This window comes from Mytilus edulis, chromosome 5 (genome assembly GCF_963676685.1).
Source record: "Mytilus edulis chromosome 5, xbMytEdul2.2, whole genome shotgun sequence".
Lineage (NCBI taxonomy): Eukaryota > Metazoa > Mollusca > Bivalvia > Mytilida > Mytilidae > Mytilus > Mytilus edulis.
Window position 1 is genome coordinate 7338302 of NC_092348.1, and position 141277 is coordinate 7479578.

Here is a 141277-nt window from a genome sequence, read left to right on the forward strand (position 1 = left end):
GTCCAAATCGGGGGTCCAAAATTAAACTTTGTTTGATTTCAACAAAAATTGAATATATGGGGTTCTTTGATATATGCTCAATCTAACCATGTATTTAGATTTTTGATATTTGGGCCTGGTTATCAAATTGGTCCACATTGAGGTCTAAAGGGTCCAAAATTGAATTTTATTTGATTTCATTGAAAATTGAAAGCTTGGGGTTCTTTGATATGCTGAATCAGAGACATATATACACATATATATGTGGATATATGTATATATGTCTCTGGCTGAATCTAACCATGTATTTAGATTTTGGATATTGGACCATAATAGGTAAATGTCCAATTTAAAAATTTTAAGTTTTTAAGTTCTTAGATCACATTCATTCTGTGTCAGAAACCTATGTTGTGTCAACTATTTAATCACAATCCAAATTCAGAGCTGTATCAAGCTTGAATGTTGTGTCCATACTTGTCCCAACTGTTAAGGGTTTGAACTCTGCGGTCGTATAAAGCTACGCCCTGCGGAGCATCTGGTTTAAGTCACAATCATACCACATCTCCTTAAAGGATCATCGTCAACTTTGATATAAAAAGATGTGCAAATGAGACAACTCCACAACAGATCAAATGAATCAGAAGTTATCAACTTGAGTTTGCTGAACAGCTTTAACAATGAGCAAAACCCATACTGCATTGTAAGCTATAAAAGGCCCGAAATGACAACGAGAAAACTAACGGCCTAATTAATGTACAATATAATGAAAAACAAACATGTAACACAGCAACAAAAGACATCTACTGAATTATATGTTCTTGACATGGACAATCCATTTTTATACGTCCGTTTACGGGAGTAATACCAATAGTTGTACCAATTGTGTGTCTCAAGATCTTGATGATTAGTTATAATAACATTATATACTTTTTGGTTCATATTTTTAGTTTCCCGTAGGACTTTCTAATTGATATTCAACAGTATTTTGTATCTTCAAGAGGAATAAGAATGATTAGATTCATGGTGATAATAGTTTTATAAATTATTTGTACATGAGATTGTATTGCAAGTTATTTATTTGCATACTTACTGTGTTATTTTTCCTAATTGTATACTTATATCTATGATTATATAAATTATTTAAATATCTGGTTTCTCATTATTTAATTGCTACATTTTTGTAAACAGATGGATAAAAGCCATTCTATGATCTAAACTGCAATCTGGTCAAACTTCCATGGCACTCACTGCAACCCTTCTATTCAGGCTGTACAAAAGTATGCATATTTGCATGTTATGATAATCAGGATAATCTAACCATCTAAAAAAGCAATAACGTAAAACAATGTTAACATTATAAATGAAGATTGTGTCATAGGCTTTTGAATTTTGATATTTTCCCTGTAGACAGAATTACCAGTTTTAACCAATTAATTGATAATCAATAATACCAAAGAGGCAATCAAAATTAAAAACACCACACAACAGCATCAAAGAAAAAAACAACTTTAACAAACTATTGCAGGGGAAACTTAATTTTGTATCACAGGAATTCCACCAAAAGCCATGGGCGACCTCAGGTGCTCTGGAATGGCCAACAGTTCCTACTTCACTTGTGATATGCGCCTTGTAACCAGAGGCGGATTTAGGGAGGGGCCCGGGCCCCCCCTTTTTGGGAAAAAATTTGGTTGCTTATATAAGGAATCACTGGAGCGGGCCCCCTCTTAGGTCAGTCAGTGGGCCTCCACTTATGAAAATTTCTGGATCCCCCACTGGTAACTCCTGTTTAACTTACTGATTAGTCATATTCATGGTTGAGACATATTTCAGAAGCATATTGACGAATGTCTCTTGTTTAACCCAAAAGACATCACCACACTAAAAAAACCTGGACACATGCAAATTATTCTCCTTCTTAAAATGTGACTGAATGTTAAGTTTGCTATGAAATTTAACAGGATTTTCCAGGACATAGGATAAGCACGAGTTTCACTGCTACAGACAACACAAACATGGGAAAATTAAAAAAAAAACCCAACATAAATGACAATACTGAAAATTATAGAAAAGCAACAGAACTCCCTTTTAAAAAACAAGCCAAAGATCAACTCAGGTAAGCAATTAGCGTCCACAAAGCACTTTTAAAAAAATCACTGCCACAAACTTAGTAAACTTCTTCTTCAGAAGGGAAAGCCTGGCCTACTTGACTATTGGCTCTTTTCGGGAGACTCATTGTACAAAAAATCAGTAGAAAAAAGCACTCAAAGTTGTCATAAACAAGGAAATAAGGTAATGGCAGCTGGGACATAGTGACAAGACCATGTAGCAAGTAGCGAAAAACAGAGGTGTACATGTGGTACTTTAATATTTGACAAAAGGGCAAACATATTAGTTCAAGAGTATTTTAAGTTTCCAGTAACAAATAAGTGCATGTGGGATGAAAGGTGGGCTATAATTGTTGATATCCACATCATTATAACGCTGGAATCTTGGATTCTTTTTATACGACCGCCAAAAAATTTTGCAGTCATGTATTGGTATGACGTTGGCGTCGTCGTCGTGGTCCGAAGTTTTTGCGGTCGTATATTGGTATGATGTTGGCGTCGTCGTCGTCATCCGAAGACACATTGGTTTTCGCACTATAACTTTAGTTTAAGTAAATAGAAATCAATGAAGTTTAAACACAAGGTTTATGACCACAAAAGGAAGGTTTGGATTGATTTTGGGAGTTTTGGTCCCAACAGTTTAGGAATTAGGGTCCAAAAAGTGGCCCAAATAAGCATTTTTCTTGGTTTTCGCACCATAACTTTAGTATAAGTAAATAGAAATCTATGAAATTTAAACACAAGGTTTATGACCATAAAAGGAAGTTTGGATTGATTTTGGGAGTTTTGGTCCCCACAGTTTAGGAATTAGGGGCCCAAAGGTTCCAAAATTAAACTTTGTTTGATTTCATCAAAAATTGAATAATTGGGGTTCTTTGATATGCCGAATCTAACTGTATGCAGATTCTTAATTTTTGGTCCCGTTTTCAAATTGGTCTACATTAAGGTCCAAAGGGTCCAAAATTAAACTTAGTTTGATTTTAACAAAAATTTAATTCTTGGGGTTCTTTGATGTGCTGAATCTAAACATGTACTTAAGATTTTTGATTATGGGCCCAGTTTTCAAGTTGGTCCAAATCAGGGTCCAAAATTGAACTTTATTTGATTTCATAAAAAAAATGAATACTTGGGGTTCTTTGATATGCTGATTCTAACCATGTATTTAGATTTTGGATATTGGACCATAATAGGTAAATGTCCGATTTAAAAATTTTAAGTCTTTAAGTTTAAGTTCTTAGACCACATTCATTCTGTGTCAGAAACCTATGTTGTGTCAACTATTTAATCACAATCCAAATTAAGAGCTGTATCAAGCTTGAATGTTGTGTCCATACTTGCCCCAACTGTTCAGAGTTCGAACTCTGCGGTCGTATAAAGCTGCGCCCTGCGGAGCATCTGGTTTAAGTCACAATCATACCACATCTCCTTAAAGGATCATCATCAACTTTGATATAAAAAGATGTGCCAATGAGACAACTCCCCAACAGATCAAATGAATCAGAAGTTATCAACTAGAGTTTGCTGAACAATATCATATATGTGAAAAAATTGTGAATTAAGGTCCAGTCTCTATGCAGATCGTCGCAACACCACACCTGGACTGCTCTTCTAAGGATATAAATAATATGCGATGGATCTATAACTGTCAGCATGTATTCCTCGGAGTGTACTGACGTTTTAAAAGTTTTATATTTCCTCAACTTATTTCCACCGTTACCATTCCTTTGTGACAACTGTAATTTTGTACACCACAAGTAATAGGTCGATAATATTTGCTTGGTAGATTGATATGAAGGGCATAAATGACTGGACAGTGTCAACTGTAATGAGGGGGCTGTAATTTTTATACCAACATCAGGACAGAGAAAATATGCCCATCAAAATAAAAAAAAAGATTAAATCTTCCTGAAACAAAAATGTACTGAACATTTAGTCATATATATTATCTAGTAGATGGAAGGCCTTGAAACTTTTCCAGCTGCACATGTAAGTCTGGACTCACAGCCAATCACAAAAAGCACTGTATGCAATTATACTATAAGTTAAGAAATGTAAACATCCCTTCAGATCTGCAGTTTCGACTATTTGATTGTATGGTCTCTCCAATTATACTTTATGGGTCGGAAATTTGGGGTCATGAAAATGTTGACATGATTCTTCGGAAAAGGTGCACTTAAGTTTTCTAAAGAGAGTCTTGAATGTAAGATCAACAACACCAAATTATATGGTCTATCTATGTATGGGGAAACTGGCAGATTTCCATTAAAAATTAATATCAAAACTAAATTACTATGCTTTTGGTCAAGGGTAGTGCAAAGCGGTAGTAACAAATTGTCGGGATTTTGTATCAGTTAATGTATAACTTACATAACTCAGGTCAATCATGACTCATTTAAATGGTTATCTTCTCTGAAACAAATTTAAAATGATACAAATCAATGTTTTGTTCAGAGCCATATTTACCGTGCTCAATCTTAAAGTGGCAGATCGATACATCTCCAGTAAATTTAGATGTTCAACTATCAAAATCCCTATCGAAGTTGGTCGATGGAAAAATACACCAAGAGAAAATCATATATGCTGTCACTGCGATTCAAATACAATTGGTGACGAATATCATTATTTTTTGTGTGTTCCAATGAACAAATTAGGTCTTTAAGAGACAGGTATATACCTACTTATTTCTTATGCAGCAAAAATACTGCAATCTGATTGGTTGACTACCCCGGTGTAAATAACACCCCACCCTTGTTCACCCGGGGATAAATAAAATTTTGCCAAAATTAAAAAAAAAAAAAAAAAAAAAAAAAAAAAAAAATGCCAAAATAAAGAAAAATAGAAAATTTAGAAAAAAATATATTAAGAAAATGCTAAAAAAAAATAAAAAAAAAAAAATAATTTTTTTTTTTTTTTTTTTTTTTGTAAACTCAAAAGAACACAAAAAATTTCAGAATTTTTCCAAAAATAAAGTAAAAATTTTTTTTTGACAATTTGCAGCAACATGGACATTGAAAAAATATTACGCTGGAAATTTTTTATCACCATTTTTACAATTTTACATCCTGATTTTAAAATGAGTAAAGGAATTGTTCATAAGAAATAAATTCGTTATCTTGGTGTAATCAGGGGTGTACGGAATTTTACACCGTTGTTGAAAATTCATACACCCATTCGGCTGCGCCTCAGGGTGTATGAATTTTCAACAACGGTGTAAAATTCTGTACACCCCTGATTACACCAAGATGACTTATAATATTACACAAAAAATCCTACCCAATTGAAATTTACTGGTCTATTATCACACTGTAACGTGCCAGTGCTAACAAAAGTGTGCATGTTTCTAGGACAATTGAAAAAATATTTTCATAATTCATAGCATGTTACAATAACTTCATATCCACGTTGCAATTTGCTTGTAAATATATAAGAGAGGGGGGGGGAAAGGGGTTTAACTGTTATGCTGTTATGGGGCAATTTAATTTTTTGTTATCTGTTATTCTGAAAATATATTTGCTGTTAGCTGTTATTGTCTTATTCTTTGTTAGCTGTTATTGGGCTTTTAGTTTTTTTTGTTATCTGTTATTGTGATAATGTATTTGCTGTTAACTGTTATTGAAAATGTGAATGTAAGCATTTTTTTGACAGCAAATTTTCGGTAGAAATTGAAGATCATTGGACATTGTGGTCTACCACTACTAATATGTTGGTCCCGTATTCGGAGAAGGATTCCATTAACATATACCCATCACAGAAGTGAGGTCCAGGACAATTCCAGTATATCTTATGATTATCCTTTGTACTAAATTCCATTTGGAACATGCATTTAGAACTATCTTATTTTTTTGTATGAGGATAATGTTAACTCCTTGTTTCCCGTACCAACATATTAAATCAGAACAATTCTTAATATAAAAAAAGGAAAACATATGGCCTGGAATATCTGACCAGAATCTCAAGTAAGGACTAGGTCCTTACAATCAGTTAACCTTTTATATAATATGGTACATTGACTCAGCTCTGTGATTCTTTTCAAAGCAGAACCAAACACATTGTACAATGAAAGTTCATGGGTTCCGAAGCTGCACATGCAAAGCTCATTACAAACAAAGATTTATTTCGTCTTCATGCCATTGTTCCCCTACTAAACTATGTGTTCTACTTACTAGTACACTTCGGGTACAAGCCTGCTGAAAAAATGTTCAAATTGAGCCTTTGAAAATAGTGGAATAAATTACTTTTGGAGTGTCAAATTTCGCTCGAGGTACTTGATAAATTGCATGCTTATAATTGGTGCTTTTGATTTTTCTACCCTATACACCACTTTGCCTCATAGTCTTATTAAGAAAAATTCACACACCTCATTAAATGGGCATTTAAAAGTCAGAATGCGAATATATATAATTTCAAACTCTTTTAGGTCATTTTTTAGTAGCAACAAACACAAGAACTATGTCAACTGGAATTGCTTTGATACATTACTGCGCTTGAATTTTTACTAGATATCATTTTTGTCTCTGTGACATATTCCTCATTTCCATTCTCAATTCTATTACACACTATTTAAATTACAAGCATGTGTGAGTTTCTATAACTGTATAAAAATAAATGCTGAAAAAAGTATTCTATAACCAATAAACATCTACGCCATGAGTGCATGATACGCCCGTCGCCCTTTTTTAAATATTCGATAACTTCTTTATGTCATATCAGAAATTTATAAAAATGAAAGGGAGCTTCAGTCAATTCATATAAACAATACACCAAAGTTTCATGAGAACTGCTAAAAACTTTTTTGTGTTAATGTCCGAAAACTGGAAAATCCCCCTTTTTAATTAATAAAACCCCGTAAAATCTAAAATTTATTAAAATTTAAAGGGAGCTAATGTCAATAGATATAAACAGTTCACCAAAATTCCTTGCAACGTGAAAGGATTTTTGAGATATTATCAGAAAACTGAAAAAAACACCATTTTTATTGAATAAACCCCCATTACTCATGCAGAAACTTAAAATCTATGAAAAAACGAAGGGGAGCTCGATCACGTCAATAGATATAAACAATTTCCAAAATTTTGGTTTAAGAGTGTTGGAGTAAATGTTCGACATGTTGACGAGAGACGGACAACAGTATTCCATATTACGTCCTGTAAACGAGCGTATACAAATATATTGAGTAGTAAACACATTCTAGATACATAATTTTAAAAACATGTTCATAGAAAATGGAATTCATTACAAAGGATTATACCCGTAATAAGAAATACTGGATTTGCCAAGGACCCGACTTATTTGATTTACTGTTATCTGTTTTTGTCAATTTTAATTCCTTGTTATTTGTTATAAGCCAAATCAATTTGCTGTTTTGCTGTTATTGGGACCCCCCTTGCCCCCCTCATATAAGTATATATGTAATTGTAAATGTAAATGGATAATTGTTATCCTCTTGTAGCACCTTACGTGTGCCTAAGTAAGTTGAAATAAATTGTCTTGTCTTGTATTGCCATTTTAGTTCCATGAATGTTAAAAACATATTTTCACACCACTTGATTATGATAGGTGCAAAATTATTGGTGCTTTAAAATTCATTAGTATAAATTACGCCGAAATATACAGAATACAGAAGAAAAGATTTATCTTTGAAGCTTTCATTTACATCATTGACCTGGTAACAATATTTTTTGTCTCAGTCCAGTGCAATAAAGTTATAAACCTCCCTGGAGATCATTTGGGACCTTCTGTTACTCTCATTCCAACATTGAAAACATATTTTACATTTAATTTATCGACGCATGTATTCAAAGTGATGGAGGAAAATTTCACCGCTTGAAAAATGAAAACGGAGGGCAGTCAGGGGCGGATCCAGACATTTAAAAAAGGGGGGTTCCCAACCCAGAGTAAAGGGGGGTTCCAACCCCCGGACACCCCCCTGGATCCACCAATGGCAGTCCAGCCAAAAAGTAAGCCCACTTTTTGTTGAAGTTTATGACATTTTCGGTGATCTTTATGAAATATAGACTGTCAATATTTTCAGTAAGATGATTTTATTCCTAAGATCATGATTTTCCGCCACCTATATATCGTTATTGATATAAAATAATAATTAAACAAAAACTCTATGGGGCAGTATTTCCAATCTTGATCCTTTTTTTTACATTAGGATTTTCATGCTGTTTTAATAAGGGTGTTCGGCTCGCTCCTCTAGTTTTTGAATTTTTGCCAGATATTCTGAATCCTTAGGTTTTATCCATGTAGTGCTATTAAAAAAATTTGCCCACTAACCCCTACTTTCCTTTTCAAAGATTGATTGAAAATAGTTTAAAATGCCATCTTTAAAAATCTTAGATACTCCTTGTTATTTTTTCAACAAGTACACATTTCGGGGCCTTTCATAGCTGACTATGCGGTATGGGCTTTGCTCATTGTTGAAGGCCGTACGGTGACCTTTTTTTGTTGATTTCTGTGTCATGTTGGTCTATTGTGGAGAGTTGTCTCATTGGCAAACATGCCACATCTTCTTTTTTTTTTTTTATACACGGACCCTTCATTTTTAGCTCACCTGGCTCGAAGGTAATTTTTAGATGAATCGGACAACTGGTTGATGGGTTGCTGCCCCCGAATTGGTAGTTTTAAGGAAATTTTGCCGCGTTTTTGGTTATTATCTTGAATATTATTATAGATAGAGATAAACTTAAAACAGCAATAATGCTCAGCAAAGTTAGATCAACAAGTGAGTCAACATGAGCAAAATGGTCAATTGACCCCTTAAGGAGTTTTTGCCCGTTATAGTCAAATTTAACAATTTTCATAAATTTTGTAAATTTTGGTAAATTTTTACAAAATGTTTTTCTCTCTAACTACTGGACAAAGTGCATTATTGATAGATATATTGTTAACAGTAACAGTATTCAGTAAAGTACAGTGGCGGATCCAGAACTCAGTTCCTAAAGGGGGGCACTGACTGACCTAAGGGTGCCGCTCCAGTCATGCTTCAATGATTCCCTATATAATCAACCAAATTTTTCCCACGAAAGGGGGGGACCGTCCCCCAGGGCCCCATGGATCCGACTTTGAAGTAATATCTACAAACACATCACCATCACCGAACATAATTTTGTCATGCATCCATCTGCATCCTTTGTTTAATATGCACCAAGGTGAGCGACACAGGCTCTTTAGAGCTTCTAGTTATTTGCTTTTTTTTAGTTCCTTTATTTATTATTATTTTGAAACAGGGTAGCGAACATCCTTTAGAATCGAAATACTGCTAGAATTTTAAAAGAGTTTCACGAGGAGGCAAAAACGGAAAGCTCCAGTTCTTCACCGATTACGGTTTAGAATTTAAAACGGGCACTTGTTCAAGGGAAGTAATCAACCAATATGTTAGCAGCCGAAAAGATGACTTTCATGCTTTTTAACTGCTCAAAGTGTTTAAAAGGACGCTTATATAACATAGTTAACTCCTCTGATATAAGAACATTCTCAAAAAGTAGTAAATCACAGGAAAGTAGTCGTCCATCAAACTTTCAATACTGTGTTGACCTTGTAAGGTACAAATAATAACTCATTAAATTTATTAGGGTAAATTATGTACCCTTTGTCATTCCAATGTTTAATATATGAAAACAAAATAGAAAACCTACAGCTTGTACTCTAAAATAATGAAATTTGAAAGTTGGTACTTAAAATTAAATGACTGTAGTTGTCTGTGACCAGTTGTCCATTTTTGGAATATTCTGAGACTACTATAACTGTTATAGTAGTCTCAGGAATAAATGACTGGAGCAAATGTTTTTTTTTAAATTTATTTAGCACTGCACATAACTCGTAAAAAATTTCTGCCAGACTGTTTTTGTTGATATAACAAAGGAATCGATGGGAGGGCAAATCTGAAAAAATAGCTTCAGATATAGCATCCCAAAAAGGTAGTCCAAATAATTATGACATCTTGAAAGGCTATTTTAATTTTTTCTTTGACGCCTTACTTCGAAGTAAGGCGTCAAAGAAAAAAAATATAATAGCCTTTCAAGACGTCATAATTATTTGGACAACCCAAAAAGGTAGTTCAAATAATTATGAAGTCTATTTTAATTTTTTTCTGTGAAGCTTTTCTACGATTTATAAGAAGTCGTCACAGTTTTTTTTTATAGTAGCCTTTCAAGACGTCATAATTATTAGGACAACCGAAAAGGAAGAAAATTTAACCATATTTAAATGGGGCAATGTAGACAGAGTGATAAGTCAACTTGGATTTAATAATTTAAGTCAACTCAGACCATCTATTAAATAAACTCAAACTGCTTATAAAGTCTACTCAGGACTGCATATTCTTTAAATGTTGATGAATTTGTAAAAAATCATATATCTTCATTCTTCTTGTACATGTTGTATTTATATATTTATTGTAAAACTTAATTCATACTAAAAAAAAAAAGTTCAGGCTTATTTTGTATATTTTACTAAATTTTTTATATTTTAATCTCATTGCTCATTTATTTTATATTTTACTTAAACTCTATAAAAAAAAGTAAACTCCAACTGTTTACTTGTCAACTCCTACCATCTTTATAAACAACTTAGACAGAGTTTTATTTTTTTGAATTTTTTTTAATTAATATTCTTTTAAAATACATTGCTGCATTTGCAAATTAGGTGCTGTGTCCAAAATAATCAAATTATTGTAAATCCAAATTTCTACTAAGTACTTAATCATGGTGGTTTTATATTTTGAATAAGATCTCGTTTAAGTCATTAAACAAACTGAATTTATCCATAAATTGAATTCATTATTATTTATATTTGTTTATTATGATTATCTTATTGCATTTTTACTCAAAATATTACTGGTAATTGAATTAGATTAAATTAATTCAATTATTGCATGCTTCAACAATATACAAATACTTGTGTACACAAAATTTCAAGCTCTAAACAGTCTCCAAAGATGGTCAGAGTTGACCTTTTCATATACACTCACAGTTTGATATTTATGAAATTTTCAATCCTTAAAGGGAGATAATTCGTAGTTGTATTTTGTCTATATATCAAGACAACATTTTATAAATTGATAGTAGTGAGATTATGTCTTATTAAAAGGAGTTTTTATAAATTAAGATTTTTGTAAATAATATCAAAAGAGTTAGCAAATTATAAATCGAAGTCACCACATCATTAGTTAAATAGAAAAAACGACTATATATATCTTAATTTCAGAATACTTTGTTATGGTCATGGATAAGTTTGTAAAATTTGCTGCTAGATATTACACAGCAATCTATCAATAAAAAGATTGACGTTCGAATTAATGTTGTTTTTTATTTACTATTAAATTTAATTGATGTTTGATATTTTGCAGGAAATATGATTATGAAAATTACCTATGTGCAAGGTTATTCCCACCATCTTTAATGCCAATAGCTTTTGCTATACAAGCATTTAATGTAGAGACAGCTCAGGTATACCTTTACTTTTAAACTCCAACTTGTCTTTGTTGACAGTATTATTAGCTAATCTGGAATGTAGGGGCATGGGAGCTATTGCTATTACTTTGTGTCTGTCACCATTGTAAATTTTTTCAAAGATCTGCTCCTCTGAAACTGTTGAACCAATTTTGACCAAATATTGGGTGAATGATCCTAAAGGTTATGAGTGTCAAATTTGTATTTTTTTTTATCCCTTTCAGTCAACAAACATGACCACCATGACTAAAACTATAAAGGTTAAAATGCATAAATTGTCACATCTAAAACACTACAATATATCAAAAAAATCGGCTGTGGTTAAACATGCTCGGAATGTCAAGATCTCTCTATGTTCTGTTTGCACCAAAAACATCCAAACAATCCTTAAGGGCATCAATGAAGATTTTTGGCTAATATTCCTGTTTTTGCAATTAAACTAAAAAAAAAGTATATTATTTAAGCAGAAACTTTTTAAGGCAAAAATTGATTTGAAACCGCAATAGTTTAATACAAAGTCTGAGAAAATCGCATGAATGATTACAATAAAGGCAAAAACTTATAACAAAATGGCATATTTTTACCAGCAGTTCAGGTTCTTAGGAGCTTCTTGTTTGTTTCTTAAATTGTGAAACTTTCATAACATTCCAAATACCTTATAAAACCAAAGAAAACATGAGACTTTTAGATACTTTGAAGAGGTATGCAGTTCTGTACACACTAAAATGCCTAATTCGAATTCATTCCATAATTCATAATTTGTCAGTTTATCATATCTTCACTCTTTATATTCAGAAAAAAACCCACCATAAAAACATTTGAAACGATTTTTCCAGCTTTTTTGTTTTTACTCTACTGGCACTTTTTTTTTTAATTGAAAGACTGAAAACACTTTATTAGTTAGATCTTATTATTTAAATCTTTAATATTTTCACAGAAAAATATATATGAACTACAATTATCTTTGAAGCTGTGATAAACTATCTGAATATCCCTTACTGTATGTTTCAGATTGGAGACATACATTTTGCATCTGACATTAAAACAGGTCTGATAAGAATGCAGTTTTGGAAAGATAGCATTGAAAAGATATATGAGGTATAACTATATATATTTATTGTAGGGATCAATCCTTGACCTTATTTTCCGGTTCAGGGACTGCTTATCAGATGAATTAATTATGAGGTCTATTTTTGGTACATGTATATATAATCATATTTAAGGTTATCCTGCCTGTTAAAAACTAATGTCATTAATATTAATTCCATATGATAGTTGTTGCCAGTGATATTAAGATCTTTTTAAAAGATAAAAAGGGGGTACAGAGCACTACAGGCAGATGATTCTATATAAAAATCATTTGAATGTTTTATTCTATTGGAAAGTGACATAATCTGGATGTTTATATCAAGTTTAATATGTCTTAAAAATTATAAACAGTTGTTAACCTATTATTTTAGGTAAGTTGTAATATTTTACTTGCAGGGTTCTCCACCTCACACGCCTGCAGCTTTAGCCTTGTCACAGGTAAGGTTTAAGAAAGAGAACACAAAATCAAAACCTCATTTTTCCCAACTCGATAAAATTTACTTATACAGATGTTCATTGTGGAATTCCTTGTCAGTGTTTGTGCCTAATACTGACAAAATATATGTTCACACACTTGGCAAGAAATTAACTTAATTATTAAATAAGTGCAGCAAATAATCATCAAATAATTTTTTTGGGGTATTATTTGATATTTTTTATATAGCCTAGGTTCATTTAAAAAAGAAGATGTGGTATGATTGCCAATGAGACAGCTCTACACAAGAGACTAATTGACACAGAAATTAACAGCTATAGGTCACTTTATGGCCTTCAACAATGAGCATTATGCATTTATCTTTCCACTACAGGATGTATATATTGATGAAAAGTAGATACCTTTGTTCTTAAGGTGAGGTTTCACTTAACATGTCTGTGAATTATTGAATTCTTTTTGACTGAAGATTTACCAATTTCATTTTCGCTTTATCAATGAGACATCAAATAAAGTAATGTAAATTCAAATATCAACACTTACGATTTTTATCCAAAATTATAGAGCAAAACATTTTTTTTAAAACTATTAACACATTTTTGATAAGAGGCCAGCTGATGCATGCGTCAGGCTGCTGGATTTTCTCGCTGTGTTGAAGACCTATTGGTGGCATTTGGATGTTTTCTGCTCTTTTGTCGGGTTGTTGTCTCTTTGACACATTCCCCATTTCTATTTTATTTTGCAGTGTATAAGAAAGAAGAAACTTTCCAAAGATTTGTTTTTTAAAATAATTGATGCAAGAGTAAGTATCTATCAAAACATTGTATTTTTATCAGCTATGTGGCAAGGTTAAAATACTTTGCCAGATCTTTACTCAGCCTTATTTTATCCAAACAAGTTTAATAACAAATTTATAAAACAAAATACAATATACAAATCTCAAAGGTGTGTGATATTGAAGGAAATAGAATATTTTCCTGTGATTTTCAGTACATTTGTATTAAAGTAGAAAAGAGTTGATGTCACAGGCATAAAATGTTGTTTTGCAAACATCTTTTAGTTTTGATCAAGCAGAGCAAAAATTCAACATGACAGGTCAGTTGGACTATAGTTTTAATTGTCAAATTTCCTACAGAAGGTTGTTTTCTCTGTGCACACAAGCTTCCTACACCAATGAAAACTGTCACCATCACGAAACAGCGCAATAGTGTTAAAAGTGGCATTTAACACCTATCAATCAAAGTATATCATAATATATCCAGGAAAACACAATCAAATGCTATGCCCAGAGAAAAAATCTGTACAAATTTCAATGCACAAAAAATTCCTTTCAATTAATGCAAAAAAAAACCAACACATATAACTGAAAGAAACCAATGACAACCACTGAATTACTGGCTCCTGACTTTGGACAGACACACATGAAATGTGGTTGGATTTAACATGTTTTTCAAGACTCAACCTTCCCCTCATATTTCTACAGAAAATAAGAAAGGGTGAGAAAATGCAAATTAAAAATTAACAACAACTTTGAATTATTCAGAAATTAAGACAATTTAGTCAGAAGATTTAATTTATATCTTGAGTTTTTCTATTACTCAGTACAATCTATTCATTTGCAGTATTCAAAATTAAATGCAGACTTTTACAAGAACATAAAAGATATAGAAGATTATTCTGAAGACACAAAGTCATCTATACTGTATTTATTTTTAGAATCTGAAGGTAAAGGGCAACTATACTGTATTTATTTTTGTCCGAAGACACATTTGGCTCCTGGACAATAACTTTAGTTTAAGTGAATGGATCTCTATGAATTTTTTTTCAGAAGGTTCAATACCACAAAAGAAAGGTTGGGATTGATTTTGGAGATGATGGTCCTAACCCTTTAGGATTTAGGTGCCCAAAAGGGGCCCCAAAACAAGATTTATTTTAGTTTCAGGATGATAACTTGTATATAAGTATTTTAATTGGTCTGAAATCATAACACAATGTTTAATTCTAAAGGTAGAAGGTTAAGATTCATTTTGGGGGTTATGGTGCCAACACTTTAGAAATAAAGGGCCAAAAAGGGGCAAAAAACAAGCATTTTTGTAGTTTCGGGACAATTACTTGTGTGTGAGTGTATGGATCTCTCTGAAATTGTACCACAAGGTTCCATATCACAATGGGAAGTCTGGGATTGAGTTTGGGGGTAATTGTTCCAAACATGCAGGAATGAAGGACAAAGAAAAGCGCCAAAAACAAGCATTTTTCTAGTTTCCAGACAATAACTTGTGTTTAAATGAATGGATCTCTTTGAAATTGTACTACAAGGTTCTGTACTACAAAGGCTTGAATTATGTTTGGGGGTAATTGCTCCAAGGAGGGATTCTAAAAAAAGGGGGGGGATTTTTTATCTTCTATAAGGGGTTCAAATTTTTTCCAAATTTTGGAAAAGTTTCAAGAAGAAAGAAGAAACCTTCAATTGCACAGTATTGAGGGGGAGGACAGGGTGGTACCCTTCTCCCTTCTCCCACCCCTCTTCTCCTCTCTTCTACCCCCATTCTCCTTTCTCCCATTAGAATAAAACATCTCCTTGAGATAACTTAAAAAAATTTCTCCTTTCTCCAACTTTTTCTCCTTTCTTCCAGCCTTCCTCTCCTTTCTCCTACCCCCTTTCTCCTTTCTCCCACCCCCTTTCTGTCCATCCATCTGTTAGTCGGTCTTTCCCATGAATATTTATACTGTTTAACCATTGTCTGTCTGTCCATCTCATGAATATTTTTTGTCATATCGTTCTTAGGAACTACGTCAAAAGGATTTCTGAAATTTGGTATCAGGGTTTATAAAAGTCAGCTATACCATGTGATGCCTTTTCAGATTCATCACTCAATAACTTCCTGGGCGACTGGGGTTTAATCAGTGAGCAGTAGCTTACAGTTTTAATTGTTTATATTATGTTTATTATTTGTCATTACCTTTTTGTATGAGATAAAATACTAAAATAAAACAAAAAGCAGATTTCAAGAACAAGGATTGTTCTTACAAGTCATGGAATATTTTAGATATGACTGATTCAACATATTCAAGAAGTATTCTTGTTTTTAAAACATTATTCATTATTCATCATTTGAACTTGAGTTGATATTTGTCACACTGGCAATCATACCACATCTCTTCATTTTTCTTTTTTTAATGAAGAATTTTGTTGTATAAAGATAATCCTGTTGAAATATTGTATTTAAAGCTGTAAATGTTTGCAAGGGGTTTAGTGTTTACAATTACTATAGTTTGATGGATTTAAAGTGTTGCACCACATATTGCAGTTTATTTAAAATTCTGACCAATGGTAGGTTTGACATATATATAAATAGAATACCTGGTAGTCTTATGAAGAAAGTTCAACAATTTACATATTGCCTTCTCAAATAACATTTTGTTAAACTTTTTACAGGTATAACAGACAAGCAGGTTCATCATGTAGCTAGTCACATTGGTAAATCACAGGGTGTGGTCACGTTACTGAGGGGATTACCATATAATTCTAGTAAAGGTAGAATATACCTGCCAAGAGAATCTCTGTTGAAGGTTGGTTTTATAAATGGAACTTGATATCTGAATTTATTTTAAAGAAATGAAGATCTGTGTTGTAGGATATTAAATGAAATAACTATCCAGCAAAGATAAAGTGCATGAAATAAAAATAAAAATTTCATTGCAATCTTGTTAATGTATTGGATATAAAAAAAAGATGTGGTATGATTGCCAATGAGACAACTCTTCACAAGAAACCAAAATGACACAGTAATAAACAACTATAGGTCACCGTATGGTCTTCAACAATGAGCAAAGCCCATACCACATAGTCAGCTATAAAAGGCCCCGAAATGACAATGTAAAACAATTCAAACGAGAAAACTAACGGCCTTAATTATGTAAAAAAAATGAACAAAAAACAAATATGTAACACATAAACACACGACAACCACTGAATTACAGGCTCCTGACTTGGGACCTGCACATACATACAGAATGTAGTGGGGTTAAACATGATAGCGGGATTCCAAACCTCCCCTAATGTTTGAATGCAATGAAATAATGTATAGTTCTGAGTACTAATTAGACCATTTAAATTATTTCACCCTGACTACTTTTTATATCTAATACAGTAATTAAAACAATTTTTGTTGTGGTACATTTTGTTACAACCATATTTTGTAAGCACAGCATTAATATCTATCATATGAGTAAATGAAATTCTTGTATATCATTGAATTGAAAGTGTCAGTTTTCATTTCAGTTCAAAATCTCAGGTGAAGATGTGATGAGAGGAAGAAAACAAAAAGAAATCTGTGATATTGTATTTGAAGTTGCTAGTGTTGCCAAGCAACATTTAGAAACGGTAAAGTATTTAAATTTAGCCGTAGATATAAGAAGATGTGGTATGAGTGCCACTGAGACAACTCTCCATCCAAGTCACAATTTGTAAAAGTAAACCATTATAGATCAAAGTTTGGCCTTCAACATGGTGCCTTAGCTCACACCAAACAGCAAGCTATAATGACCTTTTGTAATGCTGTGACAAAGGCATAAAAGTGAGACAAAGTTGTGCTGTTTCTGGCAGCTGCATCAACAATTTATTAGATTGTGATTAGGTCAGTTTAAAATGATCCACTAATCAAATGTTAATGGTAATTGTCATTCAGTTAAATTAACATTTGCAACTCTCATTTCCATGCAGTATAAATGGCCCACCCTCATCATGTGTCAATGATAAAGAAATTTTGTAAAGTTGACATGTTAAAGTTTGTGTTTAGGTTACCTTATAGGAAACCACTTATGATAAGTCAGTGGTATTTGGTATACAGTTTTATAAGCAAAGGCATTTGTAACTCTCATTTCCATGCAGACTAAATGGCCCACCCTTATCATGGGTCAATGAAAGGAGTAGGTTCAATAAGACCCCTTTTTGGCCCCAAAATTTAGCAGTTTTTCAAAATTGTGAAAATGTAATCTTTTAGCTATTTATTGGAAAGTAGAATGCTTCTGCTACATAATTATGGGCTGTTTTTGTCAATACAATACACATATATTGTGTACTAGCATCATTAAGTCATGCTAAATTACTGAAATCTTCACAATTTTAGCATTTTAGTTAAATTTTAGACGGTTTCCGTCTTAAATGAAAGTGGCTGCATTCATGTTCATTCAAAATATTGAAATGTTAGTTGTATTTGACAATAATACATAACATATATATTATATAAAGGTTGAGGATGAACACGGATGTGGCCACTTTCATTTTTGACATAAACCATTTGAAAACTGACGGTTTTTGGCATATTTGATAGATTTTTCATATTTAAGCTTGAATCGGAGCGTTTTTAATGACTAAATCAGTTAAAATCTTTCAAATAAACTAATCGAATCAATTGAAATAGACACTTAAGTGTTTAAAAAGTGTCCAAAATCTTTCGCAAGATGATCCTGAAATTTTAGATTAAAATCGGCCCTAACTGGACCTACTCCTTTTGTATAGTTGACATGTTAAAGTTTGTGTTTTGGTTAGCTTATAGGAAACCACTTATAACAAGTCAGTGGTATTTGGTATGCAGTTTTTTAAGATTTGGCATTTCTCATTTCCATGGAGTTTATTTACTATCTCCAAAATAAACAAGATTTTATATCTAACAAAGTTGCACTGAGGTTTATACTGAAAAATCTTGTTTTTTCAACCAGAAAAAAAACCTAGCATTTTAGCAAGATGATTTGGAGAAAAAAGGGTTCTGTAAAATATTTATTGATATTTTAAAGGCTGAACCCAAATATTTTATTTTAAGCAATGTGAGAAAAATGTTAAATAATCAAAGCTTTAATTAAAATCTATTTTTAGGCAAGGTCTATGAAGAAGGAAGTACCATCAGCTGTTCTTCCTTTGTTTTTGAATTCTGTAAGTTACATTAAATGTGTTTGTAACATTCATTATTTCTGGTTAAAAATTTCTAAACTGTAAAGTTTACAATCAATAATTTAAGAAGCTTCTAATTGAATGATATACATTGTACTGGTAAAAAAAGTTTCATTTTATGATTTTATGCCATTCTAGAATTCTTGGCAGTCACTTGAAAGTGTTTCCGAAAATGTTTACAGATAAAGATGGCTTCTTTGGTGTGTATGTTCTTTGCCATTCACTGATTAGAACTACAAATCTCATTCGAGGAAAAGAACTAAAGTTGCTCAAGTTATCAATTCATTACATAAATAAATGTTTAAACCTTCTAACAAATGCTGTTATTCAGACCAAACATTAAAAGTATTTACACGAGTTGATGTTTATATTTAGGAAGAACAGGATAAATAAATTGTGTACTGAGAGCACTTGCTACATTATTTCAAAAAAATAAATCTCTGCCAAAAATGAAAATCATAACTTCAGAACAATATTGAAATATTCATTCATGAACAAACAACACTAATGTGCAAGCACTTTTTAAAAATGCTTTTAATTTTTTTTCACTCAGTTAATAAGAAATTATCTTTTTTCTCATTTCAGGTTATCTGTGATAAATATTTAAGACAGCTACAAAAAGTTGACTTTAATGTATTCCATCCATCACTACAAAAGAAAAATGGATTACTGCCAATGAAATTATTAATACAAAAGATCAGAAGAAAATACTAATAATTAAACTTGTTTTTCGTTCATTATTTTGTACATATATTTGGCTTTTAGTTTTCGTGTTTGAATTGTTTTACATTTGTTATTAAGAGCCTATTAAAGCTGACTATGTACATGAAGGCCATATGGTGACATATAGTTATTAATTTATGTGTCATTTAGTCTCTTGTGAAGAGGTGTTCCATTGGCAATCATACCCCATATTCTTTTTAGCTCACCTGGTCAATTAGGCTTAGTGGGGTTTTCTCCTCACTTGGCGTACGTTGACTGTCAGTCATCGGTTAACTGTACACAGATCTACTCCTCTGAAACTACTAGGTCAAATTTACCCAAAGTTGGCCATAATCATCATTAGAGTAATTACAATGCAGTTTAAAAATTGTGTTTGATAACCCAGCGGCCTGCCAATCAACATGACAGACATGGCTAAAAATAGAACATAGGGGTAAAATGCAGTTTTTTACTTATATCTCTGAAACTAAAGCATTTAAAGTAAATCAGACCACACTGTTGTGTCCAAAGTAATGCAGGTGCTGTTCCTCAATGGACTTTGAAATATTGAATTTATATTGAATACCGTACTGTACTAATGAACTGCCTCTGTGATCTCATGGTAGCATGTTTGTCTCATGTGAGGAAGTCAAGGGTTAAAATCACAGCCTTTAGAATTTGTTTTTATCTGTCTCCACTATGTATGAATAAATTTATTTGATTTAAGGTAGATTCATTGTATACCGCCATCTTGGATTGTACAATCACAGTACAAAATTGGTCTAGTTATTTGCCCAAATCTGCAAATTTGGAGACAGATTGCAATTGAATGGTTAGTCTGATAATTTATATAAAGAAAACTTGTTGATTTATTGTATAAATCAAAATATTTAAACAAATATCAAATTTAGTGTTTTTAGAAACATTTATTTGTCAAGTAAGCCAATTCAGGGGAGATAACTGTTTGAGTAAAGAATGTATACTGGACTGATAGGGAATTTTTTAACTTTTACTTGTAGCAAGAAAACAAGTTCGGTGACACCATTTTTATTTTTATTTTCTTAAGACATATTATAAATAAAGGCAACAGTAGTATACCGCTGTTCAAAACTCATAAATCCGTGGACAAAAAAAAAATTGGAGTAACAAACTAAAACTGAGGGAAACGCATTAAATATAAGAGAACAACGACACAACATTAAAATGTAACACACACACACACAGAAACGGACTAAGCATGAGACAAAATCCTATGAGAATAACAAATATAACATCAAAAGCAAATACATGAATTTGGGATAGATAGGTACCGTGACACGTCTTATAGTAATGTGAATTCAAACTCAAAAGTAAGAGAAAACTAACGACACAACAGAAACACAACGTTAAAATGTAATACACACAGAAACGAACTATAATATAACAATGGCCATATTCCTGACTTGGTACACGACATTTTCAAAGGAAAAAAATGGTGGGTTGAACCTGGTTTTGTGGCATGCCAAACCTCCCTCTTTTATGGCCATGTGAAATATAACATAAAAATGACAACACAACATTACAGGACTACAATATATATAAATAGGAGAACACAATTGACAAAGAAACACGAATAATAGCTAACAAAAGGCAACAAGTTAAAAATTTTAATACGCCAGAAGTGCATTTTGTCCACACAAGACTTTAATACTAGTGATGCTCATATACAAAAGTTTGAAAGCAGAAACAAGTACAAAGTTGAACAACATCGAGGACCAAAAGTTCAAAAAAGTTGTGCCAAAAATGGCCAGGGTTTTCTGTTAGGTACCAGAACATCCCTATTATTTAGAATAATTTATACTTTTGCAAACAGTAAATTTTATAAAATGACTATACAAAAGATGTACATGAAAAAACTATCTTTTCACATTTTATTTCAAAATTCTATCATTGAATTTTTTTTTGCACACAAATGTGTTTTTTCATGAACAATCTAACCAAATCTAGGCAATTTTCAAAGACTCGTAGCTTGGAAAATAGCACGGTGACACATACTTTTTATTAAATTTTTGAAAAAGCAAAGTATTTTTTTTTATATTGGCATTTTAAGGGGAGGTAACTCTGAAATTGGGCATTTTCTTAAATATATTTTTTTTACAATGTAGATCATTTTTGCATGTTTTTCATTTTTTTTAATTAGCATTTTAAGGGAGGTAACTTTGAATGCATTTTCTTAACAAGAATGTGTCCTCAGTACACGAATGCCCCACTCGCACTATCATTTTCCATGTTCAGTGGACCGTGAAATTGGGGTAAAAACTCTAATTTGGCATTAAAATTTGAAAGATCATATCATAGGGGACATGTGTACTAAGTTTGAAGTCGATTGGACTTAAACTTCATCAAAAACTACCTTGACCAAAAACTTTAACCTGAAGCGGGACAGACGGACGGACGAACGGACGAACGAACAGACGGACGGACGGACGGACGGACGCACAGACCAGAAAACATAATGCCCCTCTACTATCGTAGGTGGGGCATAAAAATAATTGACATTTTGCATTAGTATTTTATACGGGGTAAAAGTATGATGACCATATCATTTTCTAAAAGCTATCTTCTCATATTTTATTTTACAATTCTATCATTTAGTTTATTTTTTGCTCACCTGGCCCAAAGGGCCAACTGAGCTTTTCTCATCACTTGGTGCCTTCGTTGTCTGTCGTCCGTCGTCTAAAAATAGAACATAGGCTTAAAAAGTAAATTTTGGCTTATATCTCTGAAACCAAAGCATTTAGAGCAAATCTGACATTGATAAAAATGTTAATCAGGTAAAGATCACTCTGCCCTGAAATTTTCAGATGAATCGGACAACAGGTTTGTTAGGTTGATGCCCTTGAATTGGTTATTTTGCTGTTTTTGGTTATTATCTTGAATATTATTATAAATATATTATAGATAAACTGTAAACAGCAATGATGTTCAGCAAAGTAAGATCAACAAATAAGTCAACATGACCAAAATGGTCAGTTGACCCCTTAAGGAGTTATTGCCCTTTATTGTCAATTTTTAACAATTTTTCGTAAATTTTTGTTATCTTTTACATAACTCGTCTCTAAAACTAATAAAACAAATTCAGCCAAACTTGTCAACATTCATCATTAGGGTATGTAGTTTTAAAATTATGTCCGATGCTAATCCGCCCGCGAACGAAGATGGCTTACTCATGGCTATAAATAGAACATAGGGGTCAAATGCAAGTTTTTGGCTCATATCTCTAAAATCAAAGCAGTTCTGACAGAATCAAATTGTTTATTAGGTCAAGATCTATCTGCCCTGAAATTTTCAGACCATTCAGGCAACCTGTTGTTAGGTTCTGCCCCTGAATTGGTAATTTTAAGAAAATTTTGCAGCTTTATGTTATTATCTTGAATATTATTAAAGATAGAGATAAACTGTAAACAGCAATGATGTACAGCAAAGTAAGACCCAAAAATAAGTCAACATGACCAGAATGGTCAATTGACCCCTTATGGAGTTATTGCCCTTTATTGTCAATTTTTAACAATTTTCATAAATTTTATAAATTTTTAAAAAATATTTTCCACTGTTTCTACTGGGCCAAGTTCATAATAGATAGAGATAACTGTATGCAGCAAGATTTCAGTAAAGTAAAATCTACATACACATCACTATCACCAAAACACAATTTTGTCATGAATCCATCGGTATCCTTTGTTTAATATGCACATATAGACCACAAAAACGCATAAAATGTGACAACAAAAGTTTTTAAAACTCATTTGTTGGTCTTGTCTTGATAATAATTTTATTTGTCGTTAAAAGTTTCTATCTATCTATTATAGTTTGATAATAGCAACAAACACATGAAAAAAATCGTCGTTATAGGAAGATAATTTCTATAAGAAGTCGACTGGTGATTTCGGTAATGTTGACTTTAATACTTAAAGATCTTTGTTGATGATATTCCAAAAATTGACTTGGGAATGGAAACACCGTGTCACGTAGGTCTTCTTCCGACCGGCAATACTTACCTAGGGGCGTTATTTTGGCTGTCCAGAAGGTTCTAGTACGCAGTCACGTACGGTCAAAATTGGAACGTTTAATCCGATGCATCGTGTAAGAGAGTGTCATGGTCTGTCCACGATAAAAACTATTGCAATGTTGTTCAACTTTTCAAATTTAGGGGCTCGTAGGAACCGCGGCTGTTGCAAAACTTGACTTTCTTTTCCTATCCAGCAAACCGTCATTTTTCAGTTGCAGTCCTGACCTTCACCCTGTAAACCTCTATTACACGACATATCTTTTGTATGCATTGATATTTTTAATCGTCCTGAACATGCACGTAATATTTGCCACTGAACGTTTAAGCAAACCACTGTTCAGTTATCTGAATTTGGCGGTCTATAAAAACCTGGGAAAAAAAAACTATTCGATAGATCTTGCCATAATTCGAATGCAGATAAAATTATAATTTGCGGTGATTTTAATGATGATCAACTTAATCATAGCAAACAAAATCTTAGAGAAATTTGCAACCAAAATAGCTTATATCAAATAATTACTGATGCTACATATTTTTGCGAAAAGTCAGTGTCGCTACTTGATCTAATTATGGTAAATGATCCGGATGTAATACTGTACTCAGAAGTTGGTGAAAACATCCTCGAAAATTCTGTACGATATCATTTCCCTATAAGTGCAGTAATAAATATCGAAAAACAATTAACAAAATCCTTTAAAAGACAAATTTGGCAATATCACTTAGGCGATTATGAATTGTTTAAAAACGAAGTTAAAATTAACTGGGATACTCTAATTGATGATCACAACATAAATACCGCGGCAGTAAATGTTACGGAAAAAATTCTCGAAGCGGTAGCAAAATCAATCCCGAATAAACTAGCTGGTTCAGGTCAAGAAACATGATCCACCTTGGATGAATTCGAATATAAGAAAAATGATTCGGAAGCATAAGAGATTAAATAAAAAAGCAAAAATAACAAACGATGAAATTGATTGGTCAAATTTTCGACGTATAAGAAATAAATGTATATGTTCGATCAAATAAAAAAAAATTCTTAGAAAAGCAAATAAATAAAGTTGATATTATCCACACAATAAGCACAAAACAATGGTGGAAAACCATTAAAAATTTGATCGGACTGCCAAACAAAAAATCAGCATATCCTACTTTAATTTTCAATAACCAATATATAGAAAGTGACTACGACAAAGCTGAATATTTTAACGATTATTTCTGCGCACAGTCTTCTGTTGATGATTCATATACTGTATTACCAATATTAAAAAATGATGAAATTAATAAACTAGAGGAACTGGTTATAAGTGAGCAGGATGTTGAAGATGTGCTTTTGAATCTTGATATTTCAAAAGCTACAGGGCCTGATTTAATCAGTCCAAGACTCCTGAAGGCGGCAGCAACTGTCTTGAAGTATCCATTTACAAAACTTTTTAATCGATCCCTACCAACAGGGTGGTTTCCAGATGTGTGGAAACTAGCAAATGTTATACCTGTATATAAGAACAAAGGTGGCCCAGAATTTTTACTTAATTATAGACCTATCATGCTATATCTTTGCTGTCTAACATTGGTAAGACAATGGAGAGATGCATTTTTAAATACCTTATTATTACAAATTCGTTATTAACAAAATACCAGTCAGGTTTCATCCCTGGTGATTCGACAGTAAACCAACTGCTATGAATTATTAACGATTTTGGTAAAGCATTAGATGAAGGGAAAGAGGTCAGGGTAATCTTCTCTAGTCGAGCTTTCGACCGAGTTTGGCATAAAGGCTTACTTTATAAGCTTAGAAAAATAGGAATTAATGGTAACTTGTTACTTTGGTTTGAAAGCTATTTAAACTCAAGAAGGCAACAGGTTGTCATTGGTGGAGAAACGTCCAACAACGAACATGTCTCAGCTGGGGTACCCCAAGGGTCTATCTTGGGTCCTATTTTATTTCTCATTTATGTTAATGACATAATTAATGACATCGAATCTGATATAAAACTTTTTGCTGATGACACCTCAATTTATATAGTGGTTGATATCGAATATGAAGCGGCAGAAATGCTAAATAAAGATATTGAGAAAATACATACTTGGTCTAAACAATGGCTTGTCTATTTCAACCCAAACAAAACAGAAATAATGACCATTTCAAAAAGGCACCATTAACCCCACCACCCGCCAGTGTATATGAATAATAATATAATAAAAGAAGTTGAGTTGCACAAGCATTTAGAGGTTATTATAAATGAAGATGGAAGCTGGAATAACCATGTAAAAATGATTATTAATAAGGCTATTCCTAGATTAGCATTATTCCGAAAGTTAAAGTTTAAATTTAAAAGGAAAAATTTAGAAACTATTTATTGATCTTTCATACGCCCAGTCTTAGAATATGGGGACATTGTCTGGGATAACATACTAAATTAATTAAAAACATCTCTGGAAAACTTACAACTAGAAGCAGCAAGAATCGATACAGGTGGTACTAAGATATCATCGAGACGGTTGCTGTGTACGATGAAACCGGTTGGGAAACTCCAGTCTCGACGTGATAAACATAAGTTATTAAAATTTCATCAAATGTTTCACGGAGATTATCTTTCTGTGTTAGTTCCAAATCAGAGACTAGATCTACACGACCACAGGACTAGGGGTCTTCAAATTTACAAACTGTATTATGCAGAACAAGCTATTATCAAAAGTCATTTCTACCAGCCGTAGTAAACCTTTGGAATAATATTCCACACGACATTCGTCTAAATCAATCAAAATCGGGTTTTAAGACTTATCTCTCTCAAAATAATAATAAAATACCATTGAACTTTCACTTAGGCTGTAGAAGAGAACAGACATGTTAAGCAAGACTAAGACTCCAGAGTAGTGTTCTAAGGGACCATCTATTAAAAAAAATCTAATTGAGAACGCACTGTGTACCTGTGGTCGAGTAGAAACTACCTCTCATTATTTCTTCAAATGTCCAAAATATAATGAAATTCGAAGGGATACTATCGGGACGATCTCCTGTTCTAATCTTAAGATTATCTTATATGGGGACAGTCTAAAAGCTGACGAGGACAATGTGCAAATGTTTCATAAAGTTTCTGAATACACAAATAAAACAAAACGTTTTGAAAGTTAATCTAGTATATGTATATATATATATATTATATATATAGACTTTTTTTTAATATGATGTAAAATCGAGTGGATTGCCCGGCGTAATTGACAGTATAGTGAGTCTATAGTCGGACGTGTGTGTTGGTTCCAGTGACTGTCTGGAAAAGTAAATAAGAGTTGACTGTTTTCGTGTTTTTTTTCCCTTTTTTTCCACATTTTTTTTTTTTCACTTATTTTATTTGTTGTATTTTTTTGCGTGTGTGTGTTGGTATTTATTCATTTTATTATATGCTACCATAAACTGAATATACTGTTGGCACGTAATATTGTTTGTTAAATAGATGGTGTTTTTTTTTAGGGAGACGGATTTATAAAAGTTTTTCCAAACTTGTTTCCGAATCCCATATTTGAACTTTATGTAACATTGTAATATTTATCTTGACATTTTTTATTAATAAATACTGTTTAAACTAACTGTTCAGTTTCTTGTATGTTCCTCTATATTAATTATGGAGCACTACTCATATGGTATAAACTGTAGCAACTTTTTACACATTAAAACACAAGAGGGCATATAAACTTATGAACAGATAAATGAGAAAAGGCAAAACTTTTATTAATTCATAAGATAGTCATTACAATTTTAAACCATAAAATAAAATAATCATTAAAAGTTGTGTAAGATCTGAATATAATAACAAGTAAAAATTTTAAATTAATAGTTTAAATTAGTTTTCAATTTAAATTCAATTGGCTAGTTAAAGGTGCCGTTCTTACATCAGAATTTATAATGAAAAGATTATTTAACTAGAGGCTCTAAAGAGCCTGTGTCGCTCACCTTGGTCTCTGTGAATATTAAAGGAAGCAGATAGATAGATGCATGACAAAATTGTGTTTTGGTGATGGTGATGTGTTTGTACATCTTACTTTACTGAACATTCTTGCTGCTTAAAATCATCTCTATCTATAATGAACTTGGCCCATTAGTTTCAGTGGAAAATGTTAGTAAAAATTTACAAATTTTATGAAAATTGTTAAAAATTGACTATGAAGAACAATAACTCCTAAGGGGTCAATTGACCATTTCGGTCATGTTGACTTATTTGTAAATCTTACTTTGCTGAACATTATTGTTGTTTACAGTTTATCTCTATCAATAATAATATTCAAGATAATGACCAAAAACAGCAAAATTTCCTTAAAACTAACAATTCAGGGTCAGCAACCCAATAACGGGATGTCCGATTCATCTAAAAATTTCCGAGCAGATAAATGTTGACCTGATAAACAATTTTACCCCCATGTCAGATTTGCTCTAAATGCTTTGGGTTTTGAGTTATAAGCCAAAAACTGCATTTTACCCCATGTTCTATTTTTAGCCATGACGGCCATCTTGGTTTGATGGCCGGGTCACCGGACATATTTTCCAAACTAACCCAAAAGATGATTGTGGCCAAGTTTGGATTAATTTGGCCCTGTAGTTTTAGAGGAGAAGATTTTTGTAAAATATTACTAAGATTTACGAAAAATGGTTAAAAATTGACTATAAAGGGCAATAACTCCGAAAGGGGTCAACTGACCATTTCAGTCATGTTGACTTATTTGTAAATCTTACTTTGCTGAACATTATTGCTGTTTACTGTTTATCTCCATCTATAAAAATATTCAAGATAATAACCAAAAAACAGCAAAATTTCCTTAAAATTACTAATTCAGGGGCAGCAACCCAACAACGGGTTATCCGATTCATCTGAAAATTTCAGGGCAGATAGATCTTCACCTGTTTAACAATTCTACCCCATGTCAGATTTGCTCTAAATGCTTTGGTTTTTGAGTTATAAGCCAAAAACTGTATTTTACCCCTATGTTCTATTTTTAGCCATGGTGGCAATCTTGGATGGTTGGCCGGTCACCGGACACATTTTTTAAACTAGTTACCCCAATGATGATTGTGGCCAAGTTTGGTTTAATTTGGCCCAGTAGTTTCAGAGAAGAAGATTTTTGTAAAAGTTAACGACGATGACGACGACGGACGACGGACGACGACGGACGCCGGACGCCAAGTGATGAGAAAAGCTCACTTGGCCTTTTAGGCCAGGTGAGCTAAAAAGGGTGTTATGTAAATGAGTGAAGGTTTGAGCAAATCAACGTATATACATAAGTACCACACGCCATAGTATTACTCTTTAGCAATCACGGACGGCTTAAATACGGAAAATAAAAATAAATCTAGATTACACACCAAGGATTTTGTATTTATTTGTTTAGTTTATTTGCTATAAATCAGTAACAGTGGAATTACCAAAACTTTTATAAGGGGGGGGGGGCTGACTGAACTAAGGTGATTCGCTATATAATCAACCAAATTTTTCACGAAAGGGGTGTCCGGGTAATATTTATTTGAAAAATAATGATTTTAGTTGAAATAATAGGACAAATTTTTTTAGTGGAAACTCACTTTTGTCCACTGACTGTATATCACAGCAAGTTTCTTCTTCCGTCATAATTACTAAGTTCAACTTCTCAACAAGTTCAAGATCCCCAAGAAATCAAGGTCTATGTATGCCGTATAATTTTTGAAATTTTTCAAAGTCTCTCGAGCATGTTTGGGTTGATCTGAGTATAGTAGTCTCAGGGTTGATACGGACCTGAATTGGTACAGACGCTTTTAAGTTATAAACACACAAATATATTGAAAAATTAACAATAACAGAGACACATAACCTGAAAAGATATACGTTATTTTGCGTCTAACGATAAACGGGTGCCGTCGCCAGAAATTAGATACGTGTTTTAGCGTTTTCTTTTTAACAGTTACCTATTTACTTTAGAAAACCAGTATTCTAAAATTTACGTAATTTTTAATATATTTTTCTCTCGAATAAATTTATGATGATAAAACTATTTTTCACTGTCTTTGACATTTCGATTGGTCCAAAAATCAAATAAAACGTACACAGCTAATTATCTCGTTGTCTTGTACGAGATTATGTGTTTATTTACATCCGGGGACCGTCACCTGGACAACAAGTACATCAGAAAGGGGGAACATACATTTAACATTTTGAAAACAAAGAATCCAGGAACATACTGAACAATGGTAGGTTTATGGATGACTCTTAGTGAGATATTCAATCCCTCTTCCTGTCTTACCCGTTTTTTTTTAATTCTACTACACAAAAACGACAAAACAACATGAAATTTAAACATGTTATGCAGTTTTTGTATTTGAAATACACATGATATTCTAAACCAATATTTTGATAAATTGGTTATTTTCCTCTTTTTTAAACTTTTATTACATTATTGTGTATAGTTTATATGGTAGTATGTTATTGACCTGATCATTTATCAAATAATCTGTAAAGAGGATTCATTGCAAATAGATTTATCTTTATCTGCTGACTCAGTGACTGTTCAACCTGTCTACCTATACTATAGTATGTAAATAAAAAGACAACCTGTTGACTTATTTCTCTTTCAAACTGATTGACCGCTTTTTCTTCAGATGGAACTACTATCTGTTTAGTGTAAGAAAATAATTAACTGATTGAAACATTGGTTTTGGTGTCTGACACTTTAATTTCCGAGGCCTAAAACTTTCAAAAATAGAGTAAACCCACGGACTTATTACTACTGATCATGCTTACTATTGAAATTTGCATAGGAAACACCTTCTTCCAGCTTTACCATTTGTGTTGATTTGGAAAGTAGAGGACCATATGATAAGTGTGTAAAAACTGTGGAGTTATTGAATGTATACATGTATGGTATCGGGTCCATTTGCCTTAATAACATGTTCGCCCTAGGTCCGTTTGCCCGTAGAGTCTGTTCGTCCTACTAAAATGATATTCAGGTCATTGAATTCGAAGTTGGTTAAACTTATTTAGATAATTATGTGGTACATATTTTTGAAATTTAGGGAAACGTAAGGAATCATTTAAAAGTTTATGGCTTTTTTAGGATTGATAATTGTTCAATGACATAATAATTCTCACTGATTGTTGTGATACTTGTCTTTTGATGGATTAATAATAAAAACAAACATTTTGTTATGATAAACCAGGAACTTTCTATACTAACTAATTACTAAATTAATACATTGTATTCCAGTATACTATGCAAATCAAAGGGAAAATAATATATATTGGTTGCTGCAATACAAATATTCGGTAAATTTTCAACAAACTTTAACATATTCTGTTCAAATAATTAACATTATGCAACTGGACAACAATTAAAAAAAAAGGTACATGTACGTAGGGCAAACGGACCCTGGGCAAACAGGTATCTGGGCGAACAGGTACTAGGGCGAACGTGAATCAGGGCGGACGGACCCAGATTCAATGTAAGTAATGTATAAAATTTTCAAAGAACTTATTTAAAAGATTTTTTACCCAGAGGATCCACATCACAAAAAGATTTTCAAGGTGTGCTAATTTATAGAAGAATGCAACTCACTTTGAACCCAGAAAATTTAACTATGTATGTGAAAAATGTCTCCACTTCAATACAAGCCATCGTACATATCTAAGTTAAGATATAGACTGAGCTACAGAAGAAATTGTTAACATTACTGGCTATTTAAAATCAATTAATCATCCTGACCCATCTATTAGCATCTCTTGGTCTTTCAGGTCAAGAAATATAGAGCAACAAATCATCAAAATTGACACTTAGTCTTTATGTACCTGATATATCTTTTTTTAAATGAATTTTCATTTTTGCAGCCTCCTAAAAAGAAGAGTGGAAAGAAGGGAAAGAAAGGGAAGAAATCTGGAAAGGCCAAATCACCAACAGTTATAGATGGAATCTCAACAGAAGAAATGTCTAAAGAACAGGTATACATGTAGACTTCTGCTTAAAATAAAGTGTCAGAAGATACCAGGGATATTCAAACTCACAAACACAAATGAAATATCACAGCAAAAAAACAAAGACTGAGCAATATGGACCTATCCAAAAGATGATAAAAGACAACGAAAACACAAACAAATATACTTGCAATATTTTTACCTTGTAGTTGGAATAATTTATATTTTGTTTATCTCTAAATTCTTGAAGATTTTTTTGATTGCAAATTATGTTGCACAAGTTTATAAAATGCAAATTGTTTACATCATGTTAATATTGCAAAATTTTTTGTTTCATTAAAAAGATCAAAATGTTTGACTAGTATCATTACAAAAAGTTAAATGTTTTAATTACAGTTGGAAGAACACATACAAAGATTACGTGAGGAATTGGAACGTGAAAGAGAAGAGAGAAACTACTTCCAATTGGAAAGAGACAAGGTCAACACATTCTGGGAAATCACAAAAAGACAGTTAGAAGAGAAGAAAGCAGAACTTAGAAATAAAGACAGAGAAATGGAGGACTCAGAAGAAAGACATCAGACCGAAATAAAAGTAAATTTAAGAATTGTTTTTCAATCATATTCTTTTAACTATCTTTACATTTCCATGTATGCTTCTTTCATAATTTCCAAAAGCTACTTTGTCATGTTGTAGAAATAAATTGAAATGAAACATTCAAAGTCAGATATTTTGTAAAAATTTTGACAAGATTGCTTTCATTATAACTATTACTGACATAATGTGTTTACAATATTTTCTGAATATCTTTATAAAAGAATGTCTCTTCGTTTGTAAAATAAATGCAAACAGGAATTTCTAAATTTAAACTATCAATAATTATCTTCTTCAAATATTTTGTATTCAAACATGAAAATAAAGTAGAATCTGTTATATGAACATGTAGATTTGTATTATATTTAATTATGACAGAATGAGATTTGATGAGTATGATTTTATCAGTGAAAATCATATCTAAATAAAAATATTTAATGATTTACCATTTTATATTTTCAGGTTTACAAACAAAAAGTGAAGCATTTACTGTATGAACATCAGAAGAATATAACAACAATAAAGTCACAAAATGTATCTGCCCTGAAATTGGCACAAAATGATCAATCTAAAAGTGAGAAGAACTTGAAGAAAGATAAACGTGCTCTTACCACACAACTCAAAGAAGAGGAACTTTCTAATGAAACATATATTAAAAATTTGAAAAAGGTAAGAATAGCAAACACAATTAAGTCATGTTTTTTAAAAGGTATACAAGTTCTTGTGAAAATAAAAGGAAAATGCACAAATCTTATTTCATCTTTAAGTGTAGAGTGAATAGGTTTTAAATTATCATTGAAAAAAGTGGTACTGTTTAGTTTGTACTTTATATAATCTAATAAGGGCTTTCAGAGGTCAAATCAATCTTGGAAAACACTATTTATTTCCCTACACAACTACTGAAAATTTCTGTAAAAAGATTATTGGACGTTCTTTGAAAATTGATTAAATTTGTGTTTAAATTTTTAAGATAAGTATGGGCAAGTAAGATTAACATGAAAAGATGGGAATTCTAAACTTTATCAAACATATTTTAGGGAAAACAAAAATCACCAAAATTACTGCAATTAACAACATTACAGTAACCGTTGACACCAAAAATTTCTTAAAAAGTCTAATCATACAAAGACAAACAGCAATGAACAACACATGGTCTGACTTAGTTATGTACCAAATATGGTGTTAAATTTGTGCACAAATACCCCCTTTGTCTATCTAGACAGCATGAGTTTTCCAACATAAAATCTAGTTTAATTTGTATCCCACTTCATTGATTATAAACAATTTTTTTATATGTATTTGTTTTAGACAAATGATGAAGAAATATCTAGGTTACGAGCAGACTTTGAGAGACAGGCTCATGAAATTGAATCAAAGTATGAAAAGAAGATGAGAGCATTGAGAGATGAGCTAGATTTAAGGAGAAAGACAGAAATACATGAAATAGAAGAACGGAAAAATGGACAGATTCATGATTTGATGAGAAACCATGAAAAAGCTTTCAGTGAAATTAAGAACTATTACAATGATATTACAATCAATAATCTGGCACTTATAAATACATTAAAGGTAAGTGGTTAAGTAGTTTCTTCTTAAAAATGTGTTAACTTATTGATTTATTTGGTATTTTAAAAGAACTGACATCTTTCAACCAATGCAATTGGTACTGATAGCATTTTGATTTTACATTGTAATAAGTAGATCTACAAATTTTTATATGACACATTTTTGTAATCCAAAATGAATAAGATCTAGGAATTGTCTGTTTACTTTCTTATTGAAATTTATTCACAAAATAAAGGTTACAAATAAAGATATTATGTTGTTTTGAATTAAATGAGCAGCAAGGTATACACCAATGAGACAGCAACCAACACAAAGAGATTTTTTGGTTATAGGTAACCACAAAATACATACTTTTTTATTTTGTCAAATTATTAAAAAAAAAAGTCCATAGAAACTAAATATATTCATGAAAGACCAAAAATAGAGATCACTGAAACATTTCAAAATCATATACTAATATCGCTAACACATTTTTCTTTAATTATAGGAACAAGTAGAGGAAATGAGAAAAGAAAAAGAAAGAATGGAAAAACAGATGAATGAAATACAGAATGAAAATAGGAGAATGAAGGAACCATTAGAGAGAGTGAAAGAAGAACTAGCAGTATTACAGAAACAACTGGCTAATTATGAAAAAGACAAAGAAACACTCAGAGTAAGTACTGGACCATTAAAAAATCTAAAGATACTGGGATATATCAGTCACATATTTTTTTCTTCATAATAGACATTTACCACTTAATGTTAAATGAACAACAATCATTATGACTATTTTACCAATAAACTCATCATAGATACCAGGGTCAAAATTTTATATATTAACGCAAGACACACGTTTGGTCTAAAAAAGACTCATCAGAGATGCTCAAATAAAAAAATGTTTAAAAGGCCAACATTGTATAAAGTTTTGAAAAAGAAAAATGTGATTGTTTTTATTTTTGAATTTTAATTGCATAAAATGAGTATGTTATCATTATTTGTATTAAAGTCACTAAGTGACTTGAGATACACATTGATGACATGTGGTTCAGGTATTAAGATTTAACTTTTGAATTATTTCAGATGACTAAAGCAAGGTTGAAGGTCACAGAGGATGAATTTAGAGCATTGAAATGGGAACATGAGGTTCTTGAACAAAGATTTGAAAAGGTATTCATAAAGCTGAATATAATTTTGTTGTTTTAATTAGTTGTTTCCAATTGGATAAACCTCAAATATTCCATTAGAGTTCAATTTTAATGGTTTTAATGATTTTGTTAAGTATTATAATAACAACTTATTATAATAAAGACTTAAATTACAGTCAGGGTATTTTTTGTAATCAAATATCACCTTTGTAATCTAGTATTATTTAAGTTGAGGACAGGCGGTTATGGATATCAATCCCTGTTTGGCTCTACCAAAAGACATGAAAAATTGATATAAGTTGCTCCAATGCTTACCATGTCTTTCTGTGGACTGTTTGTTACCTTGTGAACTACATTGTAGAACATTAAAAATTCACTCAGAATTTTATTCCAGTGAAAAGCAGGGGTCATAATATTCCTATGACATTAATATTTCCCGGTTTAAAATGCATGTACTATTTGCAACTGGACAATACACACAAATTCATGATCATCATAATTTTAAATCATTACTGGAACACTCAATAATAACAAAGGCTGCAATAATTATCATTGATGTGTTGTCGGTCATGGTTTTGTGTACAAAATACATATTTGTTTGCTTGCTTGCAACTCAAAACATAGCATTACAATATTGAACAAAAGTTTTATCTTTTGTTTTCTTTTTATTATGATTAGTTGTCTTTAATTTTTTATCTTTGGATTTTTTTTCAGACACAAATGGAGAGAGATGATCTGTATAAGAAATTTGTTAAAGCTATTCATGAAGTTCAACAAAAGAGCAACTTCAAGAACTTCTTATTGGAGAAGAAACTTGGAGCACTGGCTGACACTCTTGAGAAGAAGGAAGCTCAGTTGAATGAAGTCTTATCAGCATCTAATCTTGACCCAACTGCACTCACAGTTGTCACAAGAAAATTGGAGGTGAGTGTTAACCTGAAGTGACTCTTTATGTCGATAGAATAAAGGAAAAAAAAAATCCAGGGAAAATTATAAAAAGGCTATGAATCTTGCAATGAAATGGCAGACCATATTAAAAAAATGCTACAAAGCAGGCAAGATAAAAATATCTGTAGACAGTTTTTTGTATTCTCAATCTAGAATATAGTCTTTAATCTTTAGTTGTGATTCACTACAATTACTGACTGTTGCCTTTTGTCAATAATGTGAAAGAGAAAAATATTTATTGAAGTTATTCATCAAATTTTATTCCATGGGTCTGTTATTGCACAGATTTGATTTATTCCCCCCACATGTTACACACGAATTGTTTATTCTTCTTTAGGATGTATTGGACTCCAAGAACAGTGCTATTAAAGACCTGCAATATGAGTTGGCCAGAGTTTGTAAGGTAACTATATTTTGTCACTTAGTTTAAAGAACAAGAAGAAATGTTTATTTTGTAAATATGAAAATAAGAAGATGTGGTAGGATTGCCAACGAGACAATTCTCCACCAGAGATTATATGACATAAAAGAAAGCAAATATAAGTTTCCGTACAACTTTCATCATTGAGCAAAACCAATACCACATAGTAAGCTAACTAACTACAACCACTAGATTACAGGCTCATACAAAATGTATACTGGTGCCCCAAACCCTCCCCAAACCAATACCACATAGTAAGCTAACTAACTACAACCACTAGATTACAGGCTCATACAAAATGTATACTACTAACTACAACCACTAGATTACAGGCTCATACAAAATGTATACTACTAACTACAACCACTAGATTACAGGCTCATACAAAATGTATACTGGTGCCCCAAACCCTCCCCAAACCAATACCACATAGTAAGCTAACTAACTACAACCACTAGATTACAGGCTCATACAAAATGTATACTACTAACTACAACCACTAGATTACAGGCTCATACAAAATGTATACTGGTGCCCCAAACCCTCCCCAAACATTGGACAATGGTTATAAACTCTTACTCAGACAAATGTTCAAGTTAAAGCAATTTTCCTCAACTGTTTCTTACTAATATTAAAATAATAAGTGACGTCTATTTTTTTTTTACTATTTGACTAAGACAGTTAATTTTGGTTGTGTTCTACAATGATTTAAGGACAATTTGAAGTATTCCATTTTCCTGATTCCAGACACTGTTTATTCTTTGTATAAGTACATATTTTGATGTGTTTTCCTCCTCTTCCAGGCACACAACGATTTGCTGAGAACATATGAGGCTAAGTTAACACAGTTTGGTATACCAACAGAAGAATTAGGATTCAAACCATTAGAGAGTACCGTTGGAGGACAAGCTTTGGGACAAGGACCTGCTGGGCTAGTGTCAGCCCCTTCATAAAGTCCTGTTTCAAAGACAGAAGCCATTCCATCCAATTAGATAACAACCTTATTGAAATACAATGTTGAATCATGAACTTTGTACCAATTTTATATTTTAAGAATTGACCTTAGAGAGAGAGCTGTGATAACTTATTTTTACATGTGTATTTGTGATGTATATATATAATAAATTATGTGTATATCTGACTATTAAAAGAAAACATCTAATTTTAATTTTCCCTTGTTTTTTAAGTCCACCTGACCGGTTTGCAAATCAGAAATATTTCCCTTGGCTATCAATTATTATGAAAATATTTCACAAGTGTAATTTTTATGCCCCACCTACGATAGTAGAGGGACATAATGTTTTCTGGTCTGTGCATCCGTCCGTCCGTTCATATGTCCGTCTGTCCCGCTTCAGGTTAAAGTTTTTGGTCAAGGTAGTTTTTGATGAAGTTGATGTCCAATCGACTTCAAACTTAGTATACATGTTTCCTATGATATGATCTTTATAATTTTAATGCCAAATTAGAGGGTTCAAAATAAAAAGAAACTTATATATTTATTAATTGTTTTAAAAAACAACAGAAAGTAAATGAAATAGAAAAATACAACAATTGTAAAAATTCAGTACATTTATATGTATATGAATAAGACAAGGTAGCCAATCAGTCAGTTTGTTCATCAAAACTTATTACCAGCTGCAGCCATCATCCATTTAGGAATATAAACAAAATTAGGAACAAAATTAGCCATCCATTTCGTCTTTGGAAAAAACTGTAGAGCATTGTTCAATTGTCTAGGATTTACTGGTACTTTACCTACAATTTAAAGAAAATTTATAAGACAAACTTTTAAAATGCATATCATAATTCAATAAAAAAATTATGTTTTAATTTTGCCTGCAAGTGTTGCCTACTTACTTACATATCTGATGGATTGATATTGTTCTAAGGTTAACTATATACTGTAAACTAACTATTTTTCACAAGCGATTCATTCAGCCAACTTTCACAAATTATAAAACAACTTGAATACATTAAACTTATATCTTCTACTAATTAAATCTGTTATCAAAGTAGGAAAATACAAGAAAAAAAGAAAAAAAGGCAAGAATGCTGAACACAAAAAAAAAAATGATTTTCATTATTCATTTCTTATATTATTTAAGTGAAAACAAGACAAACTAGCTTTGCATAACAAGGTTATATCTAGAATAAGCCTCTCTACTAAGTCTACTTAACATCTTAAAGAAAGTAGTTCTTTGTTAAATTTAATCACAACTTTTTCTTCAACTGATGGCAATTTTTATAGAGCATGGCGTATTGTATAGATACTTGTCTAATGCTAAAGACTGCTACTTTTACAAACATATTTGGTTTTCTACCTCACGATTTGTTCCATCACACCTCTTTTATTCATACTTCTGATAACTAAACATTTTATCTGTTTTACATATACCTGAATAAATTCTAGGCATACAAGTTATATAAAGTATATTTATTTTGAATATTATAATTAATATAATTAATACCATTAATGTCTTTGAATCCATATTCATAGCCAAGGTCTGCTGTGAAGCAAACTCGACCAGACTTTTTCATAATATTTGGATCTAAAACAAACAAAATAAAAGTTAAACATTATTATAATGAGTACCATATAAGAATACCTACCAATTTTTCAAAATCACCTTGGAGGATTTTAAGTTTGAGAGGACCTTTTGCTCCTCTTATTTTGTCATATGTGTTCTTAAGCTATTACTTGATTTATTTCACTAGACTATTCAAAGTTTCGCCAGTATGTATGTGATTAAATACCCTTTTAAGGTAGATACATGGTATACCACCATCTTGGATTGTACAATCACAGTAAAAAATCGGTCTAGTTATTTGACTAAATCTGCAAATTTGGAGACAGATTTGCAATTTAAAGGTTAGACTTTTTAATCATATAAAGAAAACTTGGTAATTTTTTGTATAATTCAAAATATTTAAACAAATAGAATTTTTTTGCTTTTAGAATCATTTTTTTCAAATGAGCCATTTTAGGGAGGATAATCTTTTAGTAAAACAATTATACTGGACTGATAGGGAAATTTCTTCTTTTTACTTTTTGCAAGAAAACAAGTTCGGTGACACCATTTTTTCTTTTTATTTTCTTAAAATATATTACAAAACCTGTCTTTTCACAATTTATTTAAAAATTCTATCTCATAGATTTTTTTTACGCACACAAATGTGTTTTTCCATGAACAATCTAACCAAATTTAGGCAATTTTCAATGACTCATAGCATAAAAAATAGCATGGTGACCCATACTTTTTATCATATTTTTGAAAAGAGCATAGTAAAATCTTCATTTTGGCTAAGTATAAGAAAATTCTGTCTCAAAAAATATTTTATGATCTACCTTAATTCATTCGAGGTGCTGATATTATATAATAGAGAATTTCAAGTTTCAGTTTAATACTCTCAACGGGATATCCCCAATAAATCAGCAGGTCTGGATGTAGACGTTTTTATTTGAAAATTAAAGAACTGTAGAAAGAATCAATTATTTAAAGAAATATTGATGATTTTAGAAGAATTAAGAATGAACGTTTTTTTTATCATATAAACCAGTAAATAAACATTTGCTTGAATGAAATACCTGTTGCCAGGGCAACAATTGCTTTTCCTGAATATTCAGTTGTTTCTGCATTTTCAAACATAGAAGGATCTAGCTTCATTGTCTGCAATAGAAAGTTAATACTAGCATTAGTTTGAATGTCACACAAAAATTTTTAAGTTTAAAGAATAATTTCATATCTTTGCATTTATCAATCAAAATTTCTGGATGATGTAGTTTTAAAAAAGATAGTGGGTGACTGCTTATTGATCTTCAGAGGTGTTTTGTTAATTTGTGTTGCTGTAACATTGACGAAAATCTCATGTACTGTAATCTTACAAAATTACAAAATTGATCAAGAATTCGAAAAAACCAACAGACAGTGATTTGTTTTTATTTAAAAAATGTAACTATGATCTACACTTTATACTTTTTAAAAGTAAATAATAAAGGATCATAAAGTATACTAGATGTTTTTTTTCAATAGAAGTTATGCAAGCATAAATGCATAAACATATACTTAGAACTTGCTTCTTCTGATGTTGATATAGGTTCATCTGCCTTGGTTGTCAGTAAATGTAAAACCTGTTCTGTTCGTACTAAACCAGGCCATAAACTGACGAAAGCAACATCCATCTTCCGTAATTCTATAGCACAATCGGCTGCCATTCTATCATTCTGAAACCACACAGTTTATAGTAAGTGTCACACATGTATACATATAACACTAAAAGTACTCAAGTTAAGTACCTTGAACATCATGAGGTCATCTTAAAACATTGTCTGGTCACTATGTCATTTTTAAGCAAATTAAAATATACATTTGCTTTTGCATTAATATGAAAAAAAGACAAGTTAGTATGAAAAACAGAATTGCAATTGAATAAAAATATAGAAGACAAGAAAGTGGCATCTTAATAGGTTTATCTACTCAGAAAGAAAATATTTCTTTCAATCTATATTAAGATTTTATATCCAAGTGTCCTGAAGAGAAAAGGAGAACCAAACATGAATCTAAAAAAAACAACCCCAAAAAAACAACATATAACATATAAAATACTCACAGCTTCTTTCCCAATGCCATAAGGAACATTAAACGTGTATTTCAGTCCAGCAGCAGACGATATGTTGACAATTAAACCTGATTTCCATGGAGTCATTAACCTTGCTGCATATACAGAACATAGGTAATGATTCCTGCAATTAATATTTATGATAAATACGTATAACATGTATGTCATATCTCTATTTAATAAGGCATTACATAAAAACATAATCCTAAATTATGTCTAAATTAAAAGATCCATCCCTCAACAATAACTCTATTAAATAAAACTTGAAATCAACACCAAGTTTAGAAAAACCTACATTACCTCTTGTTGCTTAACTTCATGATGTTATTTGGATTATTTTTTTTAGTTTGATGTTACTATATTTTTTTTCTTCTTAGTTGATTTTTTTTTTCATTATTAATCTATTTATTATGATTAAAAGACATATTCTGCGTTATAATTTACCTTAATTATAAATTTCAATGCCAAACACTTCGTATTACGTAAATATGAAAACTTGAAAACAAAACTGCATGGCCGTATGCTACTAACAATAACGTAGTCCATACTTCCATGCTTCAGACATATACTACCTCCTGATGTACATATCATCGTGTTTCTGACTTATAAAACTGCAATATTAAGATACATACCTTAGTCCTACATTATTAACAGTATCCCACATTGTTATAGGCTGTTCCCAAAACGGTGTGTTAAAGTTATCAGCTAAAGCCTATGTAAAATAAAACATTTAAAGTCTTTGAAATTTCAAACCAAAACATCGGACAATTCAATTCAACCTGGCAGAAAACAAAACAATATATGAAACAATGAAAATAGCTATCTATCAATTTGGCATCTGTTTCCTTGACAACTGTTACCAAAGTCAACGCCTTATTGGAAGAAAACATGATATTGGGTATGTCTATATGTCTCGAATACAGTCATGTGTCTGTCAAGAACGTGTAAAATGTATTAAAGTATTTGCATTCTGTTGGTTGATATTGTATCCAAGAAGAAGATGACATGAGCTAGTGTCTAATCATTTCAGAAAATGAAATATGTCTCAATCTTTACTTTTTTTTAAATACAATTATAGGGAGTATTTGGGACAAACACTTCCTGTTCACTCGTGTAACAATGATTTAAGAAATGTAAACTGCAAAAGACTGTTATTGTGATTCAGTCAACAGGGAATTTAAGGACATTTGAATAATTAAAGTGTTTTATAGTGATTAAGATTTTAACACAATGTTTTGTTTGTTTTGTACACGCATCGTTGTCAATATTATCAAATGATGCAACAGTCATACAAGTGAGAGGTTTAACTAGCTATAAAACCAGGTTCAATCCACCAGTTTCTACATAATAAAATGCCTGTACCAAGTCAGGAACATGACAGTTATTATCCATTCGTTTGATGTGTTTGAGCTTTTGATTTTGCCATTTGATTATGGACGTTTTGAATTTTTCTCTGAGTTCAGTATTTTTGTGATTTTACTTTTTAGTTATCTATTCAAGATCCAAAACAAATTTAAACGTAAAGTAACTTAATAAAACTATAAAAAAAAATCGTTTATTCTTTCAGATGTATATTTTTTGTAGTTTACATCGATTTCATTATCACAGTTATAATCCTGTTAGGATATTACCTTGACAGCAGAATATGCATTATTAACAAGAACATCAAGGCGTCCATCTTGTTCCTTTGCAACACGACTAAACAATTCCTCAACATCACTGTCTTTAGAATGATCACACTGAACAGGAATACATTTGCCACCTCTTTCCTCAATCTACAAATGAAAAGTACCAGTCGTATAAACATAAGTTATAATTAACCGATACACTTGACAAAACGTACCATATAACCAGGTTCAACAGTGCTACTTTTTTTTTTTATAATTCTTAAATATTTTTTTGATTTGATTTATATAATTATACAATGTACTTACTTCTTTAGCTGTTTCTGTTAAAGAGCCACCAACGGGATCATCTTCAGGTGATGTAAGTGTCCTTCCTGCAAAAAATGACATGCCATGTTACAACATTGGTTGTAGCTTTTATCTCCATCGCGATTAACTTATAACGACCACCGGTATTTCTCATAATTTATCATAATCATAAAGAAGTAACATTGCTGTCTTGGATTAATTGACTTGCGAGCAGTTTAAAATATTTTTTGAATGTTCTTGCATTTATTTACTGTAGTCCTGTCATGTAATGTTGTCATTTAAGTCTTATATTTAACATTGCCATAAAATCGCAAGGTTTGGCTATCCACAAAATCATGTTCAACCCACCATTTGTTCTTAAAATGTCGTCCTGTACTAAGTCAAGAAAATGGCAGTTGTTATCTTATAGTTCGTTTCTGTGTGTGTTGCATTTTTTTTTGTTTATTGTTGCACTTTAGTTGTTTTCCTATTATAGTTGATGTGTTCCCCTCAGTTTAAGTTTGAAACCCGAATTTGTTTTCTCTCAATCGATATATGACTAACGAGCAGTGGTATACTACTATTGCCTTTATTTATGTAATACCGTCAACGATATCATAGTTGTTTACGAAAGATATAAAATGAATTTAACATTATTGCGTTTACCATTTGATAGATATGTACAGGGATTTATGTGGTCAACTGGAATTAGATCTACACATTCATTTTTTATAAGAATAATATTAACAGTACAAGTTTTACTGGACCAGATCGCATTTTGACAATTATATTTTTTTCAGCGATGTTCGAGGTCAGTTTATTTGAAAAATCAAAATATAATACAAACGCCAAATAGCTGTTCTAATAAGAAAAGGACCTATAACGTTTTGCCGAACTAAGTCTAGGAAAGGGAACTTTAATTTTTAGGCATAAATAATAGAATTAAAATTTAATGTGGCAGCATGGTTTATAAAATTATCTATCCTAACGAAAGACAAAACACAGCTGCTCCGCAAGATACACCGCTTATTTACCACTTTACATAATGTAATGTGTTACAACCCTAGATAAAGCCAACTTGGAAAGGCATTACTAGACTTACGAAAGCTTTCTTTGAATATAGCCTAGTTGCTCGAGTGGTCTAAGGCGCGCTGGATACAGTGCAGACGGGGTGCCATCATCTATCAGATGAAGGGGTTTGAATTCTGATGAAGGAAGAACAAAAATAATTGTGCTAACATTAGTTGCATATCAGACAAATGCTCAAAGGTTAAATAACCAAAATACCGAATTGCAAGAAAAAAAACCCAACGGAAAGTCCTTTTTCAATTAATAAAACCAAAAGCTAAACAAATCAAACGAATGTGTTTTCTTTACGGATAAATTTTTAAAATGATCCTATTTTTTTTTATAGCTGAGCCTCTCACTTGTATGACAGTAGTATGAAATTCCATCATATTGACGACAATGTGTGAACAAAAAAAACCCAGATATATAAGGTAAAAATGTAAAAAGAAGTATTATTACAATATTAGTTTAGTACTGTTATCCTTGTTATTTTCGATACTAGCACAGTAGTTTTATATATAGCTATAGCCTCTCCCAGTGGTAGAGCTATCCCCTCACTATTACCTCTTGTTGCTTCTGTCACAATACAGTGTATCCACCAGTTATATATACTGTAGCTCAAGCCTCACCCAGTTGTAGAGCTATCCATAACTGATAACTTTCTTTGCTCTAGTTACAATACATTGTATTCACCAGTTGTTTATAATGTAGCTTCAGCTTGTCATAGCTACCGCGCTATACCTTCAACGATTCCTCTTATCGCCCCTGTCACAATATGTTGTACTCACCAGATCTATCTATTGTATCTACAGCCTCACCTAGTTGTAGAGCTATCCCCTAACCAATACCTCTAGTTGCTCCAGTTACGATACATTATACTCACCAGTTATATAAACTATAGTTCAATCCTCACCCAGTTGTAGAGCCATCCCCATACTAATACATCTAGTTACTCCAGTCACAATACAGTGTACTCACCAGTTATATATACTGTAGCTCCAGCCTCACCTAGTTGTAAAGCTATACCTTTACTTATACCTCTAGTTGCTCTTGTCACATTACAGTGTACTCACCAGTTATTTTTAAAGCCTCACCCAGTTGTAGAGCGACCATCCCCATACTAATACCTCTAGTTACTCCAGTCACAATACAGTGTACTCACCAGTTATATATACTGTAGCTCCAGCCTCACCTAGTTGTAAAGCTATACCTTTACCAATACCTCTTGTTGCTCCAGTTACGATACATACTTTTCCAGACAAAGACTTAGTCATTTTGATTTTTTTGTGCAGGGGTAATCTATTTTTCCAAATACCTTTTAATCTGAAATAAAAGATTGAGCACACATATTTTGGTTAGATCTTACTTGCAAGAATATATACAAAATAGTATCTAATTTGTAAATCTTCTTAAAGGTTAACAAGTTTCAACAGGAGGGTTCCGTTACTGTTGTAACATAAGATTTGACACTGATAATCATGGCAGAGGAAATAATTAGATGTGAATAGGAACACGTACTAATTTATATATAATTCCGAATGATATAGTTTAACATCGCATTGCTCTGAAAAAAACCCAGTGTGAAATTTATTACAGATTTAATGCTCCTACAGATATTTCTCGATACCATAATTTATTGATATAACAATAACACTTACCTTTGACATATATATATATATATAAGTCCTAATATTCAGACTTGCAATGAGTTTATATCAACAACAACATCTCCTCCTCTAGGTTATATAATGACACAATGTCTTATCATTACATGCATATATGATTTAAACACATTATAAACTTGATGCAGAATTGTCATTTGTCAGTAGGATCCTTATATAAGAAACACTAATTAAACTTCTCAAATATTAACCGGTGATATCATGTGTGTTACCTGTGGTGTGTATACAAACAGAAATTCATTAACATATAGTACATCTAATAATAGAATGTGTGTATTTTTAGATAGACAATTTGAATATCAGATTTTTTGAACTTGGAATAAAGAACGTTACTTCATAAAATATATGCATCAATCCCCTCGTGTATTATTTGCAAAGGTGATACGGAATATTTATCAACAAGGTCTTGATACCTTCCGATGATCTTGTTTTTTGAAGAAGAACAAATTAAGACGTTCATTTACCATACACCTAGCCGGTTCATCAACTGTCTGTCCAAACACTGGTGACGTTTTACAGAGTATGAGTAGCAGCTGCAAGATCTTGAATACCGAATAAGTAAAACAAAATGTATATATATCCTATATATACATGATATAGGTGAAGTTGGTATATTACTATAGGCTAACGTGGGAGAAATTCATTATCTCAAAATTAAAATCCTCTCGTTTATCATAGATTTTGGTATTGAGATGACCGTGTAAGTCAAATTCGAGGTATTAATTAAAATGAGACTGAAAAAGCCGTGTCTGTTGTGTCTTTAATTTCTAGTTCTGGATGATATCATAATGGATCAAAATGAGAAAAGTTTAGTCTTTTTATTTTTGACAAGTGTTTGAAGGAACTCCGACTCATACGAAAATAAGAAGAGGTCGGCTCGAAGAGGCGAATTACAGATCGTTCTCGCAGGAATTTCAACAATTTGTTAATTTTTTTACACCAAATTTTACACATATGTTGTAAAACAGAAATTCCAGCAAACTGATGACTTGTTCCTCTGTGTAGCATTTTTCAAGTATTTGTTCACCATAGAAAAATACGCCGTTTGGTATCCCGAAGTAATATAATTCATAGCACATGCTTTAATTTTTTATGTTGAAAAGCATTGTGGACAGGACAAGTTTATCGACAGGATTTACGGACTCAAAGGGACACACATTTGCGCCCCTTCATCAGCAGACATGATCTTTCGGTGTGGTTTGAATCACAGCCAAACTCAGTAAAGATCAATCTAAATTCGATTGAATTGATAAATGATGAAATACGGCAAACACACGATTTGATGTTTATTTATCATTACACTGAATTTAGTCTATGTGTACCGGTTGTCAACTTAGTCTTGAAAAAAAATGATTTATTTATTAGCTTCAACTGGTTTTGAACAAGCTTAAACAAGTTCCTTATGGTGTAACTACAATCTCCTTCCGTTTTCACGAATGTGACCTACCGTATAAGACTATTTACCGGGTTTATAATAACATGAGCAATACGACGGGTGCCGCATGTAGAGCAGGTTCTACTTACCCTTCCGGAGCACCCGAGATCACCCCCATGTTTTGGTTGGGTTCGTGTTGTCTGGTCTTTAGTTTTCTATGTCGTGTTCTGTGTAATATTATTGTCTGTTTGTCTTTTTCCGTTTTAGCCATGACGTTGTCAGTTTATTTTCGATCTATGAGTTTGACTATCCCTCTGGTATCGTTCGCCCCCTCTTTTAAGTATCTACATGAACTAGTATTCTTAGATTGGACATTGAGTCTTTTGTCTTTATGTTCATATATAATTGTAGCCATTTTCAACCGACACTGTCACACGTCCGAAGGAGGATTTAGGGTACACATAGTCAGATTTGTAATCCAACAACATTCTTATAATGTTCATGTTCAAAATCAGGTACCAGCAATTAAGAATTTGTTCTTGATTGAAGTTTCTCTTATTTGTTTTTCGTTTATTGTTTTCTTATGAGTTATATTGGTTTTCACGTTTGCTTTATTTCTTATATACAGTTTACACCAGTGACTCCTATTATAGTAAGTCATTATTTGTGAGAATTTCAAATAACTGAAGTTGGAAGGTAAGTATTACTTATTATTTCACTGCACTAACTTCAAACAAACAACCTTTCACTGAAGCAATTTGTTAAAATATAATACGATATCTTATGTCAAAGACTTTTATGCGACTGTCATACAAATGAGAGGTTAAGCAAGCTTTAAAACTAGGTTAATTCCACCATTTTCTACATCAGAAAATGTCTGTACCAAATAAAGGCAACATGAGTATACCGCTTTTCGAAAGTCATAAATCAGTTGAGAGAATACAAATCCGGGTTACAAACTAAAACTGACGTAAACACATCAACTATAAGAGGAAAACGTCAAAACAACAGAAACACTGAAGTGCAACAAAAAAACAAAACAATAATGCAACACACACAGAAACGAACTATAAGATAACCTCCGCCGTTTTCCTGACTTGGTCCCGGATTTTTGAAGAAAAAAATGGTGGGTTGAAACTGGTTTTGCTGCTAGAAAACATCGCGCTTTCATGGCAATGTTAATAATAACACTAAAATGACCGCATTACATGACAGGACTACAGTTCAAATAAATACAAGAACATTCAGGACAGAGAAATACACAAATAAACATTACAAAAGGATTTCGACATGTTAATAGTTATCAAAGGTACCAGGCTTATAATTTGATACACCATACAATGAAAGCCAAACAAGTACAAAGTTGAAGAGCATTGATGAACCAAAATTCTAAAAAGTGGTGCCAAATAGGGCTAAGGTTATCCATGCCTGGACTAAAAGATACTTGTATTAGAATAATTCTTACTTTTGAAAACAGTAAATTTATAAATATGACCATATAATTGATGTTCATGTCAACATCGAAGTAGTGACTAACCACAGAATAAAAACGAACACGTAAAACAAAATAAGGAAAGCACATAAAACAGCACAAAATAACCATGCATAATCACCGACTACAAAACGCTACAAAATGAAGTCATATGTAAAATTGACGTCACAGATAAATTTCTAAAAGTTTGATACCAAGTCAGGAATATGACAGTTGTTATCGATTCGTTTGATGTGTTTGAGCTTTCAATTTTGCAATTCGATTAGGGGCTTTCCGTTTTGATTTTCCTCTGCAATTCTAACTGCAATTTTGGGAAATTGTTTGAGTAATTGCTATTGAGATAGGCCTAAGCATCCAGGAAACCACAGTAAATAATCAGCAACATTATGATTGTGTTTGTGTTGCTTAGTCTTTGGTTATTCATGTCGTGTGTGTTTGTCTGTTTTTCGTTTTTCGCCATGGTATTGTTCGCTTGTTTTTCGATTTATCAGACTGAATATCCCTTTGTTATCCTTCCCCTCTTTTATACATGACAATAACACTTTTATCTATAGGCACCTATGTTTTTGTCGCATATATTTATCAAATAATTGCGAACCTTAAACTTTAAACCTTCTTTTTGGTTGAAGTGGGACAATGAAAATTTATCTGAACTGCAGTTTAATGAATATGTTAACAGTTAACTTCTTTGACTTAAAGATTGCAATATACATACATGGTTTGTTTAATTTATTTTTCTTGTTCAATAAACAAGTGTACAAAACTATCTATTCTTAATTATTTTTCAATCGGATTCTATACTATTGGAAATGAATAGCATGAAAAATATTAAAACTGGATAACAGAGATGGCAGAAGGTAATGATGAAGAAACAAGAAATATAATTTGTATGCTGAAAACATATTTATGAACATTACGAATAAAAAATAAACTTCATCTTTAGTTAATATTGACATTTTAATTTCAATTTCTATAAATGATGCACAAATGTATAGCTGTAATATCTATTTGGATACATACCGTGTTGGAAGGATGAATAGTTTGTACATGTCACAGACAGTTATTGACAGTTTGTACATGTCACAGACAGTTATTGACAGTTTGTACATGTCACAGACAGTTATTGACACTTTGTACATGTCACAGACAGTTATTGACAGTTTGTACATGTCACAGACAGTTATTGACAGTTTACTGTTGTAATATTACTACAAATGATTCATAAATAATGATATAACTTAAAACTTGTTTCCTGCTGCAGCCAACATCCATTTGGGAATGTAAACGAAACCAGGAATAACACTGGCAAGCCGTCTTGTACTTGGACTCAGTTTTAAAATGGACTTCACCTGTCTTATGTTCTGAGGATCTTTTCCTAAAATCATATTGAAAACAATTGGTATACATAGGATAAGCTAACTAACTTGTACATCATCTGTTACAAAAGCGATGGTTCATAGCTAGGCAAGGTGTTGGAATTTCTTAAATTCTAGAGAAATTCAAATCGTTCTGATACTTAAAATAATTAAACATACAAAATGTCGTTATAGATATTTTTGAAAGCAGCTGCGTCATTAAGTCCACTCACTAATTATCTAAGAGAGTTATGTACAGTTATTGATTTCAAATATATATATTCTTTTGTTAGATTAAATTTTTTGGGAAATATGACAAAGCAAATATTATAAAGAAAATCCTTTGGTTAAGAATAAGAGTAAAATACAGTATCCATTTCCGCTAGCTTAAGAGGAAATGCAAACACAAAGGCGGACAAATTTATCAATTGAGGATTTCGTTAGCCATAGGATAATTCAAAATGGACTGTAAAGGGGGGAATAACTTCCCAATTTCGTCATGCATCAGCCGATAACATTAACAATGTTAAGTTCGTTTTTTTCTTTAACACGGACAATGAAGTTTTTAAATTTATTCCCAAAGACAAAGCTGAAAATTATTTAAAAGGTGAATGCATATATGTTTTAAGTGTCAATTTTTGACAAAAAAAAATTTGAGAAGAGAGATTGAAAACACACAAGGGGTATTCACATACAAAAGTGTGAATAACGACAAAACCACAAACAACAAAACATAATTTAGAAAACTAAATACTTAACAGCACAAGCCCCACAAAAATCGGTAGGTATCATGTGCTCTGGAATGATAAGCAGATCATTCTCCATGACTTTATGTAAATGTTGACTTGAAATTTTTCATTGCTCCAGACTATTTAGTCTCTCTTCAAAAATATTTAACATGCAAACAGTCGCAGTAATAGTCCAGATGGGTCATTTGCTATTACTCTATTTGGCTTTAAACATTTTTTGATTCCAGCGTCACTGATGAGTCTTTTGTAGACAAAACGCACGTCTGACGTAAATACAAAATTTTAATCCTGGTATCTATGATGAGTTTATTTACATATTGTGATACCATTATGCTTAACGAAAAAACAAATGTATTGATTTAAAAAAATCATTGGTTTTATATGGTCGGTCACTGTGATGAAAAAACAAGACCGTCCACAGCTGAATCGAGCATAATATTGCGGTATGATCGAGGCGGAAACATATAAATTATATTTACCGTCAATGTCTTTAAATCCATATTCTTTTCCAAGGTCTGCAGTTGTTAAAATTCTTCCAGATTTTTTAATTATTTTTGGATCTGAAATGAACACAGAATTTTATTTAAATCATTTTGAAATTCATGATTTACATAGTTACCTCGTGTACAATATATTGATTTGTTTCAACGAATAATAGCGAATCCCCAAAAAATGAAAAATAATATAATATTTGATTTATTGACTACATCTTTATGCTTTTCTTTATTTCATTGTATATATTTCATTATGAATGAAGTTTGCCTCGGTTATTGGCTTTCCTAAAATAAAGATTTATTCTGTTTTCTTGACTGTTGGAGAAAAGAGTCATATAGTTCCCTGAAAATTTTACAAATCTACTACTGTGCAGCTCTATATTGCCAAATAAATCAATGTACACCCAAATCAAGAAAAAGAACAGTTCTACTCTTAAAACAGGGATAACATGAGTTAGTAATTCAAACCATCAATTGCAATATTCAGAATAAGGGTAAAATCAATTTTTATTTGCACTGATAGTTCAAATAATTGTAATTTCAAGGACATTTTAATTTGTATTGTCACATAACTAGTGATAAGTTCTGTAATTCGACTAGTTTTGTGCTATATCATTATTTCTTTTGTGTTCGATGATAATTAAATCTAATGGTAATTTTTGGATGGCATACAACTTTCAAACATACTTTTTACCAAATGCAAAGAAACTCGAAAGCTCATAAAACTGTTTCATTTATGAAAATCGTTTGGAAAGGTTAAAACAATATATCCACAACGCTACATGTACTAGTATCAAAATCGTTTACGCCTCAATTGTTTATTTTTTAATTTCTTTTGAGTTTCAGTACCAGCTCATGATGTGTTGTGATAAATAATAGAGATGATGTAATGATTTTTTTACCCTGTGGACAGTTGTAGGTACATTGTGTATAATAACTTCTATATGGGGGATAATTCAAATAAAGCAACACTTTTTATAGAACAAATCCATATACCTGTTGCTAAAGCTACGATCGCTTTGCCTGCAAATTCAGTGCTCTCTGCATTTTCGACCATCGCACCTGTGTCAACTTTTGGCATCTTAAAATAAATGTTTCATATTTGTAAAAGATATGCTCACAATATTTTATTCTACATACTAATCGTATCTAAACAGATATTCTAATCAATATATGGCTTTAATTGAAACTTTTTGAAAAATAAATATACACAATTAAAGTCTATCGGTAAACAAACGGCCTTTAGAAAAAGACGAGTATTTGTAAAATATGGCATGCTCTAAATCGTCCGAGTGTAAAACAGATGAAAATGAGTAAACAGAGATTGTTAAAGGTCTAAAAACATTAAAAAAAAAAAAAACGCAATAAAAAAAACCAAAGACCATTCTAATCTAAATAAATCACGGACAAAGTTCTACATGAGGAGTATAGGAACATGAACAAGTAACGGGATAAAATAGGTTTATTTTACCTTTCAACCGGAACAAAACGGTAAAGATAAGACCAGTAAAGAAAACAAACAATTCTACTATGAAAGTATATAAAAAAAACAAGAACACGTAATATGCAAGAAAAAAAAGAGAATCAAGATAAAATCAGACTAACGTGGCTTACTGTTTTTATAATCTAGTTCAAAGTTTTTAAAAGAGATACAAAAGATATCAAGTCAAAGACCAACTGACAACGACAGGGTTAAAAAACGAAAAACATACATAGAAAACAAAAGTCTAAAATATCTGCCGATAAGGATAACACGAAAAGTGGATGTTACCATATATACATTTCTATACTAGTATAAACCAGTGTAATTGACAGAAAAAAGAAGGTCTGCTTCATATCTTGATCTCTGCTCGATATTGGCACATATTGACTACTTCAAACTAGAACCTACCAACTTCCTATTTCTCAGCAGTACAAAAAAAAACATCGTATGGTGTTTATATATATCAGTTTTATACGTTACGCTCGGTGGGCATGTTCCAATTATAAGATTAGGGTATTCTCAATTCACAAAGACTATTAGTTACATAGTGTGCCAGTGACCTTATACGGTATATATGGAATTTCCTGACCCCATATATACCGTATTACGTCACTAGCACACTATGTAACGAATTTATCTTACCGACTATTTACGTGAGAAATTAAGACTAGTGACCTATCAAAATGAGCAAGTCTTCAATACTGTTAGCATTAAGAAACTACTTCCAATGATCCTACAAAAACAGACGCCAACAATAACAACTTGTTAGGTTCAAATGTGTTTTATGAATTTATTTCAATCTTAATCATCAATTTCTTCGTCTGTTGAAACCTTTTAGTTTTTTTATCAGTACCGTTTTGTTTTTATATAGGGACGTAACTAACCGTGTATGAAATAAACCCCGCCTCCCTTCTAACCTAATATGGAATATAAAGGGACGTAACACCACTACTAACCGTGTATGAAATAAGCCCCGCCTCCCTACTAACCTAATATGAAATATGCACGGTCTTCACGCGGTTGCTTTAACCAATTATATTCCTAGAAATGTATAGGAGGTAAGATAAAACTAAGTACCCCATCAGAGTTACGACGAAGATCAAACGAAATCGACACTATATTGGTTTTACGTTAACTATCACAACTTGTTGATCTTTATGATATGCCAGTTACTCAACTAACTAATGAAAAGTTTTGCGGTTTTGAATTTCTAGATACTGGTGTAGTCTAGTCATCAGATCTGTTCTTTAATTAATTGTCTCAAGTTGTGACATTTTGAATAAGTGAACTTTCAAGTCGGTGCTCGATCATTTTTGACAATTTTACTGTTTTTCGTTTGTTTTCCTCTTACAATTGATGTGTGTTCCCTCGGTTTTAGTTTGTAAACCGGATTTGTTTTCTTTCAATGGATTTACGACGTTTGAACATTGGTATACTACTGTTTCCTTTATTGAGTTCGTGTGTTTGTTACCTTGATTTGTCTTTTTTAGGAGATCAGAACATCGGTGAAATACCATAGCCATAACTAACCTATCAGAATTATGTTCTTACATCTTCGGGCACTGCTTTATCAAATTTCTTTATGACGTCTGTCTCAATCATATGTTCCATATGTTCTGTTTTTACAAGACCAGGCCATAAACTGACAAACGATACATTCATTTTCTTTAGTTCAACAGCACAATCTGCAGCCATTCTATCCATCTGAAAAGTAGTTTTTACCTTTAATATAAACAAAGCTTCGGAATGACGATTACCCTTTCCCTGGTCAGAACATGAACAATATACACCTCATTAGACAAAACGCAAATAATCTAGATAATTAATCCCAATGATATTTTAAATAATGAAAACTTCAACAAGGAAATGAAAATTCTCATAAACAAGGAGATGCTTGCGTTCTCTAACTTCATTATAACTTATGGTGCATGTGCTAAATTACATGTTGAACACTATTGTAACATTTATTTTTAATATTTTGTTTTCAAATTTCTTTTTGTTTATGATCATGATTTAATGATCAAGATGATTGATTTCCGAGGTTCGTTTCTGTGTGTGTTACACTGTCGTTTTGATTTTTGTTGCACTTTAGTTTTTCTGTTGTTTCGTTGTTTTCCTCTTATAGTTGATGTGTTTTCCATCGGTTTTAGTTTGTAACCCGGATTTGTTTGCTCTCAATCGATTTATTAATTTCGAATAGCGGTATACTACTGTTAACTTTATTTAGCCAGTACACACAGCAAATTTTTCCTTCTTAGTATGGAAGAAATTAATATGTAGAATCAAGATTACAATAAAGAATAAAAAGACTACAAATAGACAGCATATTACTCACAGCCTCTTTGCCAACACCGTATGGTACATTAAACAAATACCGAAGCCCTCCTATGGATGATATGTTGACAATGAGACCAGATTTTCTAACTGTCATTAATTTTGCTGCATGAACCGAACATAAGTAGTTATTCCTACAAAAAGATGCATATTTTCAATAAGGTATCTGGAATAAATAATATTTACAAGAAAGAGTTTTTAAGACATTATTTGAAACTGGTAGTAAAAGAGAAGTTTTTTTTTTATTTAGTAGAATTAAAAACAACAACTTTGCAGTAATGTTTTCTCACCATTAAGTGGGATACGATATAAATAAAATAAATTTTGTATGACAATTTTATTTACAAACAAATATACATGAGTGTCAAGAACTCGTTGGAAGTACTTGATAAATTGCATGCTTATATTGGTGATTTTGAATCTGTTCCAAGTTTCGAATTTTCTACTCTGTATACCACATTGCCTCACATTCTCATTAAGAAAAATTCACACACCTAATTAAATGGGCATTTAAAAAATCAGAAAGTGAATATATATGTTCAAACTCTTTTAGGTCATTTTTTAGTAGCAATAAACAAAAACACTATGTCAATTGGACATGCTTTGATACTATATATGCCCTTGAATTTTTACTAAATAACATTTTTGTTCGCTTTGGGGATTCCGTATATCGTCAGATTATCGGAATTCCAATGGTGACTAACTGTGCATCACTTATTACGGACCTGTTTTTGTATTGCTATGAGTTACAATTTATAACAAAAATAAGCAAAGACTCATCGAAACAACATCTGATAAACAAATTTAATAATACTTTTAGATATTTGGATGATATTTTGGCTCTCAATAATGACGAGCTCAGTATGTATATTAAAGAAATTTATCCTGTTGAACTTACTTTAAATAAAGCTAATACTAACAATGACCACTGCCCTTTCCTCGATCTTGATAACTATATCACTAACGGAAAGCTGAATACTAAAATTTATGATAAAAGAGATGATTTTTCATTTTCTATCGTTAATTATCCATTTTTAGATGGTGACGTTCCCTTGTCACCATCTTACGGTGTTTATGTATCTCAACTTGTACGATTCGCTCGTGTATGAAACAATGTTTTAGATTTTAACGAGAGAAATTTATGTATTACTGAAAAATTATTACACCAGGGTTTTCGATATCACAAACTAGTCAAAACATTTACTAAATTTTATCATCGGTATAAGGACATCATTCGTAAATATAGCTCAACATGCAGACTTCTTATACGTTCAGGTATTTCACATCCAATTTGTTTTGGAAATATTCTTTATAAAGCACAAAGGTGTCAGTATTCACCTCAAAAACTAACAAAACATTTGAATAGACTTATTAAGAAGAGATATAGTTACGATACTGTTGTCAGGTCATTAAAGATTGCATATTTTGGCGTTAATATTGATTCACTTATAGTACTGCAACTGACATCGAAAAAGACGCTTAGTTAACGAGTTTAATAGTCCGGAATAACACACGGCTGCAAATTGTTTTAAATGATAAAATAATATCTATATTTTAATTTCCGTCGGGTCGTAAAAAGTTTCTATGGTCACATTTTTGTATTTTATCCCTTTAATGGGGGTACCCCTCAATTTACGGTTTTGGGTAGTTACCTTAAAATCCAAAAATGTATTTTTTGGTTAAATTTCCCGCTATTTTCGTAAATATTTTCTATGCACATATCATCAAGGATCATCGGAATGATGAAGACATAAATATAATACCATCTCCAAGTAAAACTTTCAAACTTAAAGTTAGCGGTTTTTTAGGTAGAAATTTAACGCGTTTTTCTTTGAAAACGAGAAAACATATGATTCAAAAATAGTATTTGACATTTGAGAGGACAAAACATATTATTGCGATACTGCATGCAAATTTTGTTGATCAAATTCCAAACAATTTTGTCAAAAACTCTAAAATAAAAACATCATTTGTACCTTTTTTAATTACGGAAATATCCTATCCGTCAATCAGCTCCACCATTTATTTTTTCCTTCACCATCAATTTGATAGTTTCGATGTGATTATGTAGATTTTGTAGGAGAAGTTAATTTATTTTTGAGTGATTTGAATATATATAGTAGTTCTTTCGTGTATTTTCTGTAAATAAGTTATATTTTTGTTAATAAAATTTTGACTTTATATAAAAGTTAACCAAATCCTTCGGATAAGAGGTTTTTCCGGATAATGACTATAGTTGACATTGTGTAAAAATACATTGTATGTCAATGTTTAACCTCAGAGCAATTAATATGCATGCAAGTGGTCGGGGGAAAAGTACTATTGAAGATTCGCAGAGATTTGGTGTATATTCTGCTCTCCGTGGGCGAATCATCAGTGATGTTATGAAACTTGCACCAGAAGGCAAAATTGGTGCGTCTTTAAATTAGATTGATTGATTGATTGTTGGTTGCTTAACGTCCAGTGACAAATATTTCATGCATGTTCAAGACGAGAACAAGTTAACAATAAAAAACAATAGGTAGGTTTTGTCATAATAGAGGCCATTCGGGATGATGATCGGGAAAATTTAGACTGCCACTGGAAAATGATGGTATATTGGATTGGGACAGAAATTGTCCATTGCAACAGGCCACCTTCGGACTCCTCAACAAAGAGTTGATGCAAGGGTTTTAACATGCAAAGAACGTGACACTCCCTTTACACGAGGCATCGGACTTAACGTCCCCATTCTGACCGGACGTGACTGCGAACTTAATTGATACATCCCGCACAGTCAAACGGACGGCCCACTTCGTTTTACTGCCGTTCGGGAGAAGACCAAGTGACCATATTTCGTTTCCCCAGTCACCCTTGGGGAACTTTAAATTAGAAACAACAGAAATCCATACATGTGATCAAACTGATCGACACGTATCCTCACAACCTGACACTTTTATACGATCTCGCGCTCAGTTTCTTCCTTGTAGTTTGTATATGAAAACAGGGTTTTTGTGTAAAAGACAAACCTTTAAAAAAAAACCCAGAAAACTACGCAAAACTGAGTCCTCTAAACGTGTTGACAGTCTTTTAAGTTGTGCTTATTAATGTGAGTAATCATTTATCCATGCATAACCAAGTACTTATTGAAGTCAACACCTGTGCAATTAAGTAAAACAGTTACTGAAAAATTAGAATTTGAACTTGCTATCAGTTCATTAATAACGATTGTTAGTGATGTGATTTGTTCTTCCATAAAAAAAAAAGCCTTTCTCATGTAGCACATCCTCCATATATACCGATCAATTTTACCCAAGATTGTCTCTGATGCTTACCAAACTGCCAAACTCCAGAACTAACTAGATATTGTGACATCTTACAATTCATACACAGTGGGGCCAAGGGATATGAAATAAAGAGTTTAGCTCTGAACTCAATTTAGGGGATGCCATATCTGCTGCAGGAACATTGAAGTCTATGTTAAGACATTCAGAATTACACCAAGGTGTGTCTGAAAATATTAAGGATGCATTAACAGAAGAACAATGACTTCACCCTGCCACCAGTGCTCTTATGAGCTATTTCATCGTTTTGGTATTTCTATTGAAATGCATAGCTTGTTAATAGATATAGAAAGATGTGGTATGAGTGCCAACGATACAACACACCATCCAAGTCACAATTTATAAAAGTAAACCATTATAGGTCACGGTCCGGTCTTCAACACGGAGCCTAGGCTCAAAAGTTCATTTGTTAGTTAATTGATAAAAATAACACAAAGGCGCCTCTGAACCGTATATTGTCCCTAAAGATAACAAAAATTCGCAAATGGATGGCTATTACAAAATCAATCGTTTCTGTAGCAACATTCGCCCCATTACATTTTGGATTGGCAGTGCAGATACATCATGCATATGCATATGGGAATATGGGTCACTAACATTGATCAAAACTTTGTACTCACATTTCTTTTGTGTTTCCTATGCAAAGGTAAGACTATATCTGACGAGTTTGACCGAATCATGACGGTATTTACGCTCCATATAGCATTTGTACTCAAAAACTGTGTTTGCTTTGAACAAACTCTGTTCTACACCGAACTTGTTCTTATGAAAAAGGAAAGTGTCTTGTAATGCTAATACGCGTACTGAATCCGCATATGATGACTAAGAGATTGATTCATGTCCCTATTTTATGAATATTGAGCTATTGTGTGTCACTTTTAAAAGTTATATAAGGATCATGACTGATTTTGAACATTAGAAAATTAGCATTTCATTGTATAATTTTTCATCCTTCCCTTAAAAAATTAATGAGTTAACTTTTTTACCAGGATTATCCCACTAAAAAAATGTTCATGCACCAAACTGACTTTGTTTTACACTCATTTTTTTTAAACCTCGCATTCGCCTCGTTTGACTATAGTATATTTTGTGTTATAACTGCTCTGTCTAGACTTTGCAAATACACAATATGTATTTATCTAAAACTAGATACTAGTTTTCACAAAATACAAAACCTTTAAGATGCAAAATTAAAAACACTGTTTCAGCGCTTGAATTTTGTTTTTTTCAAAGATAGAAAAAATATTGAAATAATTTGATAAACTGGTGTTTTATACTTTAGAAAATAATTTTGTAATATACTATAGTGAAATACTATACACAATATGAAAGTTTATGGATGTGAAAAGGTCAAGGCCACTTCTTCTTTTGCTATGTCTAAAATGGAAAAAAATCAGAAGGTTCCAAATCAACGCCATTTTTTAATGGCAGCTTTTCATATAAGTAGTCAAATTTGTCGTTTTAACATCATTTATAGCATATGCTTATGATTGAATCGTTTTTGTAGCATTCTATTGAATAAATATCAGAATATTTCTCCTTTTTGTCCTTGTGGTTGAAATGTTGATATTTTTAGGTCTGACCTTTGACCTCAATTTCACAAAATTGTGACCACTCTGGATGTTTACGACCCAACTTTTCTTATTATACACGTTTTCCTCTTTCCATCGATATATAATTTAGGTGTGTGTTCTTCCGGACCATTAAAGTTTTAAAAAATGAACTCTGGTTGCAGTACTATTATAGGGTCTTTGCATCGGAACTAAACACATTTATTCTAAAAACAGTTGTTGGCATGACACGGGTTATGTTCTTCTCATATATGTTATGATGGTATGATACTTAACCCCTAACGGGAAGGATTGTGCCTGATGTTCATATTATGAAATCATAATCTTTCAGTCAGTTTAATTGAAGTCTGGAGCTGGCATGTCAGTTAACTGCTAGTAGTCTGTTGTTATTTATGTATTATTGTCATTTTGTTTATTTTCTTTGGTTACATCTTTTCACATCAGACTCGGACTTTTCTTGAACTGAATTTTAATGTGCGTATTGTTATGCGTTTACTTTTCTACATTGGCTAGAGGTATAGAGGGAGGGTTGAGATCTCACAAACATGTTTAACCCCGCCGCATTTTTGCGCCTGTCCCAAGTCAGGAGCCTCTGGCCTTTGTTAGTCTTGTATTATTTTAATTTTAGTTTCTTGTGTACAATTTGGAAATTAGTATGGCGTTCATTATCACTGAACTAGTATATATTTGTTTAGGGGCCAGCTGAAGGACGCCTCCGGGTGCGGGAATTTCTCGCTACATTGAAGACCTGTTGGTGACCTTCTCGTGTTGTTTTTTTCTATGGTCGGGTTGTTTTCTCATTGGCACATTCCCCATTTCAATTCTCAATTTTATGAAGATTCGAAATTTTTTTTAACAACTTCTTTTCTGGATTTACTTCCATCTAATTACAATACCATTTGGGTCTATATGTGGGTACATCTATACACATAACACTGTGTACTTACCTTAGACGAACATTATTGACAGTATCCCACATTGAGATATGTAACATTATTTTCTTACCTAAGACCAACATTATTGACAGTATCCCACATTGACATAGGTTGTTCCCAGAATGGTACTCCTATATTTTCCGCTATTGCCTATGTGTAATAAATTAACGTGTAATAATTGTATGCAGTATTTCTAGTAAAAGGACACTCTTTCAAAAAACTAGGAATTCTGTGTTTCATATACTGTTGTTTGTCTTTTGTTCTTGTAATATAATGCTTCGCTTGAGACTGTCATATAAGTGAGAGGTTTAGCTAGTTATAAAACCAGATTTAATCCACCATTTTGTACATAAGAAAATGCCTTTACCAAATCAGGAAGATGACAGTTGTTATACATTCGTTTGATATGTTTGAGCTTTTGGATTTTGCCATTTAATTAGGAATTTTCCAATTTGAATTTACCTCGGAGTTCGGTGTTTCTGTTGTTTTACTTGAACGCAAAATAAGAATATAAAAGATATGTTATCAACACCAAATTCCTAAAAGATGACTAAATTTGATACTTCGAAAAGATATATAAAACGGGAGTTTTAACATATGAATTGGATTTGTCTTTTTTAAACAGAGGACAACACAAACTGTGTTTCGGTTTTGTCAAGGGCGTTTGTTTCATAACTTATTAATTAAGATACGTGATAAACTGATAATACAGACGAAAAATTATCGAAGTCCAAGTACTGTGCACAATTTCAATACCATTAAGGATCGATTCAGTCTAACAATAGTGTAAGCCATGTTTTAATATGTTAAAATCACCTTGACGGCAGCGTATGCATTGTTGACAAGAAGATCTAGGCAGCCATCTTGTTCCTTTGATACCCGACTGAACAATTCTTCAATATCACTGTCTTTAGTGTGATCACACTGTACTGGAATACATTTTCCTCCCCTCTTCTCAATCTAAAAGTTTTGTAATTTAAAGACACAAATAAAAATGCTCAAAAAAAGTCAGTATTATGTTTTTCTTAAAAAGGATTTGGTTTAGTTAACTTTCACAGTAAAATTGAGAAAGGAAATGGGGAATGTGTCAAAGCGACAACAACCCGACCACAGGGCAGACAACAGGCGAAGGCCATCAATGGGTCTTCAATGTAGCGAGAAACTCCCGCATCCGGAGGCGTTCTTCAGCTGGCCCCTTAAAAAATGTATACTAATACAGTGATAATGGACGTCATACTAAACTCCGAATCATACACAAGAAACTAAAATTAAAAATCATACAAGACTAACAAAGGCCAGAGGCTCCTGACTCGGGACAGGCGCAAAATTGCGGCGGGGTTAAACATGTTTATGAAATCTCAACCCTCCCTCTATACCTCTAGCCAATGTAGAAAAGTAAACGCATAACAACACAATACGCACATTAAAATTCAGTTTAAGAGAAGTCCGAGTCCGATGTCAGAAGATGTAACAAAAGAAAATAAATAAAATGACAATAATACATAAATAACAACAGACTACTAGCAGTTAACTGACATGCCAGCTCCAGAACTCAATTAAACTGGTTGAAAGATTATGTCTTCGTCATATGAATATGTGGCACAATCCCCCACGTTAGGGGTTAAGAATTATACTATCATAAAATATATGAGTAGTTTGTATTTAAGTTCCACACTTATCAAAATAACCTTTATCAGTCTTGAAGCATTCGATGTTACTTACTATTTATCAGTATGATTCAAACAAACAACACATAAACTAATTACCAAACAACACATTGCAATGGGTCTAAAGGGTCTCTCTCAAAGCTTCTAATGTTAATTTTGAGGATAAACTTGATTGATTCATTATTTCAGGGACATATTATTTTGTTGAAACTTGGATTACCTCTTCTGCTGTTTCTGTTAATGAACCTCCAACCGGATCATCTTTTGGTGCAGTAAGTGTTCTACCTATTCAGTGGTACAAACAAAAACAAAAAACACTCATGAAGAGAATATTTTGATCTAGAACTATTCATAACAAAACAGTTTGAGCCTTATGTCGGAAGTTATTTGTCGCATGTGTTTTCTCTAGAAATTGTTTTTACAGTGGCAATGTCATGCAGCAATATTTTGAAACAGTACTTTAAGACGTCTGGAGCTGGTATGTCAGTAACTTCTACTTTTGCTTTGATAATAAAATGTTGACCATTGTCATTTTGATTTATTTCTTCTGTTACTTATTCAAAAATCGGACTCATGCTTCTTGATAACTGAGTTTTGTTGTACGTATTGCTGTGTATTTTTTAATTCCATATTGGCTAGAGGTATATGGGAAGGATTGAGATCTCACGTAACATGTATAACTGACTGTAATACTGTACCTTTACCGACATCTCTAGTTGTTTTAAACACAATACATTTACTCACCTGTTATGTAAACTGTTGCACCAGCTTGTCCAAGCTGCAATGCTATCCCTTTACCGATTCCTCGTGTTGCTCCAGTAACAATACACACTTTTCCGGACATTGGCTTTTCCATTTTTGTTTTTGTTCTGTAAAAGGTGAATTTTGAAATTAGATAGAATTGATAGTTGCTGTTTATAATAATTATTTTTCGTTTATTGTTTCTGTCATAAATGAGGACGTTGCTTTTCTCTTCTGAATTGTGTAGCATTTTGTCATACCGTCTTGTCACTTTTTCATTATTCGACACATGGGTCACAACAGAATTGATTTTACATAAACCCTTATTGCAGGAATACTACAACTGAATCTAAAAAAAATGTCAAAAGGTCCATGCGGCTTGATTGATCGTTTGTCTTTTTCGTCACGGTTCATTTTCAATTTGTTCTGTATGTTTTTCTAAACAACAGTACATTTAAAGGTTCGTTCCAAATCCTTGTTGATGTATTAAGGTACATTTATAACTTATTGCAAGTTCTAATGGAATCAACTAATTCATATATGTATTATTGTAATGCCGTTAAAGGATATGGAATGATGAATGTTCAAAATTCATTTTTTATATATAAAAAATATATAGCCCAGTTGTATTGGTCCGTCTACAATTGCAACATGTTTAACAATCATTCATAAACAATTGATTTTTGTCTGTTATGTTACATGGCTAGGCACATACACTTTTAATAATGACAGTGGTAGGTAGAAGTAGTGTGTTGAACTACTACGTAAAGAAGTTAGCTAATTGTTAAAGACGGTAAAGTGACCTCTAGTTGGTTGCAACTACGTAACAATTTAAAGTTAATGTTATGACGACATTGGTTCCCTTGTAGATCACATTAGAAAGCATATTGTTTAATCCCGCTGCAAATGTTTGCACCTGTCCTTAGTCAGGAATCTGATGAACTGTAGTTGTCGTTTGTTTATGTAATTTATACGTTTTTCTCATTTCTCGTTTTTTATATAGATTAGACCGTTGTGTTTTATTCCGTTTGAATGGTTTAACACTAGTAATTTTGGGGCCCTTTATAGATTTTTGTTCGATGGGAGCCAAGGCTCCGTGTTGAAGGCCGTACATTGACCTATAATGGTTTACTTTTATAAACTGTTATTTGGATGGAGAGTTGTCTCATTGGCACTCACACCACATCTTCCTATATCTATATCACATCTTCTTTCTTTATGTTTATAGCGGGCAAAACCTGCCATTTGAATTGCAAAACCTGCCATTTGAATTGCATAACATTTCATTTAAAATACAATTTATCTACACATTTTATGCAAAGTCGAAAGAAAATAATTATGAAAAATGTAATTTACTGGCAGACGTTTAGATCATGGGATAAACAGATGATCTGGTCCTAATGAACAAGAAAATAGAAAATGTTATCACATATTTAGTGAAGATTTATGCTTCTTTAAAGTGATCAACAGGGAAAGATTGAAAATAACATTTCATTACAATTTGTCCTGGTATTATGCTCTAATGATAACATGAACCAAACTACAACATTAACAATAAATTTGAACTTTGTACTTATCAACCGGTGACTTATCATATTTAATGGCTACTTTAAATAGATCGGAAAACAGATGAAGATTAAACGAGTATATTAGTGTATACGAAATGTTATAACTTCAATGTAAAAGCACTCACCTTTTCAACGTCTATTGGCAATCAATTTCTGTAATCATGTGTCTATTAACTGAATTTTGCTGTTCATAAGGTAAATCCTTACTAGTTACTGTATCCTATAATCTTTCTAATATTATCAAAAACAAACACATCCAGGTGACGGACGACATTAATGAAAATGGTTTATTTTAATTATTGTTACCATAACAAAAAGGTTTATCGTTTAAATTCGATGTCAATACAAAAAATACAAATACTGTTCAGCCCGTCAGAAATAAAGTAACACCTATATTCTATATTCTTATTATGTGCGTTTAATTTTAGATTCATTTTGTTATTAATTTCCCCATAAATTGGATTAAAAAAATTTTTGATGTCAATTGACTTTCACTTTCAATGGTTTTGTGTTTTATGAAGTAAAGAAACAATTATCAATTTCAGTATTTTACCCCAAAAAGATTTGTTTGTAGTTAAGCCAATAATCGTACTTTGAAAACACTGATTTGCCAAACAAGTCATCTGAAAAATTGATAAAAATGAACAATTAAAAAAAATATGAAAGCTTTCAAACTCTACCTTGTAATTGTAGATACAGTTTATAAGACACTACTAAACCTTCAAATGTTAGTTCTAGTAACAATAATGGTACCAACTTCAAATCAGAAGCGCAGTTTAACAATTAATGTCTCTTTATTGATACTCTAAACTAGAGGCCCTTTAGAGCATGTGTCGCTCACCTGTATTTATTGATGCTTTGGAAATCATGTAAAATAAGGTTAAAATCATAATTTATAGTATAATATATCATTAGAAACTATAATAATATCTAAGATAATAGCAAAAAACTGCAAATTTTCCATAATATTACTAAATCAGGGACAACAATCCAACAACTGGTTGTGGGATTTTTCTGAAAATTTCAGGGCAGAGATATCTAAATCTGATGACCATTTTTGCCACCAATCAGATTTGCTCTAAATGCTTCAGTTTCAGAGATAAAAACCAAAAACTGCACTTTACCCTATGTACTATTTTTAGCCATGTCTGCCATCTTGGTTCGCGGTCAGGGTCATCCGACACATTTTTAAAACTAGTTACTCTTATGCTGATTGTGGACAACTTAGTTACATTTTATATTAGTAGTTTCAGAGGAGATTTTTGTAAAAGATTACAAAAATTTAAGAAAAGTTGGTAAAAATTGACTTATAAAGGGCAATTACCATTTTGCTCATTTGACCTATTTGTGGAACTTACTTTGATGTTCATTATTGCTGTTTACAGTTTATCTCTATCTATAATAATATTCAAGATAATAACCAAAAACGGCAAGATTTCCTTAAAATTACCAATCAAGGGGTAGTAACCCAACAACCAGTTGTCCGATTCATCGGAAAATTTCATGGCAGATAGATGAGTCTTGTGTAGACGAAACGCGCGTCTGGCGTACTAAATTATAATCCTGGTACCTTTGATAACTAGTTCCTCTGTGTAGTATGCGTCCGAGACGTTTTTATAGATTTCCATTCATCAGGAACTCCCAAAGCCAACTATTTTAAGGCTAAGAATGTATAAGAACTGTAACAATTGAGAAGCTGTATGACTGAATAGGGCATAAGTAATAGCCAAATCCATTTAAGGTCACCTTTGACTGAAGACGTTTTTCTACATTTGAAAATGCCTGTACCAAGTCAGGAATTTGACAGTATTTGTCCATTCGTTTTTGATGCGTTTTGTTATTTGATTTTGCCATGAGATTATGGACTTTCCGAATTGATTTTCCTCTAAGTTCAGTATTTTTGTGATTTTACTTTTTACACCTTAGTTTCTTAAAAAAACTATAAATTTACAAAGGCAATTTTAGAAAAGTTTCTTATAAATCATGTTAGTTACGAAGTACTGACTTCTAAAATATAAATGATACAGCTGGTTGGTCATGTGTTTACACCAATATAAGGTTTGATGACTGAATTGAAATTATGTTGATAATTTCATTTAATATCAATAATTTCCTGCAAAAATGCGATATAAAATTGTTTTAAATAATACAATTAATATCAACAGGGTTTTGTTAAGGGAGCTTGTATGTATTTCAATTGAAAATAGCATATATATAGTAAATTATTACATCTCAGCTGACTTTTAGATTCATTGAATAATGTTAAAAGCTCGTATCATTTTAATTGTTCAGTTGTTTAATGAGTAAATTTAAACCCGACATATTGCAGCATATTTACATCGCTAAAATCCTTTAACTTGCAGTACCGCATACTTTGCTTTGCTGTGGAAAACATCTGTCGGTTTATGTACTAATAAATTTAGCACATGAATGTAAATAACAAAACATAAGAAAACTCGTTCATGACACGAGCATAAGAGCAATGCAGGATGCCTACTAAAACTTGTTTCCAGATAAAGCTAACATCCATTTTGGAAGATAAATAAAGTTTGGAACTATATTAGCCAGCCATCTTGTCTTTGGGTTCATTTGCATAAGTGTGCTCAGCTGTCTAATATTCATCGGTTCCCTTCCTAAAACAGTAAGTAATATACATAAATAAAATATGATACTTAACAAAAATAAGACATACAAATCTATATTTTTATACTACTTAGATACTTATTGCATTTGCATTGTAATATTTAGATTTTGGCAAAAGCTCGATAAAATACGAACTACATTGGTTTTTTTTAAATTTTAGACTCAAAATAAAAATTTCTTATCTTAACTTTTTAAAAAGTCACAACAAAATCAGGAATTATTTAGCTATACTTTGGTGATAACATTCTAATCTGGTTTTAGTAGTTATTTTAGAGTCTCGTTGAGAAGGAATGCATGCGCTGATACGAAAATATTTCGTTATTGTTCTTTGTAATTTAGGTTACACAATGAAAAGGAAAAAGTAGTAATTACCGAATTAGACTATTTATCTGATTTGTAATAACTCGAGCAATATGACGGGTGCCACATTTAGAGTAGGATCTGCTTATCCTTCCGGAGCCCCCCCCCCCCCCCCCCCCCCCCCCCGTTTTGGTGGGGTTCGTGTTGCTAAGTCTTTAGTTTTCTATGTTGTTTCTTGCGTACTATTATTTGTCTGTTTTTAATTCCATTTCTAGCCATAGCGTTGTCAGATTATTTTTGATTTATGAGCTTGATTGTTCCTCTGGTATCTTTCGTCTCTCTTTGAGATAAAGTACCAAATTAAAAAAAAACAGGTCGATAAGTCATGATAAAACAATATCTGATTGTTGACGTGTGCGGAGAAGTCGTAAGGCAAAGCAACAACAGAGGCAAAAAATACGTATAAGAACAGGACATTCCATTCCATTTCATTTTAAAAACTGTTCAATAGGTGGATGAATATTATAACAATTACCATCTACATCTTTAAATCCATATTCATATCCAAGGTCTGCAGTCATTAAGATTTTACCCGATTTTTTCATTATGTTCAAATCTGAAAACAATTTGATAATTTGGTTTAACTAAGAACTAAATTTTAAAGTACATTTTATTGGATGTACCTAACGAAACTCAGTTCAATGCATTTTGATAACCATGTTTATATTTTTATAAAACTTTTATTCTAATCAAAATAATCATTGCATTTGAAAGTATATAACATTGTATTCTTGACATAGAAATGTATGATATTTCAAAGGGGAAAAACTGACACAACATATAACAGAGAACAGATACGCTTGTGGGGTGAAGGTGTTTAATGCAGGAGGAGGAAACAATGTTGAGTCTTTTAAACAAATCGCATTTCTAATGTATAGTGTTGTACTATTTGAGGTCAAAATCAATGAAAGACATTCCAAAAAGAATATTGTTTCTGATGAACACTTTGGTCGCTAAAGGTATAGACTATAGCAGGATATTTTGTAAAAGGTTTTGAATGACTCGACATTCGACACATATTGCTTATAATCCGTTTGAAAATAAAATACAACGACAGAGTTAGGTACACAATAAAGCAATCAAAGAGAAACACTTTTTGCTAAATCACCAACCTTTTGCCATTGTTTCGAGGGTTCATGCAACTATCTTTTCTTAAAAAAAAATGATTTTGAAGTGTTCTTTTTGGTGAAAAAGTTTATTATTGTATATTAACAAAGAATATAAAACGCTTAACTTACCCGAAGCTAAAGCTACAACTGCTTTTCCTTCATACTCAGTGCTTAGTGCTATGCTATAGATTAGAGAACAGTCAAGCTTGGGATCCTAATTAATAAAAACAATTCTAGTAATATAACATTTATTCAAACATTGCTATTGTAACTTAGCGTTTGTTTGATACATGCAAGAATTAAAACTAAAGGGAATAGTGCCCATGTTTTGAAATTGCATCTGGAAAAAAATTAACAGAAGGCACATCAACAAAAAAGAGCTTTGTAAATGACCAATTGAAGCAGAATATTCGCCAATAAAGAGACAACGTTTAAATTAAAAATTCCAATAAATATTGGCTACATTATTTAATGATGATGGGCTTAGAACAAAGTCCTCACACATTATATATACAATGGGTTTCAAACATCACGATAATGTGTATAACAACATTTTTATCTTGCATGCTGGTGAAAAAATTATATAGATTGGTATAACCAAAAAAACATAATGATAATGGAAATCTTCAAATATAACATGTCGTGAGACTGTTTTTTCCTTTCTAGCAACACGATATCCATCATTGTTATACTGTACCTACGTTTTCAGCTCGTCCCGCATTGAAAAATCCATCAGCTGTTTGTGTTTTAACCATATGTGTGAAGAATTCTGTCCGTACCGCGCCAGGCCATAAACTGACGAAGGCAACGTTACTAGCTTTCAATTCAACAGCACAATCTGCTGCCATTCTGTCCAACTAAAAAAGATGCACATTATGCCACTATAACGATACAACTTCTACTCAAGATATAAATTCTTACAGGTCGTGGTACCTTTTAAGAGAATGCATTGACATAGAAACGAAATGTGAATGGATTTTATCTACATTTCTATTTATCTGAATCCACTTTCTACAACACTTGGTAAATAAATAAAGGCAACAGTAGTATACCGCTGTTCAAAACTCATAAATCCATGGACAAAAAACAAAATCGGGGTTACAAACTTAAACCCCAAAACACAAAAGAGAAACATGTAGATTGATAGCAAGATGATGCATTTTGGTTATCCATGAAGGTCTGTATTCTAAAATTTATAATTATTCTCTATTCTTTATATTTAGGCACATTATGATTATTTTTTCTCGACATAATTTCTTCAATTCTCAATTTTTAAACAATTTCTCTATTCTGCATTTCTTATATTCTCTTATATGTTAACACTACCAAGACCCTCATTCGTAACTTGTTTGATTACTCCTACTTAAATTTATCATTGTAATGTTGCCGTCAATTTGATGGGGAAAACAAAGTGACATTTTCTCACTATACATACTATTGGTGTACTAGCATAAAATGTCCATAGCTTTCAGTTGAATGACGTACAATAAAATATTTTTGTAAAATGCTGACAATGTCAAACAGATTGACGTCATATACAACCATAATGGATAAAATTAGAAAATGAAGGAATGAAATATACTCACGGCCTCTTTACCTACACCGTATGGAACACTAAACGTGTACTGAAGTCCTCCCATGGACGATATATTAACAATCAGACCCTTCTTCCTTGCTGTCATCAGTTTCGCAGCATGCACGGAACATATATAGTGATTCCTTTACAAAAACAAAATCTTTGGTCAACTGTCACATATCCACTTATTATTATATAAGGTAACGATAGAACGCAAAATATGTTCTTCAACTGTTCAAACATATTTTCTGTTTTTTATACAAATAAAAAATGTGTCTGCTTTCGATTTAATCAAAACATCTCGAAATATCGAATGCGTGGAAACAAAACGGTTAAACTAAATGTTAATGCATCACAATGCAAATTATAAGCCTGTGATGTCACATATATATTAAAATTAACAATATATCTATACAGTTGTTCGATTTTTCAGAAGACTGTGTAAATATTCATAAACTTCATCATAAGAATGAATACATGGCAGTGTGTATAACTATTGGTAAACTCACCTGAGTCCAACGTTGTTGACAGCATCCCACATTGTAATAGGTTGCTCCCAAAATGGCTGTCCCATGTTCTCTTTCAAACCCTTTAGTATATTATATCGAGTTTATTTCAATTATTCATTTCACACAAAATATTTAACCGGCTAAAAGTAGGCAAAGACGCGTGCATCGTGGACTTGGATAAAAACAAAACAAGAACCTAACGACGCATACATTGAAAAGATATCTTGAGATAAAGCATTTGTAAAGTTAGGATATTCTAGACTAGAGTCTATATGGTATGTCCGGCTAAGTTTCTCGCTTATAATTCATTATGATGTTATATCTTCATTTTACAAATCAAGTATATTGAGAGTAAGACAAAGAAACGAATATTGATATAGGAAATTTTTCACCATTTTCTCATAAATTTATCGATATAGTATTCATGAAACCAAAAAATAAAAAGCCTTCACACTTCTATAAACATTCATTGAACAAGTGCGGATCCAGCAATTTTCAAAAGGGGGGTTGCTATCCAAAATAAAGGGGGGAGAGGGTTCTAACTATATGTCAAATGCACTGATCGTCAATAAAAGGGAGGTACAACCCCCGGAACCGTCAATAAAAAAACTGTGAAACTGAAGCATGTCTTCTTAAAAAAAGAAAGTTGACCAATTTACATTAATATATCGATAATACCAAGGGATCATCAAAAGTAAATGAAAAGTCTGTATACCACAACTTTTCAAAACGATCTTTTGATTTTAAAAATAATGTTCGAACCAATGATGAATAAAGCAGAATATAAAGCTACGATGGAAGTGTAAGATAGTAATGCAAGGTTACAGCTTTATAGGGTAGCAACTGTCAATGTTGGCTTACATTGAACTTTTATCATATTTTGTGCATAATTATCATCATAATTATCATCAAATCCCCCTGTACATTGCAATTCGTGTTTATCATTAGGATATATTTTTTCATCGATACGAGTGTTTATAGGGTTCTCAACATTTTAAATGCAACAATGCAACACACAGTTATTCAAATGAACATACCTCAGCAGTATTGAATGCATTGTTTACCAGGACATCTAGCCTGCCATCTTGTTCCTTTAAAATACGACCAAACAATGCTTCGATGTCACTATCTTTTGAATGATCACACTGTACAGGTATACATGTTCCTCCTCTTTTCTCAATCTATAATTTCAAGGAATTGACAAATTAATAGTGTCTCAATATTTATGAATACAATGGGATACCAGTTTTCTTCGAAAGAACTGATACAAAACTCAACTTGCATGTTTGAGTGAACATTTATGTAATAAATGATTCTATGTAAGAGCCATAGACAATGTAAACATTGCAGGTAATATATATACAACCTAAAACTAACAGAATTCAATTATCTTTGCGAAAAACTCTGCTTTCATTTATACTTAAAAAAGTACAATAATATTGATATAGTAATCACATTTTTCAAGTAATGTAACATACAAGATCCATGTAAACTTAATAAATAATTTTCTAAAATTTTATCACTTTAAAACTGTACAAAATATTTGAATAATGTATTCATTGGAACTGACATTAATTTTATTTTTTAACAAATCAGTGGAACTTCTGTTAAGCGATACAAATATAGGTTTACAGTATTTACACTAAATCCATTTAACACTAAATCCATTGAATATGTACTGATTAAAATTTAGTCTAGGCAGACATAGTTTGCCTACTATTGATTAGAATTGGCTCTGAACTAGCTTTCATTAACCATTAGTGGTATAATCTAGTGTTCTGTATTTATGTGTGCTAAGGCATTGTTTTATTTAATTTTGACGGATAGTTGTCTCATAGGCAATCATACCATATCTCCTTATTTTTTTTTATATCGGTTTTGATCGGATGATTATTTTCTTTTAAACTTCGTTTCATATTTTGTTGTTTTGTAACATCACTTTCAATGTGAGATTGAGAGATGATGGCTCACATACACAACCATGTCTAATGCAGCCAATTTTATAATGTGACTATCCCAAGTCAAGGCATTATAATTCAGTGGTTGATCCAGCTGCAGCCTGTCATATTTGTTTTTCGGTTTTTGTTGTAGTGGGTATTAAGTTTCCCTTTTCACATTTTGTTATGCTGTTGCATAGATATAGATGAGAAGATGTGGTACAAGTGCCAATAACACAACTCTCCATCCAAGTTACAATTTAAGAAAAAGTTAACAATTATAGGTCAAAGTACGGTCTTCAACATGGGGCCTTGACAAACACCAAACGGCAAGCTATAAATCATACTTTACCTTACGTGCGTTGTTCTTTGTTGAAGGCAGTATGATGATCTATAATTAGTATCATTTTTGTCCTTAGCTCTCAGGTGAAAAGTTGTCTCATTAGTAACTATTCCAAATACTAGTATACTCATTAATTTTTTCTTTTATCAAAAACAGAAAATATCAATAAACTTAGTGATTTCAATTAGCTAGTTGTTACATTACTTAACTCATTCGCAGTGTCTGTCAACGAACCTCCTACAGGATCTTCTTTATCTGTAGTCAGTGTCCTCCCTGTAATATAATAAGTGATATTATATTGGTTATAACAACTTCTTTTTATTTGACAGTCTGAGGAAAACATATTAACAATAATAATTTTGTAGAAATATATACACTCAGAAGTCATTATAAAACATCATGACAACAAATATTCATCAGGCAACAAAGGCTTTGAGAAAAATGTACGGACTGCATTATGGAGGATAATTTGTAGATCGTTTTGTAACTGTAGTTTGCATATTAATGGGGGTAATAATGACCTGGCATAGATTATAAACATTGCCTTGGAGAATTTTTCATTTGTATTCGTTATGTGAATGATGAGCTGTTTTCAAATTTTCTACTATTCAAGACTTTATGTAATCTCCTGATATCATGTTTTTGCATAACACAAAACTTACCTGTTATGTAAACAGTACCACCAGCTTGTCCTAGTTGTAATGCTATACCTTTACCGATACCTCTTGTTGCTCCTGTAACCAAGCACACTTTTCCAGACAAAGATTTTGACATTTTCTTTTACTGGAAATGTAACAGAAAAAAGAAAAATCACAAAAATACTGAACTACCATACACAATTACACAATGACGGGGTATACAAGCACAGAGCCATGTCATACATGTATCAAAGAATCATAAAAATCATAAAATGGCATGAAAAGGTTGACAATATTTCGTTTGCGGAGTTTTGATTTTATTTGGGTTTTGTGTGTGTGGAATAGTAAACATTTGATATAAACTCAAACCACGTGATCATGGTGATAGAAACAGTGACAAGCTTCATGGTGTTCTGGATGGGGTTTGCAGAATACATGCAGAGAAATGGGCAAAACATTTAAAATGGTAAAAATACTCTGGTGCTTAAAAATAAAGAATCTAAAATATAGAAAAATTGGCATATTAAATAAAGGATATAGAATTGAAATTATCCCAACCCGACCCTCGTTCGTGTATTGTGAGCTCGAGATTGTGAGCAGTAAAATAAAATGGAATTTACAAAATCATGATGTACTAGTTGGTTAGATAACACATGCATAAGATAATGATTAAAGCCCTAGTTTTCGAAATAAACAGAACTTCATTTTTAACTGTTGTGTATATTGATAATCATGATATAGTTAGTGTATTATTTACTTACCCCTATGTGAGATAATTGTAGATAGTTGACATATGTTGACCTATCGTCAATGTTCTAGAAATTGACCTCGACAAATTTATAAATACTACACGAAAACTGTGACTACAAAAGGGGGATCTACCTACATGTTAATTCTGATATTTATTTCACAAACCTCTGTGGTATATACAAAATTTGGTCAATGTAAGAAAAACTTTATTGTATGAGGCTTAAAACCTGGAAAGGGCGCTCTCTAACCTTTTCAACAGTTATAAGTCTCGAATACAGTTTCAGATAAAATACAGCAACTATTCCATCTCAGTATTGTTAACGCATACAATAAATTGCATAATCAAGGTTTGAGGTGTGATACCACCAATGATTTTCCCCAATTAGTCTTTGATAAATTTGCACTTTTCAAAATATTGTGCAGAATTTATGTTTGTTTCAAATAAAGAAATACTGGGCATGAGTAGAGTTTTATCCTGTCCAGTACTGTAGAAAAAATTTCACATAACATTTCATTGCATTTAAGAAAATAACCATCACTGGAAGTTAATCAATCAAATTTCACCCCTTATTTAACCTGTGTACAAGATTTAGTAACCATGTAAGCTCAAGTTTCCAAAATATTCTATAGAAAACCCAAGAAAAAAAAATGGTTCTCTATATGTTTATGACACAGAAAATGTTTTACTTCAATAAAATTTAGGATTAATTACCTACCAGTTTTAGTTTGTTACCCCGATTTTGTTTTTTGTCCATGGATTTATGAGTTTGAACATCGGTATACTACTGTTGCCTTTATCTATCTACCACTGTAAAATTCATGGGAATATTTTTGTTCGACCTATTTTCGTATACAACCGGATGTGACGTAACTTGATTTGGTGGTATTACACCTAGATTATTTCCGTAAATCCATGAGAAAAACTAGGATTGTTGTCATCAGAAATTCTATGATACAAATTAGGATTATTGACATTTATAGTAAATCGACAAACTAGGATTGTTGACATCAGAAATTCTATTATACAATCTAGGATTATTTACATTAGTAAATCGATAAGACAAACTAGGATTATTAACATAAGTAAATCGATTTGACAAACTAGGATTTTTTTTACATCAGACAATTCAGTTTGCCATGTACAAAGTCAGGAATATGGCAGTTGTTATCAAATTGCACGTTTCTATGTATGTTTGCGTTTGTTTTTGTGTCCGCGTGACTTTAGTTTTTCTGTTGTTTCGTTGTTATCCTCTTATAGTTGATGTTTCCCCCAATTTTAGTTTGTAAACAGGATTTGTTTTCTCGCCATCAATTTATTACTTTTGAACAGCGGTGTACTACTGTTGCCTTTATTTATATTAAATTCTACTACAAAAAAAATGATGACGTTGTCATGGAGAGCGCACAAAAACAATTAATTCTTACTGTTTTAGTTTGATATTCAAATTATGGATGTCCCATCTGTGACGTATATATAATATTTAGTTGATTTTACGAGTAAACTAACCTTTAAAGAGGGGCGAAAGATAAGAGATACCAAAATATAATCTTGACAGAAATTTTAAGAGCAGACCACAATTTTCAGGATCTGAACGACAAATAAGTGAGTGGATCTTATTTATTATCTATATTACTAGTGAAAATTATGAGATCACGCTCAACTGGAGAAAATTCAGATTATACTTCCCTAATCGAGAGCGGAAACCGATATAACGGAAAATTATAGAGCATACAAAAAAATTCCAAAAATAATGAACTCAGAGGAAAATCTAATCGGAAAGTCCATAATCACATGGCAAAATCAAATGACAAAACGCATAAAAAACGAATGGACAAGAACTGTCATATTCCTGACTTGGTACAGACATTTTCAAATGTAGAAAATGGTGGATTAAACCTGGTTTTATAGCGCTAAACCTCTCACTTTGATGACAGTCTAATCAAATTCCGTTATATTTACAATGATGCGTGAACTAAACAGACACAATAAATAAAATAGTCAAAATATCGGTACAGCAGTCATCATCGTGTAACAATTTTAAAAGATACAATTTAACAGAACACAAAAACATCTATCTACAAACACATTCATTGATTCGCGTGTCTGACGTCAGGAAATTTTATACGTCACATATATTTGTCGTTCAATGGACATACAAACAATTTTGAAATTTCACATGGGCAATGTTAGCATACAGGGTTAAAAACTCAAAAGTATGTAAGAATTAATTTCAGAAATAGACCGAGATTTAAAATAGTCCAAAAGTTATATAGAATTTATAATATTGATAACAACCTCCATTGAAGCAGCAGTCCTTTTATTTTTACAGGAAGTATGAAATGAAACGCCAGCCCTCATATCTTGACTTACATCTAGAAATTCAGGATAAGGGTCGATTGAAAACAAAACTTTACGACAAAAGAGATGATTAGAGCTTCCCAATTGTAAACTTTTCATTTCTATGTAGCAACATTCTAGCAGCGCCTGCATATGGAATATATAGCTCCCAAATGATACGATATTCCCGGGCTTGTATTTACTATCATAATTTGCTCGATAGAGGGTTGCTACTCACAAGGAAGCTATCAAACCAAGAGTTCCAAATGGTGAAGTTGAAATCATCCCTTCAAATAGATTGTGTACGCCATCACGAGTTTTTTTTTCGTTATAGAATATCTGAATCCCATATGTCGACTGATATTTTCAAATTGTCATAACAACGACCACGTCGTTTTTTGCTCGAATGTGACATCACCGAATTAGAAATACAATGTATCTCCAAATGTGTACTGACATGAGCAACATGATGATAACAAAATGTAGAACAGTTTCTACTTACCCTTCCAAAGCACCTTCTTAGATCATCCAGTCTTTGAGGTTCTTGTTTTTTTAGTGTAGTTCTTTTTGTCGTTTTTTGTATACTGTTGTTTGTGTAATGGCCATTTGTTGGTTTTGTCATTTCGTTGCCAATATCAAAATAAATAAATGTGATGTGATTGCCAATGAGACAACTATCCACCAAAAATCAAATGAAGTTGATATAAGCAATTATATTAAATAGGCAACCGTACAACCAGTTTGTTTTCGACTGGTTAATTTTGATATCTATACTGCTCTTTTAATAACGGGGAACGTCATAAAAGTATATTATATATTATGTAAGAACCGATACACGTACTACTGAGCTGACAATACCCTCAAGTACTAGCAGTCTACCAGCAGTAGCATTAACCCAGTGTTAGTAAATGAAATTAACCTTAAATAAATCATCTACTATCTGAGTATGGCATTAGTGCTTGGAGCCAAATTGAGCACTGATCGAACCTTCTTTTGAAGGTTATATCATATCCTTAAATCATCTTAATAAGAATAATTAGGTCATGTAACTCTTAAACGCATGTGTATTTCAATCTTATTTTATTAACACTGTTTGATGAATCACATTATTTGCTGAAATTTCCATAAAATGATCAATATAGCAAACCATACACATTATTCACTCATACAATTATGTAATGTACATTACAACCTTGTTTACAAACACTCATCAAAATACTATTATTCTTAACAAAAATCTATATTCAGCTAGAAAGTCTTCTTTTCACTGCGCATCAGGAGGTACCACAATATATAAAACAGTTTCCGACACACATGTTGTAATCAAAATTTATTTCCAGCTAAAGCCAACATCCATTTTGGAATGTATACAAAATCTGGAACAAAGTTAGCAATCCATTCTGTCTTTGGGTTCATTTTGAGGACTTTGTTCACTTGTCTCATATTTAATGCATCTTTTCCTGAAACAAAATGCATGAAATAAAAAAAAAAGTTATGGTGGATATTTACGGTGAATGTATACAAAAAACATTAAAAATGCACTTATCATTTAGAATGTAACCATGAGAATGGTCAGTGACAAATAAACTGTACTGTGTGATGTAGAATTCTTGCATCAATATACCTTAATCATATATGCCAGTGAACAATAAGTGAACATAAAAATCAAACATTTTGTTACACTTAGCTACATATACCACTCAGTCAGCCAAGTTAATCTAATCCAAAACAAAAGTTAAATTGGCTCCATTACGACTATAAGAATTGATTGGTCGATTGTAAGTTTAATTGACTCCATAAGGAATTAATTGGTTGCTTGTTATTTGGTGGGGATGTCATCAATTACAGGATATGTTAATCTCCTGGCTTAAATTTCACTCCCGGTTTTGGCAGGAATTATTTTTGTAATTGTCTGTTCTGCTATCTCATTGCTTTTGTTTGGTGTTGTTTGTATATCAACTACTAGATTTCCATTTAATCATATATAATTGTATCTATATGGCTTCATTTTCAATTTCAAAATGCTAAGCCTGACCAATATCTTTAATTAAATGTTTGCTATTTAAATAAGTGCATTGTCTTTAGATATAATATACATATATACCATTGATATCCTTGAATCCATACTCATATAATATACATATATACCATTGATATCCTAGAATCCATACTCATATAATATACATATATACCATTGATATCCTTGAATCCATACTCATATAATATACATATATACCATTGATATCCTTGAATCCTACTTATACCTTTAGATATAATTATATATATATATACCATTGATATCCTTGAATCCATACTCATATAAATAATATTATTAGTTACATAGTGTGCTAGTGACCTAATACGGTATATATGGGGTCAGTAAATTCCATATGGGGTGAGAGCGAAGCTCGAATCCCCATATGGAATTTACTGACCCCATATATACCGTATTACGTCACTAGCACACTATGTAACGAATTTATCTTACCGACTATCTTAACGTGTGAAATTAAGACTAGTAATTCTCAAAACGAACAAGTCTTCAATACTGTTAGCACTAAGAAAATACTTCCATTGATCCTACAAAAACAGATGCCAACAATAATGACTTGTAAGGTTTAAATGTGTTTTATGAATATGTTTCAATCTTAATCATCAATTTCTTCGTCTGTTGGAACTTTTAAGATTTTTTCTCAGTATCGTTTTGTTTTTATAAAGGGACATAACACCATTACTAACCGTGTATGAAATAAGCCCCGCCCCTTCTTACCTAATAAGGAGTATAAAGGGACGTAACTCCACTACTAACCGTGTATGAGATAAGCCCCGCCTCCCTACTAACCTAATATCAAATATACACGGTTTGCACGCGGACGCTTTTAACCAATCATATTCCTGGAAATGTATAGGAGGTAAGATAAACATATATACCATTGATATCCTTGAATCCATACTCATATAATATACAAATATACCATTGATATCCTAGAATCCATACTCATATAATATACATATATACCATTGATATCCTTGAATCCATACTCATATCTTTAGATATAATTATACATATATACCATTGATATCCTTGAATCCTACTTATATCTTTAGATATAATTATATATATATACCATTGATATCCTTGAATCCATACTCATATAATATACATATATACCTGGCATTGATATCCTTGAATCCATACTCATATAATATACATATATACCATTGATATCCTTGAATCCTACTTATATATTTAGATATAATTATATATATATACCATTGATATCCTTGAATCCATACTCATATCCGAGATCTGCTGTCAATAAAATTTTACCAGACTTCTTCATAATGTTTGGATCTGAAATATACACAAATGAAAAAAATAATATAAACAAATCTGTCCCTGACCTGACAATTATAAATCAAATAAATTGAAATGAAACAACTTTCTTGAAGAAAAACTGTTGGTATAAAGCACCAAGACCAAAACAAAGCAGTAAATATCGATGCATGATAATACAAACCTGTTGCTAAGGCTACAATTGCCTTTCCAGCATATTCCGTTGTCTCTCCATTTTCAAATATCTTAGCAGCATCAACTTTAGGCATCTTAAAATAAAAATAAAAACAAAAAGAATTACATCATATCCTAAGGCCTGACAGTTGAAAGAAATGTGCATTATTTAAAATGATTTTGTCACGTGTCTATTAACACTACATTATAAAAAGTCAAATAAAATTAAGAATGGAAAATAGGAATGTGTAAAAGAGCAGATAATAGCCGAATTCCACCATGGTCTCCAATGCAGCGAGAATTCAGGAAACCAGAGGTGTGCTTCAGATGGCCCCGTAACAAAAATGTATACTAGTTTAGTGAAAAAAGTCTTATTTTCTTTTGCATTACCAGTTCAATTTAATTTAAAGGTGAAAATTTTAATCGTTTATATTAAATTACTGTATTTGGATCATTTAAATGTTTTTCATTTCATTTCCACATTCCTTCGATTTGTTCACAATTTATATGTTAGTTTCAATGCATTACAAAAGGACATCATTTGCATGTTTTAATCTGCATTTAAAGTTTTATCTTTATTCACTTTGGGTTTTTACTTTAATACTTATCATTTCTAATTTTTCAATTTTTTAACACCACTTTCGGATCAAATAAAAATAAATAAACAATAAACAACAAAGTATAAAATAACTATGATCAAATATACAAAAACACAAAACTGATATGTTTCTTACATTGCCTGGTGCCGGTTTATTTTTACCAAAACCACCATCTTTTAATAAATCCTTTAAGGTTTCTGTCATGACAGGACCTGGCCATAAACTGACAAAAGCTACATTCATTTTTCTCAACTCTACAGCGCAGTCTGCTGCCATTCTATCACACTAGAGTAAATAAAACTATAGTAAATACATAGAAGTCACAAACAATCTTATCAATCAGTGGCGGATACAGGGGGAGGGTTCCGTGGATCGGTCAATGCATTTGAATGAGGACTTATAGTTGAGACCTCCCTTTTCTCCTGGTATGGGAGTTTAAAAATGACTGGATCCCCTTTGTCATTTTACAGTTAATAAAAAAATAAATAAAACCATAGTTAATACAGAGAAGTCACAAACAGTCTTTAGTTTCAGCGTTTCAGTACATTATTAGTGTTTATTGTGTTGACAAACTGATGTTTAATATTATGGAATTTTATGTGACTACATACTACAAATAAGAGGTTTAGCTACATATTAATCTAGGCTTAATCCACCATTTTCTTCACAAGGAAATCCTTGTACTAGTCTGGAATTTGATAGTTGTTTTCCATTCGTTTGATGTGTTTGAGCTTTTGATTTTGCCATTTGGTAGGGACATTCTTTCTGTCTTGAAATTTCGTTGAAGTTATGTTTTTTTGTTATTTATCATTTAACTGAGTGACAATGACGTTTTGAATTACATATTATATTTTCAGACTTTGATCAGAATTGTCTTTCAATCCAATCGCTGATTTATATCATGTAGGAACAATTGTCCGAGTGGAGTGTCAGAACAATGGCTTTTCGGAATATTGGACATCTTGCATATATAATTGTGACAAAGAGCGCATTAAAACATTTGTTTGATTTGAAACTAATCTATAACAACATTGATTTTGCTGTTTAATTATTGACTTACTGCTTCTTTACCAACACCATAGGGTACATTAAAGAGATACCTAAGACCACCAGCTGACGATACATTCACGATTAAACCTGTTTTCCTTGCTGTCATCAATTTTGCTGCATGCACAGAACACAGATAATGGTTTCTACAGAATAAAATAATTGTAAACATTTATTGTTAGTAATACAAATTGCACGTTATGAATAAGTCTTGCTTGTAAAAAATGGAAACAAAAAACATCTTTATTGTAATAAATCCTTATATGGTCTTATTTTAAACAAATCAGACATGAAATACAGAAAAAATATGGACAAATTATTCATATCATTCTATTACAATTTACAGAAGATAGGCTATGGAATTGAACATGTCGAGGTCAAAACAGCTGAGATGCAATATGTTGAACAACATTCGCGACACGATTAAATATTCGATAGATGTGTTTTTATTTTATCTATCTGTGCACACCAATATTGCACTACTGTTTAGGTATCAGATGCCGAATTATTCCTCGATATAAATAGATAGAGTTTACCCACCTTAGTCCTACATTATTAACATTATCCCACGTTATGATGGGCTGTTGTCAGAATGGCATGCCATACATATCAAAGATTGCCTAGACTTTACCCACCTTAGTCCAACATTATTAACAGTATCCCACATTGTGATGTGCTGTTGCCAGAATGGCTCGCCGTAGTTATCAGAGATTGCCTAGACTTTACCCAACTTAGTCCTACATTATTAACAGTATCCCACGTTATGATGGGCTCTCGCCAGATTTGCTTGCCATAGTTATCAGAGATTGCCTAGACTTCACCCACCTTAGTCCTACATTATTAACAGTATCCCACGTTGTTATGTGCTGTTGCCAGAATGGCTCGCCATAGTTATCAGTGATTGCCCAGACTTTTACCCACCTTAGTCCAACATTATTAACAGTATCCAACGTTGTGATGGGCTGTTACCAGAATAGCTTTCCGTAGTTATCAGAGATTGCCTAGACTTTACCCACATTAGTTCTACATTATCAACAGTAACCAACGTTGTGATGTGCTGTTGCCAGAATGGCTTGCCATAGTTATCAGAGATTGCCTAGACTTTACCCACCTTAGTCCTACATTATTAACAGTATCCCACGTTGTGATGGGCTCTTGCCAGATTTGCTTGCCATATTTATAAGAGATTGCCTAGACTTTACCCACCTTGGTCCTTCATTATTAACAGTATCCAACATTGTAATAGGCTGTTGCAAGAATGGCTTGCCATAGTTATCAGAGATTGCCTAGACTTCACCCACCTTAGTCCTACATTATTAACAGTATCCCACGTTGTTATGTGCTGTTGCCAGAATGGCTTGCCATAGTTATCAGAGATTGTCTAGACTTTACCCACCGAAGTCCTTCATTATTAACAGTATCCCACGTTGTTATGTGCTGTTGCTAGAATGGTTCGCCGTAGTTATCAGAGATTGCCCGGACTTTTAACCACCTTAGTCCAACATTTTTAACAGTATCCCACGTTGTGATGTGCTGTTGCCAGAATTGCTTGCCATAGTTGTCATAGTTCAATGCCATAGTTGTCAGAGATTGCCTAGACTTTACCCACCTTAGTCCTACATTATTAACAGTATCCCTTGTTGTGATGGGCTGTTGCCAGAATGGCTTGTCGTAGTTATCAAAGATTGTCTAGATTTTACCCACCTTAATTTGTCCTTCATTATGAACAGTATCCCACGTTGTGGTAGGCTGTTGCCAGAATGGCTTGCCATATTTATCAGAGATTGCCTAGACTTTACCCACCTTAGTCCTACATTATTAACAGTATCCCTTGTTGTGAAGGGCTGTTGCCAGAATGGCTTGCCATAGTTATTACAGATTGCCTAGACTTTACCCACCTTAGTCCTACATTATTAACAATATCCCACGTTGTGAAAGGTTGTTGCCAGAATGGCTTGCCATAGTTATCAGAGATTGCCTAGACTTTACCCACCTTAGTCCTACATTATTTACAGTATCCCACGTTGTGATGGGCTGTTGCCAGAATGGCTTGCCATAGTTATCAGAGATTGCCTAGACTTCACCCACCTTAGTCATACATTATTAACAGTATCCCACGTTGTTATGTGCTGTTGCCAGAATGGCTTGCCATAGTTATCAGAGATTGTCTAGACTTTACCCACCTAAGTCCTACATTATTAACAGTATCCCACGTTGTTATGTGCTGCTGCTAGAATGGTTCGCCGTAGTTATCAGAGATTGCCCGGACTTTTAACCACCTTAGTCCAACATTATTAACAGTATCCCACGTTGTGATGTGCTGTTGCCAGAATTGCTTGCCATAGTTGTCATAGTTCAATGCCATAGTTGTCAGAGATTGCCTAGACTTTACCCACCTTAGTCCTACATTATTAACAGTATCCCTTGTTGTGATGGGCTGTTGCCAGAATTGCTTGTCGTAGTTATCAAAGATTGTCTAGATTTTACCCACCTTAATTTGTCCTTCATTATGAACAGTATCCCACGTTGTGGTAGGCTGTTGCCAGAATGGCTTGCCATATTTATCAGAGATTGCCTAGACTTTACCCACCTTAGTCCTACATTATTAACAGTATCCCTTGTTGTGATGGGCTGTTGCCAGAATGGCATGCCATAGTTATTACAGATTGCCTAGACTTTACCCACCTTAGTCCTACATTATTAACAATATCCCACGTTGTGAAAGGTTGTTGCCAGAATGGCTTGCCATAGTTATCAGAGATTGCCTAGACTTTACCCACCTTAGTCCTACATTATTTACAGTATCCCACGTTGTGATGGGCTGTTGCCAGAATGGCTTGCCATAGTTATCAGAGATTGCCTAGACAAATAAATTAAATTAATAAAAATACATAGTAATGAGATTAAATTAGCAGTCACACATGTTGTATATGCCCATAAACAATGCCAACCTGCTCAAATTATACACAGACAAAATCTTTATCCAAAATCTTAATAATTATTGAGTTATGATATGTACCGTATTTTGTGTTTTTTTTTATTGTCTTATTATGATTACAAAAGAATCGCATTTTAATAAAATGGAGTTTTATGCTAAGATATATTGATATGTATGTTATATACGTAATTAAATGTTTCGTTAATGTGTGTTTTACAGTCCATTATATCGCTTTATTTGGAGTGGCTTTTTTATAAGTTGATCTGTTTAATATCATTATACGGTGTTTTATATCAAATGTTTTAAAGACTTAGAGGTGAAACCCTAATACAGTATATTTGTATTGTTTCTTTCGATTGATATTGGTGACAAATTAATATGATAAATACAAATACTCAATTGACACAAAATATAAAGTATAACAAACCAAGACAACGCATTGCTTCGTGATGAACAAATATATATTACATCTATAAAAATACAATAACGCATTTTACTGAAATCAGCATAACTTACAAATGGTTTTATGTTTAAGCAGCCACCGGTTTTTTAGTTGAGTTCTAATAGCATTAAAACGGTTCTTGTACATAATAGAAATAAAAACACCTAAAATAATATTACCTCTATTCTTAGAGAATTAATATGAAATGCAAATCACAAGTAATTTACAGTGCGCATGCTTGAACTATTTATATAATAGCGGTCGCGATGTATATTGCCTTAACCCTTTAACATTCAAGGATTTTTTACCTTTTCTTCCCGAATAAAGGATATCTGTTTTCAATCAATTGCACATTTCGATAAAAAGCTCACTCAAAGGACAAGTTAGACTCATCTGATAGATAATTGACCAAGGTTTCAGGAAAACTTGATTTAAGGAAAATAATTTCTTACGTTGGTCACGTGATATCCCTCAAAAGTCACGTGACATGCTGAATTAAAGTGACAAAAATGTACAATTCAAGCGGAAAAGCGGTTTTACAGACATTTAGTGACAAAAATAGAACATAGTTTTAGTGTTAAATTAATGCAAGAAGACTTTCGGAAACGTTATCGGTGAAAACTTTATACAGAAAGATGCAAAACTTGTCTGATTGGTAGAAATATCAAGACTCGAAACACCGAAAAATAGTGGATTTTTTTGAGAATTTTTGTCATAGTCAAATAAATGGCCCAAGTTTATGTTAAAGATGTTCTATTCATAACTGCTTACAGAATAAGCCTTTAGGATAGAATTTTGAGTAAATATTGAATGAAAATCTGGTATTTTTGAGTGCCCAGGCTAAGAATGTAACAAAAACAGAGAGAGGGGAGAAAAAGGAGGGGGGAATTTTTCTTTTTGATGTAAATCATGTATTTCAGTTGTCTTAATTGAAATTGAAAGTAAAGTAAAGTAAACTTAAGTTAAGTTAAGTTACATTTAATATAGGAATTAATTTTTTCATCCTCCGGCAGTGAGGTTTGAACCCGCGATCATCCGGGTGTTGGACTGTGCATCTTTCCACTGAGCTACAGAAACCATTAGAAAACTTATGAAATTTAAGCATATAAGTCACCTTCTCTGTAAGACTAGAAATTAATGTTGGGGAAACATAATCAAACTTCGTTTTCTTAAGAAGCTATTTTTTGAAAATTATTATTTTTTGAAGCAAATTTGTAAGAAAGTTATTCAGAAATGTTCGTTTTTTCGTCTATATGTCACTATTTCTATACCTTAGCGATACGATATCCAACACCCTCATAACCAGACACTAAAGAAACAAAGATTTGTTATTGCTATTTCGACCTGGCTAACAATTTTTAACACATTTTGGATGTTCTCATCTCTTTTGCTATAAAAACTGACAAAACAAAACATGAAAATTCCTTGTAATTTGAGTTTGTTTCAGTGTTGATACTCTATGAATCAGATTTTTTGTATGTGTATGAGTTTTACTTACAGTTTTAATAGTATTCTTGTAAATGATCACGGCACAGTTATCAAAATTGTCATTTTAAAACAAAAAACAGCAACAATTTGTCTGGTGACATTTTGTGAAAATATTCTATTTAAAAATAGAAATAAAACAGTTTTCCCCCAAAAAAATCTTGTCAATATAGGGCAAATTGACATGATGCATTGCATTTTGTTGGTTTCAGACACCAAAAATCAAGTTGGTGGTATACTGATCTGCAATTTGAGCCCACAACCACATATGTACGTTAAAAATTGTCAACGATACAAAACTTCATGCAAACTACTCCGCCACAAATTTTGCTTATCGGTCAAATTGACCGGTAGGAACGTTAAAGGGTTAAAGGCGTCACAATACCGTATTCAAACTAAAAAATATCAGGCGAGCAACAAGTTAAATAAAAGAAGAGGCTAAAAAAATATACGAACGTACTTTTACAGCAGCATATGCATTATTGACTAAAACATCTAATTGCCCATTCTGTTCTTTAGACACGCGGTTAAACAGTTCTTCTATGTCACTGTCTTTGGAGTGGTCACATTGGACTGGAATACATTTCCCTCCTCTGCTCTCAATCTTAAAAATAGAAGAAAAAAAAAGGATAAAGGTTATCCATCCATGACGCAAAACATGCACAGCTAAAAACACACAGAGAGTAAAGGAATAATGCTTCAGTTATTGTGAACCTTGTAGACCACATATTGACTGATAATTTTGAAAAACACAAAAATGTGACTGAATTTTAAACTGAGGGCATACATAAACTGCCTGTTTCACACCTATGTTAACTAGTGTGCTCGTATATAAATATGATTAAATGGAACTATATTTAAATTGATTGGCAGATATGAAGTACTTATACTTAGTTTGGTCAGAGACATATCTTCTTCTTTCAGTACAGAGTCGGACTCTTCTTGAGTGTATAAATGACTCTTGCTCGTGAAATCATGAGGCCTTCCCTCCTCACTTAATAAAAACTATTTACAGGAAAAATTTACAAATAAAACTATGTACATCTGGGGTCAAAGGAGATCTAGGTGTGTGAAGCTCCTGTCAAGGCCTCTGGCAGGATGGTAATACTGGCCTTGAACTCTTCTAGTGTAGCTGCTGTTGTGGCTTTTTCCGGTAGAGTGTTCCATTCCCTGGTTGATCTTGGGAAGAAGGAGTACCTGTATTGGTCTTTTAGAGTGCGCTGTTGGTGTATGCGGTGGCCTCCTCTGGTCCTTGAATCTCCGGGTTTGTAATAATTAGAGGGGTCAATATCCACCAATCCATTGCGGATCTTATATGCCATGGTGAGTCGGTCTTTGCAGCGGCGATCTTTAAGAGGCTCCCATTTTAGTCTCTCCATTAAGGAGCTGACACAACCTGGGGATACATCTTGGTATTCATTGTACACGAACCTAGCTGCCCTTCTCTGTACTTGTTCTAGGTCTTTTTCAAGGGTATGTTGGTAAGGGTCCCATACAGTGGAGGCATATTCCAGGGTAGGTCTGACCATGGTGATATAGGCGTTAGCTTTGACTTCTGGTTTACACCGTCCTAGGTTCCTTCTCAGAAAGCCTAGTGTCCTTGATGCTTTGCCTACCGTCTGGTTGATATGTGTCTTCCACTGTAGGTCATTGTTTATGGTGACTCCCAGGTATTTCCCATGCTCGACTGCATCTAGTGTGTGACCATGTAGTTGGTAGTTCGTTATCAGTGGGTTTCTTTTGTTGGTAATCCGTATCACGATGCATTTCTCAGGATGGAAATTCATCTGCCATCGTGATTCCCACTCTTGGAGTTTGTTAAGGTCGTCTTGGAGTGTCTCGCTATCCTTTATATTCTTTATTTTTCTGTAAACTAGGCAATCGTCTGCAAATAACCTTGCCTCAGAAGATGTTGATTGTGGCAGGTCATTAATATAAGCCAGAAATAATAGGGGTCCGATGACTGTTCCCTGAGGCACCCCTGAGATGACGTCTAGGGGGCCAGACTTATGCCCTTCAAGCAATACGGATTGTGTTCTCTTGCTTAGGAAGTCTTGTATCCATTTGAGTGTTACTCCACGTATTCCGTAATAGTCCATTTTATATACGTATATACGTCGCTGGTTTGGTGTATCCAAAGTTCCCATAACCAACACGGTCCGACATATTTATCTTACAATGTTTAATATATGAAATTTATTTACATTTTGTTGGAATGTTCATGTGTTGGCTTTAAAAACAAAAGTTTTTCCCAATTTTAATATCTGCACCAATAGATTAGAATTCAAACTGATTTTATTTATATATTGTGACAAATGTGTCACTCTATGTGTTATCGATTTTGTTTTCATGATTGCTATTTGAAATATATCATTATAATGTGAGGATTTATTGACATATAATATCCATACTGATCATACCAGACTTATTCACCATAAGCTGCAGAAAAAAACAAGTTTACCTCGTTAGCCGTATCAGTTAATGAACCTCCAACTGGGTCGCCTTTAGGGGCTGTTAGTGTTCGTCCTGTGGATATATATATACAAGAGTGCACACACTGAAATGTCTCGCCTTCTTTACAAATCATTGATATTATTATGTTGATAGTCCTACGTATAAAGCTTTATTACAACTGTCACATCAACTTAACATTAACCAAGATAGCTAAACAAAGACCAAAGAACCATGAAAATGAGGTCAAGGTCAGATGAACCATGCCAGGCAGACATGTACAGCTAACAAAGCTTCCATACAACAAATATAGTTGACTTACTACTTATAGTTTAAGAAAAATAGACCAAAACACAAAATCTTAACACTGTGCAATGAACCGTGCAATTGAGGTCATGGTCAAATAAAACCTGCGGGACTGACATATAGATCATAATATATTTCCATACACCAAATATAGTTGACCTTTGGCATATAATATTAGATAAAAAGACCAAAACTTAAAAACTTAACTTTGACCACTGAACCATGAAAATGAGGTCAAGGTCAGATGACATCTGCCCGCTAGACATGTACACCTTACAATCATTCCATAAAACAAATATAGTAGACCTATTGCATAAAGTATGAGAAAAACAGACCAAAACACAAAAACTTAACTATAACCACTGAACCATGAAAATGAGGTCAAGGTCCGATGACACCTGCCAGTTTGACATGTACACCTTCCAGTCCTTCCATACACCAAATATACTAGACCTATTGCTTATAGTATCTGAGATATGGACTTGACCACCAAAACTTAACCTTGTTCACTGATCCATGAAATGAGGTCGAGGTCAAGTGAAAACTGTCTGACGGGCATGAGGACCTTGCAAGGTACGCACAAACCAAATATAGTTATCCTATTACTTATAATAAGAGAGAATTCAACATTACAAAAATTCTGAACTTTTTTTCAAGTGGTCACTGAACCATGAAAATGAGATCAAGGACATTGGACATGTGACTGACGGAAACTTCGTAACATGAGGCATCTATATACAAAGTATGAAGCATCCAGGTCTTCCACCTTCTAAAATATAAACCTTTTAAGAAGTTAGCTAACGCCGCCGCCGCCGCCGGATCACTATCCCTATGTCGAGCTTTCTGCAACAAAAGTTGCAGGCTCGACAAAAAAACCAATAAGGCAACACTAGTCCGAATAGATTCTGCTATAGGAACGACGTTTCACGATTATTATCAGTATCTTCTGACTTCCAAATCAGGATGAACACATTAGAGCTGGTGAAGTAATTTGGTGAAACTGTCTAAGGTAGTACCGTTAAATGTGTTTAAAAATAAAATTTCAACTTAATATTTTAATCTGATAACATATTTTCACGCGTTTTCGTTCTTCTGAACACTCGTACCTACAGTAAGTTAGTTCATTATGAATGGAATTTTCTTTTACATTGTCAGAGTTTTATATTCCCTTACCAGTTATGTAGACTGTTGCACCAGCTTGTCCTAGCTGTAATGCTATACCTTTACCGATTCCTCTTGTTGCTCCTGTAACCAAGCACACTTTACCAGCCATAGATCTAGTCATGACTGTCTACAAAACATAGTCAATGTAAAAATTAGGTCGTTTTTTTGTCATCCATGTTAAAACAAAAAAGTTGGTATGATTGTCAATGAGACAACTTTCCCTACATAGACCAAAGGACAAATGTAGATCACTCTACGGACTTCACGATGAGCAAAACGTCTATATTTTTACTCAAAACTCCTGTCTTGCCTTTTTTCAATTTCCAGCCTAGTTCCATCATAAAAATCAAATGGTAGTTCCCTAATATATCTTTGACGTTGTTGTATGTAGTCAAAAGTGTTGATTTTATACACATTCGCGGCATGGGTACTGTATAATATGGTTAATTCAGTTTGAGTGCTCGACAACAATAACGAAATCAGACATTTTTGTTTTAATTAGATTGTTTGTTTATTTAACGTATTTGTATTTGACTGTATGATACTGCTATTTTCTATTTATTTGGGAGCACATCCTGTTAAGTGTTTTCATATCTAATCTTTTCAGATTGAGGATAATTGATAGTATATATTGACGATCCTACATTTAAAAAAAACTTCAGTGTCCCCTGGCTACACAATCACATACACAAACATAGTTGATGCCTCATGCAGAATTTCTATTCTGTTACATTATCGTAAGAAATTCAAGAAATTCATATTTACTTATATCCTGTACTGTAAAATCCCTACCTGCTTATGAACTTGAATATTAAACGTATATCTGAGAGTACTCGGAAGTTACTGATAGCTATAATTGATAGCTATAATTGATTGATTGTGTAACGTCCAGTGGCAAATAGTTCATGCATATTCAAGACAAACACATAAAAAGATACAAACGTGAAAAAATATATAACTTTCGTTCGGTATTATTCATTTACACTTTTGTAATTGTAGGAAAGATACATAAAAAATAGTTTCGAATTTTTGGAAACATCCTACTACAAATGGGGCAAGAATCTTAGATATAGAACAGTAAAAGTTAGCTTTGCAGGGTATAAAAATACCTCGTATATTTGTTCTCAGATCCGCTTGCAACAGCAAAATATTAAGTGGAGGTAATTCAATTATACTGCTTTATGTGTTGTCCTCGTAATTTCTTTTTTTGGAGTGGAACGAAGCTGATGCATCGATTTGGAGAGATATTTTCAGGACAATATCGGACCCTCTATGTATTTTTAGCTTCTTTATAAAGGTTGAATGTCAAGACTTTTTATTAGAATATGCTTATTCTGAAAATGAACGATTAAGACACCTTAGGTTGTGAGGACAAAAGCTTGTACTGCCCTCAAGCCAAGTTGAGAAAATCAATTTGTAAATATTCAACCTTTTGGCAAATGGCCGTGTTTACATTCCAAAACGTTTCCAAATAGAGACAGACCTGTGGAACTGCCCCCCCCCCCCCCCTCACCTTTCACCCCAATTATTGACATGGACATACGACAGATAGAGGGACAATAAAACAACAATACCTGTGGGTCACCTGGTCGCTAGTGTGATGATTCAAATTGTAATATGTAAAAATATGTTTTAGTTATAAAAAAAACACATTCTGCAGGGTTTGGGGGAAAGAATTTCAAAATCCTTAAACATAAATTTCGGAAACGCATATATAAACTTTTATATAGACTTTCTTTATGTCAGAATACATATTGAGATGTAAACATGGACAAGTTTCACAACACCTTAAATATATGATGAACCTTTAAAAACTGGTTTAAGGTTCATGTGGACCCTTTGCCTCAAATGGCTGATTTTTCACCTCAAAATTTACTCTGAGTACAGACAAACCTATGCATTTGGAAAATATTTAAGGCATAGTATGCCCTAGATAAATATATTTCAAATACAATTTATGTTTTAGAAAAATTAAAACTTACCTCGGCTCTGCCGTGCACTTTTTTCATTCCTCCAGAAGGTTACAAAATTAACTAAGTTGGGGAAAAAGGTTCGACATGTTTGAGAACTTCCCCACAGGTAATAATTGAAGTGAGCTGTATTAATTGACACAGACAATAGATGGACAATACTTTGCCAACAATAATTGGTGATTTAAACTGTGTACCTGGGTGGACCATATCAAATGAAAGTCAACTGCTGTTTGTTTATTTTATCATCTTTTGCAAGGACGAAAAAAATTAAGACACGGTGCACTGCAAAATCCAGTGAAGTTTTTAATTTTCGAAATCATACAGTGTATTTGAATTTATTTATCTAGGTACTAGGGCAAGCTATGCCTTAAAACTTTTCCAGATGCAAAGGGTTGTCTGTACTCAGAGTAAATGTTGAGATGAAAACACAGCCATTTTTAATAGCCACAGTCCACACGAACCAAAACATTATACAGATTTTTTTTTTATAAATTATGTAACTATACAGTGTCAATCAAAGTGCTAATCTAATGAAACACCAGTCACTCTAATATTTTGCATCAATTTTATGTAGAAAATTACATTATAAATGACTTAATATAAAAAATACAATTGTGGTAATAAACAACCAACCTGATCAAAGTTGAGAGATAAAGACCCACACGTCCTGAATTATGACATGTGTCTATTTTTAAACAAACTTTTCTAACTACGAATCAAATGCCGACAGAAGTGTATTTTTTTCCCCCCGTTAAATTAAGTTGGTTTGTTGGAACAACAGAAAAGTCACCCTACTTTAATAGGTTCTTGTAAAAAAAATCAAATGTTTGTTTTGTATTACGTCGGTAAAAGTGTTCAAGTTTTGAAATAACAAACGATTAAAAAAATATGTTAGCTGATAAACTGAGTACTCTTCTTTTTTTTTTAGGAAATATTCATCTTTTTATACATTAATATTCCTTATCTTTTTATCGGAGTTGGATTTGTATATTATTTGTTATCAGTTCGTATCAGTACATATAAAAACTAAAACTATTTCTGCATACTAGAAAGACAAACTATAATAGTTTACAAAAAAACACCACAACATTGAGAACTAAGAACTAAGCAATTCAAACTCCACCACAATGCAAGTGGCACCAGTCGTGTTGCTCATGAAAGCATTAATTTGGTGATAAGTCTTATTCATTTGGTTATATTCGAGGAAAAGAGGACGGAAATGTGGAAACTACAAGTGGGTCGTTATCTTCTGTGGAATATGTATTCTATAACTGTCAATCAACTAATGATAGGAATTTTAGCTCCATCGTATCAACTGTGAGCTATATACCCCATATGCAGGTAATGCTGGAATGTTGCTACATAGAAATTGGAACTTACAATTGGGAAACTGAAATCATCTCTTTTGTCGTAAAGTATTGCTCTCAACCGAACTTTGTTGTCAATTTCTAGATGTAAGTCAGGATATGATGCAGACTTATTATTAAGTAAATGAGGGGGCAATATCATTATAGCGAAAGGTAAAGTAAAATGATAATGCTACCCTTTTCATTCTTCCTTAGAAGCTGTCATATGGAGTCCGACCCATGACAATAGGAACAAGTAACCAGCAAGGAGACCTGTCGCTCGTGGTGAAATACTGGATACTGATGTTGTTTATAATCTTAATGACGTGTTATAGTTTTCTTTTATTTGTCTTTATAAATATTACTTTAACTTTTTAGTCTGCTTTTAGTGGTATCCATTTGACGTGGCTCTGTATTTATTCATCCCGTTATTGTGTTATTGTTATATGATTGTTTTTATAATCTTGTCTTTCATTTTTGCTGGTATGCTTTGTCTACTATTATATGCCTTTTATGATTTTTTGTTACATATGACGTGGCTCTGTACTTATACATACCGCCATTGTGCTATCTTGCCATGGTTAATGTTTGTTAATATAGTTGTTTCTTTCTAGTGTTTGAGATGATGACACAATGTTTGACTGCTGCACCCTATTGTTGACATTTTTACCTATTGTGTACATGTCTCTTTGGTTTGTTCACACATCGTTCTCAAAATAATTGAATTTTATGCGACTGTCATACAAGTGAGAGGTTTAGCTAGCTATAAAACAATGTTTAATTAATCCACCATTTTCTACCTAAGAAAATGCCGGAACCAAGTCAGGAATATGACAGTTGTTATCCATTCGTTTGATGTACTTGAGCTTTTGGTTTTGCCAATTGATTAGGGACTTTCCGTTTTGAATTTTCATTCGAGTTCAGTATTTTTGTGATTTTACTTCCTATGGAAGCAAGGGCAATATTAAACATCTTTCCAAATGCATGGTCACGTTGGAATGACCCAAACTCCCAAACTCCTATATATATTTTATTGATTTGACATGCACATTACAAATAAAAAAAAAAAAAAAAAAAAAAAAAAAAAAACAACAAAAAAAAAACAAAAACAACAAAAAAACCAAAAAAATGTGCTCTGCAATTAAATCCAAACACTTACATACGAGTAGTATACAGTTTACAATATCTAGTTTTCAATACAAATCGCAACAATCGATGTATATATGTAATGTGAACGTATACATTGCATCTCATTGGCAATCATAAAAATGAATTATTTATTGTTTTCTTAATACGAATCTGAGACAATGTCAATTCCTTTCAGGAAGAATTATCAATTCATTAATAAAGCAAGTATATAACGTGGTATGTTTTAAGTTATTCGTTTTGTTTGTGTGGACCGGTGTTGAAGTATTCAGTTGTCACTCATTTTTCTGCCGGATGAACGTCTTCTTCTATGATGTAATTGATTTTGTTGAACCTCAAGTTGATGTCCAAACTTCTCAGTTTTGGTCACGACTTCAGATCTGCGACGATTCATCTTTACTCCGTTGTCTGAATGTCTGAAATAAAACAAAAGGTCAATATAAGTTGGTCTTATCCGTTTGATCTTGACCAGTTGACACACACCAAAAAATCCCTTGTGAAAATTAACCTGAATCAGCAGTAGGATAGTTTCCATATTTTTGATGAAAATGGACATTGATGTATTGCCTTTCCTCGTTTATGACTATCACCTTGCTGAATTCGGAAAAATACTTTCCGAATGTTGGTTCCTCAATGCTCTTAACTTCATTCTATATTTTCAACTCTGATTTGAGCATCACTAATGAGTCTTTTTAAGAAGAAAAGCGCTTCTGGTATATACAATTACAAGCCTGCTAAATCTTTGAGTTTTTAACTACATTTTTGTATTAACTTCAACTTGGAGTGATGAGTGAGCACGATATCTGTATATTAATTATTTAATACCGCGCATCACTCTATTTTAGATGGATGTCTTGAATCTTCTAGTGGATCCGGAACTGCTCCAAGTTCACGTGTAACTAGCAGGTTTGTGTTTCTCAATAATATGTTTCGCTGTAATGTGATTTACGGACTGTGCGCTCGTCGCTCTTCGTCACGTTTTGGTGGACATCTTTTAGATGTATAATTTAAATTGCCTGTTCGTACCGCATTAGGAAGTAGATCACAGTCGTATTGAGTCTTCCTTTAGTTTATTTAACTCACTCTTTCCCTCCTTTTGAGAGGCTCGTTTAAAGTTGACCTTTCACTACGACAAATTACTTTTATGATGACATTAAACGTTTATAATGAATGCGTAATGTTAAAATGCAGAAAAACAAATGTGAATAGAGGTAGCAATGTAAAGTGTCTCATTATGACGAAAGATGGCAGAGACTGAAATGCAATGAATGCTCCAACAGGAAACGTTATTCTGGTCTGTGTAATTACCCAATGACTCCATCCGAAAAATGAACCACTTTGCATACAAATACCTGGCTGAAATAGATATGGTTTGGTTGCAGTAAAGGGTTTAAATTAAATAAATTGACCACACCTTTGAAAAAACAGATGTGTAGATATTATGATATTTGATGAATAATACCTTAATTCATAATCATATGCCACTGTAATAATGGTAGGAGTAAGTGTTCCAGGACACTTATATACAATACATTATGATTATTATTCATCAGTGGTCAAAATCGCGAAAGTAAACATTGCTTTTTCCATTCGTCATTTTGTTTTTCTGCTTTGTTACATTTAAAATTGTAAGTTAAATTGTAATTAAGGTAAGCACCAATGTAAAGGCACTCGTTGTAAGAAACATGCATTAAAATATGCGCACTGTTAAAGGGCCGAGCCACCTTAATGGAGAACAGAAGACTCTAAAAGTATTACACGATGATTTGATGAGGGTGGTCATAAAGGCTCACATGGACTTTCGAGTGGAATAAAAACGAGTCAAGAAAGAAAGAAAAATCACTTAAAATACTGATAAGAAGGGAATTCCTACACAATAAGATGTATGCAAAGTAAGAATGTTAGATAAAGAAGATATATAATAAGGGTTAAGCAATATGTGTGTTTAAGATAGCATGTCGAATGAAAAGCAAAGCAATGTGCGAGTAAGAGGGAAATCAAAAGCTCAAACATATCAACTGTCATATTCTTGACTTGTTACAGACATTTTCTGATGTAGACAATGAGTGATTAAACCTGGTTTTATAGTCAAACCTCTCACATACATGAAAGTCGCATAAAGTTCCATTATATTGACAATAATGGGTGAGCAAAACAAACAGATATAAAGCGTAAAAATGTCAAAAATAGGGAGAACAGCATTTGCATATAATCTTAATTACTATAAAAACCAAAAAAAAAAAAAAAAAATGGCAACAACGAATTTAAAAGCATAAATACCAAGTGCATAAGCAAAAACGAAAGACAAAAAGACAAACATTTATATTGGCACAATAATACAATGACGGTATTTAAAAGTACCTAGCAACGTCAAATGGATATTGAACAGATATATCATGTTATGGGGGGGTATTTGCGAAAAATATCAGTCAAGGGACTGTCAAATGTCCCAAGCCGCTAGGCGAGAGAAATGTGGTCCCAAGACTGGTATTTTTCGCAAATACCCCTCCAAAACATGATGTATCTGTTTAATTACACCGAAAAGATTTTGCTTGATACAGTCTGTACATGTAAATGCTAATCTTAGTACCGCGGGAATTCATGATACATGTACGTTAACCCTTATACTGACAGCTGTCTTTTTGTAACGTCATGGTATCTATATGTGTAAACGTCATTGTTATTCCATTATTAAATCGTTCGTTTGTACAGACGTCTTTTTTCCCTCTTTATTATATCATGTTTATATCTCTTACAGTTTTCGGTTTAACTTTATCTATAGAGTTTAACCATGTTGTCTTAGTTAACAATCGGGATAAGTGAGAAAGGTCCCGAAATATTTTGGCGGGAACAGGCTCGCGGGGTTAACAAAGGAATATCCAAAATGGCAAATACCATGGTATTTGAGGCAAATTCATCGGCAATGGTAAAAAAAAAGACAAATTCTTTTGAAATGAGGAAAAAAAGTTAGAATATGCAAAAAATACACTGGTTCACAACCAATCAAAATGCAGCATTCTTACATAAGGTGTAATTATACCAAAAATAGACTAAACAGTAAAATTAATCGTTCAAAAATACAAATAAAAGAACACTACAACATGTAATTCAGAAGATAAACAACGTTAGTACCTAGAATCTATACTTCAGGACAAAAGTGCTTTATTTGTATAGTTGATACGAAATATTTATCAACAAGGTCTTGGTATCTACTAATGAAATTTGTTTTAGAACAAGGACGAAATGTTCTTTGTTATAACCCTGGTACATCAAAATTTTACTCAGACACTACTTGGTTACGCTTTATAATGTCTGAGAAGCAGCTGCAAGCTCTTTAATACCGATTTAGTTGATGTGTTCAGATTGATTTTAGGTAGCCGAAAACAATTGTTTGAATTTTGCCTTTTAAAGCTTAAAATCTAATAGTTTAAAATTTAACGAATCATAATACCTTCGCCGTATATTTCATTTTGCCATTTAATAAGGGACTTTCTGTTTTGAATTTTTCTTAGAGTTCGGTAGTTTTGTACTTTTTTCTCCTAAACTTTGATATTCTTTAAACTTTTGATAATGCATAATGAAGATCTAAACATGTACCAGGAAAATCTTGTATAGATATAGAATACGAAATTGTTCATTTTTCTTATAGAAATATATTTCCCCCCAAAGTACACAATACGAGCCAACTAATCTATACTAACACTACATACCTACCCGGAAGATGGATGGTCTAGTCTTGAATGGTTTCTTTCACTGTGTTCAAATACATTAGATGTTCTAGTGTAGTCCTCGCTGTAATCTACAGACACGGATGCGTCAGGGTCACGTGGTTTCATCTTCACACATAGAACTTTTCTTACTTGATTGTTAGTTAGAACATGACAGAAGAAAAGTAGCATTCCCTGTAAGGAAGATTCATAAGAAAAGTAAAAAGTAAAGGAACAATTAAAAACATTGTCGTCATATTAATAAATTTCAGAAGAAAACAGTACAATTTCAATCAAAACTTTGTGAGAATTTCTAGATAAAACATTTCGTTGAAATCACTAAGTTCATTTCAATTGTTTCTCCAAATTTAGTAATAAATATACTCTGGCAATCCACAATAAAAGTGACACAGATTTCCCTTCAAACCATATAAATGGATGGAACCATAGATACATATAGTTGAAATGTTTCTTAAATTAAGGATAATTTTTATTAACCTATATTGAAGTCATCTAAAATTTAGTTGTGTCAGACATGAAATATATTTCTACCTGTGTTGATGCCAGGAACACGAATACATAGGCCATGACCTTAGGAGAACCAAAGGTCACGATAAAACCAAGAGTCCATGTTAGTCCTAAAACACTCAACAACGACACCCCAGTTAAACACTGCTGCCTACAAACAAATATTCACACGCAGTAATCTCCAAAGATACATGTACAAATCTTCTTTATACCAGTATAATCAATAATATACATTAAAATATGCAATTCTTTGATATAATTATTTTGTAGTTTTTTTTGTTTAAGATCCGCACAACTAAAACTGTTAGCTTGTCACATTTACACTACTTACATTAAGATTTGTACTTTGCTGACGTTTCCATGAGGGAATCATTAACAAATCGTCATAACCCAATCATGTCTTCTTTTGTTTTGTATATAAGACATATGTGATAAACAACATCATAATCCTTATCTAAATTCTATTGATAGACACTGTCTTTAATGAAGCTGTAGCATCAAGAATTCCAATGAAGTTATCCTTTTCAAAAATATGCATGCGCCACCATGATTTGGTTGACTATTATAGAACATCTGTGTAACATTTAGATGTGACTGGATATGTTCTACTTGTTATGTTACTAAATCCCGTCGTCTTTTCGACGAATGTGACATTACATATTGCAACGTATCACAGAATGTGTACCTGCTGAGCAATATTGTTTCCACAATTTACCCAGGTTTTTAATGGGGTTCTTTATTGTGTGTAATATTTTGTTTTGGTGTTTGCGTTTTCGTCGTGTTTAAGCCATTGAATTGATTTATAGATTGATTGGTGTTAAACGCAACTTGTAACACTCTTGGGCTCGGATATATCTATTTCAGGTCTATAAACAGGGAATTTCAGACCTAAGAATAAGAAACAGCTAGGATATATCTATCTCAGGTCTATGAACAGAGAATTTCAGAACTAAGAATAAGAAACAGCTAGGACATATTTATCTCAGGTCTTTAAAAAGTAAAATCACAGAAATAGTGAACTTCAAAGAAAATTCAAATCGGAAAGTCCCTAATGAAATGGCAAAATCAAAAACTCAAGCATATCAAACGAAAGGACAACAACTGTCATATTCCTGACTTGGTACAGCCATTTTTTTTATGTGGAAAATGGTGGATTGATCCTGGTTTTATAGCTAGCTATACCTGTCACTTGTATGACAGTCGCAACAAATTCCATTATATTGACAACGATGCGTGAACAAAACAAACAGACATAATAGGCAAAAAGGTCAAAAATACAACAGTCAACACTGTAATCACTAAAAAAAAAAAACAAACAAATATGTAACAAAGAAGCACAAATTTAAACTGCATATAGACCAAGCACGGAATATCTGAACTATGAATAAGAAATAGCTATGGCATATCTATATCAACTAATCCAACAGAAATAAACCTTACTCTATAGGTAACGAAGCGCATATGTTATGAATGTTAATTAGATGTATCATACTCACTTTATTATATTAAGGAGACTTTCTCCACGTTTAATGTCAAGTGAGAAACGTGTAGCCATCATTAGAAGAAAAACACACCAATTGATCTAAATATAAAAAGAAGGGCAATTAAATAGTTGAATAAGTTATGTAAAATACATTGTATATTAATCTCAGATCTTTTTCTTTACGTCGAAGAGTCTATACAAAAAAGAAATGCTTTTTAGTTAACATTATTGGATTCACATGCACCTATAATGAAATTTTCAGTATATTAAACTTCATTCAGAGCTTTATATTTTACGTTTTATTCCCTGTTTATCTTAGATGTTTTGTCCAAATTAAAATGTTGTCATCTACCTTAAAAGTTTTACTTTTCATTTTACTTTCAAAATGTTTAATCCCACCTATTCACATTGGCCTGATCTAGTTTAAAAGGGATTCCAACCATATGTTCCCATTCAAACATTGAAAGGAGCGTTCCTATCCCCCGAAACCACCCATCCCCTAGATCCGCCACTGAGACACTATTAGTTATCTTGGTGTAATCAGGGGTGTACAGAATTTTACACCGTTGCTGAAAATTCAAACACCCTGAGGCGCAGCCGAATGGGTGTAAGAATTTTCAACAACGGTGTAAAATTCCGTACACCCCTAATTACACCAAGATAACGAATTTATTTCTTATGAACTATTCCGTTACTCATTTCTAAACCAGGATTTAATAATTGAAAAATGGTAATGAAACATTTCCAATTTTTTCAATGGCAAAGTTGCTGCGGATCGTCAAATACTTTTTTCTTTATTTAAGGGAAAATTCAGAAATTTTTGTGTTCTTTTGAATTTTTTGGGGAAAAAAATTTCAAATATTTTTTTCTAAATTTTTCAGAAATGTCCTCAATTTTCTTTTTTCTTTTTTTGACATTTTTTTCTTCTTCTAATTTTGGCAAAATTTTATTTTTTAATTTTTTTGGCAAAATTTTATTTTTTTACATTTTTTTGCCAAAATTGTATTTATCCGGGGTGAACAAGGGTGGAGTGTTTTTTTTCACCGGGGCAACTTACCAATCAGATTGCAGTATATCTGTTGCATAAGAAAGCATCATTTATATATCAAAGTTTTCTAACGTCCGTTATCGACAACGTATCATTGAATTTGTGAATAGATTCCAAAAGCTTAAAATGCACATGACTGGTTACTCCATATATATTTTACTGCTTCTCTGCCAATCAAGCAAATTTACTGAGGAATTAGAGCAGACTTGCCGGTTATGCCCTTGAATAGGGTTCGATGCCTCTGTTGACTATTACATGCACATGTTTTGAACGAAAAAAGCCTCATAAATTGTACTGATGTCGTCATAAATTGTTTGATCGACTCCGAGGCTATTTCTGAACTCGTTAGTGGCTGTATAACTTTGTCATACATCCCAGAATGTCTTTCCGACATTATTAACGGTTTTTTTTCATGTTCCTGTGCGGTACCAATATCTCTGTCAGTACAATTCTGGCATGATTTATAACATGTTCTTCCCTGTAAATTCTCTGTTGATAAATTATTTAACAAACTTAAGTTCCATCTCCCTCAGGAAATGACGACCTTAGGCGAGTTGGGCATTTTTTTTAGGTTCCTTTTAGTAATACTACTCCTCACGTTTACAGGTCTCATACATCCGAATCTTTCAAAATTTGGTGGTTGGATCATTCCTATTGAAGGTGAATCAAGTTAATTTTCTAGTTTTTCATATAACTTGTGTGTTGTGTAAATGACCGGCGTTTTTCTATGTAAATGTGACTGTGGAATATAGATATGTTGTTCTATTATAACAGATTTAGTACTTACAATTTGTATTATCATCACCGGACCAAGAAAAGCCCATCTGGTTCCGTGCTCCGTAGGTAACCAGCATCTACAAACAACCGAAACATATTGTTGGATGTAAATCTTATTCAACATTTATAGAATTATGACAAATAATAACCCGGAAGAACTGTATTATGATTAACTTAAATCAAGGTGTAAAGTGAAAGGAAAAATATAACTGAACATCTGAAATACACTAAAAAAAATATAATGTTGCCTTTTTCAATCATCACTTGATTCAAAGCAAAAATCCGAGTACTTTTAAGTATACACCGGTGGTTTATAATGAGTTATTCCTTTGTCGATGTTATTTACAGGCCCAGCCTATTTGGACAAACATTTCCGAATTAATTCACACCATGTGATAGTTTATTAACCAATAGATTAATCCAATTATACTATGAAGTATAACAAAAAATAACTTACAAAGCACCTTTTCCAAAGTCTGCTCCTCGCAGCGAGACTGTCAATAAAGATATTATTAATGGCGCTACCCAGCACATAAACACAATCACTGGTCGTTTCTTCTTGATATCTCCAAAGTTTTTCAACTGAAAACAATAACTTGTAAGTATATGAATGTAGATTAAAAACAAACATGATAACATAACTCCAATGTCGGAAAAAGTAGTAGCTTGGTTTTGAATGTTAAGTTGATATTATTCCTAATGATAACGTTTGCTTGTTAAAGTTTCGATCTATCTATCATCGTTTTCAAGTTAATACTCAAAACATTTTTTTTTACTGTAAACGGATTAGACCGTTGGTTTTACCGTTTGAATGGTTTTACACTAGTTATTTTGGGGACCCTTTATACCTTGCTGTTCGTTGTGAGCCAAGGCTTCGTGTTGAATGCCGTACCTTGATGTGTACAGGTTTACTTTTATAAATTGTTACATGGATGGAGAGTTCTCTCATTAGCACTCATATCACATATTCCTATATCTATTGTATATTATCTATTTTTATGGAAGTTTATAATTGTATTACCTTAGAGCATAGATGAATCCCATATGAGAAAGAACAAAAGTGGACAACGAGAAACAAATACTGTATGACAACTGTGGCGGATGTACACATTCCCTAAAAATTAAAATAAGATGTCAATTTCATAAATCATATATAAGCAAAATAAAGTAACAACACACATCGCTTAACTAGTAAACATTTTTAAAGGGGCCAGCTGAAGCCCGTCTCTGCGGGATTTTCTGTTTGTGTTGAAAACCTATTGGTGGCTTTCTGCTGTTTTCTGCTCTTTGGTTGGTTTGGTGTCTCGTTTACACATCCCCCGTTGCCATTCTCAATTTTATTAACATTTTACTTTAAATCATATATATATATATTTTTCAATAAACCAAACTTTTATCTATATTTCAATCGGAATAACATTTATAAAACTTAGATTTCACGATTAACATTACAAAAAATGACAAAGACAGACATTTACATATTTTGTCAACATTTTACCTTTTCGGGATAGGCATTTTCTGCTGCTATGAACGCCAGTTGTGATGTAACCAAACTGATGCAAAGATTTGTTAATATGAAAGTGCTGTCATTCCCTACACTACAATTATAAACAAACATTGTCAAGGCCTCAATTTGACTTTAAGATTGCAAACAGCAATAACAAAATTTGCCCCTGTTAATTACATACAATAGTTATCAAAGGTACATATAAAAGGTTTATGTCTAGAATTATTACACAACATTCCTTTCGTTTTCATTATATTTGCGATAAGATAACTGAAACCAACTATTTTTCGCCAGCATTACGAGAAGAAAAATAACGCGAAAATAAATAGTCGGTTTGTGTTGCCCAGTCTATAGTTTTTTTTATGTTGTGTTTTTTTTACTGCTTTTTGTATTTGTGTTTTGATCTTTCATTTTTTCGCCATGGAGTTGTCAGTTTATTTTCGACTTATGAGTTTGAGTGGGTACCTTTGGTATTTTATTCTGCTTCGCCAATAACGCCCAAACGGGTCTTTTCTTGAACTAAGAGAATCGCAATAATAAACCGTTGCAGACTAGAAAGTAAAAAATGAATAAAAGTACCCGCAGTATAAGTTGGTATACACCAATAATATCTGTGTTTACTAGTGTTTGCTACCTTGACCATTTGATGCATTATGTCTCACTTGGAATTTCTTTTTAAAGTGTTTTCGTAGGAAACATACTTTGGAAAAAAATTACTAGTAATGTAATCGAATGTGTTTGGAAACTGAATTATTATTATGTCTTTTGACAATAAGTGTTTTTATGTCACGAAAACAACTGTTATCATTTCTCTTCCTAATGTTTCATAGTTTCAGTTTTAAACGTCTTTTTTCCATGGACGTACCGGATATATATCTATTCAATGATTTGTACCCATTCAAGAATGATTGTGTTATCAACTAATGAATCATAACTTTAAGCATGCAACCTGGAGTAACCTTTTGAATGAACTTCAATAAAATTTAAATTTCTAACTACTTACGGAAGAAAGCATATCAAGCATAACGACAGCATAGTACCGACGAATGAAAATCCACATCCGGTCACTGTTAACTTTATAAGATTAGCATTGTCACCATCTGTCACCTAGATAGATTATAAACATTTAATTACTTTGGTTTCTGATAATAATGGAAATACAATACTTTTACTGACAAAAATGCTTCAAAAATAATTTTGGCTTAGTCTTTCACTGAACATAAATCAGATTTACAAGAAAGATACTTTATTTGTACTAACACAATTATATTGTTGGAAACTACTCAGCGCATATTCACCCTGTGGATTTTTTTGTTATACTTTACTGTAATTATTTACACATTTATTTAGGTATAATGAAGTGAGTGAAATTTTATATGCAATAACATGGCAAAAGCAAAGTCTGGAAATTCTCAGTCGGAATTATTTTTAAAAAATGGAATAGAATTATATACTCACTGTTTTATTCCCCAGTTCCATCAAAAATAAGTAGTTTGCCATCTTTCTAATGAAAAGAGAAAAATGTCATTTGAAGTTTTGAATAAACAGAAGATCATATTCAATAATGGAAAGAAGAAAACAATCAAACTTCAGACTTCTTAAGAAACAGAGAACATTAAGGTACAAAATTGAAATCAAGTCCTATTAAAACAGACATCACCATGGCCAATAGAAAACAGACATCACCATGGCCAATAGAAAACGACAAAAAGACCAACAACAATGACAAAATATTTCATAGAAAACCAATGCTTGAGCAACACGAACCAGGGTCAACTCAGGTGCTCCGGAATGGTAAACCATTACTTTTTTACATTTAACTCCCAAATGTTATATACTTATACTTTGATTCTTCTTTTTTGGCATGCTACATTCCCTCAAATTAAATGAAAGAGAAAAATAATAGTAAATAAGTTCGCCAGTAATATAAAAGATCCATGTTTCTTAAAAATACAATAAACGAGTAAATTAATAAAAAAGGATAAAACATTTTTTTATATCGCAATATCAAAAGATGCACATACCTTCTATTACTTCTCCTGTTCGTATTAGATGCAAATAAGAACTGCCATCCAGGGAAAATGAGTATGATGGGAGAAGAAACATGTATTATTTTTTATCCTATTACTTGGGTGCGGAAAATTCTCTATTAAATCGTATTATTTCTAAGTAATTACCACAGATATGTATTAAATCTTGTAGAAATTTTAATTAATAATTGACATGCGAGGCTTCTATTGACATAAGAAGACTATTTGATTGTGTACTGCCGTAGTACGTTGATCTGGTGTTGTTTTTTCCTTGTTCGTTTGTCCTTGGTGGAATTTTGTTTCAATGGCAGTCATACCAAAGTTTATTGCTTTACTATTTTATCTAAAAGATAACAACATTGAATCCTCAAGAGTAATGACACTAACATACCTTTTTATTCAAAATAAAGTGGCGTTTACCAATTTTGAAACTAATCTCATCTCTATGATAAAAATCTATCATGAATCTCAAAAAAGAAATTCGGATAAGTATACCATACACCCTATGCATTGCTGGTTAGAAAAGGAATGTTATTGGTGACTATCTATGTAAAATTTTACTGACATATCGTAGAGGTGAAACTTCCAAATAAAGGGCATTTAAGTAAACGTCTCCATTCCTTATTTAACGCACATAGATTCTTATTTGTACATCTAGCACAGAAAAACGGACATTCTCATAGATAATTTTGCTCTATGAAAGAAGTATCTATAACTGATAAAAGCTTTTGGGAAGCAATGAATTTCGAGATATGCACCAGCATAAAATCGAACCATAGACTCTACATTGACCAAAAGAATGAGTCATTCGACCTTTCATTGAGCAAACTTGGAAAAGTTTACACAAGAATACATCTCTATTACAGATATGAAATAAGCTAAGATATACTATACAAAATGAAGATAATGCGAGATAAAATTGATGTTGATTTTTTTTATCAGTTAAAGAATTTGGATTGGAAAAAGGAGGCGCAATAAAATCCCGCTACATTTTGTGTGTGTCTGCTGCAAGTCAGAAGCCTGTAATTCAGTGGTTTTCGTTTGTTGCTATACATCTTTTTTCCGTTCATTATTTTCTACAGAAAACATGGCCGTTAGTTTTCTCGTTTAAACTGTTTTACATTTGTTTTTTTCGGGAACTTTTATAGCTGCATATATGGGTCTTGTTCATTGTTGAAGGCCGTCAGGTGACCTATAGTTGTGAACCTCTTTGTCATTTGGTCTCTTGTGGAGAGTTGTCGCATCGGCAATAATACCATATCTTCTTTTATATATCTACACTCTGAGCACTGCTGCAAAATCTTTACTAAGACTATATATATTCACCTCAAACTAGATGCTTTTAACAGATATGGTTATTGAATCATTAAACTAAATACTGCTCTCATTTTCCTCCATAGTTTCCCCGACGATTTACAGTTGTAGGAGTTTTGACTTATACATCGTGTAGTATATCAATTTTAAGCTTTCCAGTGTTATACATAGTAGTATATCATGTTCAACCTTTTCCGTTATCTCCCATTTTCCCTCGAAACATCATGCAATTTGTAAATATCCCTGATTAATTTAAATAGGGATAATTGACTCGAACATTGATTTCTGATAGATCAGACAGAATAGGTTTATTTATTATGCTAGATCTTCTGAGGGTTTGTACTGATCAATGTGTATCAAATAGTCTTTAATAATTAATGTTTAAACTATGTGTCACGACCTTGTTCGACCGGTATATATTAAATGGGCTTTTCCTAGAGCAGGTGATTGTGATAGGGCACAAGTGGACATCACGTCTCATTAACTTCTACTTTTGCCCAGTCACATGATGATGAGTAATTCTTATTTTTTTAAAACATGTTTTTCGCTTATCTTCGATGGTCAAAATTTTCGCTATTGTGATGTCATGAAAAAAACCGACAATGCCTGATGACAGTTAAGAAAAACACGCAATACTTATTATAACGATGACGCTTACCTACGTATCACATAAACAAATGTGTTGTTAAGCAAATTCCGCAACTGTGGCTCATGCGTGAAAGAGGGAGGAAAAATCCAGAGGGACAGTCAAACTAATAAATCGAAAATAAACTAACAACGGCATGGCTAAAAATGAAAAGCACAAACAGACAAACAGAAGTACATATGACACAACATAGAAAACTAAAGAATAAACAACACGAGCCCCACCAAAAACTTGGGGTGATCTCAGGTGCTCCGGAAGGGTAAGCAGATCCTGCTCCATATGTGGCACCCGTCGTGTTGCTTATAAGATAACAAATCCGGCAATTAGTATAATTCGGTAGGTCACATTTATGACAGATGAAAGGAAAGGGGATGGTTGTTACGACGTAAGGAACATATCCGATATCATTTGTGAAACGTTTATTCTATAACGGTCAACCAACTCGTGCATATTTTTTTTTTATTTTTTTTACTTATATATATATTTTTACGACAAAACATTTTCACGTGTCAAATTATTAACATAAAAATACGATTTGAGAGTACTCAAAGTTTCTGAAAGCTAGTTAAAAGCCAAAAACAATTAACGATAAAAATTCATGGATCAAAGATAAAAATCAATTAAAACAAATTCCATAGATTGATTTTTTTAAAGTCATTGACCGTCGAAGAAGACATGACGTGTGCAATGCTTAAATAAAGGTATAGATGGCAGTAGGATCGTTAGGATTTAAACTTATCATACATACAGTATGTATCATTTTATATACGGATAAAGCAATCTCTAAATAGAAAATAAACATGAGTTTGTACTTATCCAATGTACATCCCAAAAATCATTCGAAAATTATAAAAACTTTTTTGAATTATGTTTTGATTTGTTGATGACAAAGTCGATGTTTGTGCTAATGTTAACAATATTCAAAGATCTTATTTCAACAATTAAATCCATTTCACTTCAAATCAAAGTGCTTATATAACATTTTATCATAATAAACCTCAGAATAAGACAAATAAGAACAAATGTTTAAGACTGTTACTCAATGTTCATACATTTTACTCAATGTTCATACATTTTACTCAATGTTCATACATTTTACTCAATGTTCATACATTTTACTCAATTTTCATACAATTAAATGAAAAGTTGTTTTCGAACAATAAAGATCAATCGGTTAACTATCAGTTGGTATTCCTGAATTAATTATAAAAGTGTAACTGTGTCGGCTTCACATATGAATGGGGCTTCCACATTGCAGTCGTCATCATCCCATTGATAGCTTTGATCTGGTACTACTTTAATACAGTTCTGTCGATGCACTTCATTGGAAGGTTCTCGAAGAGACCAGTTAGTCCATTCAAGAGATGCTCCTACGCTTGTTGTAAATGTTCCATTGCGTCCCAGATCTATACCATCCATCCAAAATGGAGCTGGGATCACTAATGTCAAAGAAAAATTAAATTTAATTGTTAGATTAATCTATTAAACAAATAACTATTACAAAAAGTTTGTGTATGTTGTTATTTCTAATATGCAATCTAAATTTTTATTGTTTTTTTTTAAAGTTTTTTTATTGTGAAAAATATATCTTTTACCCTTGAACAGATCAAATTTCACGTTTTTTTTTATTTATTTTTATTTTTATCTCAAATCATTTATTTTGATAAGAAAAAAAACACTCTAAAAATTTAACCAATCGGGCAATTATTAACCTTGGTACATTGTATCCAATTTCATTAATTATGGATAATGCATTGCCTTTTGTCGTTGTTTTTGTTGACTAGATATACATTAGGAAGATGTTGTATGAGTGCTAATGAGACAACTCTCCACTTAAGTCACAATTTATAAAAGTAAACCATTATCGGTCAAAGTACGGTCAAAGTACGGTCTTCAACGCGGAGCCTTTGGCTCACACCGAACAGCAAGCTTTAAAGGCCCCCCAAAATTACTAGTGGAAAACCATTCAAACGGGAAAACCAACGGTCTGATCTACATAAACTAGAGGCTCTAAAGAGCCTGTGTCGCTCACCTTGGTCTATGTGAATATTAAACAATGGACACAGATGGATTCATGACAAAATTGTGTTTTGGTGATGGTGATGTGTTTGTAGATCTTACTTTACTAAACATTCTTGCTGCTTACAACTATCTCTATCTATAACAGTACTTTCTGTGGAAAATGTTATTGAAAATCTTCAAATTTTAAGAAAATTGTTAAAAATTGACTATGAAGGGCAATAACTCCTTAGGGGGTCAATTGACTCTATTGGTCATACTGACTTATTTTTAGTTCTTACTTTGCTGTACATTATTGCTGTTTACAGTTTATCTCTATCTAAAATAATATTCAAGATAATAACAAAAAAACAGCAAAATTTCCTCAAAATTACCAATTCAGGGGCAGCAACCTAACAACCGATTATCCGATTCATCTGAAAATTCCAGGGCAGATAGATCATGACCTGATCAACAATTTTACTTCCTGTCAGATTTGCTCTTAATGCTTTGGTTTTTGAGTTATAAGCCAAAAACTGCATTTTACCCCCATATTCTATTTTTAGCCATGGCGGCCATCTTGGTTTGTTGGCCGAGTTACCGGACACATTTTTTTAACTAGATACCCCAATGATGATTATGGCTAAGTTTTGGTTAAATTTGGCCCAGTAGTTTCAGAGGAGAAGATTTTTCTAAAAGATTACTAAGATTTACGAAAAATGGTTAAAAATTGACTATAAAGGGCAATTACTCCTAAAGTGGTCAACTGACCATTTTGGTCATGTTGCCTTATTTGTAGATCTTACTTTGCTGAACACTATTGCTGTTTACAGTTTATCTCTATCTATAATAATATTCAAGATAATAACCAAAAACAGCAAAATGTCCTTAAAATTACCATTTCAGGGGCAGCAACCCAACAACCGATTATTCGATTCATCTGAAAATTCCAGGGCAGATAGATCGTGACCTGATCAACAATTTTACTTCCTGTCAGATTTGCTCAAAATGCTTTGGTTTTTGAGTTATAAGCCAAAAACTGCATTTTACCCCTATGTTCTATTTTTAGCCATGGCGGCCATCTTGGTTGGTTGGCCGGGTCACCGGACACATTTTTTAAACTAGATACCAAAATTAGGATTATGGCCAAGTTTGGTTAAATTTGGCCCAGTAGTTTCAGAGGAGAAGATTTTTCTAAAAGATTACTAAGATTTACGAAAAATGGTTAAAAATTGGCTATAAAGGGCAATAACTCCTAAGGTAGTCAACTGACCATTTTGGTCATGTTGACTTATTTGTAGATCTTACTTTGCTGAACATTATTGCTGTTTACAGTTTATCTCTATCTATAATAATATTCAAGATAATAACCAAAAACAGCAAAATTTCCTTAAAATTACCATTTCAGGGGCAGCAACCCAACAACGAAATGTCGGATTCATCTGAAAATTTCAGGTTAGATAGATCTTGACCTGATAAACAATATTACCCCCATGTCAGATTTGCTCTAAATGCCTTGGTTTTTGAGTTATAAGCCAAAAACTGCATTTTACCCCCATGTTCTATTTTTAGCCCTGGCGGCCATCTTGGTTGGTTGGCCGGGTCACCGGACACATTTTTTAAACTAGATACCCCAATGATGATTGTGACCAAGTTTGGTTGGCCCAGTAGTTTCAGAGGAGAAGATTTTTGTAAAAGTTAACGCAGGACGACGACGACTTTCGGCCAGGTGAGCTAAAAACGAGAAACGAGAAACACTTATTCATGAACCACATCACAACAACTAATGAACGTCAAATTGCTCTTCTAAGTAAATATCGATAAACAATAATTTTACATGTAATATTATGTTATATAATTACCTGTATCAATGGTGCCGTTTATGAGTTCCTTAAGAGCATTTAATGTTGAGTCACTGTCAATCAGAATCAATGTATGGCCATCAGTTTTACAAGTTTCCAGTGCATTTTGCCAACTGCTTCCGTCACTGTAATGTTTGAAGCACTTTCCGGATGTCGATGTGAAACCACTGGGACAATTTTCTAAAATGACAATGAAATGATAATAGTTTTTTTTTACATTACCAACATTCCATTTTCAGAAATAATGTCCTCTTTAAAAAAAACCATTAGCATTCCACAGCTTTAACATGTTAAATATCAACAAATATCTATACTACTAAAAGAAGAGACTGCATTTCCTATGAAATCATACAAAGTCGGAAGTATTTGTGATTTGACGTATTTTAAAAAGTAGTGTTTTGTACTTCCAAAGTTTGTCTATGAAACAATCTTTTTTCTACAGAAATCGCCAATTTTTGAGAAAATAACCCAATTCGGGGACCGTTATCGCCAGAGGAACGCTAAGCAATCGCTAAACGCGCGCGGCATAAGTTTGAGACGCGTTTAAGGCACGTTGTATACGCTTCAGAATCGTTCGACTTTAACTAAAACGTATGCGGGTGTGTTTGTAACAAACACCCGATAATAGAGCGTCCAAGACACGACCGGGACGCGTCTCAAATACGTTCAAGAAACTTTTTTCATTCCATCTACGTTAGACAAACGCCAGGCATATGCCAACATACGTTTCATGAACACCCGATAAACGCTTAGCTACGTTTTTCTAATTTTTGTGCTATTTTCACATTTTCTGAACGTGTGGGAAAAATATTTCTCCTCACTAGTGAAAAATCTGTTCTCGGCAAATGACTAGTCGAAATTCTCTACTCTCGACAGTTGAATTTTAGTTATTTAAAGAGCTCGGCAAGCCTCACGCTTTAAATAATAAAATTTAACTGTCGAGAGTGGAGAAATATCGTAGTACACTTGTTGCAGTGTAGGAATCTATATTTCTCGTACGCCAAATACACGCTAAAAGCTCGTTGTGCACACGTTACCGATATGATTGACAGGTTGAATGCATCCAAAATTACTAGCGTATTAGCAGCGTATATGATTTTTTAACACGCCCGGTGTACGTCGGAGCTATACGCTGATGTGTGACGCCGGTATTATACACTTTCACACAGTCATGCTCAGTCGACGTACTGTCCGCGAAATTAAAAAAAAAATCTTTTTGAGATCGCATAAACATGTATAACCCCGCCGCAATTTTGCGCCTGTCCCAAGTCAGGAGCCTCTGGCCTTTGTTAGTCTTGTATGATTTTTGATTTTAGTATCTTGTGTATAATTCGGAGTTTAGTATGACGTCTATTATCACTGTACTAGGATTCATATTTTTTAAGGGGCCAGCTGAAGGACGCCTACGGGTGCGGGAGTTTCTCGCTATATTGAAGACCCATTGATGGTGTCGTAATTTCTGCTTCTTGCTATGTTTTTATATAGTTATAAAGCCAGCAAATACGAATATCTCATAAAACTAGTAAATGCACGGGGTAATAAATAAATACGGACGTCAAATCTGTTGTCTGTTCTCTCTTGGTAGCGTGAATAAATATAATCAATAGTAAAAATGATACGTTTATTAAACATCTAGAACTGCCGATATATTTCCATACAAGTACAATATTCCAACAATAATATATAATAAACATATACGGGGCGAAGATACTTAAATAATATTCTTACTTGCATTTTCGTAAGGGTCAAACGGGATTATCTTAAATATAACAATGACAATATAAATAAAATGCAAGGCATACAGCTATCTGCGCTGCTTCTTACCTCTAAATTATAACCCTTACTTGTAATATAAAATGCGAGGCATACAGCTAATGCGCTGCTTCTTACCTCTAGGAACCCCCGGGATGAGCCTTGCTGCAAGCCAAATCTAAACACAGCAAAGACTAAAGAACGTGACGTTGCACTGGTATTTATTTCAAATTACCGGAAGTAAATATTCTAAGCAGGAAGAAAAACATAACGTAAAACGCTTACATAAAATATAGGAGTCCTCGACTCAAAATGCTTATAATAATACAATCTTATGAATAATCAAATCTAGACATATTAATTCTTCCAGTTAAGAGCTCGCAAATGAACACTTTTGGGTTCACGCTTAAAATATTGACCCAACGGTAACGTTCTGAACAATACATGACAAAGTTGCACCATATACGACGTTATCGATACAACTAATAACATAAAGTAAAACGTACGTTAATTACTCATTCCCTCGATATACTAAACACTAGAAATAACTTCTGTCAACTTATATAAACTCTCTTATTACAATAGATAACAATATTCTTTTACTTGGAAATAACCAAAACACACATTTACAACAGATGGCCTTCGGCTGTTGTCTGCTCTATGGTCGGGTTGTTGTCGCTTTGACACATTCCCCATTTCCTTTCTCAATTTTATTTGTTTCTAAAATTGGCCAATTGTACCGCGAAAGGGAACCTTCTAGTATTAACTACAAACAAGTGCTTGTTCTTATCTTTCATTTGTATCTTCTTTTTTCGATTATTTTGTAAGTAAACGTGTCTCGGAGCATAAAGTAAAAACAAATTCACTTCTATATATATAGAACCACATGTGATTTATTGTCGATGAGTTTCAAGTTCGCAATACTGTTATATTTGAAAAAAACATCTCTTGTATACATTTCCTAAAATCTTGTATCCTCGCTATGATCGATTGGAAATCTACATAAAATATGGCAAAATCTTGAATAACTCGAGAATTATATAGTCTAATACTTTTACGAGTTACATGACGAAGTTTATAAAAAATTATTTGAAGATATTAAACGTAAATATTATATAATTTAATTTGTTTGAATACCTTGGCATTCGTCCAATATGCATGTTTGTTGTTCCATGCTCTCTCCTTGACAGTCACTTCCGGTCGAGTTTATACAGTTCCGTGTTCTAGTTTGATTCCCTTGTCCACATTCAACGCTGCACTGAGACCAAATAGTCCACTCGCTCCAGTTACCGCTTACTCCTGAAAAAAATAAGTTAAAAAAAATTTCAGATTAGATTAATCATGTTTATGTTGCACCTTACAAAAAGTAAATGAAAGAGCCCACAATACGTAGTTCATGGCAAGTTAACTTTCGCTGAAAAGCCGAATTCTGTTATGGCATCTGATCAGAAATTGAATGAAAGATAATGGCTCTTACTTTACTTAAAAATTTACCCTTTCACCTTGGCTTCTGTTAAATTTCCACTTTACCATAAACAATTGATTTGATACCTTGCTTGAAAGTAGCTATCCATAATGTTTGTCTCATGTTTCCCTTTGTCTTACATAATTCTCTAAAGAATCCATTCGAGTTTTAAAATCCTTAAAACTTAAATCACTGAATTCATTTGAATATATCAAACTAATAAAATTACAGATTTAGGAAAACACTTTAGCAATTAAAAACTAACCAAGACAACTTCCTTGACAATGCACGTCTTCTTGGCTCCAACGTTCACAGTCAGCACCACCTTGATGTGGAATAGGTTCTATACACGTTCTCCTCCTTGATGAGTTGCCGGTCTTTTCACAGTCGGCGCTGCAGTCACTCCATTCTGTCCAAACTGTCCACCCATCACCAACTTGGAATAATTTAAACGTATAAAAAGTAAAATAACAACAAAAAACAGAACTCCAAAGACAAAATTCCAAACGAAAAGTCCCTAAGCAAATGGAAAAATCAAAAGATAAAACTCATCAGACTAAAACTAAACACACGACATTTTTTAGACTTAAACATGAATAACCGAATAATTCAATATAATATTAGCATCCCATATAAAATACCTTTGTGTTAACAAGAACTCATGACCTTGTATGTAACCCGAGATGTCATTTTTGTTTTATGGTTTTTGCAAATAATCTGCATCTGAAATATATACTCCATTCATATAAATACTGTGATTTTACTTCATTCATATAAATACTGTGATTTTACTTCATTCATATAAATACTGTGATTTTACTTCATTCATATAAATACTGTGATTTTACTTCATTCATATAAATACTTTGATTTTAAAATATTTTCTTCGATTTATCGTTTATTTTAATCATGTTATGTAAGTGTATGAGACACAAAGGAAGACCAAACTAATTTAGTAACGTAGAGATATTAAAAAGAAGTTGAAAATAAATAGCTTCCAGTAGTATGTCATAAAATATCTGAAGATGCCCTAAGGATCTATTAGTAGTGTATGAAACAATGATTACCAGAACACAATATAGCTTCTGTACATGTTTGATATATTTCTTTCTCTCCAATACATTTAGCCCCGCCACCAGATGGAGGAGGATTAGCGCATGTACGAAATCTGGTCTTAAACTGGTCAGTTGTTTCACATGTTTGTGTGCAGTTCCCCCAACTTTCCCATTGAGACCATTCACCGTCAACTAAAAACAAAAGATACCATACATGTTTGACAATAGCTAATCACTGTATGTTAGTACATATAACGAGGTTCATGTCGTCATTATTTAATCTGCCGCAAAATATCGAGTTCGCTTCGTCTATTTTCATTCAATTTGTACAAGTTTCATGCTTTAAGTTTAATATACTCCTCACTCTTGCATAGCGTAGTAGTATACCAGTTTGACACTTGAAGTTCTATTTATCAAAATATTCCTACTTTATGAACATCTTTTACTTAGGGAAAACACATGTAAGTTTTATTGTAAGCAAACATGTATCGTATTTAGAAACAAGCAAGACTTTTTTGAAAAGCTTAACATTATTCGTGACATCCATACAGTAATAAAATTTATGTAAATTTGGCATATGTAACAATTTTTTACCAACGATACTACACAGCTTTTATTTTCTATCATTATTCCCTTGATAGAGGGTTGCTGCTCACAAGAAAGCTATTAAACCAAGATTTCAAAGTGGTGAGATTAAAATTATCGCTACGTAAATTTTACAGACGCCATCACGATCTGATTATCCTTCAGGAGCATCTGAGATCACCCTCAGTCTTTGGTGGAGTCTGTGTTGCCCAGTCTTTAGTTTTCTATGTTGTCTTTTGTTTTGTGTATTTTTGTTCGTAGGTTTGTCGTTTTCTTTTTAAGCCACGGAGTTGTCAGTTCATTTTCGACTCATGCGTTTGAATGTTCCTTTGGTATCTTTTGCCTTTTTTATATAAATTATCAAAATATTATATAAATTATAATGTATGGGTTAAATTAACTAGTATTAACAAATGTTATCCAAAGAGAGACATCTATATTGCACGTGCTTTCAAGTGCATTGGTATTTCCCGACCTAATATATATATATATATATATATATTTTTATTAAGAAACTACAACGGGGGCACTTGCAGGCAGGGTACCCACAAATGCGTCTAAGAGCATATACAATGAATAATGTACAATTTAAAATACACATACATGTAGGACAATATCAAAGTTAAATATTAATTCTCTTTTTAAAACAAGTCAACATTCATGTAAAACATAACAACATTATATATCAATATAAAATCTCAACATTTAAAGATCACATCAATTAAGTTGCACACGTAAATCACAGTTAGCTTAATTTTCTAAAATTGAAGATCTGTAAGTGTACTTTCACTCAACATCTTTTTACTAAAAGTGTCAACATGTTTACAAACATTTGGATCAACCTTATAAAAATTTTCACCTAGCAGTCTGTTTCTTTTTCGTAGGACGGTAACTTTGTGAAGTAAACGTCGGGGAAGTTAGTGCTAAGGTACTCATTTATATCGGAAAATACGAAATAAAAATACTTATTTCGTATAGGAGAATATTCAGAACATTCGAGAACGAAATGTTCCACGGATTCCTCAGATTTGCATGAACACATTTGACAAATGGTAGTCTCGCACATATTCATTCTATATAAAACTTGATTTATGGGTAAACAATTTGTTCGTGCTAACAATTTTAACCTTGTAGACTTAAAATCGAGCAAGTTTGACAAATAAGGCTGTCTATCAGACGCAAGGTTGAGTTTGGAGAACGCATTCAGACTGTTTTTATTTCTTATAACTTGAAATTCTCTTTCACGAACAAACCTTCCAAAAAACTGTTTGAAAATATTCAGGTTAACATTTGAGTTGTAAAAATGATCAAGACCAACAGAATTAAACACATTTTTCATATACTGGGGATATCACCATCTTCGATGTAGCGTTAAGCCCTTTAGCTCGTCAAATATGATTCGACATAATCTATTCTTATCTAGGTCATGAAATCTAGCAAAATAAGACATCCTTTGTCTATCTAGGAAATCATTTATCGGTTCCCAACCCAAATCTACGAACAGAGCCGACTTAGGGATATTTATATTAGTACTAAAAATAATTTTCGCCGATTTATATTGTTTCAAGAATTTGTTTGCTTGAAACTGACGACGGCAGCCATACAGCACAACCGTGTGCGATAGATGGCCGTATTACCGAGTTCCAGAGGGCATCTCTGAAGGATATGCGATTGTAAGATCCGTGCTCATTTAGCAACTTTGCCTAAGATATCTTTATTTTGCATATTTATACTATGTAAAACTCAACGTTTACTTACTGAAAATCGTCATTTCTGTGAGGATGCAATTCATACAAATTCTGGAGAAATATTGCATTTTTTTTCAAATCTTAGAATATTTCTACAAGGAATGTGACGTTTGTAATTAAAAATAATATTGAAGAAAGAATTGCAACTTATGCTCCGCTCCATAAGTACAAACCTGGAGGAATACAGCTGTCTTCTGCTCTTGGTACCAAATAAGCATAGGCAACTACACACACCGTTAAACCTCCAATAGATAACCCGCTGAAAAAGGCAAAACATGAACAAAATCTGTTCTTTGAAGGTTTAGTGATAACTTGGATGGTATGATGAGGAGCGACTTTCTTAGATGGCATATCTAAACATATGAATGTCTTCTGTGTCCATAAACATAACTGATAAATGGAATTTAGTAATCCTACCATCCTCATTAATTTACTGTATTTTTTACTAATTATTATTAAAATTTATGCAGATTTGTTGCATTGTTTGGACCTTTTCAGGTTTACTTTAAACCTATTGATCAGCTCCAAAGATCATGAGAACGATTCAGATTCAATATAAACTTAATCATCTAGGTGTACAAAATAAAATAAAGTTGTGAACAAAATATTTATGGTGCCTATGCAATTATATTATATGAGATATAGTTTTACAAGGTGCTATAAGGAACTTCATAATGCGATTCTTAACATTAAATTTTTAAATTTTAATGAATAAATAAACACTTAACATAATGTTATTAGATATTGATTTTGAAAACCTTTTACGATATGGTGGGTACTGCAGATGAAAACCCGATAAGTGACGTAAGACGTGGCATTGAAATCATCGCCGTAATTATTTTTTAATATTCTGTGATTTGGGTTTATGCACCTAATGCTTCAGATTTTGGTGTCTGTTATAACGGTGTCACTTTCTTTTGAGTCATTTGATAAATGATTAAGCATAGATGAACTAAGATGGACTAGACTATTCTCTTTAGATCCCTATTGTTCATAAAAGTTACTGAAGTACCGAAGTATTCATCCTTAGCTTCCAAAGAAATTAGACAAATTTCCTCTGAATTTGTGTCATTCACAAGGTAAAATATTACCTTTCCTTTTGGTATTTGAATAGTATAGGGCTTATATCATATACTTTAAAAGCATTTCTTTCAAAAATGTACATCGAAGTGGAACTCAACCGTGACTGTTGAAGTTTTTTTTTATACATAATTGCTTTCACACGTTTCGGTAAAATGTACATCGAAGAAATTGCAATACACAGGAAAATGTGCCACGCATGTTTCACGCATGGTAAAGAAAACGTGTGTAAAACGTATGTTTTTTGTGTGTTTAACGCATGTTTTTTACAACATGCGTATAACAGGCGTGCAAAAACATATATTAAATATGCGTTACAAAACGCATGAAATATTTCACATGTGTAAAACATGTGTTAATACAAACTCATGTAAAATACATGTTTTACATACGTTTAACATGAATTACAAAATTACATTTTTTATGACTGATTTTTTATTAACAATTTAAAAATGAAAGACATGATTGGAAACCCTCCCTTATTCTTGGTTGGGAAACCCCTTTGAAAAATGGACTTTAGGGTGGATCCGCCACTAAAGAATGTAATAACTTGAAAGTTTGAAAAATAAATGAAAATTACAAAAACATGTCTGCCTAAAATATTTAATATTTTAATTTTAAAGCATTTTATTCAGCTTGAATAGACAAAATTCACACATGGTTAAAATGAAATGCTGTAAAGTATGCAATGATGATTCTGGCCAAGTTTGTTTTAATTTGGCCCAGTAGTTTCAGAGGAGAAGATTTTTGTAAAAGTTAACGACAATGGATGACGACGGCTGACGACGGACGACGGACGCAAAGTGATGGGAAAAGCTCACTTGCCCCTTCGGACCAGGTGAGCTAAAAAAGATAAAATAAAGTAAGTATATAAATGATAACAATGTCATACCTGCCATCATTTTTTTCAAGCATATGCAATGCGTCTTCTTTCCACTTTTCCAGGAAGGAAATACATATGACACTGATCTTCTCTGAAATAGTGAACCAGAACATGCGAAGGAATGTCTATCAAATCTGTTCAAATTTGTTTTTATAACAAAAGTGATTCAGAAGACATTATTCTACAACAGTATCATATATGTGCATAATAAAATTATTGTGGAAAAGGGTTGAATACATTTTTGGGTATTGGGTTATCTGAAATAAATTTGTTTTTTTTACAAGCCAATTAACATAAAAACAGTTGATTCTTTAATAAACAACTGCATTGAAGCAATTCCTGAAGATCAAGTTAAATAATAATTAATTAGCTGCATCTTGTGACCAACAGTTTATCTAAATAGATGTAGGAAGACGTGGTATGAGTGCCAATGTGACAACTCTCCATCCAAGACAAAATTCATAAAAGTTAACCATTATAGGTCAATATACGATCTTCAACATGGAGCCTAGGCTATGCCTTTTTGTTTGATTGTATAAAAATAATTCAATTTTGGATGTAACACGTCTTCTGATTGGCTGATGTCGTTTTGTATATCAGCGCATAGACATAATTTAGTCATGTGAGTGTGACGTCATCAACGTTTTTTTCATTTTTTACTCCAGTTTGAAATATAAGAAATAACTGTAATATATCTTATCTGTCTATTCGAAATAACATAAAAAAAATGTGGTGCACACCTTAAAATAACCCACTACACAGGTTATTCAGTGTGCACCACATTTTTTATGTTATTTCTTCATAGACAGAAAAAATATTACAGTCATTCCTTAAATAAAATCTCCTTAACATTATTCTTTCATTGTTTGTAGAAGGAAAATCCACACATAAACACAAAATGATATCTCAAAGTTATATATCTGTTAGATATGCAAATGAAAAATACAAGAAATTTTCAATAACATATTTTCCAAATACCTTTTTGGTGTTCCCACGAAGTCTATATCTTTTTTATTTATTTTCATCAGATATTGCAGATGATAAATCATTCTCCTCTTCATTAATATTCGTTTGTTCATTAATAATCACGCCTTCATCACTATTCTCCTCTTCATCAATATTCTCCTCCTGTTCATCAATATTTTCCTCCTGTTCATCACTTGTATGTCCTACATTCAGATCATCTGTAGATATTGACATATCATGATTCTGCGAGTGGACCACACAGTAAATTGCCCCAGTAACGCATCTGCTTGGTGTAATGTTTTCAATAATTATATTTCCTAGCTCTTCAAATGTTAAAACTATTGGTGACTTTAGTTTGGAATCTAACAGTAGTATGGTATCTTGAACCAGCTTTATAGATAACCAGTGCTGAGAAAATGATGGTCTAATAATGAGTGAAGCCATTCCAAAGATCTTTGAAAGCTGATTGCATACACTAATTTCTATTTCTACTGGGGAAAGGGTCTGAAGGGAAGAGGTATTTAGAGGAATGATGTCATATCCCTGATCTTGAAATACCCTTTGCATGACCTCTATTGAATAAAAGCCTTCTTTATCTCTCATTGGTTCTAAATGAGCTATGAAGCCATAGGATGGATAATTCCCATTGAAAGCCACAACTGATCAGCAGCCAGGTCCATGTCATGAATTGTAACTATTGGGCCCTCATCTGGTATTCCTATTATATTATTGATGCTGCAAAGTCCACAGTAGCTGCTTGAGCCTTGGGTTTGAAAATTTCCAAAATTTGTTTTTGTTAAAAGAACTTGGTTTCTTCCATGATCTTCAGCCTTCTGAAATAAAACCTGGTTTGCGTATCTCATATTCCTTAGTATGATGGCAGTTTCCTCCTCTGTTAGATTAGAACTAGAATCAATTAGTTTAAACAATATTTATTCAGATAAATTTACATTAAACATATTATACAATGAAATAATATTAAGGATTCAGAAACAAGCAATTTGCTTTTACAAATCTGTCTCCTTTTACAAAAATATTACACTTATTGAACAATACATAAATATAAATACTGGCATGCTCTGTAATAAATATATGAATATGAAAAAGGTGAAAAAAGAAGAAAAAAAGAAAGAAAAAAAATTAATGAAAAAAATAAAATAAAAATAATAATAATAATAAATAAACGTGAATTATTGTAATGTATACAGTGTGAAATGCTTGTAGAATCAATTAATGCTGTAAAGGTTTCTTTTAGAATTTTGGTTTCTTCTGTTTGGAATTTGAGGATTTCAACTGAAATTTCTGAATTTTCTGTTTGGTTTGAATTAAGTGTTTGGCATGAACTGACTGTGGCGTTTTGTTCTAAAACTGTGGCTTCTTGTCCTAAAACTGTGGCGTCTTGTTCTAAGACTGTGGCTTCTTGTTCTAAGACTGTGGCTTCTTGTTCTAAATCAATGATGTTGTCTATTCTTTCCTCTTCTAAAACTTCCATGCATACATGTTCCTCTGCATTCTACACAGTGTTGCTTGGATAGTTTTTGCAAATTTGACCTAGGCTGTTAAATTTAAGACTACATCCTAATGCTTTTTGTACTTTCTTCATATTAATCAAATTATTCTTTGTATTTCTTAGGTGATGAATAAGTCTAACTTGAAACATATGGTTAGTTGGAGTAAGGTTGTTTAAAAAGTATAGATCTTTCCTACTTGAGCTAAACAGTTGTTCAACAGTCTGTGTGTCAACTAATCCAGATATTTCCCTCACGAGTGAACATCTCCGTAACGTCTCTTCTCTTTTCTTTGTATTATTCTGATGGAACCAGTCATACAGGAAAAGATGATCAGATGAGCCTGTTGTTGGATTATAGTTTGAATCTGATGAAGATGATTCCTGATGAGGATGTGTGTTTAAAAATGATAAACTATACCATGTTTTACCTGATTCTGCAGCCTGAATATTTTCCTCAGATATTATGTCAAGCCTCCCTTCATTTGGACAGTAAAAATCTTCGACTGTTTTGTTTCCATGGGTTGCCAGAAGATGTGCAATATCACAAAAAGTAACATTTGGTCTATGTTTTAAGGACCTTTCTAAATTTATATAATCTCGTGGATTTTCTGAGCTCAACAAGTTTTTTTTTTATCCCATACACTATTCCATGTCTGCAGCAACCAACAGCCCAACCACCTGAAAGTAATGCAAGTTCTGAATTAATTATTCATTCATATTCAAAACCATGTCAGCTGAAATTGGAGCCTTTGAAATACATATTTGCAGTTTCTACATTAGGCAAAAAGAGGCTCTCAAAAACCTGAATCGCTCACCTGTAATTTTGTGATTCAATCTTTCATCAATGACATGGCCGCAATGTTTGTTGATTGATAAAAATTCGGATAAACTAAATATCCTAATGAACAGTCAGTTAAAGTTTGAAGGTAATTGGCCCAGTAGTGTTAGAGGAGAAGATTCTTGAAATAATTTATGATGATGGACAATGACGATGGATGCAAAGGCTCACATGAGGCCCTTCGAGCCTGGTGAGCCAAAAATTCCCAACTCATAAAAACATAAAAGGTGTCATCCCTTTTCTTTCTTTCTTAAAGAGAACTCCCTTTGTCCTATTATGACCTTACTATATTGGTAAATATTCAAAACATTTAAAAGACCTGTCAGTTCACACGTTGCAAGCAAATATGAACTATTTTAATATCAAATGAATCTTATTTTGCACCTGATTTAGGTTAAAGAAGGCCCTATACTAGTTGTTTCCTGTAAGATTGACATCTTTTGAATATCTATGAAAAATATATTTGAATGTAAACTCACCTTTTCATCCAATAATAAATGGGAAAGTAATTCCTCTGGCATAGGTTCATCTATCTCTTCAGAAATCCCAGCAATACACTTCTTATACTCTGTATTATATATGTCATCGCCAATTCTTGACATCTCTCCTACCCAAGGACTCCACTCTTCAAAGTTTGGCTTTGGGTAAGTCTAAGGTGTGACAAAAAGATGTTGTTTTATTATAGTTTGTTTCTGAGTGTGTTACATTTTAGTGTTGTGTTTCTGTTGTGTCGTGGTTCTCCTCTTATATTTGATGTTTCCCTCAGTTTGAGTTTGTAACCCCGATTTGTTTTTTTTATCAATCCATTTATGAATAGCGAATACTACTGTTGCCTTTATGTACAAAACCATAGATTGGTACACTATTCAAAATGTAGGTAATAATAGAGCTTGACTGGAGCTGTCATTTTCAAGATTTTTCTGATAAAATATCATGGTAAAAAGTTGGTCAAATAGTATCTGTAAAATAGTATCAACTTCATAAAACGTCTGGCAATATATGCTGCTATCATCTTGAATATTTCTTCATTCATTCGTAAATGTGTTGATTTCAATTTTAATTTGATTTATATATTTAAATACAGCTGTGATACCTCTATTCATTCCTGCCAAAACTATGCTTCTTTCTATTCTTTGCCAAAAAGATCTGTCATTTACTGTTTCATTCATCCCACTTTCAGTGGTTGGAAATCTTAGATCTGAAACTAAAATAATATTAAAAAAATTATCACAAATTATATTTTAAGATATTTCGTATAAATGTATATGATTTTCCTGTCTACAAATCAATTATTCTATATATATGGTTTGTGATAGTTTCATGTTTATATTCTATGTTTTGAAGGTGTTAGTCCAAATGGGTGTATTAATTAACACTAAGATAGTATTGTCAATTCAGAATGCTGGTTTTCAGTAATTTAGGAGGGGGATCTTTTAGCGATTAAAGTTTAATTTTTCTTGAAGAACATCTTCCAAAACTGACAGAGTTCGTCCTAGAGCAACATGGTTCTGTAATTAAAGAATTGAAGAAACTGTTTGAAAATTAAGATAACACATATAAAATGTAATAATAAGCTTGTTTGCTCAAATTGTTCGTCATGATATACTGTAAGTTGAGAAGAGTGTTCAAATGTCCATCCAAACACCATTTATTAGTTATCAAAACAAATACTTTAGTATTAAATAACATAGCAATAACTCTTCTAAAGACACTGGTGTCCTAAAATAAAGGTAAGTGTGATATCTGTATGGTTAATTTTGTTTTCAAAGATACCAAATAATACAATAATTATGAGCTACCAATCAGCACTGAAGTGATGTGTATTTGGCAGTTGACTTCCATACAACCACAGTACCAAGTACTTGAAATAGAGTAGAATCATAAGACTTTTAAAAATTTATTGAAGAAAAAAGAATAATCTAAAAGAGTGAATAAGAAATATTAGAGTCACATTGTTTACAATTTTTGTTTGTTGTTCATTTTAAATATTTTTTTTTTAAATTTTGTTATTGCTGTACAAAAGTTTTACAGATATATAATAAAGCGCTGCGCTTTAGCGCATGATACGCCCGTTGTTTAAAAGACGACGGGCGTATAAAAATGGCAAAAAAAAGACTACAATGACAATGAGGAGCAGCAAGAAGATAACAGGGAAAGTGAAGATGGTGAAAGTGACTCTACTGAAAGTTATGATCTAAATGAGGAAGTAGGTGATGAAAGTAAGGACTTCATTGATGATGAAGATAAAGATTTCATTGATGATGAGGAGGCCTCTTCTGAGAATGAGCATGAGGATTTTTCTGATGATGAGGACAGTGATTACAGTGTAGAAGACACTGATGATTAAACCTAGTTCAGCTTTTCAATATTTAGCATAAAAAACAAATATCATTAACATTGGCATATAACATAGAAATCTTCAATGCAATATAAGGAAAGTGATATATGATTATGGGTTTGAGTAAAATCTATGGCTGATTTCCAAATTTTATAGTAGTTTGAAAGAAGGTAATTTTCTTGGGGTATATTGCTCATAGTTAGATTATGTTGAACACAGTAAGGAATCCATACTAAATTATACAAAGATGTATGCAAACATTGTTCAAATGGTGCTTAATATGGTGGATAATGATTATTACCTTTTTATTGTTTAGAATATTCACAAGATGATCATATTGATAAATGTTTAGGAGACTTGATTTCCTTAATTTTTTCATAAAATGACACCCTTTAACAATTAAGGAATATTTAGTCACATGTTAGGATTTTCATGTTGTCACTTGTCCACTTAGTATGTGCTATTGTAGACTAGTTATGTTTTATAACATTTTTTATTGCGCTCAACCCTTCCACCGAAACCGAACTTTATATAAAAAAAAAGCTGCAATACTAAGGTATCATTTGTGATTTCAATTGCAACCAATTTTAACAAGAGTAAAACATCCTATATGAAAAAACAGTATTTGATTTTTTTATCCATAGCTTAGATAATTTTATGTTTTCATCAGATTTTATTAAGTATTATTTGTTACATCAATAGATATAAACAATTCACCAAAGTTTCATGGACATTGGTGAAAGCCTTTTTAAGTTATTGTCCGAAGTGTTAAAAATCCCCCTTTTTTTATGAATAAAGCCCCATAAATCCAAAACTTAAAATCTGAAATTTATAAAAATTGAAAGGGAGCTTACATCAATAGATATAAACAATTCACCAAAGTTTCATGGACATTGGTGAAAGCCTTTTTGAGTAATTGTCCGAAGTGTTAAAAATCCCCCTTTTGTTATGAATGAAGCCCCATTAATCCAAAACGTAAAATCTGAAATTTATAAAAATTGAAAGGGAGCTTACATCAATAGATATAAACAATTCACCAAAGTTTCATGGACATTGGTGAAAGCCTTTTTGAGTTATTGTCCGAAGTGTTAAAAATCCCCCTTTTTTATGAATAAAGCCCCATAAATCCAAAACTTAAAATCTGAAATTTATAAAAATTGAAAGGGAGCTTACATCAATAGATATAAACAATTCAACAAAGTTTCATGGACATTGGTGAAAGCCTTTTTGAGTTATTGTCCGAAGTGTTAAAAATCCCCCTTTTTTTATGAATGAAACCCCATTAATCCAAAACTTAAAATCTGAAATATATAAAAATTGAAAGGGAGCTTACATCAATAGATATAAACAATTCACCAAAGTTTCATAAACATTGGTGAAAGCCTTTTTGAGTAATTGTCCGAAGTGTTAAAAATCCCCCTTTTGTTATGAATGAAGCCCCATTAATCCAAAACTTAAAATCTGAAATTAATAAAAATTGAAAGGAAGCTTACATCAATAGATATAAACAATTCACCAAAGTTTCATGGACATTGGTGAAAGCCTTTTTGAGTAATTGTCCGAAGTGTTGAAAATCCCCCCTTTTTTTATGAATAAAGCCCCATAAATCCAAAACTTAAAATCTGAAATTAAAAAAAAACGAAAGGGAGCTTACGTCAATAAATATAAACAATTCACTTAAGTTTCATGGAAATTGGTGAAAGTGTTTTTGAGTTATTGTCCGAAGTGTGGACGACGGACGGACAAACGGACGGACGGACAACGGTATACCATAATACGTCCCGTCTAAAAGACGGGCGTATAAAAATGAATGGCATACAGTTTAGAATTGAAAAAGCATTGTGCACATTCCAGAAACAACAAAATAGACAGACAGACAGACAGACAGAATCCAAAATTTGAACATGATCTATGCTTTATAAGCAGTGTGTATAAGTTTCATAACATTTGGTTCAGGCATTCCAAGTTATCATGGTTATAGAATGTTAACTAATTTTGGATGTATGTATGTCAAAATTATAATGGTAACACTAATGCCCCTGCTGCAGCAAAAAACTCAGAAAATTAAAAATAATATACAAATTTTGACATGGTGTTTTGTCATGTTAACTCCTCACATGTGTTAAACGCTTTTTTCATAGTTTTGTAAGGACAAAAGATCATGCACGATAACTTTTAAATTTACAAAAATATGGACCTTACTGATCCTAAAGAAACTATAAAGGAATGATGAAAGGGCTTGAATGGGACAATAAAGTGATGATTTGAAAGACAAAATAAAATCATTTTACACATTTAAAGTGTGTTACATTTTGTGTAAATATGAAGTTAATGCATGTGCATTGTACATGTTGTACAATCTAGATTAGGTATAGTTTACTTTTATACCAGCTCTTAGAAAAGAGCAAACATCTAATCCAATAAGCAGAGAATTATCAAAATTATGGATGCCATCCTCCCATTCTTGGTACCGGTATGTAGTTCTACATCTGGGGCACATCTTTATGTACATCTTTACATCTGTTAAAAATGGAAATGATTTCACACTTTAGAATCATTCTTTGGAAATCGATAAAACATATTCAATCAACCTGCTGCCTTTTAATTTTGTAACCTTAGTATCAATAAAAACTGTTAAAAAATATCTACTTCTATCTTTCTTTCTTTCTGATTTACTTTTTTAATCTGCCAGTATAAACTGATTTCTAAATTAAATATATTTTTTAAGTAATCATTGATTTTAAGAGAAGGAGGGAACAATGCATCATTAAACAATTAAACATGTCTTTTGACTTAACAGGAGCTAAAATTACAAATAAACAGATTTAAATATATACTTTTTGTCACTAGCAACCTCGAAGAGGGACACAACTCTCGGTTTTGCCGCCATGAGACAAAAATACTGTGTTGGACCTGCTCAAAATATGGACATAAAATGAAAAACTGCTGGTATTCATCAAATTAGGACACTGGCAATGCATGTTATGCCGAAACTTTTCTTTTACAAACAATGAACAAATTTGAATGTTTAAATAACATATGTACCTTGTGTGATAATATTGAATGCAAATGTAAAGGAATGGAAAATGATCAATACTATTCTTCCATAAGTGCAGAAAAAACTTTAAACTTACAGAACACAACTTTAAAGAAAAACAGATCTTTAAATAATAACAGAAAAGAATCAATAAAAGCAACAAAATATCAAAATAATGAAAATAAAACTACAAAATGTTTAGAAGAAACATATTTTGGCCTTAAGAAAAATGGATTAAAAATTTCTCATTTAAACATAAGAGGGGTCCTATCTAAAGTTGATGAGATGAAATTATTTATAAATAAAAAAAATAACACACATATTATGGGAATATGTGAAACATTTCTCACAAGTAACACGGAAGACAGTTTTATTAGTATTAAAGGATTTGAACTTGAACGCAAAGATCGATGTGAAACAAGTGAGAAAAAGGGAGGGGGTGTAGTTGCTTACATTTCTAGCTCTTTAAAATACAAAAGAAGAACTGATTTAGAAATAAGTTCACTGGAAAGTATATGGCTTCAGATTCATTTCAAAAACTCCAAATCCCTATTAATATGTTTCATCTACAGACCTCCTGATATGCCACAATCGTGGATTGATGAATTTGAAAAGGAAATCGAGAAGGCAAATGAATTAGAACTAGAAATGATAATAATGGGCGATATCAATATCGATTTTACAGGGGGGTGCTTGAACAATAAATGGGAAAATCTTTTACTAACACAATCTATTGTACAATTAATTGATACTCCTACCCGTATCACATCAACATCAAGTACTATCATTGATCATGTGTATACTAACCACCTTGAAAATATAGTTGAAACTAATGTCCCAAAAATAGCCCTTAGTGATCACTATCCAGTATGTATTACGAGGAAAATAAACCAAAAAGATGTTCCAAGCTTACAGCATAAACAAATTAGGTATCGATGTTTCAAAAACTTTAATGAAAACAAGTTTTTGGAGGATTTAAATAAGACAAATTTTGCTCAAATTGAACAAATAAGTGATATTCAATCTGCCACTGACATGTGGTATAAACTATTTCTGTCAGTCATTAACAGGCACGCTCCTGTCAAAGTAAAAAGAATTAAACATATACGCCAACCAGATTGGCTTACAGATGAGATAAAAGACGCTCAAAAGAAAAGAAACTATTATCAAAGCAAGAGGGATTGGGAAAAATTCCGTTATTGGCGCAACAAATGTACTAAATTAATAGAAAAATCTAAACAGTCCTTTTTCAAGCAAGCAATAGAAAATAACAAAAAACCTAAAGAAATTTGGGCTTTACTCAAAGATTTAAAACCCAAAACCCAAAATGAAATTCCATCTACCATGAATTTTGACAATAAAGAGTATGATAATGTGCAAGATATAGTAAATCATTTCAACACTCACTTTACAACAATAGGTGATAAATATGTTACAAATAACACGCAATATCAAGCAAATAAATTAAATGATTATGTTCAAGATAAAATACCCGCTGGTGTTAGATTTACGATTCCGTTTATTCAACTAGACGAAACCAAGAAATTACTTTCTAAACTAGAAACATCAAAAGCAACTGGACTTGATGAAGTTGGTCCGTTTTTCATTAAACTGTCATCGGAAGCTTTAGCCCCAAGTATAACGTATTTAATAAACTTAAGTATACTAGAAGGTGTTTTCCCAGAAAATCTTAAATTAGCTAAAGTAACTCCAATATTCAAAAATGGCGATAAACATATGCCAGAAAACTACAGACCTATATCAATACTTCCTACATTATCAAAAATATTTGAAAAACATGTCGCAAAACATTTTTATCTATATCTGTCAAAATATAAAGTATTACATGAGACACAATCTGGATTTCGATCTAACCACTCATGTCAGACAGCCCTTACCAAATTAATTGACACCTGGCTCAAATGTATTGATAATGGTAATGTTGTAGGAACAGTCTTTCTAGATTTAAAAAAGGCATTTGATCTCGTTAATCACACCATTCTCTGCCATAAATTACATTTATACAAAGTCTCTTATCATTCAATAAAATGGTTTGAGTCGTACCTGTCTAATAGAAAACAAAAAGTGTGCTCTGGTAATACAGCCTCAGAATCTAAATGCATCAAATATGGGGTTCCCCAAGGGTCCATTTTAGGTCCCCTTTTGTTTGTCTTATTCATAAATGACATGACTTTAGAAGCCACTCATACAGCCATTGATATGTATGCTGATGATACAACACTTCATACATATGGAACAAATAAGGAAGAGATAGAAAGGAAACTAAATTACGATGCCAACACCATAAATAATTGGTGTCTGAACAATAGGATGGTTATAAATCCCTTAAAAACTACTTCTATGTTGATTGGAACAAATAAGAAACGGACTATGCTAGGAAATGATATGAATATATGTATACAAGATAGCCCAAATCACACCCGTTGAAATACAGAAACTTTTGGGTGTATATATTGACAAAAATTTGGACTGGAAATTTCAAATTGACTATGTATGTAAAAACTTAAGTTCTCGTATCGCACTGCTATCTAGAATTAAGAAATTTTTGGATATAAGTAGTAGAAAGCTGTTTTATAATGCTTATATTCTGCCCATATTTGATTTTTGTTGCTCAATATGGTGAAATTGCTATGAGGATGGATATAACAAAATTCTTAAAATGCAGAAAAGAGCTGCAAGGATTATACTTGATGCACCAATACTAACACCTAGTATAAATTTATTTAAAGAGCTAAAGTGGTTGAATTTCAAATCTAGAATTTCCTATCATAAACTTATTCTTGTTCATAAAACTCTAAACGATAAAGCACCTGATTACTTAAAGGAACTCTGTTGTCCAATTGTTAACCTACATAGTAGAAATCTAAGGTCATCTGCAAATAATAATTTAGCTGTTGTACGACCGAACACAAATTCAATGAAGAAATCTTTTGCATATAGCTCATCTATACTTTGGAATAAACTACCAAATGAAATAAAATGTTGTGAAAACCTGGACACTTTTAAACAAAAATGTGTTGATTTCTTGACTATAAATGATTTATAACAACTTACTCAAATATTCTAATGATTTGTATGTTATGTATATATATGAATTTATTTTTCTCTTGTTCTACAGACAGTTTATAGTTAGTATGAATAGTGCATTTACATAATATGTTAGAAACTGTAAGCTTTGTAATATTTGTACTGTTTGTTCTTTGTGAGGGCCTCAAGGTAGATTAGCGAAAGCTAATTGAGTCACCCTCTTTAAATAAAGTCATTACTTACTTACTTACTTATTAAACAGTCTATTCTACATTGTTCCTGTCATATATTTAAAAATGTACACCTTCACCAAAGATAAGCTTTACACTTAAATTTACATCAATTTTTATGATGCAAAAAAAGTACCACAACCTACTAACAAAATGTAATAAGATAGCTCATGTATTGTAATATAATATGCAGGAGACATATTTGAGCACTTTGATGAAATAATTGTTCATAAATTTATCATAATAACAGTTTCTGAAGTCCTTGGTATAGTTCCAAGGACATTTATAAATATGCATCAAAGGCGATGCAATATTGAAAAGAATTCCAAAGCAATCTAAATTGAAATAATAGCTTATCAGATTATTTAAGCATGACAGGTCCTCCAAAGTCAGCATGTTTTGCAAATGAAAATGTGCAAAATCATTCTAGGTATAATTTGTCAATAATAATGCTATCAAATTCAAAAAGATTAGTTCAAGTGGACATTAAGTATAACCCATAAACCTAAAAAGAAAATTTTGTACTTGGTTCAAAGAAAACATAAGAGCCATAACTCTTGATCAGTTAATATTAAATATTTATGTCAAAATGTTTCTTGTACAAATGTTGTAGAGTCGCATGTTTATGACATTATTTAACACTTTAAAAAGAATTATTTCCACAGCGCTTTAGTTAGTGAGTTACAATGATTCATTTAAATTATAAAAAATCCTTAATTTTAGAAGAATTAAAAACTTTAGAAGAATTAAAAACTATCAAATTCAAACATCCGGTATTTCATGAATCATTAAATTGTTTTAAAATCTAAATATATTTTGTCAAGTGGTAATGATCTGGTACAAACAAAATATAACTTGTAATATGGGGCATAACTCCTGAATTGTCAATGTCAATGACTATGGTTCCTCATGACATTGTGATCAATTTACAAGATTTTGATTTGCTGGTTTGTGGTTACTATTTACAAGATGTGTGATGGATTGAGGGAGTGATAAAAATGTGCAATTGAACATACACGTACCCCCATTTTTGAAGTTAGGGTTTGGATATAATACAAATATTGAAAGACTTTTCACAAAACATGTCATCCTACTCTGCATATCATCAGAGTTGAATAAAAAATCTGTATATATATATATATATATTAACAGTTAAAGGACTGTATTTTGTTTAACTACCTGTACAAATGAAATCAAAATAGTGAAATAGTATTTATAAAAAGGTTAATGATTAAATATATCACCAGAATAAACCACTAGATACAACACGTACAAAATGAATGTGAAGTAAAAGGTTCATATAGCTACATGGTGTAAATATAAAGGAAAAGTGTAATATACTGATATAAACCAAAGAACAACCAAGCATTAAGGTATTCTATACGGTGTACAGTGTTAATTCTTACCTGACTTCACCTGTAATAAGAGGTCTAATGTTATGAATGTAAATTACTGTATACTGTAAATTCAAAACTTGATGTGTGCATTTATTACTGCAAATCACTGAATAATGGCAAAAAATGTGATATATTATTACTAAGCAATTTTCCTCTTTCTCTTAACATTTTCCTTACAATTAACTTTGGTACCGACTTTGTATGAATGTTCAAAATTACTGCTATCTAACTCCATATTCTCATTGTCATGGGATCCAACTTGAATGTTTGACAGCTCCCTAACCATACAAGACTGAGCATGATGAACCATATTTTGCTTCTTTTTGATAATTTTGCAGCAAGTTGAACAGTGATAATGTCTGCCAGTGAGCTCGCCATGCTGCAAATGGCAAATTTGAGGTCATCCCTGAAATAAGTCAAAATTAAACTGATTATTTAATTTCAAACAGGATCAAAACATACTACCTGAGTAGATACAATTAATGTTATGACTGTAAACTGCAGGGGCCATACAGTTTACTTTTATACTGTGAACTGAACATTTTAGCTGATGAATGATGAACAAAAAAATAGTTTCAAGCATGTTGAGAAACTTGTGATTTTTAAAGAAAGATAATTATTTTCAATACTTACATTTTTAGTACTCCTCATTAACCTAGACTAGTTTGGATTCTACACAAAAGCCATTTTAATCAGATACTTGGCTTAATAGATATTTGTGATTTTTTTTTTTCATTTCAATTTTATTTTTTATATAGGGAAAGGAAGATGTGGTATGAGTGCCAATGAGACAATACAATTTCATGGATTCCACATTTTTCCTTAACTAAACTTTTAGCATGGTTGCAAACAAATTAATCTAGTTAAAAGAAATGATTTGTTAGACCAAAGAAACATATGATAAGAAGGATATGTAGGAGTATACAAGTAAATAGACAGCAACCAAAAACAATGTAACACAAAAACTGCAAAAGACATTTAGGGGTCAACATAATTGCTGATACATTCTGGTTTCTGATGTGGCTGTTGATGTTGTTCTTTATTGATGTTGCTGTTCATCATAAGATGTTGATATTAGCAAATTGTACATAACTAACATACTAAGTGAAAATTTCAACAATCACTTCACTTAAAGCATGTTGATTACATAAGTGTTTGCTTTTATTTCTACTGATGTCAATCTCATAATCATGATAATCTGGAAAACAATTTGATATTGTAAATGGTTACTCTGCAGTCTTGGACACTGGTTGTTACACGTAATTTTATAGATTAATGAAGCAGTTAAACCCTCACAGGTGGGTCAGACGAGCTTTTACTGTCAATGGCGATCGTTATCCTATATAAAAAAAAAACTATTCATTTAGGTTAGCGATCGCTATTGACAGTCAGTCAGGAGTACTACTTAAACAAGTTAATTTTATTTACTTGAACAAGTAAAAAAAAATATACACGTATAAGTAAATAAATAATGTTTGAATAATCTCCCCTTAATTTTCTCAAAAATTTACTTGTATAAGTAAATTTTTCTTACAATCCCACAAAAATCCTCAAGTTTTGAGATGTAAAATCATGCCTTTAATGATTTTTCCCAGGTTTGCTCAATTTTTTTGAATTTTCATTAAAGTTCAATTTTTCATCTCATTAATTCATCAAAGAAACTGATTAAGCAAAGATTTTGTATATTTGTGCAAGGCCTTCAAAAATTGCTCCTTTGGGGCTTGTAAATAAGCAGTGTTATGAAGATAACAGACAAATGGGATTTTCATTGTCCATGAAATTATACTGTAAAGACATCTGCAAAGGGTACACAAGTTAAAATTCTATTAGAGCAAAGAAATCTTAAGAATTCAAGAAAAGAAGAAAGGATGACTTTTTTACCTATACAAGTAACAAATTCTGAACGTCTAAGGGACATAACTAAACCAATTGTTTTTTACCTATACAAGTAAATAAAATAGTATCCTACAAATTTACTTATATGTGTATATTTTTTTTTACTTGTTCAAGTAAATAAAATTACTTGTTTAAGTAGTACCCCTGACTGACTGTAAAAGCTCGTCTGACCTACTAAACAAGCCCCTGTGAACCACTAAATTAAAAAAAGCTTTGATTCCATAATAAATGAGATGCTCAAGCGCAGCCAATCATATCTGCTTAAATGTTTGTAAAGATATTTAACAATGTTTTTAATAGCAACAGGAAAATTTCCTGAAATATGGGCTAAAGGATTTATTGGAGCAGGATCTACTTACCCTTCCCGAGCACCTGAGATCACCCCTAGTTTTTGGTGGGGTTCGTGTTGTTTATTCTTTAGTTTTCTATGTTGTGTCATGTGTACTTTTGTTTGTCTGTTTGTCTTTTTCATTTTTAGCCATGGCGTTGTCAGTTTATTTTAGATTTATGAGTTTGACTGTCCCTTTGGGATCTTTCATCCCTCTTTTGTCCCATTACATAAAATCGGATCTAAAGATTACCCCTCAAATTTTAAGCAGCATTTTTTTAAACTCTTTTTAAAAATACTAAATAATAAATTAGAAAAGTTTATATAAACTAAAAGAAATATAGTTGGTCCAGAATGGACAATGATCATTGTTGAACGCTGTATGGTGGCTATGGTTGTTAATTTCTGTGTCATTGGCAATCATATCACATCTCCTATTTTTATAGGACGACTGCAAGTTCTGGTGGATAGTCTTAGAAAAATATCATAACATACATGTATATGATAGAAAAAAAATTCTCCGATAAGTAACTGTGTGGATGATGAATAAATGACAGGGATTTTAACCTCACTGCAATAATATATAATACTAGAACACACCCGTGATATCACGGGTCCGTGACTGAATTAAAGTATATAATTATGCGCAAGCCTTATTTTAGTATTAGTATTGTCATCTGATAAAGTCATGTCGATTATAAGATACACAGTTTTTCTCTGCTTTCAAGTCTTTCTGTTTGAACCCGTTGAACTGGAACTTATCAGTTATTGGTAATATTAATTATTTGGAAAACAAAAGGTCCTGGAATGGAGTATTTTTTAATCAACAGCATTGTTCTATATAAGTTATAAATAAAGTTGAATTCTTTGCTTTGCTGTTTTAGTCATGCCCACTAACAAATTGAAAACTGTACCTATACGCCTTATTTTTAGTCCAGATTTTTAGTATTCGTATTGTTATCTTAGAAAGTCTTACTGATTAAAATACTACAATAGGTAACAATTTGACAATTTAGTAGTGTCAACCCTGTGGTTATGACCCGTGTATATAGCATATTAGTCCTGAATACAACGTTTGGTGGTGCGCCTGTCAGATGCGGAACGTACAGATAAGGTAATAGGTAACAGGTGAATATACTATTGGTATCGGTAGCGGACTCGACCCGGAACTTCTTAATTATTGGCAATATTAATTACGTGGAAAACAAAAGGGCCTGGAGTGGTGTGATTTTTAATCTACACCTTTGTACTATATTAGTTATATATAAAGTTGAATTCTGTGATTCGTCGTTTTTACGTGATGACGGCTGACAAATTGGACCTCGTAATTTGAGTATTATAGATTGTAGCACTTGATACAATCAGTTTTTTATACGATCGTCAAAATTTTGACGGGACGTATTATGTTATACAAATGTCCGGTGTCCGTCCGTCTGTCCGACGTAAACATGTCGCACTGTAACTTGAACGACTTATCAAAATTTCATGAAACTTATTATAGTTGTTTCTTATGATGGTCAAATGATCTGTATACTTTTTGGTGAAAATAAGATTAAAACTTTTTGAGTTACGGCACTTTGTAACTAAAACAGGGGTGTGGTTTTTTTTTTTCACATGTCGCACCGTATATCAAAAACGATTTTTCAACGGAATATTGCTTAAAACTTTACACACTTCTTAGTTATATTAATCTTAAGATCTGTATACTTTTTGGTGATGATTCAAAATTTCATTTTTGAGTTATTGAGTATTTTGTAAAAAAAAGGGGGAGGGGGTTTTTACATGTCGCGCCGTATCTCAAAAACAATTTATGATTATTGCTTAAAACTTTACACACTTCTTTGTTATATAAATCTAAAGATCTGTATACATTTTGGTGATGATTCAAAATATTTTTTTCAGCCATTTGGTATTTTGTAAAAAAGGGGGAGGGTTTTTGTCGAGCCTGCAACTTTTGTTGCAGAAAGCTCGACATAGGGATAGTGATCCGGCGGCGGCGGCGGCGGCGGCGGCGTTAGCTCACTTCTTAAAAGCTTTATATTTTAGAAGGTGGAAGACCTGGATTCTTCATACTTTGTATATGGATGCTTTATGTTACGAAGTTTCCGTCAGTCACATGTCCAATGTCCTTGACCTCATTTTCATGGTTCAGTGACCACTTGAAAAAAAAGTTCAGATTTTTTGTAATGTTGAATTCTCTCTTATTATAAGTAATAGGATAACTATATTTGAAATGTGCGTACCTTGCAAAGTCCTCATGTCTGTCAGACAGTTTTCACTTGACCTCGACCTCATTTCATGGATCAGTGAACAAGGTTAAGTTTTGGTGGTCAAGTTCATATCTCAGATACTATAAGCAAAAGGGCTAGTATATTCGGTGTATGGAAGGACTGTAAGGTGTACATGTCCAACTGGCAGGTGTCATCTGACTTGACCTCATTTTCATGGTTAAGTGGTTATATTTAAATTTTTGTGTTTTGGTCTGTTTTTCTCATACTATATGCAATAGCCTAGGTCTACTATATTTGTTGTATGGAATGATTGTAAGGTGTACATGTCTAGCGGTCAGATGTCATGTGACCTTGACCTCATTTTCATGGTTCAGTGGTCAAAGTTAAGTTTTTGAGTTTTGGTCTTTTTATCTAATACTATATGCCATAGGTCAACTATATTTGGTGTATGGAAATATTTTATGATCTTTATGTCAGTCGCGCAGGTTTTATTTGACTGTGACCACATTTTCACGGTTCATTGCACAATGTTAAGTTTGTGTTCTGGTCTATTTTTCTTAAACTATAAGTAATAGGTCAACTATATATGTTGTATAGAAGTATTGTTAGCTGTACATGTCTGCCTGGCATGGTTCATCTGACCTTGACCTCATTTTCAAGGTTCATTGGTCTTTGTTTAGTTATCTTGGTTAATGTTAAGTATATGTGACAGTTGTAATAAAGCTTAGCTTTATACTTAGGACTATCAACATAATATCAATGATTAGTATAGAAGGCGAGACATTTCAGTGTGTGCACTCTTGTTTTACATGTCGCGCCGTATCTCAAAAACAATTTATGATTATTGCTTAAAACTTTACACACTTCTTTGTTATATTAATCTAAAGATCTGTATACTTTTTGGTTTTGATTCAAAATTTTATTTTAGTGATATTTAGTTTTTTTGAAGAAAAAAAAGACGAGGGGTTTCATATGTCCCTCCGTATCTCAAAAACAATATATGGTTATTGCTTAAAATTTTCTCAGAAACTATTTATGATTATTGCATAAAAATTTCACACAAGACGACGGGCGTATCATGCACTCGGGTCATGGCGCAGCTGTTTATTATCATTATACTATGGTTTGCTTTAATATATAAAATATTAATACAACTGTTCAAAATATAGCATATTCCTTCAACCAATATAGTGAGTTCAGTATAATATACACTTCTTAGTTTTATTATTTGATTGACATGAATTGTTTATACTGATATCTGAAATATTTGCCACTGAGACATTATGCAGACTGCCTTATGTAGGCATTAAGAATTTAAGGGACTGTTGGTCCATCTTTCAGTATTACATTGGATGATGATTCAATTTTTGTTTCCTTGTGTTAACTTTAGTTTGCAATTGCCTCATGCAAAGGAGTAGGTCCAGTAAGACCCCTTTTTGGCCCCAAAATATAGCAGTTTTACAAAATTGTTTAAATGTAAACTTCTAGTTATTCATCGGAAAGTAGAATGCTACTGCTACATAAATGTGGGCTGTTTTCAACAATACAACGCACATGTATCGGGTACTAGCATCATTAAGTCATGCTAAATTTCTGAAATCTTCACAATTTTAGAATTTTAGTTACATTTTAGACGTTTTTTGTTTTAAATGAAAGTGGCCGCATTTGTGTTCATTCTTAATAATCGAAAAGTGAGTGGTATTTGATGATAACATAACATATATAAAAGTTGAGGATGAACACGAATGCAGCCATTTCAATTAATTGATTTAGAGAATAAACCACCATTAATCATAGGATAAGAACATGGTCTTGTACAATGCTAAAATATAGGTAACAACAGTTTGTAAAACTGGTCAACATACATATTGCATAACAGTAATGTTTAGTTTGGTTTTAATTTACTGATAGCAAAATCAATATTTATATTCATAAAATACTTTCCAGTTTTATTCAAATATGTTGTTATATCAAAAGGAGACAAATATAAAAAACAAAGTAGATGTGGTATTATTGCCAATGAGACAACTCTCCACAAGAGACCAAAATGAGACAGAAAAGCATGTTTAAAAGTCACTGAGGATATGTCATTATGTTTAAAACTAACAACTTACAGTATATGGGAATAAATCAAATTAAGTTTAAATGTATGATTATGAATGTAATTTTTTTTTTCAGATGAAGACAACTTCAAGAAGAGTGACATTTAGAAGATAGAACATTTTATCGATATATGTCAACAACAAAAAACATAAAAAGTTGTGTAACGTTTTGAGATTGCTGTCAGGGCCGTAACTAGGGTTTGAATTCAGGGGAGGCAGGGTTTGGGGGCCGCCGACTGAGGCCTCCAAGATAGAGGGGTTGGGGGTTGCAGCCCCCCGCCGATTTTTTTTTCTCTCAGTAAAATGGCTAAAAATCACCCGTTTTCCTTCGATTTCCTTACTCAAAGAAACATCAGTATTGCTGGATCCTGGAAGCAATTAATATATACAGCAAGATCATAGAACGCAAGATCTTTTTTTATCGAGGACCTTGAATTTTAATATTGTTGAAAGCTGAACAGACATGTATATAACTACAACCAGGGATTTTCTAAACTAGTATATACTTAGTATAGAAAGTCCCTGTTACAACGAATGGGAGTGTTTAACTACTAAGGCATTAACCATA

The 141277-nt window shown here is 32.3% G+C and overlaps 8 protein-coding genes across 13 annotated transcripts; 2 read left to right on the plus strand and 6 right to left on the minus strand.

Annotated features, from left to right (window-relative positions):
- Positions 1-9428: 9428 nt before the first annotated feature.
- Positions 9429-19748, plus strand: LOC139522840 (NADH dehydrogenase (ubiquinone) complex I, assembly factor 6-like). Its single transcript, XM_071316441.1, has 10 exons — positions 9429-9631; positions 11437-11536; positions 12551-12637; positions 13025-13066; positions 13807-13863; positions 14684-14786; positions 16498-16631; positions 17344-17445; positions 18937-18993; positions 19597-19748. Exons 1-10 carry the CDS (start codon positions 9462-9464, stop codon positions 19723-19725), a joined length of 981 nt encoding a protein of 326 aa, XP_071172542.1. The 5' UTR covers positions 9429-9461; the 3' UTR covers positions 19726-19748.
- Positions 19749-29846: 10098 nt separating this feature from the next.
- Positions 29847-37504, plus strand: LOC139522841 (dynein regulatory complex subunit 4-like). The gene is made up of 10 exons (XM_071316443.1): positions 29847-29972; positions 31603-31713; positions 32083-32280; positions 32743-32949; positions 33589-33849; positions 34334-34501; positions 34909-34995; positions 35688-35897; positions 36259-36324; positions 37146-37504. The coding sequence occupies exons 1-10, from the start codon at positions 29970-29972 to the stop codon at positions 37293-37295; spliced, it is 1461 nt and encodes a 486-aa protein (XP_071172544.1). The 5' UTR covers positions 29847-29969; the 3' UTR covers positions 37296-37504.
- A 321-nt stretch (positions 37505-37825) lies between these two features.
- LOC139522842 (dehydrogenase/reductase SDR family member 1-like) lies at positions 37826-46054 on the minus strand. 2 transcript variants are annotated; one of them, XM_071316444.1, is made up of 10 exons: positions 46036-46054; positions 45103-45263; positions 42894-42958; positions 42591-42734; positions 41592-41671; positions 40951-41083; positions 40418-40564; positions 39929-40010; positions 38811-38891; positions 37826-38097 (listed from the first exon to the last, which is right to left on the minus strand). In XM_071316444.1, exons 2-10 carry the CDS (start codon positions 45212-45214, stop codon positions 37961-37963), a joined length of 981 nt encoding a protein of 326 aa, XP_071172545.1. In that variant the 5' UTR covers positions 45215-45263; positions 46036-46054; the 3' UTR covers positions 37826-37960. The 2 variants fall into 2 exon arrangements, with proteins under 2 accessions (XP_071172545.1, XP_071172546.1); XM_071316445.1 differs by lacking the exon at positions 46036-46054 and adding an exon at positions 45599-45876.
- Positions 46055-49427: 3373 nt separating this feature from the next.
- On the minus strand, positions 49428-64943 carry LOC139522278 (dehydrogenase/reductase SDR family member 1-like). The gene is made up of 10 exons (XM_071315828.1): positions 64835-64943; positions 63145-63269; positions 62621-62685; positions 61550-61693; positions 60804-60883; positions 54906-55038; positions 54122-54274; positions 52084-52168; positions 51073-51153; positions 49428-49864 (listed from the first exon to the last, which is right to left on the minus strand). Exons 2-10 carry the CDS (start codon positions 63254-63256, stop codon positions 49728-49730), a joined length of 990 nt encoding a protein of 329 aa, XP_071171929.1. The 5' UTR covers positions 63257-63269; positions 64835-64943; the 3' UTR covers positions 49428-49727.
- Positions 64944-66858: 1915 nt separating this feature from the next.
- Positions 66859-75423, minus strand: LOC139522843 (dehydrogenase/reductase SDR family member 1-like). Its single transcript, XM_071316446.1, has 10 exons — positions 75381-75423; positions 73849-73969; positions 73395-73459; positions 71944-72087; positions 70907-70986; positions 70408-70540; positions 69523-69678; positions 68951-69035; positions 68188-68268; positions 66859-67342 (listed from the first exon to the last, which is right to left on the minus strand). The coding sequence occupies exons 2-10, from the start codon at positions 73958-73960 to the stop codon at positions 67206-67208; spliced, it is 993 nt and encodes a 330-aa protein (XP_071172547.1). The 5' UTR covers positions 73961-73969; positions 75381-75423; the 3' UTR covers positions 66859-67205.
- Positions 75424-77977: 2554 nt separating this feature from the next.
- LOC139522844 (dehydrogenase/reductase SDR family member 1-like) lies at positions 77978-93535 on the minus strand. Of its 3 annotated transcripts, none has more exons than XM_071316449.1 (10): positions 93462-93535; positions 90865-90982; positions 89396-89460; positions 87395-87538; positions 84850-84929; positions 82083-82215; positions 81158-81307; positions 80434-80518; positions 80187-80267; positions 77978-78372 (listed from the first exon to the last, which is right to left on the minus strand). In XM_071316449.1, exons 2-10 carry the CDS (start codon positions 90974-90976, stop codon positions 78236-78238), a joined length of 987 nt encoding a protein of 328 aa, XP_071172550.1. In that variant the 5' UTR covers positions 90977-90982; positions 93462-93535; the 3' UTR covers positions 77978-78235. The 3 variants fall into 3 exon arrangements, with proteins under 3 accessions (XP_071172550.1, XP_071172548.1, XP_071172549.1); XM_071316447.1 differs by lacking the exon at positions 84850-84929 and adding an exon at positions 84063-84142 and having other exon boundaries at positions 93462-93529; XM_071316448.1 differs by lacking the exon at positions 93462-93535 and adding an exon at positions 92285-92307.
- Positions 93536-95191: 1656 nt separating this feature from the next.
- LOC139522845 (adhesion G-protein coupled receptor D1-like) lies at positions 95192-105937 on the minus strand. Of its 2 annotated transcripts, none has more exons than XM_071316451.1 (10): positions 105829-105937; positions 105374-105477; positions 104362-104461; positions 103885-103977; positions 103321-103445; positions 102874-102940; positions 101052-101137; positions 99580-99706; positions 99031-99222; positions 95192-95736 (listed from the first exon to the last, which is right to left on the minus strand). In XM_071316451.1, the coding sequence occupies exons 1-9, from the start codon at positions 105868-105870 to the stop codon at positions 99031-99033; spliced, it is 936 nt and encodes a 311-aa protein (XP_071172552.1). In that variant the 5' UTR covers positions 105871-105937; the 3' UTR covers positions 95192-95736. The 2 variants fall into 2 exon arrangements, with proteins under 2 accessions (XP_071172552.1, XP_071172551.1); XM_071316450.1 differs by having other exon boundaries at positions 95301-95736; positions 99035-99222.
- A 3446-nt stretch (positions 105938-109383) lies between these two features.
- On the minus strand, positions 109384-122435 carry LOC139522847 (coadhesin-like). 2 transcript variants are annotated; one of them, XM_071316453.1, is made up of 8 exons: positions 121767-122435; positions 120798-120879; positions 118999-119084; positions 116505-116684; positions 115703-115873; positions 115110-115271; positions 112221-112400; positions 109384-109799 (listed from the first exon to the last, which is right to left on the minus strand). In XM_071316453.1, exons 2-8 carry the CDS (start codon positions 120818-120820, stop codon positions 109564-109566), a joined length of 1038 nt encoding a protein of 345 aa, XP_071172554.1. In that variant the 5' UTR covers positions 120821-120879; positions 121767-122435; the 3' UTR covers positions 109384-109563. The 2 variants fall into 2 exon arrangements, with proteins under 2 accessions (XP_071172554.1, XP_071172553.1); XM_071316452.1 differs by lacking the exons at positions 120798-120879; positions 121767-122435 and having other exon boundaries at positions 109422-109799; positions 118999-119260.
- Positions 122436-141277: the final 18842 nt, after the last annotated feature.

Coding starts and splice junctions, on each gene's coding strand:
- LOC139522840 (XM_071316441.1), top strand. CDS start 9,462: ATGTTAGCAGCCGAAAAGATGACTTTCATGCTTTTTAACTGCTCAAAG. Junction 14,787..16,497: donor TTTATTTTTAGAATCTGAAG/GTAAAGGGCAAC, acceptor AACTTTTTACAG/GTATAACAGACAAGCAGGTT. Junction 17,446..18,936: donor CCAAGCAACATTTAGAAACG/GTAAAGTATTTA, acceptor ATCTATTTTTAG/GCAAGGTCTATGAAGAAGGA.
- LOC139522841 (XM_071316443.1), top strand. Junction 34,502..34,908: donor AAGACAAAGAAACACTCAGA/GTAAGTACTGGA, acceptor GAATTATTTCAG/ATGACTAAAGCAAGGTTGAA. Junction 35,898..36,258: donor TTGTCACAAGAAAATTGGAG/GTGAGTGTTAAC, acceptor ATTCTTCTTTAG/GATGTATTGGACTCCAAGAA.
- LOC139522842 (XM_071316444.1), bottom strand. CDS start 45,214: ATGACTAAGTCTTTGTCTGGAAAAGTATGTATCGTAACTGGAGCAACA. Junction 42,735..42,893: donor TAACAGAAACAGCTAAAGAA/GTAAGTACATTG, acceptor TTTCATTTGTAG/ATTGAGGAAAGAGGTGGCAA. Junction 41,672..42,590: donor ATGCATATTCTGCTGTCAAG/GTAATATCCTAA, acceptor TATTTTACATAG/GCTTTAGCTGATAACTTTAA.
- LOC139522278 (XM_071315828.1), bottom strand. CDS start 63,256: ATGGAAAAGCCAATGTCCGGAAAAGTGTGTATTGTTACTGGAGCAACA. Junction 60,884..61,549: donor ATGCATACGCTGCCGTCAAG/GTGATTTTAACA, acceptor TATTACACATAG/GCAATAGCGGAAAATATAGG. Junction 54,275..54,905: donor ACGGTGTTGGCAAAGAGGCT/GTGAGTAATATG, acceptor ACTACTTTTCAG/ATGGATAGAATGGCTGCAGA.
- LOC139522843 (XM_071316446.1), bottom strand. CDS start 73,960: ATGTCAAAATCTTTGTCTGGAAAAGTGTGCTTGGTTACAGGAGCAACA. Junction 72,088..73,394: donor TGACAGACACTGCGAATGAG/TTAAGTAATGTA, acceptor TTGAAATTATAG/ATTGAGAAAAGAGGAGGAAC. Junction 70,541..70,906: donor GTCAACAACGTTGGACTCAG/GTGAGTTTACCA, acceptor GTTTTTGTAAAG/GAATCACTATATATGTTCCG.
- LOC139522844 (XM_071316449.1), bottom strand. CDS start 90,976: ATGACTAGATCTATGGCTGGTAAAGTGTGCTTGGTTACAGGAGCAACA. Junction 84,930..87,394: donor ATGCATATGCTGCTGTAAAA/GTACGTTCGTAT, acceptor TTATTTGTCTAG/GCAATCTCTGATAACTATGG. Junction 78,373..80,186: donor TGGATTCAAGGATATCAATG/GTATATATATAT, acceptor ATTTTGTTTCAG/GAAAAGATGCATTAAATATG.
- LOC139522845 (XM_071316450.1), bottom strand. CDS start 105,870: ATGGCAAACTACTTATTTTTGATGGAACTGGGGAATAAAACA. Junction 105,478..105,828: donor TGGAACTGGGGAATAAAACA/GTGAGTATATAA, acceptor TAATCTATCTAG/GTGACAGATGGTGACAATGC. Junction 99,223..99,579: donor TGTTCCTGGCATCAACACAG/GTAGAAATATAT, acceptor TCTTCCTTACAG/GGAATGCTACTTTTCTTCTG.
- LOC139522847 (XM_071316452.1), bottom strand. CDS start 119,251: ATGAGGATGGTAGGATTACTAAATTCCATTTATCAGTTATGTTTATGG. Junction 116,685..118,998: donor AGACAGCTGTATTCCTCCAG/GTTTGTACTTAT, acceptor TTTTGTTTTTAG/TTGACGGTGAATGGTCTCAA. Junction 112,401..115,109: donor CATATTGGACGAATGCCAAG/GTATTCAAACAA, acceptor TTGTCATTTTAG/AAAATTGTCCCAGTGGTTTC.